Raw genomic sequence first — 144,179 nt, 5'->3', positions numbered from 1 at the left:
ATATGGATGGGGCCAGCGAGCAGGCCTGGACATCGTGGAGGCTTCACACTCAGTCGGCTGGGCCTCAGCTCCCTAGTCCCACGCCATTCGCATCCCACCGAGCCACAGCGGAGGGTGCAGCCAGCCCTGCTCACTCAGGTCCAGGCGAGCCGGCTCATTAGCACTGGTGCTTCGTCCGAGCCCCCGCAACGGCCTCCAAAAACCCCTCCGGGCCGTCCAATGCGGCGGAGAATATCCAGTGTCGCAGCTGCAGCAGATGGGCCCCCCCAGGACCCCAGGGTTCAGCGATATAGGTGCAAAAATCCAGGGCCGGAGCGGAACGGTTACAAAGCACGTATGCTCACAATGCCATCTTGGCCACGCCCCCCATTTGCCTCCTTAGAAAAAGTATACTTTCTCACGCTAGGTAAGGTAGCACATTCCTTTAATGTAATTCTGAATAGTGAAGCAGTACGAATAAGAATACATCATCTGGACTATTAGTCCACAAGGTGTCTGGTACATGGGACAGATCTGCTTCTCTAACAGAACCAAAAACTCTACCTGGTGTGGGCATCCTTACTTCTAATACTGTCCTCAATGGTATGTCATTTTGAAAGACGACAACTGTTTTCATGGAATCAACACAAAACAGTTGGTCATCCATTCTTCCTACTTCAATGAAGATAACACATACCCATAAGACATGATTATGGTCACTGGATGTTAGAGCGCCATAAGTTGGTATCACCTCTAAAGCCTCTATTTGCAGTAATAATTCAGCAATAGGCATCGAAGAGTCTTGCCAGTGTTGCCAAAATAGAAATTCTTTAGGTAACTCTTGTGTCTCTGCTATGATTGTATATACTGCCATAGTAAATGCATCCATATATGCAGGTCATGCTCTGATCTGACCTTCGGTAGAGGAATCTACTGTTAATGCCATGATCCTGGAAGGTACTGGGCGAACCCATACAAAACTCATAGGACCTGGGTAACATGTGGTATGTAAAACAGTATGGTCCTACTGGTACATGAGCAATGACAAATACAACATTTAATTTGAGCTTTAGGTGAGCACAAAACAAATTCAAACACAAAAGGCAACAACATAAATGAAATGCACTTAATGAAGAGTCAAACAATGGGATTCAGTTTTTGTGTCAAGATTCATTAGTTATAATTCAGCAAAGGAATACATCAAATTTATTGTATAACGGTAGCTCCAAAAAGAAAAGATGTGTTTCAGATGGTGCTCAAGTGCGCAGTGATATGGAGAAGGTGAAGAAAGGATTAATACAAAGGTAGCCTGTCTACAGGATTTAGTACGGTCTCTTATTTCTCCTTGTTCAATAATCAGTCCCGGCTTGTTAGTCTAAAAAAGTCAATGGTTAGATCCGACTGTTGCCTAAGGTGACTTAGATGCTAGCATACCGGTCTTCATCAGGACAGAGAGAAGTGCGATGAAATATAGGGCAACCTCACAATGGTGCAAGCGCTCCATGTGATGCGGGAGGTGTAGAATCAATGTACATTCTCCCCTAGCAATTTTCAAGAGTGGTAGGTGTTCGCCTTAAGTGCTAATTAAATGTTGCATTTGTCATTGCTCACGTACCAGTAGAACCCTACTGTTTTATGATCCTGGAAGGTAGCACTCCAGTGGTAGAACAATTCATTGTACCATCAGATTCAAAATGAATAGTCATATTTAACTTGGCCTTAAGATTTCTCCCTAACAAATTGGCTAGGGCAGCTGGCGATAACAGTAAACAGCCATTGATGTGCCTCCCTCCTACTTCCACCTCAACTGGTTTAGTAAAGGAACCCTCAATACTTCCCCAGAGAATTCTTGAGTGTCCAATGAGCTGTTGGAAATCAGAGGGTCTCTCTCTCTAATATAGGATCTTGTTGCTCCTGTATCTATGAGTAATACATAACTTTTGTCATTGAGAGCTACTGTCACAGTGGGTTCCCCATCTGGCCTGTATGTCACTGACAATAATGGACACATATAAATACTCTGTGGTTACCTTCCTTGTGTATTTCCTCACACAGAATTAATCTAGAAAGGATTCCCTCCTCTCATAATGACACCTCCTTGTTCACGTTGAGGTGGAGTCACCATTGGGAGTGTTTGGTAGTTTTGCTAAGGCGGCACCTGTTGTGCTTGAGGCATTACTGGTGGCTGCATATTTTGTGATGGTGTCTAAGGCACATATATGGTTTGCAGATTTGGCTGTGGCTGTACTATTGTGGTTCCTGGCTGATTGTAAACTCCTGCTCTTCCATTTTGCTCATCCCATCTCTTAGTTCTGAAGTCTCTAACGAAATGTCCATACCTCTGGCAATAATGACCTACTTGATCCATCCTTTGATGCCGTAGCCTACCTCTTCCTATTCCTCCTTGTCCTCCTCTAATACTTCCCTTTATCCTTACATTATCCTGTTGTTGAGGGTACTGTTGTTGAGTAGTCACTGGGACCAACCCCACAGATATTGCAGTCATCCGAGTTGTGACTGCCACTTAAGCTCCTTCTATTGCTCCTTTCTTTGCCAACTTTTGCTGCACTAATTTAGCTGCTGATTTTATATCACCCCTTGTTTGTCCATTTTTCTTTCATCCTATCAAGGAACTGCGCGGGATCCTCATTTTGCTACATTGATTGAGCCATGAGAGATCTAATGTCTGGCCTATCAGGATACACTTTCCTCAGCTGATCCCAAACCACTGTTCTAACCAAATCAAATGGAGACCAATCATATCTGGTGTCAGTGAGGGCAACGTTTCTCACTCCAGCTTTTCGAAAATCAATGTCTGTTTCATCTTCTATAAGCGATCTAAGAAGACACTTTATGCACCCTACTGCCAAGGTGATACCTCCAGTTTGCTGTTCGAAAGCTCAAATCCATTTACCTGCCCCCTCTGTAAGCAGCGGTAGTCATTTCTTGGGTCCAAGGAACAGAACGAGGTGCCCCAGGTCCCCTGCTTATCAGGGTGCATCTGTAAGGGAGTGGTAGAACGCTGGGGATAGTGCTGTCTAGCATATTTCTGACATACAAAGGAACATTTCAGCATGTAGGGATAATCCCATTCTAGATCTCCCTCACTAAAAAGAATGCAATCCTCAGCATTCGCCATATCATATGGATCAAACAAGCCTTCCCTTCTGTGGTCATGGATTCATCTGTGAGGCTAACCTTTCAGTCCCATCTACTAAATTATCCCCATATGGCACACCACTGTGCCAGCTATTTTCTTCTCCTTCAGCGACTATCTCACTAGGGGTGAGATCTGTGCTGTGCAAAACTGATTGAAAATTAATTTGCTGTACTGGTCTATCATGTAGTGTCAATCCTGCAATGGCCTCACAAGATTCCATCCTGAGGTCTGGATGGCCATGTGTTCCCTGAAACTACAATCGCTCGAGCTCTGTTGCTCAAGTTTTCCTAACTCTAGAAAGCATTTTCTGCACTCCTTCTTTAATATCAAGATGATTAGGCAATGGCCTTGCACTCTTTGTGTGATCCAAATCGATAAGGGTTTTTTCTTGAATATTAACATCATAGGTAAGGTGCCTAGCCTTTGGTGGTTGAAGCATTTCATCCATACTATCCACACGCTTATGTATATACTCTTCCATTTGTTATTCGCCCAAGTCTTCCCTGAATCTGTCCTGAAAAATTATTGTGATATTCCTCTCTCCTCACTTCCCTTGCCTCTCTTCCACTCTCACTTCGTGATATCCATTCTTAAACACTTTATGGTGAAACTATTACGTTCCCCTTCTGCCAAGTAAGTAGACTACCTTCAGTCCTATTCCTTTCTTGGGATTCTGCCCATTGCACCTTACCTACAGCCCTATACACTAGTCACTATACCGAACATCATCTCCATCTCTTTGCTGTGGGTGGACATCTGCTTCCTAACTGCCCTTCCTTTTGTGTCTCTTCTGTGCAACAAAAGCAATGTTGCTGATGAAACATGTAACTGGTCATCACTATCTCATGGTCTTTGCTGTTCGCTTCTGTCTTCCTGGGGAGAAGCTGGATCTAAATGTATGTTAACTGTGTTTCTAGGTGTCCTAAAAACTGCTAGTCACCTACCCTTACTTGCTGCCTAGATATACTTGCATGTTTTTGCTTTGGCATTTGTAGAGTAACATTAGAGGTAACTTTTAGAGATTGTAAAGGGGACTCAATGTCAGGGTTTTCAAATACCACTGAGGTTTCCTGGAGCTGCACCAGTGAATAAATAATTTACAACAAGGGGTGGTGATGGACAGAGTCTCTGAATTAAGCAGAGTACTCTCACTCAGTCAAGAGATCAGGGCTGGATCCAACACCGTTTTTTAGCTCATTGCACCATCCCAGTTTCAGAACCTGGCTGTATGCAGATTAGTCTGTCCCTGGCCCAGTGCATCATGGGAACAGGGCAGACCAGACTACAAAAGCCAATTCTTACACTGGGAAGGAAACAAGCCTCCGGGGACCGGTTTCTGCCATTTCAGGCGTCTTCGGCCCAGCTTGCTTGAATCCTGATGGTGCAATGAGCAAGGGACTCACATCTGAGTATACCCTTCCACGCTTAGGGTGGACAAAATAATTTACAACAAGGGGTGGTGATGGACAGAGTCTCTGAATTAAGCAGAGTACTCTCACCCAGTCAAGAGATCAGGGCTGGATCCAACACCGTTTTTTAGCTCATTGCACCATCCCAGTTTCAGAACCTGGCTGTATGCAAATTAGTCTGTCCCTGGCCCAGTGCATCATGGGAACAGGGCAGACCAGACTACAAAAGCCAATTCTTACACTGGGAAGGAAACAAGCCTCCGGGGACCGGTTTCTGCCATTTCAGGCGTCTTCGGCCCGGCTTGCTTGAATCCTGATGGTGCAATAAGCAAGGGACTCACATCTGAGTATACCCTTCCACGCTTAGGGTGGACAAAATAATTTACAACAAGGGGTGGTGATGAACAGAGTCTCTGAATTAAGCAGAGTACTCTCACCCAGTCAAGAGATCAGGGCTGGATCCAACACCGTTTTTTAGCTCATTGCACCATCCCAGTTTCAGAACCTGGCTGTATGCAAATTAGTCTGTCCCTGGCCCAGTGCATCATGGGAACAGGGCAGACCAGACTACAAAAGCCAATTCTTACACTGGGAAGGAAACAAGCCTCCGGGGACCGGTTTCTGCCATTTCAGGCGTCTTCGGCCCGGCTTGCTTGAATCCTGATGGTACAATGAGCAAGGGACTCACATCTGAGTATACCCTTCCACGCTTAGGGTGGACAAAATAATTTACAACAAGGGGTGGTGATGAACAGAGTCTCTGAATTAAGCAGAGTACTCTCACCCAGTCAAGAGATGAGGGCTGGATCCAACACCGTTTTTTAGCTCATTGCACCATCCCAGTTTCAGAACCTGGCTGTATGCAAATTAGTCTGTCCCTGGCCCAGTGCATCATGGGAACAGGGCAGACCAGACTACAAAAGCCAATTCTTACACTGGGAAGGAAACAAGCCTCCGGGGACCGGTTTCTGCCATTTCAGGCGTCTTCGGCCCGGCTTGCTTGAATCCTGATGGTGCAATGAGCAAGGGACTCACATCTGAGTATACCCTTCCACGCTTAGGGTGGACAAAATAATTTACAACAAGGGGTGGTGATGGACAGAGTCTCTGAATTAAGCAGAGTACTCTCACCCAGTCAAGAGATCAGGGCTGGATCCAACACCGTTTTTTAGCTCATTGCACCATCCCAGTTTCAGAACCTGGCTGTATGCAAATTAGTCTGTCCCTGGCCCAGTGCATCAGGGGAACAGGGCAGACCAGACTACAAAAGCCAATTCTTACACTGGGAAGGAAACAAGCCTCCGGGGACCGGTTTCTGCCATTTCAGGCGTCTTCGGCCCGGCTTGCTTGAATCCTGATGGTGCAATGAGCAAGGGACTCACATCTGAGTATACCCTTCCACGCTTAGGGTGGACAAAATAATTTACAACAAGGGGTGGTGATGGACAAAGTCTCTGAATTAAGCAGAGTACTCTCACCCAGTCAAGAGATCAGGGCTGGATCCAACACCGTTTTTTAGCTCATTGCACCATCCCAGTTTCAGAACCTGGCTGTATGCAAATTAGTCTGTCCCCAAAGACGGCTGTAATGCCAGAAACCGGTCCCCGGAAGCTTGTTTCCTTCCCAGTGTAAGAATTGGCTTTTGTAGTTTGGTTTGCCCTGTTCCCATCATGCACTGGGACAGGAACAGACTAATTTGCATACAGCCAGGTTCTGAAACTGGGATGGTGCAATGAGCTAAAAAACGGTGTTGGATCTAGCCCTGATCTTTTGACTGGGTGAGAGTATTCTGCTTAATTCAGAGACTCTGTCCCTCACCACCCCTTGTTGTAAATATTTTTGTCCACCCTAAGCGTGGAAGGGTATACTCAGACATGAGTCCCTTGCTCATTGCACCATCAGGATTCAAGCAAGCCGGGCCGAAGACGGCTGTAATGCCAGAAACCGGTCCCCGGAAGCTTGTTTCCTTCCCAGTGTAAGAATTGGCTTTTGTAGTTTGGTTTGCCCTGTTCCCATCATGCACTGGGACAGGAACAGACTAATTTGCATACAGCCAGGTTCTGAAACTGGGATGGTGCAATGAGCTAAAAAACGGTGTTGGATCTAGCCCTGATCTTTTGACTGGGTGAGAGTATTCTGCTTAATTCAGAGACTCTGTCCCTCACCACCCCTTGTTGTAAATATTTTTGTCCACCCTAAGCGTGGAAGGGTATACTCAGACATGAGTCCCTTGCTCATTGCACCATCAGGATTCAAGCAAGCCGGGCCGAAGACGGCTGTAATGCCAGAAACCGGTCCCCGGAAGCTTGTTTCCTTCCCAGTGTAAGAATTGGCTTTTGTAGTTTGGTTTGCCCTGTTCCCATCATGCACTGGGACAGGAACAGACTAATTTGCATACAGCCAGGTTCTGAAACTGGGATGGTGCAATGAGCTAAAAAACGGTGTTGGATCTAGCCCTGATCTTTTGACTGGGTGAGAGTATTCTGCTTAATTCAGAGACTCTGTCCCTCACCACCCCTTGTTGTAAATATTTTTGTCCACCCTAAGCGTGGAAGGGTATACTCAGACATGAGTCCCTTGCTCATTGCACCATCAGGATTCAAGCAAGCCGGGCCGAAGACGGCTGTAATGCCAGAAACCGGTCCCCGGGAGCTTGTTTCCTTCCCAGTGTAAGAATTGGCTTTTGTAGTTTGGTTTGCCCTGTTCCCATCATGCACTGGGACAGGAACAGACTAATTTGCATACAGCCAGGTTCTGAAACTGGGATGGTGCAATGAGCTAAAAAACGGTGTTGGATCTAGCCCTGATCTTTTGACTGGGTGAGAGTATTCTGCTTAATTCAGAGACTCTGTCCCTCACCACCCCTTGTTGTAAATACCAGTGAATAAATAGCAGGTACCTTGGGAGAGGTGTTCATAGGATCATATAGGGGTGGGGGAATAGACGGGGTACTATGGATATCAACTTTCGAGGGGTTCTTAGGCTTCTCACAAAAATCTTGCCATAAAGCTAAAGTGGCTTCTCGCTTCTGTAATTTGGCTCCTGCATATTTACTTCTGAGATGTGTACCAATATGCTCTAGTATTTTGTCGTCAAGTCTCCCTTCTTTTGGCCTGGGATTTGTATGTTTCTGGGAGGCTTTAAACCGTTCTAAATAATATTTTGCAATTTTCTCTGATCATTTGGAAATATCTTTTCTATATGCACTAAGGGAGTCTCCATGATTATTCGTATTTCAAATTCTTCTACAATGTAATTTTTTTAATCTTTCTGGTCAAATATTACTCTTACTTTAAAACTTACACACGTTTTTTAAAAACAAGAACATTCATCAACTTTGCCTTTATCAATTGTGCAATACACATGAAAATAACATTATGCAACATTACACAACATCATACTGAGGCCACATTTTATTTATATACACACACACGCACTCACCATCAGCATAAGAAATATGAACACTTCAACTACTTCTAAATGTTAATCAGCATTATTGTACTCTAAACGATAAATACACCTGGCAACCACCGGTAATTTGCCTCTGCGCTCTCTTAGTCTATCGAATGACTTCTGGACATAAGGTCCAGGGCAGTAATTTGCGTGTTCAGATCGTACCTGGAGGTAAAGTGTGGCTACATCAGCTTTGCATCTGTCCCTGTATGTCAAACATTGGAACACATATTGACACCTTCCAATTTCAAATTTCCCATATTGACCAATTCCAACTTTATATTGGGACTAACAAGGTAACCAGTTATGTAGCGCCTTTCCTGACATTGTGCAACACATGTACACAATCTTGCATGCAATACCCTTATGTCTCTTATAACCTTACATCTCGTATATCTACATCTGTGTTTACTATTGTCAAGGGAAACTACTGATCCAATATATACAAAAACAAGGACCAGTGTCTACATTGTCCTCACGTTAAAAAGATGGCAATATCTGGATCCTACCAGTCCCCCATGTACAGCCAGAAATTCAGAGAACACAGTGGCTGCTTTCCTTATCAAAAGGTGTGCAATAATCTATGCAGCAGGGGTAGGTGGTCTTACGGCTTCAGCAGTCAGGTGAGGGCAAGAGGGACTTCCAGGCTGGCTTGCTAACTGTTGCAGGGTGACTTTAAAACTGAACAAAATTAAAAAAGACAGACTCCTCTTTTGCAATGTAAAGACAGCTTTTTACTGTTGTGACCTGGAAATCAACCCTCCTCACACAGGCAGGCAGCCGGTCTCAATTTGCTGTTTCACAGTCAGCTTCTTATATACAAAATAAGAAAGTACTTTATTACAGACCAGCAAATAATAATTGACTTAGTAGTTACAGATTGAAAGTAGAAAGCATTGAAATGCACGTGGCCCCGTAACCTCAAACTCAATACTAATCCTCTACGCAGTCTTTATTGCAGTTTCCAACTATGCCTTACAAACTAACCAGTCTTCATTCTTGAATGCATGTATATTTGTGGTAAATACAATTTTAGTGGTATGTGTGCTTTATCATCGTGCCCCTAAGACCTTGGTATATTTTTAAAAGTAATTTTATCTCCTGCTCTTACTGTCTAGTCAAGCTTCAACATACAAAGCGCTGCCAGGCCTCCGGGTAGTTACGCGCTATACAAGTGCAATTTTTCATTTCATATTTGGAAACACAAAATAAGTGCCAATAAACCAATGTGCTAAAGCCATACAGTTCTTTAAGCTTGTTAAACACAAGTTGTCTTTTAACTGCATCGCTTTCAAGTTATTTATTATATTATGTCCTCATGTGAACTCTTCAAATATATTCTTTTACTTCCCATGCGTTACATCGCATGCCTTTAGAACATGGTCGTTACAACAACCGCGTTGTTACAACACCAACTATTACATCACTAGTCATTTCAACGACTTGCTGTGTGGGCGGGCTGGACTTAGGAATAGTATAATTTACTATTCCTACTTCAGTTTGTGCAACAGCAGTGAAGGTGTTGGATTCTAAATCCAACACCAGTGCGCCCCCTACAGCAAGTTGTTGAAACAACTTGCGATGTAATGGTTCACGTTGTAACAACACGGTTATTGTAACACCCGCATTGTAAAGGAATGCGATGTAAGGCATGCGTTGTTATGGCTGTTTCCCAAACTCTTCGCCTCTCTCTTGTCTGTACGACATTTTGGCCCACACTGTTCTCTCACTATGTATGACTGTGCAATGCTTTCTGCTGGTGTTTGTTGTTTCGCTATGTTTTCATATTTCACATTTTCCACAACAGTTGTCTCAAAGTGGTTGTAGCAGTGAACCCCGATCGAGAACATCATGACCCATTCCCACACATAGCATTTGACAAATTGCCTCTTAACTCACTATGAGAGAATCATTTTGGCAGCAGAAAATGTTTCCAACCAGAGATGTAACACACTAAACCCATCTTATCTTTTGCCGAATCCAGAGGGAGATGATGAGGGCAAATTTTACCACAACTGTGCTAGCATTACCAAGTTTTTGCACAAAACCGAGACCTGACAAACTAGATGTACCTCTTCCCGAATCTGACCGCACTCTTTTTGTTGATGGGTCCTGCCTAAGAGACCGACATGGTATCTTAAGAGCCGCTTATGGTGTATGTACTCTGAGTGGAGTCTTGGAAGCGTCCTACCTGTGCCATGTAACTTCTCCACAAGTAGCCAAACTGATTGCCCTGACAAGAGCTTGCTGTAATTCAGAAGGTTCACGAGTCACCATTTAGTCTGACAGTTACTATGGGTTCAGAGTGTGTATGACTTAGGATGTCTGTGGTCACAGCGAGGTTTCATGACCTCTTCTGGTTCTCCTGTTTTGGCACTGCATAAGTACTTTACACATTACCCTAAGGTATGCCTGCCTGCTCTGTGCCACAACTACCAGGGGGTTGAGTTCAGGTTCATTTAGGGACTTTATGGTTTACCCTAGCCAGTTACTGTCATTATTCCTTGAAATGGGCAGCTGCCCTCCTCAAATAATAATCCACTTCTTATACTAGTCTCCTGAGGTGATGGAGCATCAGAAACGTCTCTTTTAAGGTCGTGCAAGTGTACATACATAGTATGGTAAGAGCTTGTCAGTGGCGGTTAGCAGTAATAATGCATTCTTACTTCATTCTTTGCTTCTAGGGTTGAGCCAAAAAGGATTACACCAACTTCAATGTGCACAGAATGCCGCAGCTCGCCTAGTACTTAAACTTCCCCGCAAAGCATCAGGTAAATCTGCTTTATCCAAACTCCACTGGCTACCGATAAGAGAGCGCATCAAATTTAAGTCCCTTTGTTTCGCTCATCGTATAGCTCAAGGCAAAGGCCCAGCCTATCTTCAAAATCTACTGACGATACACCGCCCCACCAGAGATCTTAGATCAGCCAGCAAGATGATCTTTAAACTTCCGAAAATTACCAAAGCCAGGATGGGCGGACGCTCGTTCAGATTTCTAGCGGCTAAATGTTGGAACGAGCTCCCGCTTGGTCTCCGGATGGAGCCCTCCGAAAGTATGTTCCGAAGAAAGCTTAAAACTTTTCTCTTCCCTCAGGCCTAACCTATGTGCCTCTTCCGCTCCTCATATGTTTCCCTCTGCCTCGTCCTCTTAGCTTTTTGTGCAGTGTTCAGCGCGGGGACACACTGTTTTGGGTAACCAGGCGCTTAATAAATGGTTTTAATAATAATAATAATAATTACAAGGGAAGGGAGAGGATCAGCTCATCTGACCACTTTCAGTTCCAATTTATTAAACAAAATGTGGGGTCCATCAGATTTATTAAACCACTACCTGACATCTTGTCTGCCTTCTCAACTTCCCTCTGGGCATCCCTCTGCATACCTCCCAAAGAAAAGAGAGCTCGTACCACCTTCTGTTTGTCGTAGGTTTGTAGAGGCCTGCCCATTGTTGGACAACTATTATGTACATAGGTCTACAGTTGAGAGGGGTCTTACTTACAAGGATACTGGCACATTAAGAGCCCACTCAAAATGGTCTCTGTGCAACAACATATGTTTAAAACAAATTTATGGGCATGTGTGGAATTCTGCATGTGCAAGCTGAGACTAAGAACCTGTGTGATCTTGTGCTGTGATATGCTGTCAACCTATGAAACCCATGACCATGGTAAAGTATTAGAACCCAAAGCTGTTGACAAGGATACCAAATTGACCTTGTGGGTGCTCGCTCATTCTAGGCGCAGAACACCACCATTTGCTAATTTTTTGTACTTGGATTGGGAGTCCCACTCAGATTACATGGTTGGACCAGGCTTTCCTGTGAAGATGGAGAACGCCATTGGTGAATGATAACAGCAGCAATCAAAGCAAAGGGGATGCGGCTAACACATCAGAAGTGCCAAAGCACAACCTGCAGTAATGTCTGATTTTCCCTATAAGGGGAGAGGAGTTACAGGATGCCACGGTGATTCTCAGCTACACTTGGCTTTTCTCCTCTATTCATCCCACTATCTGATATGTGATGAACATCTGTTTTCCTTAGGTGAGACTGCAGCTGGGCCAATTGTTCTCTGATCATAGAACCGGAAGTAACACTGGGAACAGGTGCAAACATGGAGAATCTAATACTTGTTTTTAGCTGTGTTTCTTGCTACTGTTTAAGTTTTTGCTTCTTTTACGACTGACATGACTTGCTCAAAGCTAGTAAAACAAGCACTGAGAGACATTCTCGAGGGACGAGTCTCAGTCATGACACCCAAGACTAAAGAGGGAGCATTTCTATTGTCTTCTCACGTACTTCAGCCAACAATTGGCACTCCAGAATTGAAATCATGTTGAACAGTGCAGATATGATGATCCAGCCTTTTGACATACTCTCTTGCTGGAACATCTCGATAGCTCGTTTTAAAAATTACCTGTCGGCTAATAAAGAGAAAGATCTATCCAATAGGTCTATTCTACCACCAAAAGGCCTATTCCACTTCACCTGGTGGGGGAGAAATGCACAAATGTTCTTCACTCTTCCAAACAAACGCTGGGGTAATAATTATAATGCCACAATTGCAGCCATAAATGGGCAGCACAGCACACAGTCAAAATCTGACTGTGAGAGGTTCATTGTCAAACTAAGCAAGGTCTGGACAAAACTATAATCTCATTCTATGCTCGCCTGTGCAATCCTGCCAGCACACCTGAGCTAGACCACACAGATGAAGAAATTTGAGCTGAAATAATCCAGGTCAGCTAAACCCAAAAACTAAGGAGAGAATTCTACACCAAGTGAAAATGACACTACTGACTATGCTCACTCTAGAGCATTCTCTTGAATTATCAGAGGTGGGTGCTGCTTACATGGTAGCCTCTCTAGCCACTGCCCCATCAAAACAGAACTGGTTAATCAGTGAGCAAAGAAAGTGATGTGTTACTCAAGATGCCTATCAAGTAAACTAATATATTCTGCAGTAAATATAGCAACCCTGAATATAGGATGTGACCTGCCAGCACAAGGAAAAACTGTTTGCCAAAGCCTGCCGATCATTCAAGTCGCAGCAAAGTTGAGATGGACTTTGTGTGTTTGCCTTTGCTGGTGGTTTATTGTTTTCTGGTTTGTTTATATTTTTATTGGATGGGGGGTCCTCTCTCCGGTAAGCTTTTTACTTGTGGCCCTTTTGGGAGGGTCCATCCAGTCACATCTGTCTGTGTGGTCCCTTCCATGGTCTGTCCCCCTTTCTCGGCTCTATAGCATAAGACATATATCCCCATGGTTCTTTACAACCTGATGGAAGTTAAGGTAGTCAGCTATAAAGTCGGAGGCCTTATCAATCCTACCAAGCGGAGGGCAGTGCTCTCCTTACTCGAGCATTCGGAGGAGGATATATTTTTACTTCAAGAAACCCACCTGCTTCACAAAGATAGAGACCGTATGCAATCCAGGGGGTTACCCTTGCAGTTCTGGTATTCAGGGAAGAGTAAGAAGGGTGGGGTGGCCATCCTGTTTTTCAAACGCTTTAGAGGTTCCATAGAGGGCTCAGTGGCAGAGATTAAGGGGCACCTCTTTGCGATGAGGATACAAATCAGCACCTACAACCTCACAATAGCCTCAATCTATTCCCCAAACGAACATCAGGAGAAGTTCCTGACTGAGGCCCTGGCCGAGGTTCTCCACACGCCCGACTCCTTGGTTGTGGTGGGTGGCAATTTAAATTTGGTCATGGATGCAAGGATGGACCGCTCTAACCCGAGGACTGGGGGGGCAGGATCTATGTCAGGGAGTAGTAGGGAGTGGTAGGAGGATTGTGGGATCAGGGACGTATGGCGGAGCCACCACCCCAGTGATAGAGACTATACACATTACTCGATAGCTCATAAGTCTTATGCCTGATTGGACCACTTTCTTGAAACCCAGGCCTCATGGGTATGCACATCTTTTCCGCATCCCCAAAAATTATTTTTTACTTGAATGTTGGGGCTGCTGAATGCCAGCTACCCTTTGTCATGTGTGGAAATATGGAAATTGGTGCTCTGTGATCTGGAGTCTGCCTTGAAGAATGCAGCTGGCTGACTGCTGAGGAAGAGTGCTAGAGGTACTCTTGCATGAAGAAGATCATACCTATAAGGAGTGAACTGTGAGGAACTGGGAGTGGAACAACTTGGAGATGTGTGCTGCTAAACAGAGAAGTATCTGCACCTCAGGCTGTGTGGAGAGGTTTCGAGACCCCAGCATTACTGCTTTGTGTCCAGGAAAGTATCTCCTGTAGCTGAGACATGCCCAGGGATACCACAAATGTATTTTGTGGTATCCCTCCCATGAAGACATAGAGCCTGTGATTAATTGGATGAGAAAATCGTGATCACATTTGACAGCCTTATCTGAAAGTGCCCAGGCAGCTTAGCACTAGGTCAGACCACTCTCCAGAATCAGTGGTGGCCTCAGTCTCTATCTCCTAGTCACTGCTGCGACATATGGTGGGCTGGTTGTTTGGGTGACTGGGTTGTGTTTGGGTCAGAGAAAGATTGCCCCAGTGAAAATTCAATGGAACAAAACCAGAGAGCAGAGTGCAAACTCCTCATCGTTGATGGTGGTGCTGCCTGTCTTCGTCAGGAAGGGGCAGGTGCACCACATGCAGAAGGCTTGGTCTGAGGCAACATCAACTGGGCTGAGGCAGAGCAACTGTGATCTCACTTGTTGGGTTGGTAGGAAACACAACATTCAATAAGGTCTCATGTTCTACTGGCACTCACAGCCTTGGTCTGCCTGAGGAACAACAAAGATAGAAATTTAATGTCACCCAGGGAGAATTTCATTGGGTACTATCCACGATCCACCTTACCACAGTTACTTGAGGACGAACAGATGGACTTAAAAGAGTACAAATAGGTGGCAGTTCCTGTTTGTGGGGCATTGACAGAGCCTACCTCAAGTTCACCGAGGCTCCATCTGGGGTGTGAAGAGTGCCTGCAGGGTTCGAAGGGGCGGCCGGGCTTTGCTCCGCCGCAGCGCTCCCGCATACAACACTTCCGGCTGGCCGGGCTTGGCTCCGCCGGTCGGGAGCATCTCCAACTACAACCCCCAGCAGCCCTGAGGTGAGAGCGCCTCCCCCAGCGTCAGCGCGTAGCGCCAGGAGGCGCATAAGGGGAGAACTCCTGCCGTGGACCGTGTGGCAGTTCCTGTTTGTGGGGCATTGACAGAGCCTACCTCGAGTTCACCGAGGCTCCATCTGGGGTGTGAAGAGTGCCTGCAGGGTTCGAAGGGGCGGCCGGGCTTTGCTCCGCCGCAGCGCTCCCGCATACAACACTTCCGGCTGGCCGGGCTTGGCTCCGCCGGTCGGGAGCATCTCCAACTACAACCCCCAGCAGCCCTGAGGTGAGAGCGCCTCCCCCAGCGTCAGCGCGTAGCGCCAGGAGGCGCATAAGGGGAGAACTCCTCCCTCGCCCCGCGAGGTCGCGCCGGGCTAAGCCCGGGCAAAGGGCGGGCCCTCTGAGGCCCTCGGAGACCGGACCGGGCCACCCCCCTGACACTTGTCACTCCCCGCATACCTAAGATAATCATCTCATCTTGTGGACTTATAAAGATACCAGTGTGTAACAGGCCTGATGGAGGTCAAAAGTAAAAGTAGAATGGCGGATAGAAAAACACCTATGCATACACGCTCAACCACAAGGAAACAAACATTGGCGCCAACCCCTTTACCTACTTTAACAGCAATTGATAGGATGCTGCAACAAACAATTGGAGTTGTTGTTAACGCTATCGAAAATACGGAAAGAAGATTTTCTTACCGGCGAGTATGTGTTTAATAAGTCAAACGCCACAAATTGTTAATACACATGTTAGCGTTACAAATGAAACAACAATGTCACATGATTCACTTTTGTTGGAATCATTTGCCGGTTTGCCGAGATATGACTTAATCCAACCAGATGTACCACAACCTTTAGAACCTACTGTTTCTTGTACTAGGGAGAGTAGATTGTCTATAACACCTGACCTATCAGCCAGTATATTGCCACAGCCTTTAACATATAGTGATGTGCCTGTAAACAATGGGGAACTGGATGGTCGTGATACTAATGCTGTCATTTCAACTGTACAAATTAGTGATATTAGTCTGTCAAGTAGTGAAATTGATTGTGAACCTGTACCTTCTAAAAGGAAATTTACCCAAAGTCGAAAAAGGTTAATAATTAACAAACAGGCTAAAACATATAGAAGAAAAAAGAAGAGGGCTATACAAATTTTAGTAACCAACGAAAGAGAGGGTGAGATACAGCAGAACAATGAAGGGAGACACATAAAAGATACACAATTACTGGAAATACAAACTCCAACTAATGTCGAGGCACTCACAGTATGCCTCGAGAAAATGGTAAAAACTTATATTGCACCAGTGATGGTATCTCTAGAAATTCTAAGTAAAAAAATAGAAAACCTAGAGAAACTGGGCATAGCCAACTTGGATGTCCTAGAACACCTGGGCATGCAAACTAGATCCCATACATCTAATGTAGATTCTGGGAACTAGAGCAAAAATAAATTAAGTACAGTAAATCGTACTCCAAGTGTGCCCACTGTGGCAGGAAACCCGGTACCTTCTACAAGTGGAAGGCAGAGGCTAACAACCATCACCCCCAAGATAGTAGGTGGGCAAAAAGTAGTTGGGGGCCAAAGAAACATCAATGACCCCGCCTATAATAATAAGAGCCTACCCGTACCGAGGTGCCATATTAATAATGTCATTCCAGCCACTATTAATTTGCCACCTGATTGTAGACCTTTTGTAGCGATACTCGCTAATGTTCCCAAGTTGTTGCCCAACCAATTTGAAAATCAAGAAACCCTAAAAAATAAAACCCTGCATTGGTTGGTGAAAAATTGTGGTTTCCCAATACGAGGTGCAGAAGAGATTATAACTACACAGAGGGTAGGCTGGGTAGGACCAAATAAAAAGGAGATAGATGGGGACTGTAAAATCATAAATTTTAGGACTACAGAATGGGCAAGAGATTCGATCCTACATGCACCTATGCCATCGAATCACGAATATAACATCACGCTGTTCCCACTTGACTACTTTTATAGGAACCAGTCAGGAAGACAAATTACTACACATAACTTCCAGCATCCAAGAGCGGCCTTTATCAAGTATCCTAATGTTGTACCCATCTGTCCCCCTTTACTTCCTAATTTATATGACAACTTTTTGGTCCCAACTTCTAATAGATTTCAGTTGCTTAACTCACTTGAAGAGAATGACTGACTGAATGTCCTATCCTTGACCCCGCATTCTGAAAGCATTGTAACAGGTGATATATTAACTTTGGAAAAAGAGTTGGTTGATGAAAGTTGTGTAAATATTATAACTGAGTCACAATTAATTCTACCAAATAATGTGCTATGTACAGGCAATGTTATAGATAATGATATAGATAATAATTTAACTGTAACAAATGTTAATGCTAATGTTACTCCGATTGTAAGTTTTGAAGCCTCATCCTTGTCTAACCACCCTGAAAGTACAGGAACCAGTTATGCTGACTCCCTTATAATTAGTACTTGGAATATAGCAGGAATTGCTTCGAAATTATGCACTCCGTTCTGGGATAATTTTATTATATGTGGTTACGATATTATATGCTTACAAGAGACATGGCATACAGAACAAATAGAAGTTGAAGGTTATACCTCCTACAGCGTGGCAGCAGTAGCTTCCAAAGCTGGTAGAGCTAAGGGAGGCCTACTAACGTTGGTTTCAACTAAATTAACGGAATTTAATGTTGGGGGACACACTGTAGTTTGTCAGCATGCGTCTGTATTGCGACTAACACACAGTCATGGCAAGGACTTAATTATTGTAAACTTTTATAATAATATTGTGGGCCCTAAACGTGATGAGATTGTCCCCGACGTTGAATGCGCTATCGAAGCTGCAATTGTTCTTTCAAAAAACAATTTTGCAATATTGTGGGTAGGCGATTTTAACACCCAGGCCTGTAGACATGCTCGGAAGGGGATTTGTGGTCACCACGAGGATCATGCAGGGGGTGACAGTGTTTATGTTAATCATTTCCCGCACAGCAATTATGGCAGTGCACTGAATAACTTAATAGCCAAATTTAATCTGGAACTGCTTGAATGTACAAAAAACAAAAATAATGAAAAATGCCCAACATTTAGGGGGAGAGATGCCCATTCTAATATTGACCATATTTTGGTGTCTAATGGTTCAGTGTTCTCCAATGTTTGGGTAATAGAGCAGCCTGTGAGTGATCACAACAGCATTTCAGTGGAGTTAATGGGCTGGGGCCCAAAAACCGTTGTGCACGGTAGAGCTGTTTACGGGATTTCTGCTGTGAGACCAAATGGTACGAGAATTAAATGGACTAAAATTGACCCTAACAAATTAACGAAGGACATTATTTGCAAATGTACCAGAGAAGTTGAATACTGCCTTGCACCTAATGTGATAGCGTCTGCCGTTCTCTCTAATTTTATGAAAATTACATGCACAGTTGCAAATTCCTTGTTAAAAAGAAACAGAAGGATTAAAAGAAATCAAACTGTGTGGTTTGACAAACTTTGTGCCAAGACTCTGAAAAGGTTAAAAAGTGTACTTGATGTTAAACCCAGAGATAAAGAAAGAGTCAGAGAAGAACGTATTAATTATAAATTGGCCCTGTCAACTAGGAAAAGGGAGTTACAGAACGATGCCTGGAATAAACTTGATATGGCCGTTGTAACCAAAAACCATAAACTCTTTTGGGAAACTATAAATGGCCCATTCTTAAAGAATGAAAATATTCCTGAGGTCAGTTCCCACGTCAGTTGTCTTGCATGGATTGCACATTTTTCTGAGATTTTTAATTCTGATTTTAATCCAGATGGGTCTACCTTATGTTTTAAATGGAAGATAATGCAGTTGTTTTTAACTTTAAAAGAAGTGACAGATGCAATTATAAACAGTAAGGGGGGTAAAGCACCCGGGCCCGATGGGGTACCCATGGACTTTTATAAACATGAATTATCAATATGGGCCCCAATCTTAACTCGTTATTTTAATGCAGCGGTGGAAGATAATTTACCATTGACCTGGGGCCAATCAATTATTATACCCCTCTACAAAAAAGGATCCAGGTCAGAGGCTAGGAATTATCGTCCTATCTCACTTTTGGACTCGACAGTTAAAATCCTTAGTCGAGCCCTATTAGTGAGACTGGAAGCCTGGGCCGAGGAGAAAAACATCCTGTTCCCAGTGCAGTATGGGTTTCGTAGGGGAATAGGAACAATGGAGCAGTGCGTGAACCTGGAACTCATAGTTGGCAAGTATACCAAAGCTAAATCTGGTAATCTTTATCTATGCTTCGCCGACTTGAGTTCCGCGTTCGATCTGGTGGAACACGCACAGCTCTGGCCCACATTACTGGCAATGGGCACCCCCACTGAAATTATCCATCTGCTTGCCCGTTTGTACAATAATCTATCAAGCAAAGTAGGGTTTGGAACAGACGGTGAGTGCACCCCTTTCTTTGAAGTTAAGAGAGGCATCCGCCAAGGATGCCTACTCGCCCCCCTACTATTTTTTCTCTTCATTAATCATGTTGATACAACTTTAAGAATGATTAATGTAGATGCACCAACTATAAATGGTAACCCTATCCCAGTCCTTTTATACGCGGACGACGCGGTCCTCCTCTCTAGGACCTATAATGGACTGCAACTTTTAATTAATCAATTCCACGTATTTATTGAGAACAGGAAATTGAAAATTAATAAAGGGAAGACTGTTACCATGGTTTGTGGTAAGAAACCAAGAAAACAAAGCCCTTTTTTTAGAAGGGGGGAGATTAGAATCTGTCAACAGTTTCTGTTATTTAGGTATCACCTTTTCAGGAGATGGGAAATGGATACATGAACAAAAAAGTGTTCTTTTTAAAATGGCCCGGAATACAAATTGTATATTTAGATTTGCTGCCAAACTAGGGGATCGCAGAATTCGTGAAATGCTAACCCTTTTTAATGCCAGATGCATTTCTTCAGCTATATATGGGGCCGGAGTATGGGGGTACGATGCCCAGAGTGCCAAATCTGTCCAGGGGAAGGAGAATGTGTTTTTAAAAAGATTAATCAGTGCCCCAGCTATGGCTTCAACGGAGTTAATACATAAGGAATTGGATTTGTATTATGTCAATGATCTAATTGCCCTCCGTCCCCTGTCCCTATGGCGTTCAATATGGGCAAAGGAGGAAACAAAGTTCACGCAGGATGTAATAACTGATTGTATCAAACTTGACCGCCGATCGAATATTCCTTGGCTGAACCATATACATCATTGGTATAAAACATTGTATGGTCTGGACATTTTTAATGATTTAATAATGGACCCTATATTATCAAAGCGGGAGTTGAAAATCTCGTTTATGAAATATACAGCAGAGACTAGGATGGAAAAATATAATAAACAGAGTACATTCAATCTCTATCAACAATATAATATTAATGTAGGCTTCCAATTTTACCTTGTAACAGTTAGTATTCCCTCCCACCGATTTGTGTTAACCCGTCTCCGCCTAGGAATTGTGCATCACCTTGTGGCCTTCCCTGTGTCTAAAAAACCTGGAACTTGTTTGTGCCCATGTGATGGCAAATCAAAACAGAGCACGTGTCACTTTATGTTATCTTGTACTTTTTATACCTTTTTTAGGAAATTTTATCTGAAACCCATCTTTTTAAAATATAATACGCATCATTTACAAACAGCAATGAAACTAGTGTTTAATCTAGAGTCCCCAGATGTATGCTTTTATGTGGCCACTTATATTTTAAAATGTATTTCTGCAAGAAAATCAATTATTATATGAATCTTCCCAGCTGCTAAATGTACTATGCAATTTAAAACAAGATGCTGTTGACATCTAGTATTCTTATGCTAATTTGCACACATATGTTTGTTGGATTAATTGCTGCTATTGTATAATATTCATCGTTGGAATGGCCTAGTTATTGCACTTTGTTACATTTATCATCATTCCCTGTGAATAGTCAGACTAGGTGCTGCTAATCGCACATTGCACTTTAGGAAGGATGCTGCAGAACTTTTCCTTGGAACTGCCAATTTGCACATATATTAATATAGAGACAATACTTAGCACTTTAACCGCATATTTGCACACAACTAAAGGTCGTATAATTATTAAGACTACAGTTAAAATGCATTTTCTGACTGGCCTAATGATTGTGTACTACCAATGCTGCTAATTGTTTTTATTTTTGAGCGCTATCTTGTTATATTGCTTTTATGGTAGCTTGCTTTAGTATTGTGTAAACTTTTATGTCTGCTGCTATATGGTTGTATTTTCTTTACAAACCGAATAAAGCATCTTTGAATGAATGAATGAATGAATGAGTACAAATAAGAACTGTACCCACCACTTATTCAATGAGGGCTAATGCCCTAACTTTCATTTTAGAACTATGTTATACCTTTCTCAAAGGAGCGGCATAGATTAGTTCTATGAGTCTCAGCACACAGCGATTATTGCTTTCACAACTTTGTATTATTTGTTTTCTCTCAATTGTTTGAACTGTTTAGATTTCTATGTTAGAACTAGGACTTTTCATGTGCACCCACTGCTACTTTACCAGCCACGCAACAAGGACCAGCACACCAACCAGCCCTACCCCGAACACATCACAGACACCACCTGTACAAAACACCAACTCGCATATGCCCTTCTCAGCCCACGCTTACTATGCAAGCATTCTTTTGAATTATGGGACCTCATCGCCACCCTCACACTGGGCATCCATTATCCACAACAAAACCATACAGTGTACTAGCACCACCGACAACACCACCAATCCCATGGAACATCTCAATTTCATGCTCCACATGGATGACAAGACAACTATCAGAGGTACCCTCACATTCTGACCCATGGCCCTGCCTCCAGTTTCTGCAGCACCATCGCCGACTACAATGAACCCCTCTTCTTCGGCGACCTAAATTTCCACGACTTCAATGACAAAAACACTGCACCCCCCGAAATATGAGCAGCCTCAGATTGATCCAGATTGTCCACCACCCTACACACAATGCTGGACACACACTGGACCCAATTTTCACCTTCAGCAACCGTATCAAATACAGCCATGTCATAGAATTCACATGGACCGCTCACTCCATCATCCACTTCAGCATCTCCAGCCCCCGCACCATCACCCCAAAGATGACCAACACCACCCACTGGAGGTAGAACAAAATCTCTGAGACCCGCTGTGCAAATGCCCTCAACACCTCCAAGCTTACTACCAACACCAACCTCGCACAGTAAGTGAAAAACTTTAATGCATGGATCACAAATTCCACAGACAGAATCATCCCTCTCAAGAGCAACATCCAGAGAAAATCCTCCAAAAAGGCCAGATGGTACATCCAAGAAGTCAGGACAGTGAAATGAGACAGCAAACAGTTGGAGAGAAGATGGTTCAAGGACACCTCGGACAGGGCAGCCTTCAAGCCCTCCCTCAACCTCTACCACCACCTGCTGGGGGAAACAAAGGAGACAGCTCTTGCCGCACACATGGAAACCAGCATCAACAACACCAAGGAATCTTTCAACATTATTAAGGAATTCTCTTACGCGTCTGCCAGCAAAAACAACATCACACCATCACAGGAGCTGTGCAACAACCTCGACCACTTCTTCATTGACAAGATCGCAACCTTAAACAGGAACTTCAAACCTCAACCCACACCTACGGACTTCCTTGACCGATACAATACCATCGTAACTGACACAAACCACACAGTGACCATCTGGAATATCCTCTCAACCCATGACACTACCTCCACCATGAAATCCATCCACTCAGGAGCTCCTACAGACCCATGCCTGCACCAAACCTTCAACCTCATAAACCAAAGGTTTAGCCAGGAACTCACCATCTTACTCAATACCTCTATCACTTCCGCAACATTTCCCGACACCTGGAAATACGCAGATGTTACTCAAAAAAACCTCCGCTGACCCCAGCAAACTTAAAACCCTCTGGACAATCTCTCCCATCCCATTCCCAGTGAAGGTACTGGAAAGGATTATCAACAATCAACTCTTGACACACCTGCTACTCGACTCCTCCCAATCTGGCTTCCGCAGCAATCACAGCACAATCGCAAGCACTGATGACATACGAACCCTCCTCAACTATGGAGAAACAGCTGCTTTTATCCTCCTCGACCTCTCAGCAGCCTTCTACACCATATCCCACCACACTCTGATCGAAAGGATCTAACATATCGGCATCTAAGGGGACGCGCTCAGATGGATCATCTCCTTCTTCACAAGAAGAACCCAGAGGATCCACCTCTCACCTTTCACCTATGAACAATGTTGGCACCCCATATGTTTTAAAGGAAAAAGCACCCTCTCAGAGGCTATTTGATATAACCAAGCAGCCATATTAAGATAACAAACATTGTGTTTTATTGAAAAACAAAAATGTGTTTTTCGCCAAATTGTTTCGGTTTATTCCTTAATGTGTTTATCACAAATTTGTTTTGGTTTATTGCTTGATTTGCATTACTTCTTTGTTGGTGTAAACAGCATGATTTATTTTCATTTTGTTTTCATTAGCAGATCTATTTTTTCTACGTTAGTTTAAGAATGATTACTTAAGTCACATGGTTCTAACACTTTAGAATAGTTGCACGGCAGGTTTGAAAAGGTTGCACGTGCGGTGTTCACAATAGGGCTTTGGAGGGGTGGCTGTCCAGTAGGGAGGCTCAAACCCTTGTTTTTTTTTTGCCATGGGTGCAGCCCGGGCCCAATTTTGCTCTCTTTGGGCTGCATTTGGGCTTCGGGCTTGGGTTTTAGGCCAGACATATTAGGGGCTGTGTTACCAATTTTTAAGCTGACACTGTAGCCAGCAGTTAGGGACAGTTTTCGATCACAGTTTCCAAACGTTGAGATCTACCGTTTAGTTTTATGGTAGTGAGGCAGAGTGAAATCAAGAGTTTCTGGTAAGGTATATGAGCATATGGGTCAAAGGTAGGGGCCCCAGGCAAACTGGAGGGGGTACTCTGCGGGAAAGAGTAGAGGAGGTTTTAGGCAGACGGTTTGGGGGGGCAGGGGTGTGAGGGGTCACTGACAGTTACCTGAAAAGCAGTACAGTTCCAGGGGGTATTAGCAGTTGTGCCTGGCCCAATGGGAGACAAGGTCGGATAGGGATACTAAACCCTGTCCGCCGGACCTTGCCATTTTATTGTAGGATCAACGGGTGCGAGAGGCACACACCTTGGGTGAGCCAGATGCTGCTCCGCAGTACCAAGTGGAAGCGATGGCAGGGTCTTGGAAGGCCAGCCGGACCACGGCCAGGGACTACGGACTCAGTGATAAGTGGAGGTTTGATATGGTCATGTTGGAGTGACAGCCCGGTTGGGCCGATACGTCCTCTAGCTCCGCGGTGACATGGTCAATGCCGGGACAGCAAGAGGAAGCAGAACGGCAGCGAAAGCTCCCGCCACATGTGGAGCACAATTTTGAGGAATTTATTCAGCGTATGCGACAGTGTGCAGAGGCACATTTGGGGGAGCAAATAGAGCAAGATGGGGGCTATGGGAAGAAATACCGTTGGATTATGTAAAAGATAGCATAGAGGAGGGGGAGATAGTAGATGAAGAAAGGAGGGGACAAGTAATTTTGTGCCTAGTATGTTGCAGGACACAGAGCAGGAAGCGGTTGTCCCGGCCAAGCCTCATGCAACTCAACGCTCTGCAGGACTGGTTAGGCAGCGGGATCCAGTGAGGATGACAACCTTGAAGCCTGTTAAGAAAGTGGCGAAAAGGCTGGCCAGTTAGTCCAAGGTGGAAGGTGTCCACGGGAACTGATGCATGAGGGGAGGACGGGGAGATAAATCTGCGCAAAGGACAATGTGTACAGGACACAGGGGTAGGTACAGAAGGGCGGAAGACAGAGGGGGAGACAGGGTCTAGTGGAAACACAAGGAAGGTAGGCGGGAAAGCTCAGACAGCAGTGACAGAGATGGATGACACAGGAGATGGCAAAACAGATGGAGGAAAAAGCCAAGCGATGGAGGCCAAAGAGAGCAAAGAGGTCTGATTGCCTAAAATCAACTAAACCAATGAAACCAACTAAACGTTTGGGAGCATACATCATGTTAGCCACAAAAGAAAATATTTGGAAGGGAGAATATGTGGATATGTTGAAGCTCCTGCATAGGGAATTGCGGCCCAAAGAGTGATCGAAAGAGGACCATAGAAAACTGGACAGCAGCTTTTCTGATTTTCGCTAGTGTATATTGCGAGAAATACCCAGACAGGTGTGTGTCCTTGTTTAAATACATGGACGTGGTTAGGAGGGACAGTTGACATACGGGGTTATGCATGGTCGCACTACTACAAAGAGTTCCGAGCCAGACTAGTTTGGGATCCCGAGGCAAATTGGGAAGGTATTGTATCACCAGAGGATGAGGGCAGTCAACTTTGGGAAGACAACGTATACGGCCAGTGGGCTACATTTAGTTTACCGCCCTTTTCAAAATCGCCCCACCAGGGGAGGGGTAGGATACACACTGAAGGAGGTGGGGGGTTCCGGGGGTATGTTGGGATTACAATAAAGGAACCTGTATGCGGGTATATTATAGATTTCGTCATGAATGCTCAAAATGCGCAGGAAGGCACCCATTGGTGCAATGCTTCGTGGCAGGATATGCAGGAAGGGGACAGAAAGGGGGGCAAGGTTTCCAACAACAGAATGCTTATAGTAGACAGCAGGGACAACAGGGGGCTGAGAGGCAGGGGAGAAAGAGGGGCGCAGGGTTACATGGGCAAATGCTCATACATCCATTAAGAATGACTGCGTGGATGCCTGGCTGACATTCTACCCACGGGAGCAGGATGCATAGTTACTGAGTAAGGGTTTCAGGGAAGGTTTAAAATTGGGGTATGAGGCCCCTCGGACACCAAGATGGGCAGAGAATCTGAAGTCAGTGGTGGCTCATACATCAGTTGTTTGGGGAAAATTGAAAAAGGAAGTTGAAGCAGGGTGCATGGAGGGCTCATTCGCTGTTAGCCCGATAACGGATTTGATTATTTCTCCGGTGGTAGTGGTGCCAAATAAAGAACCAGGCTAGTATTGGTTGATTCAGAAATTGTCATGGCCACAGGGAGGGTTAGTGAATGATTTCATATCGAGGACCTGACATTAGTTTCCTATTCATCGGGGGACAAATCGAGGGACCTAGTAGAATACGTTGGCAGGGGTGCCTAGAAGGCAAAATGTGACATTAAGGCCGCCTTCCATCTGATGCCAGTATACCCAGAGGATTTTCAGCTGCTGGGCATCCAAGTGTATGGGAACATCTTTGTGGATAAGGAGTTTCTCATGTGCTGTTCAATATCATGTGCCTTGTTCGATAAGTTTAGTTCCTTCTTGCAATGGGTCTTCCCTTGGAAAACGGGCAAAGAGACGGTGACACACTACCTTCATGACTTCTTCCTGGTGGGATGGCCTGGTTTGTTGGACTGTCAGCAACAGTTGGCATATTTCCAAGAGCTCAATGGGGCACTAGGTGTGCTCCTGGCACCAGAGAAGACGCAGGGTCCAAGTACTGTGTTGTCATTTCTAGGTATTGAGTTGGATTCGGTGGCCATGGAAGCGAGGTTGCCGGCGGATAAGAAAATGCATGTGAGATTGTTTATTGATGACATGTTGGCCAAGACAAAAGGGATGGTGAGGATGGTACAGGTGCTGCTAGGGCATCTGAACTTTGCATGCAGGGTAGTTAGGTCAGGAAGGGCATTTTGCAGGAGATTGAGCAGGTCATTAGCGGGACTCATGTTGCAACACCATAACATGTGACTGTCCTCAGGGACGAAAGAGGATTTACACATGTCAGGCAAGTTCTTAGAAGAATTCAATGGGATTCCCATGTCCGCACCAGAGGAGTGCGAATGGGACGTGCAGATACTTTCCGATGCTGTAAGAGCATGCCGGTTTGGGATGTACTGGCAGGGCAGGTGGTGCCCAGAGGTACGCACGCAACAATGGAAGAATGGGGGCAGGAGTAATTGCTTTCTTGGAGATGTTTCCTTTAGTCATAGCGGTCACAGTGTGGATGCAGAGCCTAGCGCATAGAAAGGTCATTTTCGGGGTGGTTAACATGGCAGTGGTGCAGGTGGTCAACAAGCAGTCAGCAAGAGATGAGCAGGTCCTGAAGTGTGATATACAGTTGCGGCCAAAGCACATCCCGGTAGTGGACAATGACATTGCAGATGCTTTGTCTCGTTCGCGGTGAGGGAGGTTCCATGGACTGGCCACGGAGAGGGAGTTTCAGAAGACGCTGGTGCCTGCGGGGATGTGGTCTGTAGGAGACAAAGGATGCTGCAACTGGTGGTAGGGTCATTAGGAGTTTCTACGAGACGGGCATATGGCCAGGATCTGGCAGGCCTTTATAACAGGAGGGGCAAGGAGGAGGACAGGGACTTGGGCCGGAGAGGAGAATGTCATACAGTTCATTATGTCTCTGATAGGGGTTTGGTGAAGTTCACTGCTGCTGCCAAGCTAGCAGGGATAGCACTCATGGACAAGTTGTGGTGGGGATATGCCCCTTTGGCAGGTGAATTAGGAAAGTGTATGCTGGAAGGTTGGGCCAGCCAAGCAGGGAAAGGACAGCCGGCCAGGATGCCGATGTCAAAAGCATTATTAGGCTGGATATTAGAGGAGCTACCCAGGATATGCATTAGCTTACAGGAAGCAGATTTATTTGCTGCCTTAATGTAATGGCTGTATTTCAGAGCATTCAAAGTATCAGAGTTGTTGGGGAGGAAATGGATTGCAGGCCTTCATTGAGGGAAGTACACTGAGTGAAGCGGTTATGATCCTCCTCAGGCACTCGAAGACGGACCAAAGGGGTGTGTAGAAGACAGTATTACTAGGGGCCAATGAAGAGGCTTTGATATGTCCCGTTCGATGGGGATACGTATTACAAACATGGACATTTGTCTTTGCAGGTGCAGTAGCAGGGCCAGAGTCGGAGGCGCTAGCCATTTGCATAGTCGGGCATTCATTCTACTTGGCAGAGAGACACTAGCTTTAAAAAGGGAAAGGTGTTAATTTAGGATTGGAAACTGCCTTGTTTAAAATAAGTTGGCATGGGAAAGGGGGTTTGCGCTGGCACAAGCTCAATCCCAGTTTGAATAAATTGATGCCCGGATGGTCTAATAATTAATTACGGGGAGAATGATTTAGTGGTTTGCAAGGGTTTGGCCCTACTAAAGCAAATGAAAAGGGACTTGAGGGAGATTAGGCAGCAGTGGTCGGGATGCTTTGTCGTTTGGACTGAATTCATCCCTGGAAGACAATGGAGGGTGCCGCCATTGATAAAGCCAGGAGGAAAATAAACAGGGACATGAGGGTCTTTTGTGGTGAGTCAGGTTTCGGTAGAGTGGAACAACCAGAACTAAGATATGCTGCAGTGTACTTTTCCAGGGTTGATAGCGTTCATTTGTCTCACTACGGGATGGAGATTTACCTGATATACAAAGAAAGGAAGTTTTAGACAAAGCACTATACATACGAAGATACCCAAGAATAGCCTAGGTGATGTGGGGGGGGGGTTGGCAGGAAAATTATAGGGGCTGTTTCTGAGTGGCGTCTGGTAGCTGGTTCTGTACAGTTTTCCTGTTCACTTTATGGTTGGGAACAGGTTACTCCAGGAGCAGATAATAAGGGTAGGATAGGAGATACTTAGTTAGGTAGATATTTAGACAGGTAGAGAAGATGTTACAGGATTTAAAGGGTCACCAGTTATTGACTGAGTGGGGTTGTTAAATAGTTGCAAAGAAAGGAGAAGGGTGGGGAAACTTTAGGGGTGGGGGTGGAGAATATGTAGATGAAAGATTTATAGCGGGGTTTAGTCTTGTGAGGCATAGGACAAGGTTATGTTTTTTGTAAGATGCACCTGTTTTCAATAAAGTGTCCTTTTTCACACATCTTGATATTTGATTGTGGTCCATTCTGGGCATGTGGCCCAATGGGGCTTTGGGGAGGCTCGCACCCCCAGGGTTTTTGGGCCATTGGTGCAGCCTGCGACAAATTGGTCTCTCTATGGGCTGCACTTGGGCTATGTGCTTGGGTGTTTTAGCTGGAAATTTTAGAGGCTGTGTTACCATTTTGTAAGGTGACATGGCAGCCGGCAGTTAGGGACAGTTTCCGATCCCCTCCTACCGACCCATTAGAAGGTAAGATGGGGGGGCTATTTTGGTTATTATGGGATGGATGGCGTAATTTTGTTGGGTACAGGTGCATCGGGGGAGTGAAAATGCATTGTAATTGGTTGTCACTTGAAGCAGGTTCATGGCGTCTGGAAGCTAGTTCTGTTCAATTTTACAGTTTACTTTATAGTTGGGAACAAGTTACTCCAGGAGCAGGTAATACGAGTAGGATAGGAGATACTTAGTTAGGTAGATGTTTTGACAGGTAGAGAAGAGGTTACAGGGTTTAAAGGGACAACCGTTATTGACAGAGTTGGCGTTGCTAAATAGTTGCAAAGACAGGAGAAGGGAGTGGAAACCCTAGGGGTGGTCGAGGGGGATACGTAGATGAAGCATATATAGAGATGTTTAGTTTTGGGAGGCAAAGGCCAAGGTTATGTTTCTTGTAAGATGCACCTGTTTTCAATAAAGCAGCCTTTTTCACACAGCTTGAGAGTTGACTGTGGTCCGTTCTGCGGTTGTGGCCCAAAGGTTATTCTTTCAATGCGTTACAGGCATGTACTATTTAACAAGCGGCTCCACTGAAGGTTGTAAGGCTGAGTCAGAGATGACTAAAAACAACGTTCATAGAATTCTTGAGCTGGGTGTTTGGGTTAGGTTTTTTATAAATAGCGTTTGATTTTAACACAGGGTGTATTCACTTTTTGTTTCATTCACTTTTTGGTGCTTTATTCATTTTGCGGTGAAAAGGCACATATGCATATATGAACAGCATGGGTAATTTTCACTAATTTTCAATTTTAAATAATTGATAATAGGCACACATATTTTGATAAAATATATGTTTGAGTACAATATGCATAACATTTTACATTAATTTTGAAGAGTCTAACAATTTATACATGGTTCCTGATGGGTTGTTATAAATTTCCAGTTACCCCTGACAAAGGGCCTGTAGTCCAAAATGCATTGGGTAGACTTTAAATCTGGTTACTCAAATTGAAATGTGATACACGGAGCTGTTGGACAAAGCCCAGATGGGCATTCTTGGAGCATTGAAAGATTTTAAATCACATTCTCTCTGTCTGAAATTTAAATTGAACACAGATAAAAATAGATGAAAAGGATTACTCATAAGATTACTGGATTTTTTACTGAGACGATTGTCTGTATGCAGTGCAGCTGTAAACTGGTTCATGCCGATGCCCCAGGTACTCTTTGTAATTGAATTTGTGACTCCTTAAAATCTCATTGTACCCTGTAACCGTTATAGTCAATGAATTAATCGGGGTAGGAGTAACAAGTGAAGTAGGCCTGCTGCAGTCTTAGTTCATGAATACATATGGTCTCAGCTGTCAGTAAACATTTATAACCTCTTGTAGAATGTTCTTGCTGACCACTAATTACTGTTCGTCTCTTGCTAGGTGAGAGGTGTATTCCACTAAAGCTGGTCATTGCTGACTGCTAGCATTAATAGACTCACCCACCCTGGCTCCATGATATGTGGTAACCCTCCCTGGTATTACTTTGTGAGCTCTGAATATGCTAAGAGAAGCTCTTTGCATTAGTAAGGATGATTTTGGGCAGGTGTAATAGCAAGTGATTTTTTTCATCAGGTGTTATTGTCAGCTGCAGCTACAGCTACTCATTAATGATAGATTTAACGAGTGAAGATGTCCCTATAATGAATGAAACCTCTTCTTCTGTCAGCAGGATCTCTATTCCCTGTCAAGTAGGTAGTAACCACAGGATGCATTTTCTGTGGAATATTTACTTAATCAGCCACAATTTAGTAACATTCAGGTACTGGTTCTTATCTCAGGTTTCTTTTGTATCTGTTACACTTAAAAATCCCTAACGGATAAGGGAAGTTGATTCTATGGAAGATTTATAAGTACACATGGGTTTTCCAAACACATTAGTATGTCACTCAAATTTGAAATTTGTAGCAACCAGTGAACTGGCCAATATAGGGTACCACTGGTTCATATCACTCCTTTCTAAAGGCACACCTGGCTAGGTTTTGCTAGTTCCCAGAGCTGTAGAAATATGTGTGCCTTACTGCAGGTAAGGGAAAGCACACAGTCATCTCATACCCATCCCCGAGGACCATACACATTAGAAGAAAGCCCATTTGTGTGCACACCTAACAGAGTAGTTGGAGGCACCATGATGTGCCTACCCCAATTGTGTCTACTCAATTCATTATACAAGCAATAGATAATTAATATAATGGGTTTTTATTAAATCCTATCCTCTAGTATTATCTAAGTATTACAACAGTCATCTCAACAAGATCAGTACTAACAATGTCACAATAAATTTGGGATAAAAGAATAAAAATACTAAATATTATATTTTGTTAGTGAATTCAAGCCTACCATTGTTGTCATATCAGCAAAGCTATGTAAAACCACCTGCACTCCTTTTTACGACCCAAGAATGGCCTCTACCTCATCAGATGGGATGTCCTTTGAACAAGTACTGCTCCCAGTACTCTAGAAAGCCTTTCTCCCTCTCCTTAGGAGAGAAAGGGTTATATTGTACTTTCGCCTGGTTATGGCTGTTTCCTATTTGAACGGCATGAAAACCCATTGTTTGGTGAGTGAGCCTGGCAACCTCTTGTTGGGTGAAGCACTTTCTATTCAGTTTTATATAGGGCACACTTGACCCAAAGGTATCAGAGCTCCTCACATGAACACCAGTTGCATTACAGAGGGACACATTCATTTTTTAAGGCACAGGGAGATTAAGTGAATAAAAGTTGCACTATCATATTGTTATGACAATTTTCACACAATCAAATCTCCCTAGGCCTTCAAGACTTGTACCCCAAGAGTCAGTTAGTAAAGGCCTTTAGTGAGGCACTATACCATATGACATGAGATTTCATGTATCAAGTAAAGACGAAGTAATAAGGAGCAACATGAGGAAAGAAATCCCTCCAGAGATTGCAGTATTAAACCTGCCATAAAAAGCACCAAACCCTTATCCTGCTTATCTGATCCCATCCCTCCCACTTTTGCTAAACAACAAGCAAATTCTCTCTCACAAAGGACATTTTGAGACACACAGTGGCAGGGGTTTGTTTTCTAATTATCTCGTCTCTGACCTGTGACAGAGAAGTCATGTGACCCTGAGGTATATATCTTCCTTCTTAGAATGAGTCAGGAGTAGAAAAAATAATTTGGGGTAAAGTTCTCATGCAAGTTAGGGGCTTGTGCACAGATCCACTTTTTTTAGTTTTGTCCTTTATTTATTTCTTTAAGAAAGATGTATGTTTAAACAGTAAGATTCTTTTTGTCCGTTGAACACCCCAAATTACGATGATCGTTGAGAATAGCCAAAGAAGATTCCTAAATGTCATCAACATGGAATTTATTTTTATAGTGGTTTGTGTAAATGCGGTTTCCTAGATTCTTAATGGCTGGTATAAGCGTTTTCGTAAACAAGGGACAAAGTAGGAGGCCTGGCCAGAGTTTGTGGAGTGACCAAAAAACTCTCCATGGAGTTCCGCAAGCGAGGGAGTGAGGTAAGTTGCACTGCTGCTTTTTAGCTCAAAAGGGTGCATCCTTCTGCCACTTGAGATGTTCTACTCGAGTGGCAGCTTCCTCAATGCAAGTGGCAGGTTTCTCAACATGAGTAGTAATGACCTACCGCGACCCCTTGCAATGAGAAATCTCGCCGGGAGATAGTCTAGCATTGGATTTTCCTAGCTCGCTCTTGCTAACTCAATATTGGCGAGCCATGACAGAGGAAAGAATCTGCTGCACACCAATATGCGGAGTTTTAAGGAAGCTCTGCGGTCCATGCGGAGTGCAGAGTTAGAAAAAGTCCACAAACTCCTCAAGGGTAGCAGAGTTTACCGCCCAGGCCTACAAATCAGTCTAATGAACAGAATTGCTTTTTTCATATTGCTTCCCTTGCACAGATCTGAGCCAAGCGAACTAATAGACAAAGACCAGTGGGTCTCTGTGTTTCAAACTTTTGAATGTAATTGAAGAAGCATGTTCTATCCAAATCCTAAATTCTGCATAGAAAAACATTGCTGAGAGTGATTTTTCAAGAGTGACGCATTGTGATGCAACATGCCCCACACCTTCTTAGTTTTGAAACTCTGTCTTGAAGGATTATGCCAGTCATGTAACCAAGAATATATGAGAGTCATCATTAAAGACAAGAGTGATTTAATTTTTAAAACATTTAAATGAAATTAAATTACATAAAATAATGTACAATGTTCACATTCCGAGAGTTTGCACAAGAGCATTTGCAATACAAACATGTTAAACAGTAAGATTTACATTACAAATAGTAAGCAATTTAAAATTCACCATGGCTGTACAGTGACTATTGAACAACTGCTTAATATTGCTCGTTATTATGAACTAACATTTCATGGATGATATTGGTGAATGATTTCATGTAGGAGCCCCAGACCAGGGGGAAGTAGTGCTTCGTTATCATTCAAAGTGATCCTCAGCCATACTCCTGAGATGCGGTTGTCGTCCTTCGCCAAATCACAAAAGTCAAATCTTCATGTTTCTCTATGGCTGGTGTAGCTTTACTGTTCAATGATTTCTAATGGGTCTCTGCATGTCCTCTGGTGGGATATTGTGTTTCAGCAATGAATGTTTATGAGAAAGGGAGATGGTTAGGGATCCTCAATACATTTTGTCAGTGGTATCAGTTGCAGTGGTCGAATCCAAGGCCAAAGAAATGGTAAGTAGGTTGAAACCTGAAAGTTGAAAAAGTACAAGGTCAGATAGGTCAAGTAGGCAATTGCCCATCCTCACAGTCAAGCAATCAATGGAGGCACCAGGAGCTCATGAAATATATTTTGCTCTGTGTTCAACTTTGGCTTGCAAAGAATTTGAATAACGTTCACCAAGGTGACGGGGGAGTCAGCACTGAAGAGATTGTGACTCTTCAAACACGACAAGAGGTAAGGCAGTTTATAAAAATGTGCTTCCATACAATATTGTACTCCAGCAGGTGCCTCTTGTCTTCTCCAGTGTCACACCCTGTTGTTTTGGAATCATACAGATTATTTTTACCAATGTGAAACAGGCCTGATAAATGTCAGTCCTAGGGGTCGATTACGGTCTCGGTCGAAACGGAAGCTTTCCGACCGAGATGGTTGGTTTCACTATTGACCCCCTAAATACAATTTCAGTTGTCGGAAATGAAACTGGCCAGTCATTCCAGCTCGCTTCCAACAGGCTCAAGGAGCCCGTCGGCCTGTCGGAGTCTGGCCCGTAATTCATATGGATGCATTTTTATACCGTCCATATTATGATTAGGGTTCCCTGATTTCCGCTTTGTCTGATTTTTACAGATAAACACAGACAGAAAACACTGTCTCCCCTGTCTGTATTTATTTTTGAAAGTGGAAAAATACAGATAATTTAGCTTCTTTTGAGTGATTCATCATGCTTAGATTAATCACTTTCAGGCCAGTAGCTGTACATAATGACAGCAAGGGGAGCTACAAAACTCAATGATATGTCCTTAAATGACTGCATATCTCAACATGTATGTGTGTTGTTACACTATTTCTTTAATGTGAGTTTATTATGTTTATATTTTTTACTGTGTAATGTGCTAAAACCTGACAGGCATTTAAGTATGAGTCCACATTTATCTGTTAAATAAATGCAGAAAAACACGAGTTTTCACCTCATCTATTTAAACAACACGAATTAAATATGGATAAATACCAATAAGCTGGACAAAAAAGAAATATGGACAAATACAGACGGAAATGTTCAAATAATGAGACCTAATTATGATGCACGGTTTCCGGGGCAGACTTTCCATGCCGGCTTCCGACATGGAAAGCCTGTTGGAAAGCGTGTTTGGGGGTGCCTGCCACGTGGTGCAGGGAGGAACACAGCCTCCCATTTCTCTATGGGAGCTTGTGCTACAGCTGATTTATAGCCACAACACATGCTCCCATAGGGAAATGTAAGTATGTGACCGCACCATGTGTGGTTGCATCATAATTAGGCGGTCGTGACTGCCAACTAGAGGTCAGTCGGTCCATGTTTCCATGACAGTGTTGGGCGGGCTCAAGGGGGCAGATAACGATGCTTACTCATGGGCCCCCCTTTGCATCTGTACCACATTTGCAGAATTATTTTGCTCTTCTGTGCAATCACAAAGCATCCATAGAGGAATTACAGCTAAGCTCTTGGTGGCTCTATTCTCACATGATGAATCTCTGAATTGGTAAAGTAGTTCTCTACTAAAAGGTTTTACACCCAATCTTCCCCAAAATAGAGGTGTTTCTTTTATGATGATGAGTGCTTTGGACAACCCTACCCCGAAATCTCTCCTCCTCCAGCACCAATGGGATGTGATCGCTCAGTCTCGCTAGTTCCATTGTTGGTTACATATTTCCCTAGGCTCTTGAAAACCTATGTATTTCGTTCCTTTTCAACCCTCATAACTGTAATGTAATTTAAAACAGTAACCAAAGTCCTTATATTATAAGTGGCTCTGGAATTATGAGACTAAGAAGGGCCGATTGTACTCTTGAACGTCTAGTACAAGAATATCGTGACACAGTAATACTGTGGACAAAATATCGAGGGACAAAATATTAACCCCTACCACGCTACCGCTTTTCCCGCTGTGCGCTGAAAAGAAAAATGGCTTGTTTATGACAAAGCCAGCTCGTCATCCGCGCAGCGCAGGTAACGCTGATGACGAGCTGGCTTTGTCATCAGCACCGAAGGGGTTAAAGGGTAAATGCACAAAGGGACATATACATTTGCCATTCTTAACTCCAAATAAATAAAGATATATGTATATGTATTTTGGTACACATATGTTGAATTAGGTACAGAAAATCTTTACATACTTACCTTTTGATTTTTTGTCTCTTGATTTTTTTATCAATGATATTAGTGTCCCACAATATTGTTATTCATGAGACACATAGGAAGGCCAAATTATGGAACACAGTGCAAATTATGCAGCATAATGTAGTACATTCTGTGACAATACTATTTTGCTGTTTTATCAAATATTAATGCTGTTCTCGCAAAATGTTTTGCCTCTCTAGTACCAGTATAACACATGGGTGATAAATTCAGATGAGTAGTTAACATTTGCCACAGAGCAACACCATGTGTAATTGTTGATTCTTCTAAACTAGCAAAACATTTATTTGTAAAAAAAACTGTAAACTATGTAGCATAGGGTGGATTGTTTGGCAAGTATAGTAAACCCATTATTGTATGGAAGAAGTGCCTGGAGACCGTCACGGGTGACAAGCAGCTCTCTACAAATCCACCCTACATTTACATTACATTCCAGTGACCCCCATCGATAAGTGATGGTTTGTTGTGTGATCCTTTTAGTCTGATAGTACTCACACTCTCACTCACATTGACAGGAAAAAAGCATCAAAATCTTACCTCACCCTACTTAGAAAGTATGAACTCGCACAACCGGAGAGTGCTTTTCATCATTTTGATCATGTCGTCAAGCTGGTAGATAGAGAGAATGGAAACAAGAAGGCTATTTAGACATGACAACATGTATAACAGTTGACTTATTTTTCTCAACAAACGCAAATTGTGGGCATTGCCAGTAAATGGTTGACCCCAAGGAATAGGAGCTTTTTTCTCCATTGATTAAAGCCAAGGCTAGCTAAATTCTTTGTCTAGTCTAGAAGTGAGGATAGAAAAAGCTACATTTGCTTCTATTGTGAAAGGGAATTTTTAGCCCATAGATCCTTGCTCGCCCACAAATTGGATCAACCCCAGTGTATTTTGTTTCGCAGAAGAGGTTAGTCTAGTAGTCAGAAGGGTAATTGTTTTAAATAATCTCTTTTTCCTTCAGGAGATAAATTCCACCTCTGTACATTTACACTGTGCACTAAAACCAGCTTTGAAGTTAAGAAAATAGCTCTAGCTCTCTAAGGGTACCAGTGGATGAGAGACGGATTGAGTTGCTACACCATTCAATCCTTGTTAATAACGTAAAGAATTCCTTGTGTTTCTGAGAATGGAGTATAGTTTCCATGGGAAGTTATTTGTGTGATATCATGTGGATGTACTTTGTTTGTGAAGATGGTATGGAAGAAACAGAATTTGAGAGAGAAGGCACATGAACATGATGGTATTGTATTTTAAAGAAAACTCACTTGTTTCTCAGGTGAAAAGTTGGGGATGTGGAAGTCATCCCTGTATTCTGGTGGTGGTACTTCTTCAAGCAGATTGTCTGGATCCTGAAAATATAATAAAAAAGATCAGCATTACCAAGACCGTTGTAAACAAATGTAGACTGTCATGAGTCTTGAAGATGAAAGTCATGAAAGGCTGCACACCTCAAGCAAATAAAAAACATATGTACAAGAAACAGCATACTATGTTCACTCCTATTTTGGCATTTCACATCTTTAGCACCTTGTACTCATCACCTAAAAGCAGAACATATGTGTGAGTGAAATATTGCTTTTGTGAGTAATGGATCAAAGATGCAGTAACAGTGAATAATAGTGATTTGGCAGTGTACACTTGTGCTGCTACCATAAGTGCTCACTCTGCTCTTTACCTAAGAAATCTTGAATGGCTCTTTCTAAACAATACAGTTTCTACCTTATCTGATGAATACCATACTGGCTCCCAAAGGGCTGACCTACCATTGACAGATCACTCACCTCCACTACATTGTAAAGAAATCAAGAAAGAAATTACTGGGGGCGTGGCCAAGCAGCCTAAGACAGTAGCCGCATTTTGAGCGAGCTACATGCCAGCTCCTAGAACCTTGCTGAAGCCGAACCTTAGGTGACCTATTTTCAGTTGCAGGCACCAGTGCAGTGGCCCTATAATCACCCCCTTTGGCCCACCCGAACCTACCCAGGGAGCCCTGGACGAAAGAGAGACAATTTCTGCAATCGACGGCCTGGGTGTGCATACGGCCTACCTGTAGATGGGCCTGCCAGGGGCAAACACCACCTGGAGCTGTGAACCCACAGTGGCAAACCCTCTCTGCATCGACTCCAGGAGCGTGAGAGGGAGAGAAGACAGGCACGTGGCTGAGGTGTGGCACATTGCTGCTTTCACTGCCAGGTGACTAGGATTACCGCTTCTGCTTGGACAGGCTGCATTCTTTTGCCAACCAGAAACCCAATTTCTAACACATGAGACCCGTAGGAAAGCTGGGACAGGAATATGACCCCGTTGACACGCAAAATTAAGGGAAATATGGTGAGCTAGATCTCCCCCCGATCATGATGGAGTATAGAGCCAGTCAAGTCAAGAATAACTTTATTTCAGCTCAGAGAACCATGAAAAGATTTACACATTAATATGATTAAAATACAATACATACACAATTCATCATAAAAAGGTAAAATCTCTGTACAGATTTTACACTTAAGGCTATCTGATCGCAATGGAGTCTCTTATGTAATTAGCTACTGCAATACAGATTTCAGCCGTAGCCAAAGACGGTAAGAAGTTAAAACCATCAATACGAGCAAGAGTGAGTATTTCTTAGTAATGGGAGCAGAAATCTAGTTCTCTCTGATTTATACAATGTGCAAAATAATACAAAGTCCATAGTTAAACTGAGACATTATCACATGGGCAGAGCATAACCTTGTTTGACCACCTTCCTTAGCGAGGAAATGCCGGCAACAAAGTGCACAGTGCATAAACAGAACCTGGTTAGGTAAATCAGAACTGGAACTTAGTAGAAATAAATAAATAACATTGTGCAGGGGCAGGAAGCAAACAGGGGACTCCAATATTGTCATGTTGGTAACTAATAAGCCCCCTGGAACAGAATGCCTCCTTGAAAACTCCTTTGGCATTTAGGGGAATTCCTTCAGGGTTTTCAATAAAGTAGTCCAGACCAATCTCATGGTAAATCCTCTCTAAATATTAAAACCATGGAACCTTTAAAACATTGTCTGATTTTTGGGAATCTTTAATAACATCACATGAAAATATTAAATCCTCAGGGGTCCCTATCTTGGCCTATAGAAGAAAAGGGGCACTGCCTATACGTTCTTCCATAAATTCTAGTTAAGTTCTGTATGGCAAAAGAGGTAGGAACACTTTCTGGGAGCATCAGTAAACTTTTCATGAATTTATTTTCGATTCCTACAAACTGTTGGTTTTTAGCGTAGCCCCAAACCCCAGCTCCATACCTGGCATTAGAGAGACATTTGGCTATAAAGGGTAATTAGTTCCTTCACAGGCTTGTGCCCCAATGTATGGTTTAAATCTTTTATTAATTTTCAAACAGGAAAAAGGACAAGACCCCCAGCTCCCTAGGGACAATGCAATAAAGACAAAAAGTTGTCCCCAATTTAGAAGCGAAACGGAATAGTGCATCCATCACCCTACTAGTTTGCTGTGCTCTTATGGTTAAAAGAGGTTCCCATCTCAACAGTTTGCTAAAAAGATTGCCCAAGTATGAGAAGTTACTGACCTTTTCTGTGTAATGTGCTAAAACCTGACAGGCATCTAAGTATGTGTTTTTTCCCCTTTACTGCCATATCTTACTATGACTGTGGTACCGGAGTGACGACTCGGGAGTAGGGTTACTAACGCTTTTTCCACACCCATACCTTCCAACATAGCCCATAATTTATCTCGGTTGACAGTGTCAAAAGCACCAGATAGGTCCATGAAGGCCAGATGGATAGAACTCTTCAAGGACCTTCTGTGCTTATTAATGATTAAAGATGAATTAAGATATTGTTCAGTTGTACCCCGCCCTCTCCTAAAACCATATTGAGTATTGGACAGAATCCAATTTTCTGATGCCCAATCTTTCAAGCGTGCAAGGAGGACTCTGCCCAAAACCTTATCTGTGGCATCTATCAACTAAATGGGCCTTTGGCATGCCAGGTCAGGTTTTGCACCTTTCTTTAAAGATTGAGACCACTGTTGCTTCCTTCCATGATGAGGTTGTATAGCCCTCTTCAAGATGGTGGCATTGCCACAGCTGTTGCATGTTTTGCCACACTACCTCCAGAAAATCCTTACCCATTGGTTTACAACCCTACAGTTCAACATCAATAGCTACAAGTAGGGAGGACCGGTGCCATGAATCTCTCATAAGGAGTGCATTCAATCATTTGTGATGGCGGACTAGGGGCAGTAGACATCAGACTGTAATACTGGGCAGCTCAGCTCAGCTGCTGGCGGTTAATTACTGGATCTTTGGGGACCGGGGGGACCCAGCCACGAAACTTAAGAAGACTCCCTTTACTGGGTAAGCACCAGGGTTTTGGCTGTATGGGGAGTTTCTCCTGCCCACTATTCCAGCCATTTTAGCCGTTGCAGCCATTCCATTGATTAACTGGAGGTTGCCTACTAGGAAGAAGCTGTTGTGCATGGGCACATGCCCAACGGAAATGGTAGGGTTGCAGGGCACTGAGATAAGTCTGGGATCTGTAAATAGGAAGACATCTGGCAGACATACCATATGATGTTCTACGACGAACTTGAAGCTAAAGAGGATTTACAGAGATCCCTGTTGTTTATTTACCTACTGTGCGGACATGCACTGGTTAGGCACACGGGCCACATAACAGCGCTCACAAGAGTACAGTCCATTAGAAATCTTACTCATGATGTTAGCTATTGGTAGGAAAGGCAGATCTTGCTTATACAGAATTCTGGTGCTAAATGTCCCAGGCCGGATAAACAAATTGCAGGAAAGATATGAGTCAGACCTGCAGCCCTTGGATGATGACAAATGGATTAAGGCAAACAATGGCAGCCGAAAATGGGTAGACCAGGTTAAAGAATATATTAAACCCCTGAGAGGCTATGAAGGATGGGGAGGGACAGCTGCCCTGAATATTTTCGTTATGGACAGGCCAAAGCTCCTTCATGCATGTGGTATGGAAATTCCAGGTGATTCAGGTGTATTGGATCCTGCTATACCCTAACCTACAAAGGGTATGCAGATTTCTGATAGAACACAATCCCATGTTGGCTATCATGGAAGTATTTCTGGGATGGGATGGGTAAGGGGACAAAAACTGATGATTGGGACCGGTTGTGTTTTTGCTAAACGTCACAAAGCAGGCCATTGGAGATGCAGGCCCCCCACAATCTCAAAGTAGCCAAGAGGGATGGTATAACTGCTCTTTAGCTGCGGAAGCAGTGGTCAGATCCAGAGGGTAACCAGAAAAGTATGATAGAATCTGGGGACAGTGGAAAGTACAGCACAAAACACCCAGAGCTGGCCACCCATAGGAAGTTCTTGGTGGAAAGTGCACAGTTGTCCATGGCACATATCCATCTATAGTGAACCGGATTGGAAGCAGCAGACTTGACTGACGTCTACTTCATGGTATTCCAGAACTAAATGGGATGTTGTGCAAGGGGGGTATGGGATGGAGTGCTATGCAGTGATACAGTAGTGTGATCTTAAATGTGTTGAAAACTCAATAAAAAGAATTTCAAAAAATAAAGAAATTACTATCCAGCTACAGGAAAACTCAACAAGAATTTCCTCTTGCGCAATAACTGCTCTTGAACCAGGGTGAAATTGCAGCAATGAAACTCAACCAATCTGTTCACTTCGCTGTCAAAGCTGACCCTGCAGTTGTGCCAGCTGGACTTTTCCACAACTTTTAATAATATTGACTGAAGTCCTACAACCTATCATGGGATTTTCAGGCTGTCAGAAATCCCTCAATACGGTGAGCTGTATGGCTACCAGGTTAGTGGAGTACATGCTTCCACTGCCCTGCCCAAATGGAGTTCATTATTTGAATGGCTGGCCCATCTATCAACACTCCAATATTTCTGAAGTTCAGATTATAGAAATATCTATGCATACATACATGCAGTACCAGTGTAAAGTGTTAGAGTAACTAGCTAGAGCTGTGTCTGCTGTTGTGACTGACATATTCTAAGACACCTTTCTTCCCCCTTTTTTGGTGCTGTTGCATTTCTCTAAACTATTCATCTAATCTGAGCCTTTCATTGTCTTGCTTTTGTTAGCCACTGATCATCTTAATCACCATTGTCATACCCCCAGCCAATGAGCAGAGTCCTTCACATACATTAGCTTGCATGATTTTACAATAGGTCTAGAATTTGCACGGGTTCGAGCTATAGACGTAAATGACAATGCCTTTTACTTATGTTTTTTGGTTTGGAGTGTAGTGGATGTATGTGGTGTCCAGTGGAATTATGTCGGTTGTATTCAAGTTGTTCGTTTTGAAATTGTGTGGGGTGGAAGTGTGTGGTGTATTTGTGTAGTGGAATTGCGGTGCATTGTGAATAGATAGGGGTGAGAGCTGCACAAAATAGATAGAAATGGATGATAGAGAGGGATAGGTAGTTTGTGCAGGAAATGGTGATTGAATTTGAGATAGAAGAGCAGAAAGAGTATGTGAGAAAGAAGGGGAGAGCAGGCCACAGATGCATAAAAGGGAGCACATGTGCATGCGGAAAACACCTGAAGAATAAGAGGAGAGTATGGGTTTGAGGGGCAGAAATTTGAGATAGAGGAGCAGAAAGTGTATGTGAGAAAGAAGGGGAGAGGAGGCAATAGATGCATAAAGTGGGGGCACATATGTATGCAGGAAAGTAAAACACTTAAAGAATAAGAGGAGAGTGTGGGTTTGAGGGACAGAAATTTGTGAAAAGGCATGGTATGGAAGCTGTGCTTGAGAACTCAAGTGAACCGTATGAGAGAGGCGGGAAGAGTGCATGAGAGAGCGAGAGAGAGCAGTGAGAGAGAGTAAGAGAGAGAGAGATAGAGGTACACGTGGAAGATGCACCACTAATAGGGGGGGAGGCGAGAGGAGGACCAGTGAAGAGCGTGAGGAGGTACAGGAAGGTAGCGGATGTGAGCAGGCAGTATAGAGAGAAGACAGGGAGTGTGAGGGAGGGAGAGATCAGCAGTATTGTAAGATGAGAGGGGGTACTGGGAGTCTGAGGGAGAGATGAGAGAGTCAGTGGGTGTGTAGGGAAGTGATGACAGGGTTGATGATAGTGCAAGGGAGTGAGTGATGTCTTAGATTGGAATTGTTTGTTGTGGAATTGTATGGCATGGTGTGAAGCTGTGTAGAGGAAATATGTGGCATGGTGTGCTCTGGAATATGTGGATATAACTGAAGAGTGATGATGGTAGCAGCAAATGGGAAGCCCATGGGCAGGCTAAAGCCCATCCAGTGGATTCAGCATGTCTCGGTTTGAGACAGCCCATATGCTCCGTCTAGAGCTGAGGCCTAAAAAACATGACTTTATCCAGCTGCGTGGTTTACCATCAGAGAGATACCAAATAGCGCTGCAATGCTTTGCCTGTACAACACATATGTGTTCTCTTCCGTGTTCTCAGAGTGAGACAGAGAGCAAGATTGAATGAGCAAGCAGACATTGTAGTTTATAAATTGGTGGTAGCAGCATTCCCGACAAACAAAATGTCTGTTTGTGTTTTGACCACGGTGTGGGGGCAGTTGACAGATTTGTAGATGCAGAAAATATGGGTGTCACTAAATGTTCAATATGTCATCCTGCCCTTGGAAGAATGCCCACGAAGGTAATCCTAGAAAAATCACATGTACATGCAATTACGGTATAATCAATATAATAACAGAAACATATGTAACAGGTTTCATTGGATCAGATAATGAGTGTAAAATGACTTTGACAGTTACCAAAATGTTTATTGTGTAGTCCCTTACAGTTTGCCACTCATTTCCATCCACATACTAACCGTTTGACCTACATTTACTTTCTGAGAAAAATAGGCAATGTTTATGTTTTATTGACCAGGCAGTTCACGGAGTGGGAGGCCACTTCAGTGCGGGCCGCACTTTGCAGGAAAAGGCCCTACCTGCAGAGCCCAGGTGGGCGGTGGAAAGGGACAATTAAATGCTCACACTTTCAATTCCACTGCAGTGTGAGGGTTGCAAGGCCACAGGAGTTAGAATCATAGAATAATGAACAAGACTAGCCTCAAAAGAATTGAAACAAAGATTCCAGCAATTTGCGGCAGCCCCGGCTGCCAGGGCGTGTTATACAAATTTCCAACATGATACAACTAATGCTGAATTACCATAAACATAAAAGTCTACCACAGTTGGCAGCTCATCATGCTCAGAAAGAAACAAAATTAAATGTAGCAAGTTACTGTTTGTAGCATACTTCATTAAATAAATCCTGGCCTACGACGAAAGGCCTATGCAGGGCTTCAAGTGGTATGAAAAAACTGGTGGGTCCCTCAAAGGGGCGTGGCAAGAAGATTACGGATGTGGCTTAAAACATGTAAGCTAATAATATGTGCTTCTGTATAGTGTGCCTCCCCACTAGTATTTTGGAGCTGCTGTCATTGCACCCAGATATATAATACAGCAAGTTACATGGCTGATACAACAAGCCCAGGTTGTCAGCTTTGTCAATGGTGTGTATTTCCATTGGCTATATCTGAGGGTGAACATTTCCATGCCCTTTTCAAATAATTTGTTTACTTTTAAGTCTTTTCTCTCTCAATGGGGGCTGGTTATCAAAGGGAGGATTTGAAAAGGTTAGTTTAAATAGGCCATCTTCTGTTTTTCCTCAGTTTAACGCAGGATATCCAAGTAAAGCCCTTGCCTTTCTCTCAAAAAAAATTTTCCTGCACAACTTAATTTTAACAACCTTGGTGTTTAACAAAATATATGCTTCAATACCTCGATTACACACTCAAAGCATTTCTTCCTGCAGAACAGTTGACATGTAAAAATATATGGTTTACATGTAAAGCCCTTTAGTGCCCTAGGGCCAAGTTTACACTATATAAACTGCCAGAACAAAAAGAAAGAAAAAAGCATAACGTGACCTTGGTGTGGCCTGGCAAGTCATATGTCCTTTTGTGCAGCAACAGCATGTAAGCATAATTGTTGCCTTAATTGCAGAAGTATACAAGCACATGAAGGGCAGAAACCTTCCCTAGAAGAGGACAATGACAGTTAATGTCATTTGTAGTGAACACTGTAATAATATACTCTGCATTATATTGCTGTTCTGCAGAGTATGCAATGGTAAAAGACCCATGCTTCCCTGTAGCAAGGAACTTCCCTTAAGCAGTGGGATCAGAGCAGACATTCCAGCAAAAAAGAGGAATCAGACAAAACGGAGGTTTCTGCCTGTATGGTGCGGGCAAAAATGGAGACCCCGTTAAGGACCCGTCCCAGCACTTGCTTTTTAGAACTGCTGGTGCACCAGCAAGACCCAGCCCACTTAAAGCCCTCGGCCTATGTGATATCTATTTGTGCCCGGGTTGTTAAAAACATTATCTGCAAGACGTGCGGCAATGCTATGAAACTACAAAAATGCAGTTACATGAGCTATAAATGAAAAAATACATTATTATTATTACGGTGTTCAGGCTGTTAAACATGAACATGTGCGCAGAGTCAGAAGGAGGAGAGCAGAAAGAAAGTATACGAGTAAACCTAATGTTTCTGCTGAGTGCGAACGAAACCTGCAGAGAAGACTGCAGCCCTATGCAGCGTGTACCCCATGTTTTCACATCTTGCTTGGTCCCATCTATGATCTTACTGCCAGGTCCTATAGGCAGGCTTGCTTCCAATGTGATCTGACTGAGCGCTCCTATTTGATTTTCACAACTTAGAAGTGGTGTTTTAGCCAACACAGCATTGGGCATTGTCAGAATTATGCTCTCACTACAGAAAAACAGCTTTTTACACGACAGGCATTGTGCTGTTGAAATTCCAATTTCTTTGCGATACCCCTTAGACCAATGAAGCAGCGGCCATAAAGGGGCACCTGCTGAACAACGGAAACACCACAAACGGAAAACAAACCTGAGCCAATAATGTGTTGAGATAAAAGCACAAGATAACAATAAAAAACAAGCATTTCCAAGATCAACGAGAGAGTGCGCCTGTAACCACCGTGCACAGTAGTTCTAACCAATGGAAAAAGTATTCCAAAAATGAGTACCTAAAATGGCCACTGTGTTAACACATAAGTAATTGGCTGGTGCTTTCAGGGGGGGTTCAATACAGGAAGAGGCATGATGTACTCATGCCACGGACGAATGGAGTGACGATTGGGGCAGCGAAAGGGAAGTCTATGGGCAGGCTGGTTAGAGCAGCGCACACGCGCTGTCTAGAGCAAAGACCTATGAAGTAACCACTTTGGTAAGTTAAGAGCTTTGCCAGAAAGCGGATCTTTAACCTGTCGGAAAAAGTAATTTCATTCATCTAGTGATGACTTCATGCAGCTTCTGGGCACTGCTAAACTTCAAACGAAAACCTAAATTTCAGATATCGATCCATCACACTTAATATCATTTATAAACTTATGCAGCTTATTTTTATTTCATTTAAAGGGTGCAGCTCATAGTTTTCATGCCTTAACAAACACATTTTTTGTCATAGCTATTGGCGCATTTATTGGAGTGCAGCTTCCACTTGCCCTGGTATGCAGTGTACTGTGAAATAAGTGAGGGATGTGTAATGGCTGTTGGTTATGATAAAGTTTAAACACAATTCTTTTTCTGTGCTAGACAATTGTGGTGGCGCAGGCAACATAAATCATTCACTCAAAGTTGAATTATGGTGTCAAAGAACTTTGGGGCAGCACTACCTCATGCACCTGTCTGCTCAAAAGACACTTGTCCCCTGCCAGTGGTATTTAGGTTAAAATTTAGAAATTAAATATTGAGGAAAAAAATACAAAAAGAAAAGTGAGAAACTGATATTTCAAATGTTAATGCTGTATGAGTATCTGAAAATGATTTTATAGGATTTTATTCTTGTTGTAAGGTACACAAATCCAAAATCCTATGCCTAACCATAATGCTATCACTATCACTTGCCTATTACTATTATGTACTATAACCGAAACCCAAACCCCCTAACACTAGGAGGATAATATACCCACCACTTTTCATAGACCTGAACCTAGTTCCTTCCAGCAAAGTATGCTGAACAAAATTATTTACCCTAACCCTGTATCATGCCCATACTTCATCTCTAGCCATAAAGTTATCCCTAAGACTAACATTAAACAAGAACTGTTCCATAACTGGCACAATATACGCAACCTGAAGTCAATCTCTATCCTTTATGCTTACATTAACTCTACAACTAACTTTAATGTGTACTATTACCCTTACCCTAACTCTTATTCACACACACACACACACACCCATGCACACACACACACAACCTCAAAGGCGGCAGGAACGCCACGAAGAAAATGCCCTGCAAAACCAATGATCCAGTGAATAGTGCCTTACCCGGCTGCCTAAATCAACCCTGGCCTCAGTGTCACCCAGCCCCCGAATACAATGATCCTCCCTGGCCTTGTCCTAGGCATAGGGGATATGGGTGTTTCTCTGCCCCTACAACGCAATCACACTGCCTTACCAATGTGTCAGGGTGGGTTGTTCACGCTGGCTTCATGAAGGCCCATCCTCAGACAGGAGAGGTAGTCCTGTAACACAACACACCAGTGCTGGTGCCGGTTGCCTCCTGGCCCGGGCCAGTCACCATTTCAGTAGGAGTTTAGAACACAGTAATGCTGTGTGCTATAGAATATGGACTCAGCCGCATACCTTTCGTCAATGTAACTGTATTCTGTAGATACAGAGCCCAGCCTTTACCCAGGCCTGTTGTTTGATATCGAGTACCACTCCCCCCTTGAGTCCAGGGCCTGGTCTTAGACCCGGTCTTGTATTGAACACCCACATTCCTAAATGTAAGTTGTCTTGGAGGGTGGCATTTCCGTTGATGCTCTATTACTTCTGTAGTCATGAGTAAATCAAAGGAGAAAGTAAAGGTTGAATGACTTGTTTTTATGGTAAATTTAAGAGATTGTTGCATTTGGTATCATAAGCCCCTTCAAAATACATTTTCTAAACAAATTTCTAAATTTCTTCAACAAATGTTATATACACATGAGGAATGGAAGCTGCACTGGCCATTTATTTGATACAGTTTTGTATTCGGAATTGTAGACTGCCTACGTCTTTAGACATATTTTAGCTTTTCTTTCTCGTAAACTTTTATCTAATTGTACAATACATTTAATAAATGTGAACCGCCGCTGCTGAGGAAAGTTTGAAATATGAGATAGAAAGAGATGCATGGTTCTTACCAGCTCAATATCAGAAAGACAACCCTTGTACGCTTCAAGTACCTGCCGGCATGCGAAAGGATGAACCTTGGCACATGTTTGGAAACCGATTACTATGCCCTGCAAATAGGGAAAGACAACTCACAGCCTCAGGGAGACAATAGACATTTACCAAACACAGACATTTAGTACAAGAGATTTCATATTAGAAAGAAAGGATAAAGCTGGTTCTTGATTTCACATTCAGTGTTTACAGCTGGTATTGGTGAATGATTGTCAACTAGTAAAGCAAATATATTCAGTGGCCTGAATGCATGATTTAAGGATACCTTTATACAGCTATACTGGAGGGCCTTTACCATGCTACTTAAAAAGCATCTTTGGACAATAAGATGAGAGTTTCGTCACTATTTGATTTCGGTCACTTTGTTCTCTCTGGTGTTTCACATAAAGGAACTGCAAGGACAGTTCAATACACAAGCCTTCTTTACAACAAAGGAGTGCGATTTCTTTAGAAGGGGTGCTTATCCTTTCTTCCTCATGTCTACTGTTGTCTATTTTGGAGGCCTTTCTGAGAGAGTCATTTCAAAGCCTTCATATAGCTTTATGTCTTTCACCGCTTTATATGCTACATTGATTAAACTTGATTTATCTTGTTCAAACACTGGCTTCTATCAAGAGAGATCACCTAAAGAGGCTCCTAACTATCCCTGATGAAATGCATTATTAGTCACCTGAAAAAAGGAGCTCTACATTTAGTTTCTGCTAACTTTGTCCTCATCTACTCTGTAGAGGGGTTTCACTCTACTATAATTTGGCTATGCACGGAGGACAAAATCACACTTTTGGGTGAGAGGAAGTACTGAGTGAGGAATGTTTCACCGGTCATCAATAATTTACCATCAAGCTCTATGAATGAAGTTACAAACCTACACAATGTACATCCAGATGTTCCACAGCCCCATATGACTACCTTCTCAACTTGTTTTTGTTGTGGTCGTACAGGGTGAAATACCCTAGGGAAATAAATCTATGATAATTGTAAGAAATGCACTTGATACTTACTGCATGGTAAGGCGTAGCGATGAACCTAGTAGATTCGAACAAGCTTCGAAGGAAGGGTAAGATCAGTGCAGTATCATCACAGCTGGCCATGCACTTACCAAGGCACTGGAAAATAAAACCCTAATATGGGAGTGAATTAAAGACAGTCTGAGTTAAGAATAAACAGCATCTCCTGCTCACTCTATGAAAGTCTTACTTATATTGGAGTATTCATCTTTGATTCACTCTACACACATATGTGTCTCCCACTTTCAAATAGCACTTAATAAGTTGAGTGAAATGTTTGTTATCTTATGTGTAGTATAGGTATATTTTCTGGACATTGTAGAGATTTGTATATGGCCCTGAATATGACTCAAAACAAGGAAGTGAGGGGTAATGTGAGCCAATGAAGGTCCAGTAGCTAGGCTCTGAAAGTGCTAATGCAGAAACCAGTGGAAATACTGCTCCTTTCAGAAAGCAAAGTAGAAAGAAAGGCGGACAAAGAAAGGGGACTCCTAAGGATTTTTTCTTGTTGCCTTCACAAATCCATGAGCATGTAATGTCTCATCATCAAGGGTGTTCTTCATAGGGCTGGCAATGCAATGCCCTATGGGCCCCACGAAGGGTCGCTTTAGCAGAGATCTTTTTATTTTTGCCATCTGATGAAAGTGCCAGTGTGAGGGCGTTTTGAATGTGTGAGGTTGAGTGAATGCGTATAGTGAAATAAAGAGAGACTAAAAAGAGGTATTCAACTGGACTTTAAACTGATGGTTTCCTTGGCAGTGTTAAAAAAAACATAATTTGGTACAGGCGACTACAGGGAGGTAATGTATCCAAGTAGCCTAAATCTGTGAATGTGGTCAGGTCAACGTGTTTCTTGCCTGTTGGCCCAAAAAGTATCTGTACCACTTCTTCAGGACCTAAAAAAAGGAGAGCTAACCGTACCCCACATCTAAGATGTGATATAAAGTGTAGGTAATCCCCTAAAAGAGAATACCTTTGTTCAAAAAGTTTAAAATTGATAGTCCAACTTAGAAAAAAAAAGAGAAAATGAAGAAAACACACAGTAAACAAATGTTTTGCATGTATGGGCCAATGTGTCTCCAGGATCGCTTTTCCGGGACACTGTATGTGCATGCTATTGTTATGGCTGATCAGTCGCCACAATGTGAAGGAAGTAAAAAACACACTAGTACATGCAATATAACAGAACAGGCAAGTGGACATACAGGTAACAGACAACATAAAACCAATCTGTGTTGATGTTACACAGTGTATCACAAGTTGTCCTCAGGAGTGAGTGAAGGGTCTTACCCTTTGGCTCAGTGACCCATAGGTCAAAAGCAGAGTGTACCACTCAGCTGCTAACTGTGGAAAGAACAATGATAGTCAACATAAAGAAACAGCAAGTCAAGGGGACCCAAATTGCCTTGGGGTGAGAAAAAAAAGAAAAACAGAGAGTTTTCAAGAGATGCAACCACACTCATGTGGTTTCTGTGCAGAGAGCGCAGGAGACCTACCATCCTCTGTTCATCTGGATTGAGACTGAGCAGGGGAGAAGACCCGTCTTTTAAGGTGCAGGTAATTGTAGTGATTGTCCTTGGGTGGGGTGCATGCGACCGTGGGAAGGAGTGATGACGCACTGGGCCCCTTGAGATTCCAGAGCCATGATTCGCTTTTAAGTGTACCCAGAAACTGAAGGACCCCCTGGTAAACACCAGACCTCATATTTAACAGTCCCACATGCAGAACACCTTGTGGTCCTTACCACCTGTCACAGGGCCCTATCCCTGTGGGTCCTACGGGGTATGCCCACTTACTAAACATTCCTAAGAGGTCAGGTTGGGTCCCCAATTCGCCTGGAAACAGAAAAGTCACAGTAACTGCAGTACAAAAAACTGTGTTTACCTGATCACCTACCTTTGTGGCCTTCATTACGCGGGAATGACCACGAGCGCTATTGAACTAAGAATAATGGAGCACTGGAGGAACATATGCTGCAGACACAGCACTACAAAAATGTGCCATCACTTTTCCAACTCCAACCACTCTCCAGATGACCTCCAGCAGATAATTTTGGAAGCTATTAATTCATGGAGCCCTTTAAACCTTTTCAGAATGGAGCAAGGGTGGATTTTATGCCTCTCCACCAACAGCAAAGGTTTGAAAGATGAAATCCTCTAGTGCGAGGTGTAATTCAGTCCCCTGTGAAATCAGATACTCTCTTACTATGGCTGGATTGACATTTTCTTCATACATGGGACCTGATGTACCATATCACCATTGACACCATGTCACATATGGAATGCCAGGCTATGGAGTCCCAGACACCACACTAAGCAGTGCTTATGATAAGCATTTTGCGACTTGGCATTGGTCTCTTCTTCAGTAACACAAATTATTCTTTTGATACCAATGAGGTGGTACCCTCCAATAAGAAACCATTTAACTGTCTTCTGTTTGAGATGAACAAGTTACTTACCTTCGGTAACGCTTTTTCTGGTGGATACAGTATCTGCCTGTGGATTCCTCACCTTGTGAATATCCCCCTGCGTCAGCAACGTTCGGAAAATTCTTTGTAGCTCGCCGGCGTGGACGATGTCACAGGAACGCACGACATCGCGTGCCGCTCCGCTGACGTCACCGACTCCATAATAGGCCTACGCCGGCGTGATGACATCAGTTCCGCACTTTTTTCCGTGTCTTCAAGGCACACGGACGGACCAACAACAATAGATATATACACAGTATACACAGTACAAACTAGTCAAGTTAACACACAAAGGGGCTCATTAGGATGGCGGACGGAAGAGCCACCGCGGCCCTGGAGTAGGCGGAAAAAGCCTTTTCCGTGTCCGCCTGCCTCGGATACTCCGTCCGCCATATCAGGATAGGAAAACGTGTCCAATTTCCGTCCGCGACGGAAAAGCACGCACCGCCGCCGAACTACACACGACCACGTGGCGGACGGAACACATCCGGAGGCCCCGCCGTACGTACTGACATCTAAGACCGTCCCCCAAATCAAGATGGCGGAAAATACACATAAAACCGCAGCGGAAAAACAACCTGTCTGAACACGGCGGAATCCCCACAGCGAACGTAGGTGACATAGCAGAGATACCCACCGCAAGCAGACCACCACCATGGACCCAGCGCTACACGCTTTCCCAATGCTCTTCGCGATCCACCACGTCCTAGTCATGGCCCACTATCGACGACGACGCAGGTAAGGCACAAACCATTGGCTGTCTGGAGGGGAATACCAGCAAGGGACGTGACGTAGGGAGGGGGAGTGTCATGTTACCGAAACCACTGATGAGAAGCAAATACGAATACACATTTGTAGTACGCAAGCAGGAATGACAACGACAGACCACGAGACTTGATAGACTACCTTTATTGTACAAAATAGGGGTATAATCACAGTGTATGCGTGAGCATGGGCAAAGTGGGCACCAGAGCAGCTACATCATTGGCAGTTAACGAGAGGGCAGAATGCAGTACCAGAGCATCAACAGGGCATTGTGCAGTACAGAGCAGGTACATCATAGGCAGTAAACGAGAGGGCAGAATGCAGTATCAGAGCATCAACAGGGCATTGTGCAGTACAGAGCAGGTACATCAGAGGCAGTAAACGAGAGTGCAGAATGCAGTATCAGAGCATCAACAGGGCATTGTGCAGTACAGAGCAGGTACATCAGAGGCAGTAAACGAGAGTGCAGAATGCAGTATCAGAGCATCAACAGGGCATTGTGCAGTACAGAGCAGGTACATCAGAGGCAGTAAACGAGAGTGCAGAATGCAGTATCAGAGCATCAACAGGGCATTGTGGAGTACAGAGCAGGTACATCATAGGCAGTAAACGAGAGGGCAGAATGCAGTATCAGAGCATCAACAGGGCATTGTGCAGTACAGAGCAGGTACATCATAGGCAGCACGTGAGAGGGGCTAAGTGCATCAACAGTCCATTGCACAGAGCAGGTCCATCAGAGGCAGCACGTGAGAGGGGCTAAGTGCATCAACAGTCCATTGCACAGAACAGCTACATTAGAGGCAGCACGTGAGAGGGGCTAAGTGCATCAACAGTCCATTGCACTGAACAGGTTGATCAAAGGCAGCACATGAGAGTGCAGAATGCAGTATCAGAGCATCAACAGGGCATTGTGCAGTACAGAGCAGGTACATCATAGGCAGTAAACGAGAGGGCAGAATGCAGTATCCGAGCATCAACAGGGCATTGTGCAGTACAGAGCAGGTACATCATAGGCAGTTAACGAGAGGGCAGAATGCAGTATCAGAGCATCAACAGGGCATTGTGCAGTACAGAGCAGGTACATCATAGGCAGCACGTGAGAGGGGCTAAGTGCATCAACAGTCCATTGCACAGAGCAGGTCCATCAGAGGCAGCACGTGAGAGGGGCTAAGTGCATCAACAGTCCATTGCACAGAGCAGGTCCATCAGAGGCAGCACGTGAGAGGGGCTAAGTGCATCAACAGTCCATTGCACTGAACAGGTTGATCAAAGGCAGCACATGAGAGTGCAGAATGCAGTATCAGAGCATCAACAGGGCATTGTGCAGTACAGAGCAGGTACATCATAGGCAGTAAACGAGAGGGCAGAATGCAGTATCCGAGCATCAACAGGGCATTGTGCAGTACAGAGCAGGTACATCATAGGCAGTTAACGAGAGGGCAGAATGCAGTATCAGAGCATCAACAGGGCATTGTGCAGTACAGAGCAGGTCCATCAGAGGCAGCACAAGTACGTGTCCCTACCAACCCGTCACAGGAACGACAAGAGTGCCACGCAGTTCTCAATGGACACACCATGTGAAATAACATTTGAGTGAAGTGTTCAGCACCTCAAATCACAGAATCAGGGGGACTGCGTGAACTACCTGCCTCGGACACACTGGCAGCACCAGCAACAGGAGTGTGAGACACAGCCACAGCCCGAGTGACACACACATGGGCCACGGACCCAGACACACTGGCAGCACCAGCAACAGGAGTGTGAGACACAGCCACAGCACGAGTGACACACACATGGGCCACGGACCCAGACACACTGGCAGCACCAGCAACAGGAGTGTGAGACACAGCCACAGCCCGAGTGACACACACATGGGCCACGGACCCAGACACACTGGCAGCACCAGAAACAGGAGTGTGCAACACAGCCACAGATGTAGTCACTGACACGTGACCCACTGACCCAGACAGACTGCCAGCACCAGAAACAGGAGTGTGCAACACAGCCACAGATCTTCTAACTGACACATGAGCCATAGACCCAGATACACTGCCAGGACCTGCAACAGGAGAGGGCACAACTGAGACTGTGCCACTACATGATGCATGACAGCCAACAACAGACACAGTGCCACCATCTGATACATGAGAGTCAACTGCACCAGCGCCACTGGGACAACTGAAATGATGAGCCACAGGGCTGTATGGGCCAGGAGGCAGGGTGGGCCTGGGAGCTGGGGATAGCTGACCTTGAGCCAAATCGGGGTTGGCAGGTGTCAATGGTGTGTGTCTGCATTTCTTAGAGATGTGTGAGTGCACCCTGGACAGGACAGGACTGCCAAGTGGTGGGGACTCTAAAGAATCACCACCCACCATAGGTGGAGCATCTGCAGCCGGGGATCTGGTTTCTGGGGACGTGCTGGAGCCTGCTTGTCGTTTGCTCTGTGCCTGCCGCCTGGACTCGGAATCATGTGTAATGGGGGATGCAACAACAGGGGACACCCTCCTCTGCTTCTGACTGGCCTGGATGGGAGTGGAGGTATGGGGGGACTCCGCCGCGGAGACATCAGTTTGGCGTTCAGTAGAAAACATCAGCCTCAGTGCAGCCAGGGGTGAAGTATGCCTGTCCTTGATTGCGCCATTGTCCATGCTAGATGCCTTGTCCGTAGGATGTGCCTTATCCTTAGGTGGAGTGTTGTCTCTGGATGTAGCCTGTGCCCTGGTCGCCGCCCTGTTCCTGCCAGCAGACTTGTCGTCTGTGGTGCACCTGTCTCCAGTAGACACCTGCTCTCTGTGTGTGTTTCTGCCCTTGGGAGATGGACCTTGCTCTGCTGTGGGCCTGCCCTTGGGAGGCTCCCTGCTCCTAGGAGGTGCCTTTGTCTTGTCACTGTCCTTGGGAGTGTCCCTTTCCTCTGCTGTGGGCCTGCCCTTGGGAGTCTCCCTGCTCCTAGGAGGTGCCTTTGTCTTGTCACTGTCCTTGGGAGTGTCCCTTTCCTCTGCTGTGGGCCTGCCCTTGGGAGTCTCCCTGCTCCTAGGAGGTGCCTTTGTCTTGTCACTGTCCTTGGGAGTGTCCCTTTCCTCTGCTGTGGGCCTGCCCTTGGGAGTCTCCCTGCTCTTAGGAGGTGCCTTTGTCTTCTGACTGGCCTTGTCCAAGGTACAGTCCATGGACATGTGAGTATCCCTTGCCTTGGGAGTACCTTTTGTGTTGAATGCCTGTGTAGCCCCTGAAGGCATGTCCCCCAACAACACTTGTGGATCCTGTGTGTGTACTCCAGTGTATCTGACGTTGTCTACGTGAACAGATTTAGCTGATCTAGGGGATGGGGTCTGTGCCCTGCGTGCCCTGACGTGCTGTCTGACGCTGCTTCTAGTGCAATAACCTGTATTTGAGTCCTGCTCAGAATAATCACTACCCCCTGAGACATCCAGTGGTGTAGATGGGGAAACAGAAGTAGCACCCTGTTCATGCGACTGTACTATTGCAGACGACACACTGCTTGCCAATGACTGCACTGTCCTGTGTAGACCTGCAAGATCGCCATGCATCCCTTCCATGAATGCCACCACCTGCCCCAACTTCCTATCATGGTCCTGGAAAGCATTTGTCATATTGGTCTGCCCCACACACAGCTGTCGCAGCAGATCAACGGCCTCAGCACACAATGCATTTTGGCTCACCGTGGCAGGGGCAGCGGTGCCTGCACCGAACGCCACTCTGCTCCCCCTACTCCTCCGGCCACGAACAGTACATGGTGCAGTTGGCGGAAGTGTGGGCCCTGTGTGCTGTCTTCCGACAGAAGGTGATGAGTGCCCACTCCCAGTCTGTGACAACAGTGCAGGCTCACCAAGAGTGTCCGACGAGGAGGACGATGGTGTCTCCACATGCGAGTCCTCAGGGACGGTCCTGTCCCCCTCTCCGGCGCTGGCCTCCTCTGTGTCAGTCTGCGTGTGTGCGAAGTCTGAGCCGGACTCATTTCCTCGACTACTCTCCACCGTCTGTGGCTGAGTGTCCTCTGTCATAGCTGAAATGCACATGAAAGATGTGTGAGTCATGGGCAGACTGACGTACAGAAGGACCAGGATTGCCAAATTACTTAGCTGACAAAGATTTTGTTGCCCCCATCCTGCACACGGCCCACCTCTACCAGTCATCCTCACATTTCCTGCCATGGGGCCATGGACCACTAGGGGATGTGCTTCAACACTCAACTACTAAGCAAGTGGCGTGTCAACATGGCGGACCTGGATGTCAAATGACAACCACCCAATGGGACCAAAATGGCATCACAGAGATACATACGCAACACGGAACTCTATACTGTGTCTGTGCACCAATACATGCATAGCACTCACAGGTTTCCTACACAGACAGTATGCTCACCGCAAGTTTGCTGTTGATCGGCACTCAGACGTTCGGCCAGTTCAGGATGCGTCACTGCAATGATACGGTGCATGAGAGGGGTCATGGAGCGTCGGGCCAGACGGGGCGTCCTTGGAATCATGCCCAGTGTTACTTCCGCTACATTCTTGCTCAGCCTGGAAATGTCGTCCCAGCGTTTGTGGCAGTGTGTATGTCGTCTGTTGCACACCCCCAATGCCCGTACTTCCCGTGCTATGCTCCTCCACAGGTCCTTGCGAAGGTGCAGCTTGACCTACCATGATGGGAGACAAAAGGGTTTAAGTCAGTGGACAGTTGGCCTGTCACACACATAGGGGCAAGACGTAACTGTCAGCAGCCATGCACAATCAGGAACATATGCCTAGCCCACACTACACAGCTAAGATGGAAATAGGCCTGATTATTTGGCCCCCTCATGCACACCAACATGTCCCACACTGCACTTACCACCTGTCCTGGTGCGCCGTAGAGGCGTCCATAGTTGCGGAGTACACCGTCCACGAGGACATCAAGCTCCGCGGCGGTGAAGGGTCGAGACCGGATCTCTTTGCCTCTCGACATGGCAAGATCACGGAGTATGGCACTAGAGCAGCAGTCGGTGGTCAGCTCAGCAGCAGCAGCAGGTCGAGGTGATGGTCACAGGCAGCAGTCGGTGGTCAGCTCAGCAGCAGCAGCAGGCCGAGGTGATGGTCACAGGCAGCAGTCGGTGGTCAGCTCAGCAGCAGCAGCAGGTCGAGGTGATGGTCACAGGCAGCAGTCGGTGGTCAGCTCAGCAGCAGCAGCAGGTCGAGGTGAACAGGCAGCACTGGTCCCCAGGGTAGGAAGTGTCATTTTGGCCAACACACATATATAGGGCCCTCAGCATGTGTCAGTGGCATACGTCGCCAGCAATTGGTCAGCCCTGGAAGCGTGTTCGTGAAATGGGCCAATGACTGGCCCTGTTGTTGCGGTGCACTGCTTCCGCTACTTGCGATTGGCCATATGCGGCCAGCGTCCCTCTTCCCATTGGCTGCATGTGCAGGGACCGTCACGGGCACACATCGGCAACCGCACGTGCAAGCTTCAGGCACGGATGCTTCAGTTGCAACAATGTTCTATCACTGGCGCCTCCATGGCGGTGCACGTACTCAGCGGGGGAGGTGCAGGCCTATACACCCTGTAGATGTACTCAATGGACATGCCAGTTCATGACCCCCCTTACAGTCACATTGCATCATCCACCGTACACCGGCCGGAGCGGCCGGGCCTAGGACGGCCGTGCCCGGCCATGTCCACAACCGCCGGGCCCGGCCATGTCCACAACCGCCGGGCCCGGTTGTGTACATGGCCGGGCACGGCAGTTGTGGACATGGCCGGGCACGGCGGTTGTGGACATGGCCGGGCCCGGCGGTTGTGGACATGGCCGGGCACGGCGGTTGTGGACATGGCCGGGCACGGCGGTTGTGGACATGGCCGGGCACGGCGGTTGTGGACATGGCCGGGCACGGCGGTTGTGGACATGGCCGGGCACGGCCGTCCTAGGCCCGGCCGCTCCGGCCGGTGTACGGTGGATGATGCAATGTGACTGTAAGGCGGGTCATGAACTGGCATGTCCATTGAGTACATCTACAGGGTGTATAGGCCTGCACCTCCCCCGCTGAGTGCACCGCCATGGAGGCGCCAGTGATAGAACATTGTTGCAACTGAAGCATCCGTGCCTGAAGCTTGCACGTGCGGTTGCCGATGTGTGCCCGTGACGGTCCCTGCACATGCAGCCAATGGGAAGAGGGACGCTGGCCGCGTATGGCCTTTGGGAAGTAGCGGAAGTTGTGCACCGCCATGGCGGCGCCAATTATGTTATCTTGTCAGACGCTGCACCGTGATGTGTTGTGTGCAGTTGCGTCATGAGGGTTGTGAGCGTGATAGGGAAAGGTCATATGTCATACAATATAGCATGTGTGTCCATACTATGCCCATCGGTCGGCACACAATGGGCAACAGATGTGCATTTGTACGTGTTGACGTCGGGTGTGACCTTACAGACGTTCTTACATCTTCACAACTACACAGTACATCACGGCTGTATGGCCAAATTATGCATCTGTTGTCAGTGTCTTGTTCTGGCGAGGTGACTACAGTGGTGGTGGTACACATGCATTCCGTGTATGTGTTTTGGACGTTGTGTCACCATGCATGTAATTACCGTATGCACAACATTATTGGTGTTGGCATTTGTGCTTGATGACATGGCGTGTGTATAATTATCGTTTGTGTGCATGCAGTTGCATGTGTGTCTGTGATGTGGCTACTAAACATTAGGGTGAAGACTGAAGTTTTGTCAGTAAGGTTCACATGTGATGGAGTTGTACACGTATGCGTCGTTTGTAAGTTGACCTAAGTTACATCTCTCTCCCACACAGGAGGGCTCCAAATGTGCATCGCCCATACACTGTGCTGGAGGATATGGTTGACGAGGAGGTGATTCGGAAATTCCGGCTGGATCGACGTCGGTTGCTGGAGCTTGTGGCTCAATTGTCTCCTCATCTGCAGCCACGTAGGACGTATCCTGGGTCGATTACACCCACTGCAAAGGTCATGGCGGTACTACATTTCTTTGCTACTGGCACATTTCAGTACACAGTTGGACATGCCGGGGGGATGTCACAGGCCATGTTCAGCACGGTTCTTCGGGATGTCTTAACAGCTATGATGCTGTACAAGAATGACTACATACATTTCCCACGGCCGGAAGAGTTGGCAGCAGTCAAAGCTGACTTCTATGCACTGGGCCACATACCTCACGTTGTGGGTTCAATTGATGGCACACACATCGCTATCATTCCACCACGGGCACGGGAGCAAGTTTTCAGGAATCGCAAACACTTCCATTCGCTGAACGTGCAGGTGGTGTGCCTGGCAAACAACATCATCTCCCATGTGTGTGCAAGATTTCCTGGCTCCGCACATGACGCCCACATCATGCGGAGCAGCATTGTCCCACGACTCATGGCAAATCTGCGACCCGCGTGGCTTGTTGGTGAGTGTGCAGTGGGGACTCTTGTGATCTCTGTGTTGCATGGGGTACCCACCATATCTTGTTGTGATGTTTGTGTCTGTCATCCCCCTACATAGGCGACTCGGCGTACCCAAACCGGCCCTGGCTCCTCAGTCCCCTACGTAATACTACAACAGCGGGTGAAATGCGGTACAATGATGCACATGGAAGGACACGGAGAGTCATCGAACGTACCTTTGGACTGCTAAAGTCTAGGTTTCGGTGCCTCGATAAGACCGGAGGGGCCCTGCCCTGCTCACCAGGAAAAGTATGCAGGATCGTGATTGCCTGCTGCATGCTCCACAACCTGGCAGTACGCAATGACATTGAACTGCTGTTGGACCCTGAAGACGAAGAAGTTCCTCGGCCTCCCATCCCACCCATGTCGACTGATGAGGATAGTGGTGAGGAGGAAGGTGTGGACCAGAGGCGCCAGCTCATAGATCGCTACTTCCCTTGAATGTGAGTAACTACCTCTAGTGGCGGTTGACAATGCCTCATGTATGTTTGCTGGTGTTGTGTGGATGTGGGCTTCATCAGCTGGGTGTTGTTTGTGATGGTTGCATATGTGTGTCTTCATGTCTTTGGACATACAAGTCTCCATGATGTGTGGGCTCTCATCCCATGCTTTTGTGATGGTTGTCGTTTGTGTAATGTTGCTGTGCATTGTGTTGTGATGTGTGTGAATCTGTTTCCTGACGTGTGTTTGCTGTCTCTGATTTTCACTAGGTCACTCCCGCAGCGCCATGATCATGTACGACTATGATCCCTGAACCTGTTTACGTCTGTTTCTGAAGGCAATCATGTGAATAAACATGGAGGCAAAACATCATTGTGTGTGTAAGTGCAATTTATTTACAGGTTGTGCTTTTGTGCTGGTGAATATTTACAAGTAAGTGGGGTGGAGGGAGTTGGAGTTGAAGGTAATGGCAGATGAAATGTCCGTGCTGACACCACATTGGGGGGTGTCAGGGTAGTCCAGCAGACCAGTGGGAATGATTGTCTGTGGGACAGGATACTTAGCAGGGTGAATGCCTGGCACAGGCAGTGACATTGTCATTGGCGTCCCCTCTTGGAGCGTGTGGATGGCGCTCCAACACTGCTCTCAGCCACTTCCTGCCTCGGCCGGCCCCTCCGTCTCTGAGGTGGAACAGAGTCAGCTGGGAGGGCAGGTTGTTGATGGGCCACATCCGTCGCCAGGGGCACAGGTGGTGGTGGCGGCGGTGGAGGCAGAGGTGACGGTGGCGGTGGAGGCGGAGGTGGCGGTGGCGGTGGCGCTACGACAATTGGTGGAGGGGGGGGGTTGTTCCGGCCAACCCATTCCCTCCACATCGTTGCCTGCTGGCCCATGATGTGCACCATCTGGCCAAGGAAGCCAGAGATTTCGCGCAGGATGTTGGTGCTGTCCACTGAGTCCTGGTGTGCACGATCAGCGTTTGCCTGGGACAGGTCGTATGATGCCTGACACCTGGCAAGGGCTTGTAGGGACTGTGCCACTGGATGGGGTAGCTGTCCTTCCTCTGCACGGCGGTGTGTGGCTCGCCTGATTGGCTGATGTCCCGTTGCCTGTGTTTGTGGCCCACTCACCATGCTTGTGTGTGAGGCCGATGGACCAGCGTCGTGCGCTGGGTTATGCTGGGTGGCACAGGCAGGAGTCGTGGTACTGGTGGCACTGTTGGTACTGGTGGTACTGGTGGTGGTGGGGACTGTGCAGATCACAGAGACAGGTGTCGCTGGAGTCACACATGCGACGTTGGTCGGTCCCGGGAGTCCCTGTGAGCCAGATGGCCCTGGCTGCGTGCTTGGTCCCGCTCCATCCTCCGCACCGGAGCTGCCTGTGTCCTCGTCACCAGAGAGTCCTGTATGTGTGGGAGGCGAGGCAGGCGGCCGGGTACTGGTTTCCCCAGTCAGTTGACGATCACCTGAGGGACAAGATAGAGCTGGTCAGTAATGTGGACATTACATGGTCATATAGATTTGTAGACATTTCTGTTTCCTGTCGCACACACCCCACCCTCCACCACCACCACCCTCCCCGTGAACATGGGGGCCTGTTGGGAGTTGTAGTTTGGGCCTCTCACACACCCCACCCTCCACCACCACCACCCTCCCCGTGTACATGGGGGCCTGTTGGGAGTTGTAGTTTGGGCCTCTCACACACCCCACCCTCCACCACCACCACCCTCCCCGTGTACATGGGGGCCTGTTGGGAGTTGTAGTTTGGGCCTCTCACACACCCCACCCTCCACCACCACCACCCTCCCCGTGTACATGGGGGCCTGTTGGGAGTTGTAGTTTGGGCCTCTCACACACCCCACCCTCCACTACCACCACCCTCCCCGTGTACATGGGGGCCTGTTGGGAGTTGTAGTTTGGGCCTCTCACACACCCCACCCTCCACCACCACCACCCTCCCCGTGAACATGGGGGCCTGTTGGGAGCCATGTACATGTTTGTGAGTTGGTGTCCAACGTGCATGGGTTGGGGCGTAGGAGATGTTTCTTCTCAGTTGTGTGAGCCTGACCATGTCGTGCTGATCGTGGTGCTTGGTTTGTACTCACCAGTCTCTTCTCCTTCGTCAAGTCTGTCTAGGCTCTCTGGGTGTAGTATCACCAGCACCTTCTCCTCCCAATTGGTGTAGGGTATGGGCTCCGGGGGTGTGCCACCGCCAGTATGATTGGCTCTAGCAAAGTTTTTAGCTCGGATGCCCTTCACCCTGGTCTTCAGGTCATGCCACCGCCTCTGAATGTCATGCTTCGTCCTCGGCACAGTCCCCGACGCATTCACCCGAGTGACGATCCTGTCCCACATGTGGTTCTTTTGCGCCACGGACGTCTGCTGGACTTGGGCCCCGAAGATGTGGGGCTCAACACGGATTATTTCATCTACCATTACCCTCAACTCTGTCTCCGTGAATTTAGTTTTTTTTTTGGGTGCCATGGTGTGTGGTGCTCAGTGTGTGAGTTGAGTGAGTTGGGGGTGCAGGTGTGTGATGTGTAGGATTTGTGTGGTGGGTGTTTGTGTGGTGGGTGTGGTAGGGTGGTGGTTGTGTGTCTTCTATGTGAGTTAGCAGTATCTCGAATAGGGCCTCTTGCTAGCAGCAATGCTGTGATGCAAAGGATTGTGGTAGTGTGTGGGTGTCATTTTATAGTCGTGTCTCAATGGTTGTTGGCAGTCAGGTGGTAGGTGGGCGTGTTGACTAGTGTGCATTATTGGATACTTGGGACGTGTCATGGTGGCTTGTGCTTGGTGTTGGTGTATGGGGGGGGCGTTGTCAATGTGCGTATGTTTGCTTTGGACTTGCGGTACACTTTCTAACATTTGTTTGCCGCTAGGGATGTTGTGCGTGTTGGCCTTCCGCAGTGATGCTGTGGTTATCGTTGCATTCTTTCTGCCGCGGACGAGGATGGCTGTGCGTTCCGTGGTACGGGCGGATTTATCCTAATTGCGGCCACAGAGTATTCACAGGTATGGCGGTACATGTGTTATTTTCCGCAGTCATTTCCGTCCACGGCAGTGGTTGTTCATTGGACTCCGTCCGCCGCGGACGGAGTTGGATTTGTTCCGTCCGCCGCGGACGGTGTTGGTTATGATCCGTCCGCCGAGGTCGGAGTTTCGTGACATGATTATCCTAATCCCAACCGCGGAATCTCCGCGGCGCAGCCGGGAGTAAAATTTCCCCCACCATGGCGGACAGTACCCATTTCCGTCCGCCATCCTAATCGACCCCATAGTGTGAATATAACATAGTAAATCATGTACAAGAACACACTTCCTTTGAGGATAACATGTATACATTAAAAAAACATTACTAGAAATTCAGGTATAGAAGAGTGGACAACGGGGAGGCGGGTGGGCATGGGAGGAATCCACAGGCAGATACTGTATCCACCAGAAAAAGCGTTACCGAAGGTAAGTAACTTGTTCTTCTGATGGATACATCTGCCAGTGGATTCCTCACCTTGTGAATAGATTCCCACAGCAGTTCCCACTCCCGGAGGAGGGTGTCCACTCCTCTATACCAGAAAGTCCTGAAGGACAGAACGCGCAAAGTGGCCGTCCCTCCTCACTTCGGAATCCAAGCAGTAATGCTTCGCGAAAGTGTGGAGGGAGGCCCAAGTTGCCTCTCTACAAATGTCCTCTACAGGAACACCCCTAGACAAAGCAGATGTTGATGACTTTGCTCTAGTAGAGTGAGCTCTTATACCCTCTGGAGGTTCCTTACCAGCCAGGGCGTAGCAGATCTTGATGCATAGAATAATCCATCTCGAAAGTGTGCGCTTGTGCACAGCTCTTCCTTTTCTACAGCCAGCAAATTCAACAAACAACTAGTCATCCACTCGATAGTATATAACACAACAGGTTAGGAAGGGTCCAAGGGGAAATTATATTTAGAGACCACTGAAACCAGTCTACACCCCCAGTTCACATGTAGCAAAAAACAAAGGACTAGTAGTGGTCTACACTAAGCAACGAAGACTGAGCAAGGAGACAGAAGCAAGTGACCATGTGTCAGAGAAGCTGTGTGAAAGAAAGGAAATAAATCCCATCAGCCCACCCAATGGCGGAGCCTCGTCATCTGGGATTGTAACAGGTCATGGTCTAGATAAGGAGACACACCTGATGATAATGTGTGTATTTCTCCAATTCTCCAAGACCTCCAGTGATGGATCCGACCCCAAGTGTTATGTGTGGGTAAGATGGTGTGGGAAAAATGAATTGCAGTGAAAAAGAGAGTGTAAACAGAAATCAAAGGTGCTATTTAAAACTGGCTACCATGATACGAAGGAAGACTTTATTGGGGATGAATCATGGTGTCTAGATTAAAAAGAAGTGTATGACAGTCTGAAATAATGACTGCCCAACCTAGATGGTGTAGTGGTCAACATGTTTCTGCCATGCAGGGGCATCTCCCCTACCAGGCTTTCATCAGGACCTTGGAAATACACTACTGCAATGACGTACAAAAAAATCAATATTAATTAATGTTACCACAAGATACTGGATACTCTACCGTCCGTGAACTATTTTCTGCGTCGGTATTTCCAGAATGTCTAAGGGGTTTCTTGCAGTAGTGTATTTCCAAGGGCCTGATGAAAGCCTGGTAGGGGAGACGCCCCTGCATGGCAGAAACATGTAAAGCCCTACGCGCCCGGAGAGGTACCAGACCTGAGAACAGTTTGGCAGCCTGCACAGCAACCCCTGAAAATCTACCTACACTCTGCTGATGAAGGACAATAATCCTGAAACACCGGTGTCCAGAGTTGGCCTGCAACCTTGCATTACACTTCAGAACTTTTGAAAAGCGCACCCGCTTTTAGAAAACTGCATTTACCATGATGCTCTTGGGGTATACCCGCTGGATTGGTGGAGTAGTGTGCGACCTATGAACCCTTTATATAAGAATAGATAGACTTGGTGGAGTCACGTCTGGCCGATAGAATGACATCCACCTCATCATGTGGGAGAGAAAAGGAATTCAGGTTGCCCCGTTCAATCTCCAGGCATGAAGGTGTAAGGTCTGGAGGTGGGGGTGTAAAACCTGCCCCTCCATCTGAGAGAGGAGATCTGCCCAGAGAGGGAGACGAAGTGGCGGGCATGAGGAGAGGTGGAGAAGATCTGTGTACCACACCCTTCTTGGCCAATCCGGAGCGATCAATATGACTTGGGCCCGGTCTTGGCGAATCTTTCTCAGAACCCGAGGAATCAAGGGTATGGGAGGAAACGCGTAAAGGAGTTGTGAGCCCCAACTCAACTGAAACGCGTCCCCCTAAGCTCCGTGCATCGGATACTGGAGACTGCAGAATGACGGGCAGTGAGCATTCTCGTGAGTTCCCCACGTCCGAAACACGTGACAAACTACCTCTGGATGAAGCCTCCACTCGTGGTCGGTCGAGAACTGCCGACTGAGACTGTCTGCACGCACGTTCAGAACTCCGGCCAGATGATTTGCCATCAGACAAATCTGATGGTCCTGAACCCAGGACCAGAGACGCAGAGCCTCTCTGCAGAGACACTGCGACCCGACTCCTCCCTGTTTGTTGACATACCACATCGTGGTGGTGTTGTCCGTCAGGACTTGAACCGACCACCCGCGAAGGGAAGGGAGAAAGGCCTTGAGTGCTAGACGTATCGCCCGCAACTCTAGAAGGTTGATGTGAAGCAACCTTTCCTCTGGAGACCAAAGACCCTTAATCTCCAGATCCCCCAGATGAGCACCCCACCCTAGAGTGAATGCATCCGTTATCACCGTGGCAACCGATGTAGGTAGGTGGAATGGCTTTCCTTGAGACAGATTGCCTTCCACGCTCCACCAAGATACATCCGCTGCAGCTTCTCGGGAGATCCTCAAAGACTCCCTGAGATCTCCGTTGTGTTGATACCACTGCCTGCAGAGACACCACTCGAGTGCCCTCATGTGCCAGCGTGCATGGTTGACCAACAGAATCCAGGAAGGCATCAGACCGAGCAGGCGAAGGACCTTCAGGACTGGAACAACCGCTCCATTGTGAAATAAAGGAATCATTCCCTGTATGTCGAGAATCCTTTGAGGTGGAGGGAATGCTCGACATACAGTTGTGTCCAGTACCGCACCTATGAACAGGTTGCGCTGGGAGGGCACCAGGTGAGATTTGGGTACATTTATTAAAAAAAACAACCTGTACAACAACTGAGTTGTGACTTGCAGATGATGGAGCACTGTCTCTGGAGATTCTGCTTTGATCAACCAATCGTCCAGATACGGGAATACAGGTATCCCCGACCTTCTGAGATGTGCTGCCACCACAGCCATCTCCTTGGTGAAAACTTGAGGTGCAGTAGTAAGACCAAACGGAAGGACCGCAAACTGGTAATGTTGCGATCCCACAGTGAAACGGAGATACTTTCTGTGTGACTTCAGGATAGGAATATGGAAATAAGCATCCTCCAAGTCGATCGACACCATTCAGTCCTCTTCCAGCAGCGCCTGAAGATCCTGAGCAAGGGTAAGCATCTTGAACTTCTCCTGTTTCAGGTAAAGGTTCAATATCCTAAGATCCAAGATTGGACGAAGTCTGCCACCCTTCTTGGGAACCAGGAAATACCGGGAGTAGCATCCCTGACCCCTTTCCTGCTCCGGAACCACCTCTATCGCACTCTTTCGTAACAGTGACCGGACTTCCTCCTGCAGGAGAAGTAGGTGGTCCTCTGAGCAAAATCCTTGGCAAGGAGGGTAATCTGGAGGAAATTCCCGAAAGGGAAGAGCATACCCATTCTCTACAAGATTGAGAACCCAAAGATCTGATGTAACCGATTCCCAATCCCGTAGAAAATGGGTGAGCCGACCCCCTACAGGACCTGCATGATCCGGAATGGCAGATCTAGGGCTGCTTTGCTGATGGTGAAGGGGGTTGGGAAGAGGAGGAGGAGGCTTGACGTCCTCGAGGACGAGCTCTTTGTTTGCCCATGTAGGATTTATATAGTGGATTTTGCTGTTGCTGCTGCTGTTGAGTTTGACGATAGGGATGAAAGGACGAACGTCCAAAACCTCTATACCTCTTAGTCGCAGAGCCTCTGGACTGCAGCCCCAAAGATCTGGCAGTAGCCCTATTGTCCTTAAATCTTTCCAAAGCTGCATCAGATATTTTGTGCCAAATAGTCCAGCACCATCAAATGGCAAATCCAACAAGGCTATGAAGCATTACATCCTCAGTGATGTGTGAGGGCACCAAGAAATAATCCTTAAGATTCCCCCTTCTTTGCCCGCCTTCCTTTCTTCTTTGCTTTTTTGATAGGAACAATATCTCCACTGCTTTTTGCATAAATATGGCCTCACATCCCCTGAATGGGGATTGGCTCTAACATGAAGACTACCTATTGGCTAAAGGAGATCCATTAGGGAAATGAGTATAGCCCTGAAATGTTGTGGCTTTTATTGATTCAAGTGGAGAGGATTACCTCAGGGAGTACATCTCCATCTGCTTCTTAGTAGGTCAGTCCTTCCAGGGAGTGGGAGAACCACACCTGATTTTCCCAACAGGCTAAGCCCAATGCTGTGTACCCATATTATAAAAAATACCTTTACTAATGGGATACACAGTTCTACCCTTCTCCGACTTTGTGTTAAATTGACTTCCCCAATGGTTCAACACTGACCCTTGAGAGCACTAACCTCCTCATTCATATGATAGGCAAAACTGTCAATCTGTTCGGTGAGTTCTTCCATAAAAGAGACATGCCATTCTCTGTATGGGGCTTGTTTTAGGATAGTCCCCAGGAACTGCAAGGAAAACAGTGAGAGACTTTATTGCAGTAATAGAAACGTAAATGCAGTATCCACGGCTGACGTCTGCAGTGATTTTGAGAAGATAAGGGTATACAAACTTCAGCTACCAACCTCTGTAATGACGAAATTATATTTGGACAGAAGAACCAGAGAACACATATAACAATGCTTAAATAGTGTGGTGTGATATCAGTGCTCAGAAGAAACAGGAGGCCTTGACAGTGGCCGTGATTTACACAGAAACACATGCAACAAAACCATGCTGCCCACAAATTATTGTGAAAAGAGCAACAGTGCAGCCATGCAGACAGAAAACACATTGGGACTATGCAACAATATCACATACTTAGAAGCAGAATGCAAAAACATTTTGGGTATCCAGCAAGGGAGCAGAATGTAAATTTAGTGTTAACAAGGGTGAAGACTGAACACAAGGAACATAAAATTGCATCTCAGGAGCACAATAGAAGCTCAGTGGAGTGTGATGGCCTGGCATAACATACAGTGACAGAGTGACAATTCAAATGAAGATAGGGAGCATGGATCATGTGCCAGTCCGATTGCAGAGTATGAATTTACTGATAATGTGGAATGCAGTGGGAAGAGTGATAGTGTGACAGTCCAGGGAAAGAAGAACGTTGTGCTATTGTGACTATCCTGGGGGATAAAAAAAGAGTCGGAGGAAACAATTACGAGTACGGGGCTACATTTGTAGCCCTGTGCAACAACAGTCAGATTTATGAGTAATGCAATGATCACTGTAGAGCCTGTAATTTACCTGGGTAAAACATGCAGATAAACTCTGATACATGTAGGACTAGGTGTCGTAAGCATGCAATTTCCAGTTTTATGAATGTCAACTTGGGCCCATAAGGTTTTAATGCTTCTGGTAAATATTGCATATTAGGGAAATGTTATGTACCGAGTACAGCTGCTCCCCCTCTGTGCCCAATCATAATCAACACCATAGTAACGATCATAATCCATAGAAATAATAGGAATTTGGTGAGAATATTGCAACCTCATAGCAAAACAGCACTATGATGGGGTGAATTTAATATCTGCATATATTCACGCTGAATGAGTGGCTATGGAAAACAAAAAGACAAGCGTCATGTGTGACATTCATTAGCAATTCATCCTTACTGAAACAAGCGTGCATTTCCACTTTGCCAAGTCAAAGGTTCTTTCCATGGAAGCTGAAATAATAGTTGGTAAAAAAGAAATATATGTAAGTAAAAGTGAATAGCAAGCAACATTTCAAAGGCAATGTGCTTACATACCAAGCACTAGCAGAAGTAGATTCACACAATTCAAAGTGTGCAAAATGTGTTTGTGGGCTCAGCCTGTCCTGGGAATTGAGTTCAAGGTCATTAGTTGTTCATGTGCCCTTGATGTCACTCTTAGCTCCTTATATCTGGTTGTAATTTTAGGTTTATATATTCTGGTTTCCTTTCTTATATAACAGAAAGGTCACCACACCACTTGTTTGCAGAAAAACAGTTTATTACAGAGCTACTGCCAATAAGCATTTCAGCCGTCAGATGAAGCCTTGATCACATAGGGGATCGCCGTTGTGGTTCAGAGTAAAAAAGAGCATATGCGCTCTAAAATTACATACACATAGAAAAATACTCCTTCATTATATCAAAGACCAAAATATTTTATAACACTTCTTAATTTGCTATAATACCCAAATGTACCCCAATATAGTCTTAGGTAGTCGCACAAGCTTTTACCGACATTTGTCCTACCTTGCTCTACATAACAGTTCTGGCCCTGACCTTTTACCTAGTTAGGTGCTGCATAAATGTTGTGTAGTTTTCTCAAAAAACTGGCCTAATTTATTATGCATGAGGATTCTTAGTATCACAGCAGGATTACAATCTTGTGCATAATAACTCTGTATAAGGGTCACCACTATCGTCATCCTTGGCTGACATGCCCACAGTACCATGGCACAGCTAGGTAGAACCCCTGATGGTACCTTTCAGGTATATAAGTAGAACATCTTTGCTGGGCAAGCCGGAGGAGAAAAAGATTCTATGCTGACATGCTGACACGAGACGCTGAAGTCCCTGCATGCAGACACTCCAGTTAGCAGTCGTTTGACATTACTTGTGGGTTGTCCACTCGAGACCAAGATGGGGTCCTTTGCTTTCTCACATCAAGTATTGGGGTTTGCTCTTTGCTAGGAGGTTCTTGGCTATACACCAACATACATGCTAGGTACACTTAGGTACATCTAGTTAGGGTTTGCATCGTAGGAGTACGCACTATTAACTTCATGTATTTATGTGTCTGCATATATTCACTATTTTAGCACCATGGTAGTTTTCTACTTTTTATTTACTCTATTGGTGCTTGTAATCGTCTATATCTGTTTCTGTCTCGTGGTTGTTGCAGCACATGTATTTTATGCTAGAATGACTCTGGTACAATAAATACTTATTGAAAACGCCCCCACCATTTAGTCTGTGTATCTCTCTGAGATAAAGTGAGCACAAGTGACCAAGCAAAAAGTATTGTACTGTTTCCATGATCCCTGAGGGTCAGGGTTCTCATGTTCGATAGTTGCCAGAAACTATTCTCTCCTTGGTAAGGTTGTGGGGCTTATAGTGACACTGTGAGCTAGCTGGTCTACATACTAACATATCCTTTGGGGGTGTCTGTAATCAGTCTGGACACCAATCCCTTAGTTTATGTTGTCTAAAAAGTGGAGATCCTTTATAGATTTGTAGGAACTACCCGACTAATTCACATAAGTGACATTATAATTTGCAATTAATTCTACCTTAAAAACACAATAAAACACTTCCGCATGATATCTGCTACACAGGCTGAAATATAAATCTTGTTTTTCAGAAAACAAGGGTGTCTAACCTTACAGAAATATGTATTAATCAATTTATTAACAACATAATATCACCAACTTTTCTAAATGTTCCTCCATGTGAACTTCTCACATAGTAGGATTCAATTATGCAACATTTTAAACATTACTTTTAACTGCAACATATGGTTGTACCAGAGTTCTAGCATTTTCTTTCATATTAATTGCTGTGAAATACCCTGTTCATCCTTAGTCATCACAAAAACAATGTTATGCCCGAGTAGACTAATCTAACCTACCATGTACCCTGACTAATAACTACTTCTAATACAAACGCAGAGAGAGCGTTTGGTGTTTATAAATGTGTGTGCAAAATCTCTTCTATATTGAGGCCAACAGGGATATTTGTTTCAAGTTTAGTCATTAGAAGAGTTGGTGCTACTGAGTTGTTACAATAAGTCACAATTGAAATAAAAGAAAAGGTGCCAAAACAGGGAGTGCTCTAAAATAATGTTGACCTTGGATATACTGAAGAAATATTTTTTTCTATGTTTATGGAATTTTTTGGCACATATGTACATTAAAACACTGAATCAAGATGCCGCATTCTTATGTGATCAAGGCTGCGTCTGACAGATGAAGTGCTTCATGGCAGAAGCTTTGTATTAAACTGATTTTCTCGGCAAACCAATGTGTCAACTGCCTTTCTGTTATATGCAGAAGTAACCCAAAACTTGCAAGAAGATGCCTGACTCCGTTTCTGTTATTGCCTCATTCGGTTTGGAGTATGGCATCGGCCAGCTACAAAGAAAGACTGTGACTATTTCTTTTTTTCTTACTTATACAAGCCTTCAGCCAGACCTCCTCATCTGCTGGTCTAACGTGTCCTATCATTCACATTCTCTTCTGCCCTCCACAGCATACATCATGGGCCAATTCTGCCATTGGCTAACTTCACTGTGAACAATGGCGTTCTGCTTTTTCACAAGGAGCACATCCACACACAAATTATTTTCATTTAGTTCCAGGGACAACAATAAGAATGTGACCTTTTGAGACCAAAACAGTATTTTTTATCTTGGTATGTACCTGGCATCACTTGCCACAATACAAGTTTATAAAAACCGTGAAATAAACATGAGTGGACAAGGTCTAAAAGCTAGCAGCCAACACCGGACTTAATGGCTTTGTCATTGGTCAATGGTTGTTTGAAATGCCATTAATACTTGTTTAAATTGTGTGCTCACTGGTTCATGCTTTGGGGTCTCACCTTCTAAATATGTTATCAGCGGGGGGATCTTCATTCTGAGGAGTTTTTCTAGAAATGGGTAATTTGCAGGAATCAGGCGCTCGAGAAGAGCCAAGACTGAAGTTCCCCTTTCGACATCCCAGCGAGGATATGAAGAAATTACCTGAAAACCCACAACAAAGAATTCAGAAAGTGATTCTTTCATGAGTTCCTATTCTCTAGCCTTTAAAACTTCTGGAAATGCTACCTTGTTCTCTACGCAGTACTTAGTACCAACCACATTTTGGCTGTTTCTGTACAATGTAAGTAGCATGTCGTACTGATAACCAATTTACTGAAAATAAAACTATCAAATTCAAAAGGAAAAAAGCTGAGTTGAATTTAAGATCTCTATTAGCAGGTTGCATAGAAATGGCAGCAAACAACTTGGGAAGAGGGATCTGGTGGAATATGATGGGGGTGGAATGTGATACTCACCAGCAATCTTATGAAGAGTCTGTGTATTGGAATTTCTTTAGCTGTTTAGGTACAAAAGAACGAAGACATGTCATAATCAATCCATAAATTACTGAGCAATACTTGCCAAAGGAAGACATATGGCTGACACACACACTTAAGACACCCAGTAGTACCTGTAAAGAAGATGATGGGTGATTGGTGTCATTTCAATGAGCCTCTAGCGGTCATGAGGATGCTTTGAAATTCCTGCAAATACTGGTAAAGGCACCCCTACCACTAAGGAGCACCCAAGGGTGTCCAGTACCCTGACAGCCTATGCTGCAATTCTCTTCCTCCCTCCCTTAGCGGTTGCTGTCAAGGAATGAAAGCTGGAGGAGGAGCTACCTAAGCTGCCATGCACAGGTTCCTGCTACAGCTTTCATTGAGGGATAGAAGACTCCAGTGGGATAAGAGAGGATGCGTCATGAGCCGTGGACGTGCTTTATATCCTGACAGCGGATACCCCAGAAGAAAAGAGGACTCCAGAACATGTTCTTGCATATCTATTTTCTAATAAGGTTAACGACCTGGGGCAAGCAAGAACGAGCACATATTTTGCCTGTTCGATTCTGCTCAGGACTCCTAACATGAGTGACAAATAAATAGACTTTGATACCATCTGCCCAGGTCTCTTGCACTTTATCAACACATCCACTGGAAAGTTGAGCGGGGAGAGCTAATTGGAACCCTGGAATTATTGCAATTACAGGTATTCACCACCAGATGCGAATCTCCTTCGTAACCTTGGAGTCAGTCAAAATATTTATTTTCACTTACCATCATTGAGCATGCATCCCTGCTTACAAGTGAGGGCCAAACACTAGCATTTTAGTCTGGAGCTGAAGTCCAAAATGTTGAACCAGAAACATTGCAGAGACAAATATCATAACTAAAAGTAACTCCATGGAGAAATAAAATACATCCCTATTGCGGTCGGCAAAAGTAACAACACATAAATAGGTACCATACCCAGCAGGGCATGATCAACATACTAGACAGAAGTAACATCATGCAGAGCAAGAATACTCCAAGGTTTGAAGAGGAGCATTAGAGCCCTGAGTAGCCTCATGGTGTGTGGAAATCTGGGACAGTTAGTACATTGCATTTAGGGGGTAGGAGCATTAACCAGACTAAGAGCTGAAACAAACAGGAAAGTTACTTTATGTCTGGCAAACTACAAAAAGTATATAGGGACTATTTACAAGCCCCTTGTGCCACCTGTGCATCACTTTTTGAGACACACCAGCAGTGCAACCTGCTGCTCCATATTTACAAGGGAAGGTAAAGCCACCCTGCGTGGCTTTTATTGCCCTTGTAAATATGGCCCCTTTACACGCAACACTTTGTGTGGAACAGTTGTGCCATGGGTTTTGCTGTGAGATTTCCTGCGCAACACCCAAGGCTTCTGCCGCATTTCCAGATTTACAAGAAATAGTACACCTGGAAATGTGTCAGAATGCTACACCTCCCCAGGGGGAGGTATAGGGAGGTGCAACAAGAACAAATATTTTTATTTTGCCTCGTTGTTTACCTCTTTCTACGCGTACTGCATACTGCAGCACATTTAGGAAGAGGAAATTACCTATTGTGATTGTTTTTGTGCACAAAGGTATGCCTAACTGCATAAAAACAAAGATATGCCTTGCTGCACAAAAACAATCATCCCTGTGACGCAGCCACCCTTGCACCATGGTACAAGGGTGCCTTCATAGGTGCATGGCAGCTAATTATGCACCAGCACTGGGAGAGCAAAGGGATCCATTATATCCTTGTAGATATGAAGCATCCCCGTGCTTCGGAATTAACGCAGCGTGGCACAGCCAAATGGCTTGAGGCACAGCAATTAGTTAATTCCTTATGAATAAGGCTCACAGCGAGCAGCAACATCAGCACAGACACATATATCTCTAAAAGGAGAGCAATAAATGTTATTTGAAATATTGACACCCACGTTCTATGGTAACTCAACCATAACATCCTGAGCTAATGGACTGGTTCTTCAACTCATGCCTGATCATGACAAAGTAAGAGGGGATCTGGGGAGTGGAGGAGGAAGCATTAACCACCTTCAATGGTAGATCCCACTGTGTCAATGAGTAGGATGCTTAAGACTCACCACATTCATGAAAGTTGATGCTTGCTTTCTTATCTACAACAAGTAGCATCTGGCACAGTGCTGGCACAGATGAAGTATAGTCATCTTCCAGCATGTAGCTCAAAATCTCTTTCCAAAATCCCTGCAAGAAAGAGCAGCGAATGTGTTATTAGTATCATTAGCATTTATTAAGGCTGCATTCCCACAGATAAACAGTCATAGCCGGTGGGAGGGTTTCTGGTGGGTCTTCTGGAGATGGGGCTACATTTGAATTATCCCCTTCCTGATACCATTCCTTGCTGATCGGGTCCAAGACGGATTGTTGGTATTACACTGATGTAGCACCAACCCTGTTCAATGCTACAATCCGTGATTCTATATCCGAGCAATTATTTGCAGAGAATGAGTGCAACATTTATTTTCCAAAAACCCTGTGAGTGAGCTGCTTTGTAAATTATCTCATTATCTGCTGTTATCCTCATAACAATCACAAAACAGAACTATCTTTATAAATGTGCCAGAGTGTGCAAAGCTATGGCTGGGAATGAACGACCCTGTTGATATGAAATATTGGTGCTTGATGTATCATCGGGCAAGTAGCAAATAGGAGATGCAGATTGAGTAGCTATGTTTTGCAATGTGACTGATGTGCCATTCAATCTCGTTTCAAAGTGGCTATTTAGAATAATTTGGAAAACCTCCTGCCTCATTACACAAAATGAGGTAGGATTCGACAATCTTCTATGAATGCCGGAAATGTTGGGAATGAGGACTGCATGGGACAGCAGACCTCTATCCCTGCAGCAGAGGAAACAGACTTTACATCGCGTCTCAAATCACGCTGTACCTTAACAACTTGGTCCAACCACTAATAATAATAATAATAATGAGATTTATGAAGCACATAACTGCGTCAGCTGCGTGTCCCAGCACTGGGGTATCAGTCCTATTATACAGAGTAAGAATATGAATTCCCCTAATCTAAGTTAGCGTGAAAAAACATGTTTTTAAATTCTTGCGATATCGTATTTCAGATTTTTCTTGCCTAAGCGAAAGTGGTAGGGAGTTCCACATCTTGCCAGCCAAGTAGTTGAAGGAATGGCCTCCAATGTGAGCACTTTTTATTCTGGGGATAGAGGCAAGAGAGGCATCAGCTGATCTCAGATTTCTTTTAGGAAGATAAGGTGTGATCAGAGGTGAAGATATTTAGGGCCTTTATGATTGAGATTCTTGTGACAATAGCACATGGCTTTGAAATATACCCAATGCCTTAACGGAAGCCAGAGCAGCATTGGTAGAGCTGGGGCTGATGGTGAGTGTCTAGGCAGATGAAATAGCAGCCAAGCTGCCATATTCTTCACCCACTGTCGTCTTCTTCATCATGTCTGTGACACTCCGAGATACAGAACAATGCAGTAATACAGTCTCAACATGATTAAAGACTGGACCACTGTCTTTCTGGCAGCTTCTGGCAGGAAGACAAGATGTTTTTAAGGTATTTAAGATCCCAACACATTGCCCTGCAAGACTCGTAATTGCTGTACGTGCCCTAATGTGTATTTTCAATGCATTCCTTTATCAAGCAAGCCAATACAACCACTTTCCTGAAGGAAAGCGTTGTTGGACTAATGTTGTACTTTAAGTCCAACTCTTTCCCTGCAGTTGCTCAGACTGGAGTTGGAATAGTAAATACTATTCCAAAGTCCAGTGCTTTCCCGAAGGCAAATCATGGTAACGACTTGGGTGGAAAAGGAATGCATTTTAAACATGCATTCATGGTTCAGATCACTATGTGCATATTTCCCACATACAAACCTGCAGCAGAGAGAGCTTTACTAAAACATGCTATTATGTGAGTTAGAGGATAATGAAGATAACCTGGGAATTGAGGAGTCTTTGGACATTTTGCAATTTATATTTTGTACACTTCTAGTTTATTGACCCACCTTATTTCACATCCTTCTCACTTACCTCGTCAGTATTTTTATGGCGTAATGCAATTTTATTGAGGAGCTGAAAGATTTGGATGTGGATGGTCTCTTCTTCAACATCAGATTCAGGATCCATGTGACTAAATGCCCTGTGAAAATGTGGAAAAGCAAGAGAAGTAAAGTAACATATATTTTCACATCATTTTAACTGTGTTTTCTCTCCTCATGGAGGTTCAAGAGATTTGAGAGTGAAAACATCACAATTTTCAAATCAAGGTTGTGAGCACAGAGAGAACCTCTTGGCTTAAATTCAAATGTGAAATTAAAACCACTAGCCGCAAACATGTAAATAAAAATGTATAAATGAGGTTATGCACCCATGCTCCGCTCTACAGATAATAAAAGTATATGGTCATTTGGCAGAGAAGTGTATAGCATTCATATACAGTCAAAATACCGGTGGACTCACTTATAATATGTAAGGTTCTGATGCACTGGGCACTACATCTGAAACATTGCACCTCTGGCACCACAAGGTAGTCTCTCTTGCTCACTACAAAGATTGTGATGCCCCATGAGCCCTCCCCTTGCTGCTTGATGGGGAAGTATGTGCTACATTATGGTACTTCTTACACTCAATAAGACAAAACCGGGAACTGCATTATTGGGAGGCAGTGTTGATATGAAATACTGATTGGGGGTCCATTCTTGTGCGGGCTACTGACCGTCTGCTGCCCCACTGCACAGCCCAGCAGAACGCCGCCAACACCAGCACCCTCTGCCTCCCTCCTGCCGCCGCAGAATCCAGCCATAGCAGCCGCAGTGTGGAAGGAGGTGACTGGGGAGAAACCACAACCCCCAGACGCCCCAGCGGCGGGAGCCGCGTCCAGCTGACCAACTCGCGCCAAGAGGCGCGCTAAAAGTATGCCGGCCCAGCGTCGCGGGAGCGCACTGGAGCGCCCGGGGCTAAGCCCGGGCAAAGGGCGGGCCGTCTGTGGCCGTCCGGGGTCGGCCTGGGACGGGACGGCCACATCTCTAACACCCCCCCCAAAAAAGGATCACCGATCCTAGAAAAAGCCGTAAGAGGAACTTATTATCTAACTGTGACTGTTCTGCCTTAGGGGCAATACATTGTATTCTTTGAAAAGACGAAATCCCCGTATACCCTAGCTACATGGGGAAACGAAAAGCGACGGAGGGGGGGAACGGAGCAAGCAATGCATCAAAGCTTCGCAAGGCGAAGAGAGTATCTAAAAAGACATGCCAAGCAGCAGATAGTGACGTTATGGATCGTATTGACTCCCTTGTGAATGAGTGTAGAGAAATTCTCGCTGTTGATCAGATAGAGACCTTTGCGACTGATAATGGTGGGGACACTTTGAATCTATCCAATGCTCCAAATGATCATCCTAAAATACCAGCTATGTTCAAGGCAAAGCGGATACGTAAATCTAAGGAAAGTATGGCAAATCCTATTGAGGATTGTTTAATTGTACCAAGTGAATCTGTTAGCACAGTAGGCAGGACTACTCCCACTGATTCCGAGAGTGAGATTGAGCCATTGGCCTCAGCCACGCAGGTACTTCTGGGAAACAGGTTTGCAGTTTTGGCTGAGGTCCATGAAGAGTCTACTTCTCTCTTTAGTAACAATAGTAGCAGGAAAAAGATGCTGCCTATGGACGTTGGTACTTTGTCCAATCTAGTTATCTTACTAAGGGATGAAATAGGGGCCTTGAGGTCATTGAGCGTAAATGTAACCTCTATGATCACTGAAAAATGCGAAGGTGTACCAAAACCAACAAGTAAAGTGGCTCCGCCAGTACGTAATCTATCTCAAACACGTACTTACATCGTTAGTAAAGTACCCCTAGTTAAAACCCCGAACCAATCTAGTACCCAGAGACAGGGGAATATAGCTGGATTAAACACCGGGTGCCTAGCCCCGATATTGAGGAATACAGGCCAGCCTCCCCAAGGCCTTAGAGGAGAGGGGTGTGGCCAAACAACAAAACAAACTATTAATGGGCCAGCTGGTCCCCATTTATACTCGGCTAAAGTCTCTGATAGTCCACCAACCCTAGGGCCAAAAGACTTGGGTCCTAAACCAAGTAGCCTTTATAATAAAGTACACTCCTCTAAGAATAAAATATATATGACCAATGTTCCGAAACTTACGAAGGGTAAGCCTGGCAATAGCGAGCCCCCGGATTCTCTAACCAACAAAGCCATTTATTGGCTGCTCCATGTTAGAGGATGCCGTTCGGTGATTAGGGAGGATATTGTAGAGGCGAAGAGATTGAGCTCCCCAAATCTTGTAGGTGACTCTATAGAGCTAACTCTGAAATCCCCATTCCTTGCAGAAAACCTTTTCGCACTGGAGTTTAGATGCAGTGCCCCATCTCCTTCTCAGATCCAGCTAAGGAAAACATGCCCCCACACCTTGGTGTCCACCCCTGCACTTCCTGTAAGACTAGGCAGTAGGTTTAACTCTGGGCTAGATAATATTGACTGACAATCATTGGTCTTACAGACAGAAGGTAGTGAGAATTGGATGGCAACCAATGATAGGGAGGGTATGCACAGACTGGTAAGAAATGGCTCACCTAGTCCTGAAGAGTGTGATGTTACCTCCTTAGTAAGCCCTAACCTTGAGCCAGATCCTGGGAGTAGGGTTGACACTGCTTCTAATCAACATCAAGGTCTGCTAAAGGAAACGGAACAAGATTTGTCTTTGGTGAACCATGTAAACCCTCTACTGAAGCCCCCGGTTGGCATTGTGGACAATGTGGGAAAACTACTCTCATGGAACATTGCTGGGTTGGGTTCTAAACTGGACTCTGGCGACTGGCTTTTCTTTGTTAATTCTTATGATTTATGTATATTCCAGGAGACATGGTTATGCGAACCATCCTTTGCACAGGGATACCTGAATTACTCTGTGCCAGCACTAAAGGGTCCAAAGGGGAGACCTATGGGTGGTTTAACCATTTGGGTCCGTCAGACTTTAAAACTAGCTGTCAAGGCAATAGACACCTCCCACAGAGACATACAACTAATCAGAATGAGCTCTGACACTCTGGGGTCGCTTGATATCTACAATGTTTATGTAAGGAGTAAAAAGGGTGGGAGGTCAGAGGTTTTAGCGGCCTTGGGTTCCCTCCTTGATACTCATTCACAAGATAATAACATTGTCATTGCAGGTGATTTTAACCGAACATTTGAACCCTTAGCCATAGATGACGATTTTCTCGGGGACGAAGAGGATATGCAATGGGGAGTCCCCAAATTAGAGCTGAAATCAGTTGTACGCTGGACCGAGGATGTCATTAGTATGAATGCCTTATGCTATGAACAAGGATTAAGAGCGTTAAATGGGAGGACTTTAAGTGACAAAAATGGGTCTAGTACATTTGACAACAGGCGCCATAAAAGCAGAATTGACTATGTCTTATGTAGCCTGAAATTATGGCCGTTGGTCTGTGACATGGAGGTTGTGTGGAGGAGTGAGAGCGACCACAACCCTCTGTGTACAGAGCATAAATGGTGGACTCCCACCAATGGGCCCATAGGCTCTAATGTCCCTATTCCTCCCTTAATTGTCCCTACAAATGACATGCGCAGGCTTAGGTGGGTAAATGTAGCGACCAACCAGCAGGCTATTGCCAATATTAACTGTGAGGTAGATAATGCAATACTAGCTCTAGAACTCATTAACTCCTCTAGTTCTGGGTCGAGTACTGTGGATGAAATCCACGATACTCTTTTTTGTACAATCAAAAACCATTTTCTGAAGCCCGTAAAAATCACAAGAGCGAGGGCCCCCAAACATGCAAAATGGTTTAATGCCCATTGTAGGGATGCACGCCTGGCCCTAGGTGCTGCCATAAAAGGGAGACAGCCCATTGCTATTCAATTTGCTAGAAAGGAATATAAGGCTAGTATAGCGAAGGCAAAGAAAGCCTGGGACGAGCATCATTGGTCTGAGTTAAAAGTAGCCTGCGATAGGAACGATTCTAGGTTATTCTGGAGCATTGTTAAGTGGGGTAGTGAGGGGCAACCCGATCCCCCAGGTAACAATGTTCCGGAAGAGGAGTGGGTAAAATACTTTAAGGCACAGTATGCTGATCCTAAACTGGTCCCTACATTGGTGGGTATAAGTTCATCCCACTTTAAAGATAAATCCTTTAGCCCAAAAGAGATCATGGCGGCCTTGAGCACTGTGTCCAGTGGGCGTGCTCCTGGACTAGATGGAGTACCAGCGGACGTTTTTATTAACGATAAGGAACGCTGGTGTAAGTACATCTACCTTCTTATTAACGCTATTGCCCAGGGTGCAGAGGTACCGACATCCTGGCAGGGTGCGGTAATAATACCAGTGTTTAAGAAGGGTGACCGATCACAGCCTGGCAATTACAGGCCGATAAGCCTTATTGATACCATCCAAAAGGTAGTGGGGCGTGTGATTGTGAACAGGCTGCTTGACTGGGCAGAGGAGAACAACGCTCTGTCACCTTTCCAAGCTGGATTCCGTAGGTCCACAAGCACGGTGGACCAGGTTTTCCGCTTTACCTTGTTGCAATGGAGGACCGTGGTACTGGGCGGGGGCAGTCTATACGCAGCCTTTGTTGACTTGCGGGCTGCCTTCGACCTAGTGCCACGGTTCAAGCTGTGGTCAGTCCTCAAAACTATGGGTGTTCCTACAGAATTATTGTCACTGATAATAAGACTCCACGAAACAAACTTTGCCAGGATTCAGTGGGGGGGACATGGTAAGGTGACTGCGGACTTCCCGGTTGAGCGGGGCGTCCGGCAAGGTTGCTCAATGGCACCCACCCTCTTTACACTATTCATTAATGGCGTTGTAGCCCGTATGTTGTCTGCGAAGGTGGATGCTCCCTCACTATCCGGCATAAAAATGCCTATTTTAATGTTCGCAGACGACACGCTCATCCTATCAAAGACTCCGAGCGGTCTCCAGAGTGCTTTGTCCATCTTTGATCTATTCTGTGGGGAACATGGCCTAGAGGTCAATGTGGCCAAAATAAAACTTATGGTTTTTAACCCCCACCGTAGCTTCAAATCTAAAATCATTATGAATGACCGCCCTCTGGAGATGGTGAATGCTTTCACATATTTGGGGATTCACATATCGAGCAGGAACAGGTGGAGCCAGCATATAGATCTTGCCACACTGAGACATAGACAACTGTCAGGTGCTATTAGCTCAGAGCATAGAAAATCCCTGACTAAACCTGTAAAGCCTGCTCTCCAGGTATATGAAGCAAAGGCTCTTGGCTCCTCACTTTATGGTGCTGAGCTATGGGGGTTTAAGAAGGTGGCTGCACTTCAATCCTCGGAAAATAAGTTTCTCCGGGCAATACCTGGTGTACCTAAAAGTACTCCCTTGCTGCCCCTGAGGTATGATCTGGGCAGAAAAGCGGTTACAGACTTGGTCAGGCTTCGACCGATTCTGTATTGGCGAAGGCTCTGGACAACTCCTGAGCTTTCCCATTATGCCGAGTGGTTCCTAGATATTATTAAGGCAGATGTGTTTCACAAAATCGAGTGTCTCAAATCACTCAGTGCAATTTTGAATGAGCTTGGTATGAGTTCACTTTGGGTAGATCCAGCGGGATCGCCTTTTCCGACTAAAAGAGTCTTAAAAGAAATTTACTGGGAGAAGGAAGCCTCTTGGGGCTGTGGCAGGCGCGGTGCGTCCATAGAGGCGGGGGGGCGTAGCCCCCCCGCCCGCAGCCGCCCGCAGGAGACACCGAGGGAGAACTGACAATGCATGCCAGTCAGCATGACGTCGGGAGGCGTCATGTTGATTGACATGATTGTCACCAGGCAGGCAGCAACACGAGTGCGCATGCGTGGGGACGGAGGGTGAATTTTTTACCCGTGCCCACGCATGCGCACTTGTGTTCGTGCTTTTTTGCGCATGCCCATTAGGAGCCCTTCGGTCTCCTAATGGGCGTGCTCTGGGCGTAGAGTAACCTGTGCCCCTGCAGCGCCAGGATTGTCTGAAATATGGAAACAATTAGTGCGGACATGGCAGCCTGTTGACACGAGCTGTGCAAAAGAGTGACGACACGCAAGTAAGGAGGAAAAAAGTGTTTTGACGTGTTTTATTTGTTTAAGATGCCCGACAGCACTGCAGTGCTGAAAGAAGAAAAGCGTGCAGTCTTAAGTAAAGAGTGCACCCTGTACGGATGTGTGCAATGTGGCTATTAATCAACCGTAGACAGTGTGAAAAAAGTTCAGTGGGGACGTAAATCACAAACTTATAGCCAGTTTCTCGCAGACTCCTGTCAGGTCAGTTTTCCTCCAAAGAGACCACGGATGTTTACAGTAAGGGTAAAATGAATGTGAATATATTAGATGGTGGAGTTGGGGGACCCAGCTTAAACGTGATTGGCCAGTTTCTAAGAGCCGCAGCAAAGGAAATTGAACAGGGAGAGTGGGTGCATGGATGGATGCATGCATGATGGGTGGATGGATGCATGAATGATGGATGCAGGTTGGATGGGTGGGTGGATGGATGGGTGGATGCATGAATGAATGATGTATGGATGCAGGATGGGTGGATGGATGGGTGGATGCATGAATGATGTATGGATGGATGCATGCATGATGGGTGGATGCATGATGGATGGATGGGTGGATGCATGAATGAATGATGTATGGATGCAGGATGGATGGATGGGTGGATGCATGAATGAATGATGTATGGATGCAGGGTGGGTGGGTGGATGCATGAATGATGTATGGATGGATGCAAGGTGGTTCGGACTCGCTCGCTGCGCTCACTCGCTGCGGTGCAATATGCAAATTAGTTTACGCCTCACCACTTTCAAATGTCACCAGCCGCCCCTGGGCTGGGGTAGCTCGAGTACAGGATCTATGGCTGGAACATTTCTAGAAGCTAAACTTTATCCCTGCCTGGAACCCTATTGGGACATCATAACAAGGCCTGGCGAAAGAAAGCTCCTTTTCCAATTAAGAGCAAATGCACTTCCCCTTAGAGCTTTGACAGCAAAATGGGACGGTGGAGCATGCGACGGTTGCCCTGCTTGTGGTACTGCCAAAGAAACAATTGGTCATTTTTTATTTTCTTGCACAGCCTACTCTGATCCGCGGCGTACTTGGTTAACACCGATGTGTAAGAACTTGGGAACCACCAGCAGCACTGTTGCCTTGTGTATTATACGCACTAACAATCTGACATGGCTATTAATAGCTTCTGCCAAGTATCTTGGATGGGCATGGCCGATCAGACAGAGACTGCTAGTCATCTGACTATTCTCTGTCCAACTAACTTGTCTGTATTTTATGCCTATGTTTTTACCTATAAAATTGTTTTAACCAGGCAAATGTAATTTTTTTATTATTTTTTTAAAAATTGCTTATTTTGCACTGCTTTAAATTCCTAAAATTGGAATTGTAACCCAAGTCAATAATTGCTTTAGTTCTTAATATAACTAACTGTAAATCTAATTGTATTTTTAAAATTGTTGAATGTACCTGCTTTTATGAGTGAAACCTCGAATAAAGCATACTTTGACTTGACTTGACTTGAAATACTGATTTGAAGTATGTTTGTGCTACTTTGTGTAGGATTTGGTAGTTTGCCCTGTTAGGCATTTCAACGATAAAGCGGGGTATGTAACAGAAAGGAGCCCACTAGATAATGTATTATCAGTGAAAAACACAGCTTATCAGTGCATTCGCTGAATGCCCATGTGCCTTGCCCAGTCACCCAAGAAATTTCCCAGTTAGCCCCGGCAAAGTCTAAGGGCCAGTTGTCTCACATAGGCTGGATTGTGTGGTAGGCCTGTATACTGCATGGGAGCACTGCTGTTGAGACGTGTATGGAGCGAGTCCCATTCTCACAGTGTCTGAGCATCTTATTTCTTTGCACTCATGCCAGTCAACATGTGCATCTGGTTACTAAGATGGGATCTAGGTATTCAAGCACCATTGTTACAATGCGATGCAACATAAGGACAGGCATCTGAATTGTTCCTGGCATGATGCCTCTGGCCTGTGGTAAAAGAAAACTATGGACAGTGTCTGGCTCATCTATTAGTTGAGCTTAATGGGAACCCAAGAGTAAGACTAAGCATGGACTGCAGACACTCTGGATTATGGTCAGGCCCCAAGGAGATGGATACCAGACGTCATCAGTGGTGCCCAATCCCCACACATATTACTGAGCATGGACTTGAGTCGTGCATCTTGGTACAACTACTCTGTAACATGGATGCATTGGCCAAGCTTGAGGAAGTCCTACCTGGTTCACAGTGATCAAGAAGGTCATGGCACCTCTGCTGTTATGGAGGAATTGGTGAGACCATAAACCACTGTGGCCTACTCTCCCAGAGACACTGACAAAGCCAAGAATACTGCAGTTTTCAGACACCACGCCACCTGCCATTGCCCATGCTGCCACATATCACCTGCAGCCCCACAAGCACCAGTGAAGAGCACTGATCCAACACCCATTCCTGGGCCCTAGTCAGATGACAGGTGTTTCCTCCAGCTACTAGCAATAGGATCAACGTGTAAGTGCCCAAAGGTCTTGAGATGGTCCAAGAAAAGAGAAGAAACAGAAGAAGTGCCCAATACAAAATCATACATGAGGCCTGTGGAAGAGGAGGGCAATGAAGGAGAAAGAGAATAACTAAAGGATATTATCAGACCACTTTCTGAAACTCGTTGTTCACAACAGTGGACGATTGTGCCCAACATAAGAGCAGGATAAAAGTTATAAAATTGCCAGAAGTGCCACAGTAGGAATCAAACCAGCTGCAATAGTTGAACTTCGGGACAATTACTCCACTTGCATTTGACATCACTAACTCAGACCCCACAATAGTAAGGGTACACTAGGTTAAACTTTTCACAATAATGGAAAAACCATAGATTGGGTGTACTGGAAGAATGACTCTTGAAGTGAAAGCTATAAGTAAATTCACTTGAGTGGTTTGGTTCACATCATGGGCACCCTGGAATAACAAGACATGAAGAAAAGGCATGTACAGTGTTGGCACTGATGGGCAGCTGCTGAATTTCAGGTGCAAATGTAAGCAGACAAATAGATAAGGGACACCCATAAAGTGACGGAGGGAGAAAGACGCACTGGAGTGGAAGTAGGGAACATCAAGCTAAAATGAAGAACATAGAATGTCAAGGTGAGACTATGGGAACTAACGAGAGGGACGAGGTCTATATTCCACCACCAGGGGCAAATATGTGACACTGTCGATGTATATTATATGGCAAAGTAACTACATTGAGGCACAAGGGGGCTAAAAGGTCCACTTATTTCTTGTGTGCTGACTACTGTTGCTGTTCCCTAACACATTCACCTACCCAAATATATACATCTGCCACTTACCTGCTCTTTGATAAGGAGGCTGTTTTTTTTAAGCACATAATCCATCACAGCTCTTCCGTTCACATCATAAAAACCTTTGGCTGTTAAACTGGACATTAAACTTAAAGTGGCAAGAATAACCTGTAATTGAGAAAAAAGGTAAGCATTGTTAGTGAGAAACCCTTTTGGTGTATGAATAGGAGCAAATCACACATTCCAGTGAGAAAGTAGCAAGGGAGTGTGAGAAAACCATGCATTCTCTCCTTCCTTTTGTCCACAGAGTAGACAGATATACATTTTTATGTGTGGAAAGCCAGTACCTGGATACAACCTTTTAAAGTATGTTGCAAAAAGGGCTATTATGACACTCTGAGAATGAAACTAGAGTCAATTTAATTAAACTGTTTTTACAGAGTGTCTGACTGAAGTGTGATTGAGGGAATATTCAAATATTCCAGGTGGGCTACACCTTCTATAGGTGCCTGAGATTTGATAAAAGATTTTTAAAAACATTGCAAAATATGCCTAGGTAGGTTACAACCAACAACAAGCACTGGCGTTGCAAATAGGTCTCGCAGTAGGAAAGTTGGAGCTATTGGTTTTGTAAATGACAAAGCCCTTTATGTTTTTAAAATGAAAAAAAAATAAAAGGCATTGTTATTTGCAATTGTAATAGCTCCAACTTTCCAAATGCGAAACCTATTGGCAACGCCAGTGCTTGTTTTACAGAACTGCCTTAAGCATCCTCTTCTGTAAATTCTTTGTTACCTTTCATAGCTCTGTAAAATGAGTTTAACTTGAAAGTTGACTAATCGTTATGAACGGCCTGTTGTGAATAGTAGTGAGCCAGCAAGGACATTTGAACACGTTAGTCCCGTGTACTATGAATTCTCTGCATTTGTCTTTTGTTTGGCCAGCACTGGAGTTGGTGGGAGGAGTGGAAAAGGAAACCCTGTGTTTACAGTGAAACAATGATGTGAAGGAGACATCAGGATGTATCAGGAGTCTGAACACTGCAGTAAAGACGGCTCCAGTGAAATGCGTCGTCGTCACTCAAGACTACATCACACAGACGGCTGGAGCTCGATTCAAGTGTTCTTAAATATTATGAAACCTTATTTTTTCAGTAAATGGTTTGACTGATGAAATCCATCTCCCGGTGTAAGAAGAAAACCGTATTGTGCATTTTTAAGACATGGCGAGGCAGTGCTGCTGTCTGGTGGTGTGAGACATGGCGAGGCAGTGCTGCTGGCTGGTGCACTGGGAGACATGGCCAGTCAGGCTTCGCTCTGGCATCAGATGCAGTAGGGGTCTGGTGGAGCAGTGCTGCTGTCTGCTGAGGTAGCAGACACAGAAAAGGCGCTACTCATTTCTGTTATCTAGTGCTCAGAGACATAGCAAAGCAGTGCTGCTGTCTGGTGGTTGCATCAGATGCAGTAGGGGTCTGGTGGAGCAGTGCTGCTGTCTGCTGAGGTAGCAGACACAGAAAAGGCGCTACTCATTTCTGTTATCTAGTGCTCAGAGACATAGCAAAGCAGTGCTGCTGTCTGGTGGTGTGAGACATGGAGAGCCAGGGTTTGCTCTGGCATCTGATGCAGTGGGGCTCTGGTGAAGTAGTGCTGCTGTCTGCTGAGGTAGCAGACACAGAAAAGGCGCTACTCCATTTCTGATATCTAGTACTCTGAGACATGGCGAGGCAGTGCTGCTGTCTGGTGGTGTGAGACATGGCGAGGCAGTGCTGCTGGCTGGTGCACTGGGAGACATGGCGAGACAGTGCTGCTGTCTGGTGCACTGGGAGACATGGTGAGGCAGTGCTGCTGGCTTGTGCACTTGGAGACATGGGGAGGCAGTGCTGCGGTCTGGTAAGGTAGCAGATGCAGAAAATGCGCTACTCATTTGTGACATCTGGTGCTCTGAGACATGGAGAGGCAGTGCTGCTGTCTGGTGAGATGGCAGACGCCGAAAAGGCGCTTCTCATTTCTGACTTCTAGGACTCTGAGACGTGCTGGCAGAGCACTTAGTGACACGAGGGCACTGATGCGCTGGTGGACAGTGCTGCTGTCAGGCTTGTTGACAGGCGTGCCAAGGCACTATACAGTGTTGGTATCTGATGTACTGGGAGACATAGCCGAGCAGTACCGTCTCTTGTGGGGTGGGAGACGTGGGCTGTGCTGTGAAACGTGCTGCTGTGGGTACATGCTGGTATTCTGTGCTGGTCTCTGCTGTTAGGCAGCACGTGCTATTGAAATGTGCCGAGGAAGCGATCCCCGGCTGTGCAGAACGCTCTGTGATGCATAGTTAGATCGTGCTACTGCTGCTCTACTGATGAAGGTAGTGCTGCTTGTGGACCGAGGGAAGCCGGGGCTGCGTGGCGCCTGCGGACATAGCCGAGCAGTACCGTCTCTTGTGGGGTGGGAGACGTGGGCTGTGCTGTGAAACGTGCTGCTGTGGGTACATGCTGGTATTCTGTGCTGGTCTCTGCTGTTAGGCAGCACGTGCTATTGAAATGTGCCGAGGAAGCGATCCCCGGCTGTGCAGAACGCTTTGTGATGCATAGTTAGATCGTGCTACTGCTGCTCTACTGATGAAGGTAGTGCTGCTTGTGGACCGAGGGAAGCCGGGGCTGCGTGGCGCCTGCGGACATAGCCGAGCAGTACCGTCTCTTGTGGGGTGGGAGACGTGGGCTGTGCTGTGAAACGTGCTGCTGTGGGTACATGCTGGTATTCTGTGCTGGTCTCTGCTGTTAGGCAGCACGTGCTATTGAAATGTGCCGAGGAAGCGATCCCCGGCTGTGCAGAATGCTCTGTGATGCATAATTAGATTGTGCTACTGCTGCTCTACTGATGAAGGTAGTGCTGCTTGTGGACCGAGGGAAGCCGGGGCTGCGTGGCGCCTGCGGACATAGCCGAGCAGTACCGTATCTTGTGGGGTGGGAGACGTGGGCTGTGCTGTGAAACGTGCTGCTGTGGGTACATGCTGGTATTCTGTGCTGGTCTCTGCTGTTAGGCAGCACGTGCTATTGAAATGTGCCGAGGAAGCGATCCCCGGCTGTGCAGAATGCTCTGCGATGCATAGTTAGATCGTGCTACTGCTGCTCTACTGATGAAGGTAGTGCTGCTTGTCGAACGAGGGAAGCCGTGGCTGCGTGGCGCCTGTGGGCTTGCTTGGCAGAAGACGGCCTTTGTTACCTCGTGTATCCCGGTGTGCTAAGTAATGGGAAGCCGGATGGGGGCGGGAGAGCCTGGTGGGGGGGGGGGGCAGGAATGCGAGCGAGGGGAGGAGAATGGAGGGGGAGGCAAGACAGAGGCAAGGACAAGGAGTGTGGCAAATGGCCGGAGGGAAGCCGGATGGGGGCGGGAGAGCCTGGTGGGGGGGCGGGAATGCGAGCGAGGGGAGGAGAATGGAGGGGGAGGCAAGACAGAGGCAAGGAGTGTGGCAAATGGCCGGAGGGAAGCCGGATGGGGGCGGGAGAGCCTGGTGGGGGGGGTCGGGAATGCGAGCGAGGGGAGGAGAATGGAGGGGGAGGCAAGACAGAGGCAAGGAGTGTGGCAAATGGTCGGAGGGAAGCCGGATGGGGGCGGGAGAAGTGATCGCAGTGGCTGGCACTGACTTTTTGCCTAATAATTTGCTCAGGGTTGATACACAACTTTTACTGGTATCAGTATTTTAAAACCCTTTATGACCTATTTGCTTTACCAATTCAAATGCCGAGGAAAGAAAAAGGCACGACGAGGCGATCGCTGCTGGCACTCAAGTCATTTCCCATACATAGGACATGTAGAGATGCTCGGGCGGGGGGAGCCAAGTAGGAGCGGGCTGGGGTGCTGCGTGGGGCAATCGACGGGGATCGGGCGAGAGGCGAGGGAGCAGTAATGGTGCGGGGAAAGCAAAGGATTTGTTTGGGAGGACGGATGTGGAAACAACACAGAGCGCACAGATGGAGGAAGGGGCTGTTCACGGAGGCAACTGCACCACTGAGAGATGGAAAACATTCATTCTCATGGGGTTTAGTTGTTTACTATATTTGAGCGTTGGAAGAATGCGAGTGAGCCACTCAGAAGGATGGTAAAGAGGCTGTGCTCCAGGATAGGGACAAACACCGAGCGAGCAAGGCAACCCCTTGAATAAGAAGCAAGCAAATGAGCGTGACACTGACGCCAAACAAGGGATAGAAATGGGGGAGCTCTACACCTACTGTGAGTTCTTGGTACACCGCCTCCTTTGCTTTACTTTCAAAAATTGCCCTGATTCTGTCAACACAAAGAAACTTTGGCACAGTCTGCCTGCGTCTCTCGCCATCCTTTCTGCGCCAGCGGGAAATTCCAGTTCAACAGTTAAAAATAGCGCGGGATCATGTTGCAGTGTAGAAGTGCCTGGAGACTGGCTTGTTTAAATAAGAAAAATGATTGAAATTATTGGAGAACATTCAACACCAACAATGAGCTCTATGGGGCCGGATGGGGGCGGGAGAGCCTGGTGGGGGGGGCGGGAATGCGAGGGAGGAGAAGTGTGGCAGGCGGAATGCCTGTGTGCGAAAGCGCTTGGAGAGAGGCCGGATGGGGGCGGGAGAAACTGAAAGTACGAGTAGGAGGGAGGGAGGGAGGCTGATGCGTGCGATGCGCTTGGAGAGAGGCCGGATGGGGGCGGGAGAAACTGAAAGTACGAGTAGGAGGGAGGGAGGGAGGCTGATGCGCGTGCTTGTTTGGTCACGTGATTTACGTGAACTTAATGAAAACGGCAGCGCAAGAAGCCCTTGGTTTCACGAGCGTTTTGAGGACATGAATTCTCGCTCCGCTCAATGCGCTTGCGCGCATTGACAGGTCGCGAGACCTAAAAAAGCTCTCAGGACCTGATATTGATTACAAAAATGCAAATGAGAATTCAATAGGTTGTGGATTCCACTGCTGAGGGAATTAAAAAAAAAAACTAGAGTCATCTGTGGGAAGAATGATGGCTGCTGTCTAACTCCACCTGTAAGATTGAGCAGACATCCCAACACGGACAGCAGATAACAAATGGGTTGCAGTACTTAGAGTTCATTGTCCCACACCTTGTTGTTTGGTTGATCCATATCACTTTCAAGAAGTCGTTTTGGCTCAAGACCGTAAATAGTCACAGTCTCCTGTATCCAGTATTGAGTTAAAATTCACATCCCTAACATGGTTCTGTACGCTGTCTATTTGCACAATCTGGCCACAATGGCTTCAACTGCCAAAGAATACATCCATGCTTGATTTCTGTGATTCTAACATTCCTAGCAGAGTCCTGTCTCTGATGTTCCTGGTTTAATCTGAAAAATATCTAAGGATAACTTGGTTTATATCATGCCCTGAGGTTAAAAATGACAAACCCAATACACCTCTCAAAGAGAATCCAATAGAGACAAATTTATGGCAATACAGCCTTTTGTTCGTTATCAAAAGAAAACAGCTTTGTTGATTTTCCTTTGTGCCTATGTCCTGTGCTTGCTAACATGCTGAACATGGTGATTCTGATACTGAGTTACTTGCTTTCTCCATGGCACTGAAGTCAGGCACATTGTGGACATACATGGCATCAAGAAAGTCACATATATTCCAATTTCTACATAAAAATACATCTTTTATATCACAATCAGACTTTTCAAACGTGCACATTGAATATTATCCTGTATTATCGATCCACGTTTGGTGAGATTTTACTGAGACATAGCCCAAATATTATTCTTGGTAGAGACATTTGAAATACCTTACACCACGGTTGTTAAAGATTTGAGGAGATATTAATATTCTGAACTTCAAAACCCCTTATTTGGTCATCAACATTCTCCTCCTCGGTGAGGGGTATTACAGATCAACTCAATGTGAAATACAGACCAAATATGTTAACAGTATACACAAACTTTCTTTTGACACACATTTATTAAACAATTAGGGATCAGCAACCTCTGGGATTGGGTCTGAAAAGAATGCATTGACACAGACTAGGGCAGGAAAACTGGGATATGTCCACTTGGACAGGGAGACAATGGAACACAAGACACACTGAACTGACAGAAATGGCTGGAGGTTGCATGACCCAACACCTCCACTGAAGACTTGCCTTGGAGAATGTCAACAGATTGTGGTGTGCAAACCACAGCTCTGAGTCCATGTAAGTAGGACTGCTGCACTATGCAAAAACTGCATAACTTAATTAGATTGAGTTGCTAATTATGAAAGTGCTTTAACACACGTATAATAGCTTGATGGTACCTTGCGATTGTCATCCTCAAGCACGTGACGGACAGCATCCAGATAAAAGGCACCTTCTGAATCTATTAAATAAAGCCATACACCAAATGTTCATAACACATAGATATCGACTTTGTCTATTAAGATCAAGATTAATACATAAGTAGTGAAGTTTCCACTATAAACTGTGATTACCACCCTGAGGGTCCTGTCTTTCAGTTTTTGTTTGTGAGTCTGTGACTGTGAGCCCCATGGGGCTATCAATGCCTTCCTGTTTCGCCGTGCATGTCTGTGTCATCATGTACCACTGAGCGTGTTTGTGTCGATCTGCTCCATATTTTATTTCCCTTTTTGTTCCTGTCCAGTGTCTATGTCAGGATCGGTTTTCACAGTGTCCCAGTCCAATTAATGGCTCTTAATGGGAACAATTAACAGAAAAGAAAACAGTGGCACTCCTTTATTTCTTCACCATGATTCACATAATTGAAGTTGATGTAAGCAAGACTTTATTCGTAAATTGCAGTGCTCTACCAGGAAAAGGTGGCAGTTAATGTAGCTGAAGAATATAAAATTGAAGTATTTTGCTTATAGCTGCACCATGTTGGACAAGTAAGGGAGTAAGTTGGGAATACAACTTAGGGCTCCAGATTCTATGACAAGCATTATATCCCTATACCTATTTTCCCTACCTAAATCACACACTGCCACCCACCCACTGACAGTCTTACCAGTTTCCGAAAGGAGCTTGCAGAGCAGCTGTAATGTTGAAGCACGGGACTCTGCACCTATCTGCATCAAGCTACTTTCAAAATATTTATGGACCTCACTAGAGTGAGAATGGGCTGCAAGAGTAAAGTGAAAAGAAAAAACAGACATAATTGAAAAATAACACAACATAAAATTATGCAAGAAGGAACTCAACGCCGGGGAGCAGCCTTTCAAGGCCATTCTTCAACGCATGTCCAGGAGGTATGTTATCAATGGTCTGCAACATTTAATGATGATCTTACGAGCACATGGTACTCATGTGACTACTATAGCTGTATATAGTAAACTGGGCACCATATTCCAGTAGCAAGCCAACCAATGTACTGGGGGGGGAGATAAATACTGAAGCAATAGTAGCTTTTAAGACGATCAAGGTACGTGCAGGGCAGTGTACAGAAATTAATGTTACAGAGGACCTGATCCCTAGTAAATGCCAATATATCCTTGCAGTATCACAAATGTATACATACATACATTTATGCCCAACTCACCCAGTGACAGGATAATAGCCGTGGACAACTTGAGTGGCTCTTCTGTTTCATCAGAAACCCCACTTGAGGGTGTGCAGATCTGCCAATAACAAAGCCATAATAAATAATAATGGAAGCTAGGCTATCTGAAAGCCAATCCCATACATCCAGACAGCAAATAACTTCCAGTGGGGGAATGACAGCATAGGAGTTTGTCAGGACTTGTGGGGCCATGATCCATACCATGCTACAGTAAAATTAATTGTGTGGAATACAGCATATTCAGGGTGCCCGATATTGGTTAAGTGAAAATTCTCAGTTACCACTCTAAGATGGATGCCTTAGTTTCCTACGGTTTTTGGATAGTTTGTAGACTCAAAAGTCTGGCGAGATTGCAGAAGGTAGTGGTACTTAATGCTTTTAAAAAAGCTGGCACTAGTGGCGGCTATTCAACGTAATCAAGACGAAGGCTGTTGTTACACTTCATCTTGGTTTATCTCTGGGGTCGGTAAAGCTGTTCCCTTTTTGCGTCCTACGGTGTCTGGCCAGCATAGTGGGCTGCATGCTTTTCAGAGCAGGCCTTTTTTGCTTCACCTTTTGCCCATTTTGCGTCCCAGGTCTCTAGTCAGCAGAGTGGGGAGCGAGTGTTTCTGTCGGTGGCTTCATTAGGGCCTTTTTCTGTTCTCACCGCCACTTGCTGTTTCTGCTGTACCACTTCATTTTTTTTTCTTTACCGGCATTCAGTTCTCGCACTTTGGTCCTCATCAGAGATGCTTGTCTTTTGTTTCCCATTCATTCCAGATTCCAAGTGCCAGCATTGCTATTTGGAATTTCATGCTTATGGCCGTCAAGTTGTGCACCTGTTTTCAGAGGGCCTTCTTATATGTGGACTGGGGTCTTGAATGCTTCAAGTTTGGATTGTAAGGATATTCCAGAATTGTTGTGTATTTGGATTATTTGAACTAAATTGTGGGGTCGTTTCTGCACATATTGACTTTAGGAATCTTAGCGGGATAAATACTGAATTTCCTTTGATTGATGGCATTAATCAAATGTATATGATATAGCCTTATTATTATTAAATATATAGATTTAAGATTGGGTGTACTGTTGTTGGGAATGTCATGAAGAGTCCAGTATATGTTATATAGTAAAGTCTAACTGGACCATTGAACCTCCGAAATAAGCTTTGTTAGTATTATGTATCTGTTGTAAACCATTGTTATTGGGTACCGCTTTTTTCTTTCACGTCTCCATCCTTGGTGTTCCCCCTGGGTCCCTTCCCTTTCCCTGTCACTCTGTTCCTCTGTTACCTATTATCAGAGCCAGAGCTGCCGGGAGGCAGACTTATGGGTGGTTCTTGCAGAGGAGCTCTCAACACTGGCAGATTTATATCCATTGTCTTCTTTCTTTGCATGCTAGAAGCAAATTGGTTCATATAGGATTTTTATGGATTATAATTTAATATTTTATGCAAGAGAGTTCCCAAATGTTGCCCTTTAAAAACAATCCTACTATAAATTGGATTAAGGTAGAAACTTTATTTGTTACAATATGTTACACAGGAAAGGTCTGTCGCCTCCCACTGAAATACTTTGTTTGTCCTCATGTATATACTTACTAGGTGATGCAGGACAGCAAGCACGGTTGGCACAGTTCCATTCAGCGCTCTGCAACTCTTAGTAACAGCTGCCTTGATGCATAACTCAAGGGTCTGCAAGGAGATAAGAAAATTGAGATGAGGCCAAAGGGCAGTTCGTGCAAATGATGATGGTCAGTGGTGAAATACAAACTTCAAAGTGTAAATTCTGTCTGAATGCAAGAGTGAGTTGGTGTGCGAATGAGCTCTCTTGTATACTAATTCTAAATACGTATGACCACAAGTAGATTTTGATAGATGACCGTGCTTATGTCTAATTTTTTCTTTCCTGGTTGCTCTGTTTTCTTGACTCACAGTGCCTTAAGATCTCTCAGATCCACATAGTGATTTCTGTAGAGGTTATCTGTTGGAGTCAGATGTTGGATTTTAGTCCATCAAGGAACCAGAAGAGAACATGTTCAGCATTTAACAGGGGCATGCCATAACAGATGTAGACTAGACTCACTTGTCATCGTAGGCCCTGTATTCTTAGCCACTGTTGATGATGGCCCTTGCCTTGGTTGTCCTAGTTCTCTTGGTGGTTCTAGTTCTCTTGGTTGTCTGATACTCCTTCTTCTTATGGCACTGTCTAGATCCTCTTGGCCATCTTAGTCGCTTCCTTCCTGGCCTTGGTCTTCCTGCTCTTGGTCTTCCTGCTGGTCTTGGTCTTAATGGTACCCATCAGTTTTGTTGATCTCTCTTTCCTTTTCAAATCATCATTCTGCCTTTGCTTTTCCTGTCCCTAGTTCTCCTGATGCGTGTCCCTTTGTGATTCCCTTGATAGTTGTGTCCTCTTGGTGGACCTGGTAATCCTAGTGCTCCTGGACTTCCTGGTTGCCCTAGTCCCTCTACTCCTCTTGGTCATTCTCCTCTTCCTGGTCTTCCACCTATAGGTTTTCCTCTTCATGCTCCTGGTTTACCAGGTCTTCCTTTTCATAGTTCTCCGAATCTTCGTATTGATTTTCATGTTCTCCTTTTTCTAGGTCTCTTCCTCCTGATCATCCTCTTATTCTTCCTTCCCTTCTGTCAACTCATATTTTCCTCAAAATCATCCTCCTGGTCTTCATCTACATATTCTTGGTCCTGGTCTTCTAGGTATTGGTCATTGGCCATAAGTAGCCCTTATCCTCCTGAGATCCTACTTCTGTTAAAAGGATTATCTTTACCATGGTGCTTATTGCTGTGTCCCTCCTAATTGTTCTTCTGGTGCTCTTGCCCTGGTGTTCTTCAATCTTTTAATTCTTCGGGTCCCAGTCCTGCTGGTCCTCATGATCTTCATTGTCCTTATGCTCATGGTCCAGCTAATCTTGGTCATCCTCTTCCAAGGTCCTCTGGATCCTCTGGTGCTGTTACTCCTAGCAATCCTGGTGTTGGCCCTCAGGTTTTTCATGGTGGTCATGGTGGTGGCTGCTGTTCTGGACCTCCTAGCCTCCGCTTTCTCTTCATGGTCTTCTTCCTCTTACTGGTCTCCCTCCTCCTGGTTTTCCTCCTCATTTTCCTAGTCCTCTTAGATCCTTTTCCTATTCTTCCTGGTCTTGATCCTCTTGGTTTTCCTAGCTCTTGGACATGGTATTGGTCCCCTGTTGGTTCAAGTTTTCCAAATCCTTCTGGTGGTCCTGGAGTTTCTAAACTTCTTGGCTGTCCTGGACCCCCACCTCCCCTTCTACGCATCCTCATGGCCATCTTCCTCCACCTCATTCTGTGTAGGGTCTTCACAGTGGTGTAGGTTCTCCGTGTTTACCTGCCCATCTTCTTCCTTCTTGTCCTGGTGGTACTAGTCCTCCTGATGACCCTCCCTTTCCACTTGCACATCCTTCTTCTCCATTCCATTCCCTTCCAAAGTAGCTTTATTCGAAGTATACTCATAAAAGCACAAAACAAACAACATTTAGATACAGTTAAAAATGCCTTGGCTGGATAGTTAAAAATGTTTGATAAAACATAGATCTCAGAGCAAATGGACGAGATAAAAGTTACACCCAGTTAAAATAATCAATCACATTCAGTGGCCAGGCAAGGGAAGTTAAAATTAATGCTCACCAAAGAATTACCCAGATTTAGGTTTCAGCCTTATAGCCCACGCCCATCCTAGGTATTTGGCTACTGCTATTGTGATAAATGGTAAAGTGCTGGTGCGCAGAAGCCTTTCCGCTTCGGCGCTCCTAAATGTGCAAAGTAGTTTGCACACGGGAGCCAGCCAAACTCACCTAGGGAGTGCATAGGCGGGACAGGCAAAAAGCAGGTTAGCAACTGTTTCGCTATGACTACCACAGGCAGGACAGATGTTATCACTTGTGGGAGTCCACCTGGACATAAGGGACTTTAAAGGTAAGGACCCTGCCCTGAGTTGGAAGTAAAGCCTCCTATCTCTCGGCCTGGTGATATTATCCCAATAGGATTCTAATCTGGGTGTGCATTTTGTTTCTAAGAAGATTCCCACCATAGAAGATGAGTCAGAGTTACTCCAAGCATTAAAAGCAGCCCACTCCCAATACTTCTCTTTTAGGGTGTTTTCAGAGGGAAAAGAAGCCTCTAATGGGTTCTCCCATCGCATTCTCATTCCCAGGCCAATCAGGCTATTCCTAACACCTCTTAACCAACCGATTTTGTGGAAGGCATCAGATTTTATTACATCCAGAAAACCTGAGGCGTATGATGAGAGTTCAGGTGTCGTTCACAACCTGCGCCAATATAAAATTGGCGACATCAATAATAGCTTTTCTACCCAAATCATATCTAAGTGGCTTAAGAGGGGTGCTTTGTGGGAGATTGGTAATGCTACGGAGGAACTTATTTTCAGAAAGAGTTAAAGGAGCTGCTTTCTCAAACCCCCATAATTCGGCGCCATAAAGCGCGGAGCTAACAGCTTTAGATTCATAAACTTGGAGGACTGGTCTAATTGGTTTTGTTAGAGACCTTTTATGCTCCAGACTTAAAGCTCCCGTAACTTGTCGATGTTTCAGGGCTGCTAAATCTTTATGGCAGTCCCACTTGAGGTTCTTCTCTAACTGTATACCCAAATAGGTAAAAGCCCTGACCTGTTCAAGTGGTTGTTTATTCATAAAAACCCTCCCCTTAAAACTTCGATGCGGATTAAAAGCCATTAATTTCATTTTTGACAAATTAACTTCCAGGCCTCGAGCAGCACAAAAATCTTCAAAAATTGATAGAGCTCGCTGGAGGCCATTAGGAGTCTTGCAAATAATTAATGTGTCATCTGCAAACATTAAAATCGGAATTTTTACACCTGCTAGAGAAGGGGCATCTGTATTCACTGGCAACAAACGGTCCACTATTCCATTAATATACAAAGAGAATAACTTTGGTGCCATCGCACAGCCTTGCCGTACCCCTCATTCAACCGGAAACTGGGTGGTGACCCTACCCTGCCCTCCCCAGCAGATTCTAGCATGATTGCCCTCGTGTAGCCTCATTACGAAGGCTAGGATGTCGTCCGAAAGGCCTAATTCCCTCAATGTCACCCATAACCGGGAACGGGGGACAAGGTCAAAAGCTGAACGTAGATCAACAAAAGTAGCATAAAGGCTGCCCTTGCCCAATGTCACAGTCTTCCACTATAAAAGAATAAAATGAATGACTTGATCAATGGTGCTAGTGTATTTACGGAAACCCTCTTGGAAAGGGGACAATATACTATTCTCTTCAATCCAGTCTAAGATATTGTTTAGGATCAACCTCCCAACTACCTTCTGAATCGTATCTATCAAGCTGATAGGTCTGTAATTCCCCGGTTGAGTTTTATCTCCTTTTTTATATACTGGAATTATCACGGCCCCTTTCCAGGAAACCGGGATCGGGCACCCTGGGCTGTTGCATTTGCCATCAACAAGATGTATCTACCCCATCGTATTTTGTCGTAGAGGAACACATCCGCAGGGACACCATCGGGTCCTGGCGCTCTACCTCCAGCAACTGCACGAAGAGCTGCTCAAACTTCTTTGTCATTAAAAGCCTCATCAGTATAAAAAACATAACTAACTTCTTCCATTTGATCATCTAAAGGGTTACCCGCATATTGGGGCCTAAAGTAATTAACCCATCCTTCATGAGGGACATGACTTGGGGGCTGATCAGGTTGACCCCCTCTGCCTCACTTAATGATATTCCAGAATAATTTGGTATTATTCGACAAACTAGCTTCTTTTAGGTCCTGCCATCTAAGCTCATCCCATAGGCACTTGGCTTTATGGATAGCTTTTTTGTATTCATATCTTGCAGCACGGACAGTACCCATTTCCCCAACCCTGATAGCATTGCCAAGGGCAATTCTTGCTTGCATACATTCATTGTTATACCACCGAAAGGGTTTGGAGTCAGCTAGTTTCTGGCTTCTATGGCGCTTAATAAAGTGGCTACTTGTACTTCTTCTCCTCTTTGGCCTCCTGGTTCTGGTCCTTCTGGTCTACTTCATTCTACTTATTCGCCTGGTTTTACTGATCCTCCTCTTTGTCTTGGGCATTCTGGGCCTTATGTCCTTGGGGTCTCAGTCATCCTGGTCGACTGTGGTTTTTGGCTGCCTGATCCTCCAGGTTTTTCCCATGATCCTCCTGCTATTGCTTTCTCTTCATTATCTTGGAAATCCAGTTCCGTGTGTTCCTAATCCTGCTAGTGATCTTGGTCCTCCTCCTCCTCCTCCTCCTCCATTCAGTTGTACTGAACTTTTTGGAGAGTCTTGTTCCCTTGTCCGCCTCCTCTGTTTGACCTCCCTTTCACCCTCCTGTTTCTCCCTGTTCATCCTACAGGTCCTCTAGTTATCTGCCTGCTTCTCCAAGTGATCCACACTCCACTCATGTAGTCTCATCCAAAGTCAGCAAAATACACCCTCAAGCCAAAGGGCACACTTAGATGTAGCACGGGTGGATGAACACTATTGGAAATACATTTTCCCCTTTTTTCCTGTTAGACAGTAAAATACAGACATAATTGGGGTGCTCCTCTAAAACCTGGATCCATGTATGCGCCGCTACATCTGTTTCACCATTAACAGTTGTGGACCAGGATTGCTCAATGTCCCTCTTGCACCCCTGCACACTGTGAACCATGGGAGTACAGAGGAGCCTAAAAGGATAGTGTTTGCTTATGAGAATCAAAGGCAACGTGGAGGCAGGAGCTGCAACACAGAAGATGGGTGACGACTAAAAGCAGTTTTAGGAACACATTTAGCTACACAGATGCTAATGAGGAGAATGCTCACCTGCAATGAAGGCTTGTAAGACTCATTGGGGGAACAACCTCAAATTATGTATATGGTCAATATGCCATACAACAAAATTCTGTCATGTTTTTATGTTTGTAGCTGGTATTCAAATTTTTATTACAAGTGGAGACTGTCAAAAGAAGGACTTGTAAGGAAATTTGAACATCCTGTCCTTTTAACTGTAAGTGCTCAGACCTAGCAGAAACTGTTCCACTTAGAGCCTCAACATTAATCTACAATTCTCAAGCCTAAAAAAAAAATGTTCTGTGGAAATGAAAATTGGCAGATTGGAGACGGAATGATTCTAATAGTGTGTCCACCAAGGTCTACGTCACTCTTGCTTTTTCAGCTAATACAGTTCGCTAATATTTGTTTTCATAGCAACTAAAAGTAGTATTCTATAATTCCAACACATTATTGATTACCAACATGATACATTTCCAGTGCTCCTCTTAAGACTTCACTGTTTTACCTGTATGTTCGGTCACCAGGAGTGCAATGCAAAGTCATGGGGCTCCTTAGTGAAGGTCATTTGTAAATTTACTTGTATTTCTCAGGGTGTAAGCAGCCTCTCAGACTAGAGAATATGCAATGGCACACTGTTTGTTATAAGAGGTCACTAGGGCTTTAGTAAGCCCAAGTACTGCTTGGGACCTATGTCAGGGCTCTAGTGACTGAAGATCTGCTGTTTTGTTATGATTAACGCATCAAGATGGAGCGTCAGTATGCTCAATTTCACTTCCATAACCAATTTTATATACCCAATATCACAACAACAGTTGAAGCAAATTTCAGCACTGTTGACGTTTATTTAAATTCTAGCACAATTGCTTTGGTACACATTTCTCCTTTATTAATCCCGATTTCATATGTAACAAATACAAAAGTGCATTTTGCTTCTCTGGCTGCCTTCATGGATTGTGTACTAATCACAATTGAGCTGATTCAGTATTTGGAATTAATGTTGGAAAACTATATTCCCTATAATCCCTTCATCTCCCAAAACAATACACCAGCTCAAAACTGGAATAATTACCAGGCGTGAATGTGTCAAATAGTGGGGAATTACTGTCCGAATTGGTGTGGTGGTTCTATTTCTCAGGGGTACCTAAGGGGCAAACTTGAAATCATACATTTTTCCTACATCCCAAAATTTCTGATACCCACAACATTGGTACTGTCGGGAGCGGAATGCCAATATGTTGGCCCAATGTACACATGATGGAGGCCTGAACCATCTCACAACTCCACCTGTGGTGGAACTAACTCACCAATGGAATCCTGTAGTTCTGTATTAAACCCTCATTTCTCAATAATGTAGTGTTTCATTGCAGCTAATCTCTCATTATGGGATACAGTGTTCATTATGAGTGGATCATTTGGGATTGGTTGAAGTGGCAAGCATGGACAGCAAATAAAGGTCACACTCACGGTGAGCAAACGAAATGCCATATCAGCAGGCAGCTGGGGCTGGAGCCTTTCAACTTCATTGACCAACCAAGGAAGCTCCTTATCTAGTTGCTCCTCTGGCAGAATGGAGGCCAAATGTCCCAGAGTGGTGATGACCTGCCCCCAGACCTGTTAAGATAAATTACACCAGGTTTTCAGTTCCACACACTAGACATTAACTACTAAGAAACGATGAGCCACATGTGGAAGTAGAGGGTTCCCTGGAGAAGCAGCTGCACTTGACATCTGTTCACTAGGAAGTGATTCTGTCATGCAAAGGCAGTGGTTTGTTTCACTGGCAGAATATTCCAATAGACAACTGATTCTCTAAACTAGAAATATTATCCATGAATTGGTTTCGCTCTTGTCTTATTTGGATGAGGGTTCCCCACCCACTCTCTCTATTTTCTCCCTCTCCCCAGCTCTTTTTAAATATATTCCCCTGCCTCCTATTCATGGACAGGTTGTGGTAGACATAGAAAATACACTACAGCAGCTGCGATTTTATTAAATTGCCCTAGAATCTATTTCTGTCACTTTCTTTTTCAAAAATACTTATTACACTTACTGTTCCCTAATACTTAAGTATTATAGCATGGTTTAGCTTTGATTTTGTTTTATATATCTGACCTGATAGGAATTTGATACTTGGTCGGGTACAATAAAGATTTTTACACATTTTATTCAGCTACATAAATAGAGATCACAAGTCTGGGTCAAGAGAATGAATTTCATATTTTTTTGTATTTCATCAAATGAAGTATATATGCAAAGGCAGAGGAAGGGGCAGTCAATGTGTATGCATCAGTTATCTCATAAAACGTAACAGCTCTAAACATTCATCCACTGCACTCTGGGGCATATTATCAAGGGGGTTTATCTCCGCTTTTTTGGCTTTAAAAGCCAAGAAAGCGGAGATAAAATTATCTCCCTATTACCAAGCTGCCGCTAACACCAGTTAGCGACAGCTAATAGGAGATAGCGACCATCTTGGGCCCCGCTTTGCATGTCAGTGATATTTATCACTAATGACATGCAAAGTGGGCGTGCCAAGATGTTAGCGACTGGAAACAGTCGCTAACATCGCTATCTCCTATTACCAACTTTTGGAGATATTCGCGCTAAGCGCGATTATCTCCAAAAGCTAACACCTGCCCTGAGCAGTTCTTAGCCATGTTAACCAATGGGAGGTGGATAACATGGCTAAGAGCATTTGCTCGATAATGCATGAATATCGCTGACTTTTCAGCGATATTCATGCATTGCGGCCGTTTTTTATCGCATTTGCGATAAACCTTGCTAATAGCAAGGTTTATCTGCGATAAAAATCGCCGATTTGCGGCGATAATTTTTGTCTCTAAACAAGTTAGAGACAAAAATTATCTCTATTGGTTGGTAATATGCCCCTCTGTTCTTTCCCCACTTTACCAACTCACCTCCTGGAGACTGGGGATGGTTTCAAGAAGAAATACCTTACAGGTTGAGTAGGCTTCAAAGAAAAGTGTGACTAGAGGAGTGTCTACACTGGAAGCAAACTGGCCTGATAACATCTCAATGACTGCACAAAAATAAAAAAATTACAGTTAAGTTCAAAGGCTAAAGTGTTGCATTAATCTACACATGTACCACCTTGTCTGATAGTGCATAGGACATACTGAGCAAAAACAGTGCAATGCGTCTGCTGATAGGAAATGATTTTTAGCAGGTATTAGACCCAATTCACATAGGTATTCTCTGACTCTCATAGATACTGTAATGGTATCCATTTCGATCATGCATCCTATTGCACTTTTGAAGCATTCTAGACAATATATGCTAATAATTCCACATTACTGCAACTCATTGTATTGAACTAAAATGAAGGAAAGGCAGAATATGTGTCACTAGAGTACTTTTTACATTCAATTAGCAACAAAGCAATTTAGTTTGTACAGTTTTGTTGTTTATGAAATAAGAGTGGAGAAATCAGGTTTTGCACTAGTTATTACTGTATGACGATATTTGCCCTCTTGGCAAAATAAAAAAAAGTATGTAAAAATATAAAAGATGATGCATCCGAGCATTCCTTATCAGTAATTTTGTGAATCATTTTATGTGGTTAACAAAGAAGTGCTGGTTCAGATATCACCAGAGTAAAAAAGTAATGATTTTGCACTATTCTGCTAATCAGGCAGGAAGACACTACATTGGTTTTAATCTCACATCTAAATAAACACTGATTCATTCAATTTCCTACATTAAGCATAGCAAAACGTGTGAAATCACATTGCCCCTTTTTCTGTCCTAATATTAAAAATGTTTAGTTGGGAGCAAATCTTGCTTCCTGCATTCTCTATTTTCCAAGAGGCAAAAATGGTAAAAATATATTTACTCCATGATTTGCACCAGTCTAAAATCTTTACTTAACACGGTGACTAGTTTGCAATTGTGTGAGCTCTAGGTTGCAACAAGATGTCTGTGCCATTGAAGTGAACAATTACCTCTGGGAAATGATGTACAATTTCTACAGGTTTTAATGCTCCACTTCCTAGGGAGGTAAGTTCACAACATAAGGCCTGATTCAGGCGGTGGCAGATGGGTATCCCATCACAAACGTGATGGGATAGCCCGTCTCTCTTATTACACATACAATAGGATACAACTTGTCCACCAAACTCTAAATCGAGCCCTTAGTTTTTTATTACTGAAAAGAATAGGGTGTTTCCCGGAGGTGCACTATACAGATTAGAGATGTGTTCCAGTCATTACATGGCAAACTTGACACAGCAACTCAGCATGCCAGTTCAATTGGCAAATGTACTAGAAAGTAGTGGAGTTACACATTATGCAGACCAATGTTGCAATTGAGTTCTGATTTGTGCCACAAATGAAAGTTTAATGCAGATAAGTAATCAGTTGTTGAAAACAATGGGATGAATAGGAACTGTTATTCTCTGCACCAATCAGACATAAGAAATTGCATCTCTTTGCATGAAGGGTGCTCTCAGGAAATGTTACAAAAGTGAACTTAATAAAGGTGTCCTCTCCCCACACTCTCCCAACCATCAAACCGAACCCGACCGCTCCACCAGCGCAGGTGCACACCAAGGCTAAACCAATATTTCTGGTTGGTTGTAGAAGCAGTCTTCATTATAGGAAAGAACGTTCTGAGAATCAGATCTAGATATGGTTCCATTTCTGGTCCGGTAAGAGAAAATAGGATAAACAATATTAATTAAACTAAAGACTAATGCCAACTTAAGATGATGAGTGTGCTGCAAAGGTGGTGTTGGTCATGAAACATATTGTAAAAAAATCTTGATGCATGGCTTTGTATATTTTCCACCCAGCAGAACATAAAACGTAATGCAATAAGCGTTAAAGAACGTTTCACATTGTCTTTTCCCAGGATTCACTCGCACCTTTTTATGACGTGATGAAGGAGTTCGGCATTATAGCAGAGTTGCTGCATTTACAGAAATTCTAAATCCTTGTACAAATAAAGGCTTAATAGTTAAGTAGCTGGTTGGTGTAGAACTGTTTCAGTTTTTAACAGTTTTTCCTCAAGAGACATAATGAAACAAAACCTGTAAGGGATATCTGGTGCTGGTATGTGGTGCTAAAATGTGAATCTACAATGTAAAATTACTAAATTTCAACAAATCTAAAACAATATGTATCATTTGAACATAGTAACCAAAATAGCAGCAATGCATTTGCATCTTTCAAAAGTGGCTGTCAGTGGACCTGTATTTAAGATGCAACCATTCACTTCTAAGGCCTCTTGCTGGAGTTCCATATTTTGAAGCATTCTGATGGCATAAGCACGGAGATGCTTGTTTCTTTAATTAGCACTGTACAGAAAGTAATCATTTTAGAGCTTATTTGAATTACCATTATGACATGGGGTTGCAACACATAGTGGTGCTGTTATATTTCCTTCCAATTAATTGCCACTTCAAAAATTAATTGTTTTAACTATGCTGCCTGAAATGGCAAAAGCATGGGCATGGGACTCTATTCTGAATGCCACAATCAGTTTGAAATATATGTAGAAAATAACTTAAATATACCCTGTGGCTTCTTTCCACTTTCAATTTGCATTGTATATGCAATGCTAGTGATTGATCCATTCTCAATCACCACTGTAAAATGCATAAATTCACCATACTGTTATGGGTTTTGTACAAAATGTAGAAATACTTTAAACAAGCAATGGAGTAAGGGAACTGAAAGAACAATGGAGTAAGGGAACTGAAAGAACATGTTGCCGCATGCTTCAGAGCCCACTCTGTGTATTTGAGTGTTATGATGACATGAGCCATAGACAGATAAAACTATTTGCAGACAGACCTAAAATGAATGTAGAATCCGGTAGACTGCCATAGAGCACAGTGTTTGACAACAACATAGCATTTTTTCTAATTACCGTATTGAATTGTCATTTGATGAATAGCCCAAAACACAATCTCCTCTGGAATAGAAGGCACCGTAAACAGATTTACAATCTTAGAAGATATTGACTGTGGTATCCACTTGGTAAGATTAATTTGACACATTAAAGCCATCCTTTCAAGTTCAGGCGCATTCTCCTAAATATGCAGAAATAGGAAATATTGGTAATTTGAAACATTTGTGACGAACAAGAGGAGAAAAACAAATCCAAAACAAGTATTAAGTACCATGGATCAGGTATAGAGGGAATATTGTGAAACAGGAGATGCCTGAACAAATCAATAACGGCTTGATTATGAGTTTGGTGGATGGGATACGCCGTCACAAACGTGACGGATATCCCGTCCGCCATATTACATGTTCCATCCATAGGATATAATGGAATTGTAATACGGAGGTCGGGATATCCCTCACGTTTATTATGGAGTAGACCTGTCCTCCAAACTCCTAATCAGGCCCTAAGACTCAATTATCAGTAAGATAGAAGCGGAGCAAATAACAACAATGTAATCACTCCTTGAAATAGACCAAGTAGAACCAGCAGTTGCCAAAACAGATTGAAAATAAGGCTGTAGCCTGAGATTTCTTGACCCCTAGCAGCAAGAAAGTTTACAGGATAAAAATGGGTCATAATAAAATTATAAATATATTGGTACCCCAATGAATGAATAAATAAGTCCATCAAAATATCAGAAATTCTTGTCTTTTCTTAATTTCACATCAAAAAGGCTTTTCTTTTTTTTTATAAATGAATGTCTTTCTGCACTGCAGAGGTATCCAAAAGTGACTGATACCATTTAAGATGTGCACCACATGCATTGCTTGGTACAGGCTGAGAGGTGCGAGCTATTCGACCTAGTCGCTTTCTGTATTGGCATGGGGCATATATCATCAGAAATAATTAATTCTATTTGGCTATTCTCTAGACCTGGATTACCTTAGGATTTTCTACTTATAAAATATCAGTACTAGGGGTATGAGTTTGTGAAATATTTAACCTCTTTTCAACACAATACTGGCCTTAGAGACTGCAATATCTTTTTGAGCGGAACAAAAGGTAAACTGGCTTTAAAAACACTGAATGATTATATTTACAAATATTTTACCTATTTTAAGACTAACACAAATGTATTTTAAACACTCTAATTAGGATGGACTGTCTTAGATAAAAATACATGGAAATACATGATAAAGCACAATGTCAATAAATCAACAGTACTGTAATGGTATAATACATGAACTACATGCTAATAACAATGTGGTGTGTTACGAAATAGGTCTACAGTTGTTTCATCTCCTTGTATATCTTGATAAAAACATGACATTGCTAGTTAAGTCCTGAAGTCTCAGAGGCCAGAGAGGGTGCAACAGTGAAAGATGTGTGGCACTTCCAAGCTGCTGTTCTGTTTTGTACTGCCAGCATATCGGAACACATTTGGAGGTGGGTATATTACTTAACTTCATCTTCATGGGGATAACTGGGTTTCTGAGACTCTCCATAGCACCTCCCAAAGTGTGCCTCGGTAGGCGTGCTACCTTTGCACCGCTTCCCTTAGAGTTAGACATCTTCTGCGATCCAGTTTGCCTTTGCCAGTGCTTAGTAATTTGACAGAAAAACCTGGACAAAAGTGTTACCTCATTTGTATGGGCCCTAGCCTCCTAGCAAATGGTGTAATGCATCTTGACACAGTGTGGGGATGAAATGGGTGCAAGTACAATGCTTGTTACAAAAGGCCCAGCACATGCCTTGGCAGAATCTGCTGCAAAACAAACACCACCTACCTGCTGTGGTTTTTGCCAATCTAGTCCATGATTTTAAATGAGTGCAGCCCCGAACTCTCATCCCCTTTCTTACTCTCTCTTCTCTCAGTTTCTCACACACATAAATAACTACACACACAAACCAGTTCAGACATGCACACACATTTCTGTGTGCAAATCAGGTACTAAAATAGGCAATTCATTCTACAAAATACAAATCAAGATCTATGAGAGAGCTTTACCTTTGAATCTATTAGTTTGTTATATACAGATGGACTCTGTTTTGTGTTCTCATCCCTTGCCTACCTGTGGAATGTAAAGAAGAATCCGATTCTCGGTGTTACAATATTGCTACCTTTGTTAAGATATTTCAGAAGTTCTTTAGGAGTGAAAATATGGAATTTGGGGCCTGATTTTGTATTTGACAGGTAAAGCAGTGTCCTCCAGCACTGCGTCCGCCACCCCAATGGTATTTGAGTTGGTATGTTTCAAGCTGACCTCTTGCCCAGGGATCATCTCTGTACTTTGAAAGGAAAGGAACCACTGTCACAGCGGTTTCCATCAAGGTACAAAAGGTTTGGTGGATGGCCATTCTCGGTTTGACAGCCGTTCACCAACTTTTTAACTTTTTTTTCAGAAACCCATGAAGCGGCAGTTTCTTAAAAACAAAAGATTCATGACTTCCACACTCTGGGAGTTTTCTCCCAAGGTGTGGAGATCATTATTGTTTTTTCCTGTGATGGGCAAAAGAAAATGATTCTAGGCTTTGGTCGACTGAGCCTATCAAGAACGCCGATAGGATTACAGCGCCTAATGGATAGTTTTTCAGCCTTTATTAAAGCAAGGAAATTGGTGATTAACAAAGGGAAAACTGTAATAATGACCTGTGGGAAAAAAAGGAAGTGTCCAAATGTCTTTTTTATAGATAAAGAAAAAGTCCAACATGTGGACAAATTTTGTTATCTGGGAATTACCTTTGCAAATGACAGGAAATGGTCCAGCGAATTCACCAATATCCGGAATAAAATGGCCAAGAATGCCTATGGTGTTTATAGATTTGCCTCAAAAGTGGGGGAGAGGCGCACCTCAGACATGCTTAAAATTTATCAGGCTAGGTGTGTGTCTATCGCATTATATGGCGCAGGCATATGGGGCTATAGCCGGCATGACAGCTTACAAATTGAAGAAAATTTTTTTTTTTTAAAAGCTTCTGTGCCTACCTGTCTCAACCTCTAATGAATTAACCCACCAAGAGCTTAATATCCACTTTTTAGGTGATTTGTTATCCCTTAGGCCTTTGATGGTCTGGCGTTCCATCTGGCTCAGGGAAGAGAAGGCCTTTAACAGATCAGTTATTGAGGATTGCCTTTTAATGGACAAATTTTTAGCGATCCCATGGATTAAATATGTTGTTGTCTGTTTCTCGGAAATCTATGGTGGTAATATTGTTAATGACCCATCTGCAGTATCCAATATTACTAAGATTGAAATGAAAAATACCTTTCTTGGATTTGCAGACAGAAAGCGTAAATTAGCCTCTGGATCATTATCTACTGTACTGTTTTATAACTCATTTGTCACAGGAGAAGTGTTTCCATTGTATCTCCTGATGGTAACCAAACAATCACACAAGTTTGTACTCACAAGGTTGCGGTTCGGGATGGCACATTATTTAGTGGCTCATCCCCAGATTAAGAAACATCCGACAGGACCATGTATGTGTGACTCTACATCCACCCAAAGCACTCAGCACTTTCTTTTGTTTTGTGAACTGTACAGGGAACAGCGCACTATGTTTTTGAAACCTATGTTTAACAAATATGGTGCACGTACAGTTAAGGAAGCCATGGGTCTGATTTTAAATTTACAATCAGCAGATATTTGTTTTTATACTGCAATGTTTTTAAATAAGTGCATTTATTCCAGGAAAAATATGATCTTTTAATGTACCATATTTATGGATTTTTTAAACTTCTGTATTTTAATCTTTTTTTTTTTTAAACATGATGTATTTACTGTTTACCTTGTGCTTTCATGGTCATTCATTTGTACCGAATAAAAGCTTCATGAACTGAACTGATTCTAGGCTTTGGTCGACTGAGCCATCAAGAAATACACTGATTGAAAAGTTGTAGTCTGCCCACCTGTAAATAAGGCAGGTGGACAAAAGCTTGGAGGGCAGGGTACTCCATCATATTTGCAACGGTATAACCTGTACGCCAACCTCTAAATCAGGGGCCTAATGTTTGTTATAGTCTTATTAAAGGCTCTGCAAAATATATAAAGAGGTGAAACAATCATAGACCTGCGTTGAAATCCACCGGTTTCTCTCCTAGATATATATTGAGCATCATATTGTTACAAAGAAATATTTACTTTGATGAATGCTCATTTACTTTTTAATTGATCTATGTATTTACAGCTTTCTTTTGCCGTTAGTTGTGAAATAAACCTCTCTTTCTTTTACTGTCAATGTGCAGAAAAAATAGAGTGGATAACATTTGAGATGTTATGACTTTTTCCGTTTGACCAGATTAATGTTTTTCCAATGTATAAGGTGTGTTAGATGTATTCATAATTCAAAACCTCTGAACACAATATGCATAAAATGCAATTAATAGTTACAAAAATCACAACCAAGTATACCATTATTTTGCAATAGAATCAGAGATAAAACAGAACAGTTTTATTGTTGCATTTTTTATGGGTATCGGTGTGGGATGTTGTGTTTATGTTTGAGATAAGCTGTATAGAGTAAAGTTTGTGAGACTTATGATTTGGCGGGTATTGAGGGTGACAGTGGTGGTGCAGGAGTTGTTGGTCAGTATGTAGGTATAAATTATAGGATGTGTGATCTGGGGGTTAGAATTTACCACGAGGCAGTTGATTTATTTGAGGGTAACATAGGGAGGGCTCTGCGCTCAACCAGGAGTAACCTTGACTTCTGGGCCTCCCTGCCTTTGTCGGTTGCGGGGTGTGTGGCATTATTAAAAATGATAACCCTCCCCCATTTACTCTATTACTTTGTTACCCTGCCGATTTGGATACCTGGAAAGTGCTTTGCCCAATTCAACTCCATGGTTTCGAGCTTCCTGTGGGGAACGGGACGAAGAAGAGCGTCTCTGCCGACCATGATGCGCCCGTGTCGGGAGGGAGGCTTTGCAGTGCCGGATTTGAGGCTTACTACAATGCAGCCCAGTTCCAATGGCTCAGACAATGGCTGGCAGGGAAGCTGGGAATGGAGACAAACCAGAGAAGAAGGGACCTGGAGCTTCGTCACTTGAGGTGGATTTTGCTACCGTTCCCGATGCGGGAACGTGAGGTATCCAGGGATCTATGGGTCCTGAGGCAATGTTGGTATAGGGCTATACGACGCAATAAAGGGAGCCCGGCATATGCCCCTGAGATCCCGGTGTGGTTCTGTGAGGAGCTCCCCATGGAGGAGATTGACAGCGGCTACATGACTGGGAGGAATCGGAGATCTCCTCCATTGGAGATCTGTATGAAGATGGTGCGCTTTTACCATTTCAAGACCTCATGCAGAGGCACGAACTTCCTGCTCAGGACTTTCTCTTGCACATGGGCATAACAGCTGCTGTGCGCAAGCACTGGAAAAAAGGGTTAGAGAAACCACGGGTCTTCGTTCCCTGCCAGTATGTGGTCACCTCTGTAGGTAGGATCAAGGCGGTGACGTGCTTGTATCGGAGGTTGACACAGGGCTTGAGGACACCTCTGGAGGGACTGCGTATTAAGTGGGAAACTGACCTGGGAACACCTATAGAGGAGAAACCTTGGGAATTGTTAACGGAACGGGCCTGGAAATGTTCCCGAAACGCGAGATTCCAACTTATTCAATTTTATGTGTTTCATCTGGCGTATCTTACGCCTCACAAAACAAATGAGTTTTTGTGCTCCCACGCTACCTGCCCACGATGCAGACTGGAGGGTGCGGTATGCATACACATGTTTTGGGATTGTCCGCTGCTTCGGGGATTCTGGGGAGAGGTACTGGCCAAACTGACGGAGGTGACGGAGAGGGACCTGCAGAATACTCCAGGGGTGTGCCTGTTGCACTGGTTTCCCCACACTTCCCGCAACAAAACCACCAGTAAGTTCCTAGACCTGGGGTTAGTTCTAGCCAAGCGTGAAATCACTAGCCATTGGAAGGCGGCCACGGCCCCTAGCGTTGCGCGCTGGCTACGTGACTTTACTAAGTGGGCGGATTGCGAGGGGACGCTCCGCCTCCAATTAGCTCGGAGGACTGACAACGACAAATTCTGGGACTCGGAGAGAGCCTGGGTGGCGTTGGTGGATTTGCTCAAGAATCTGACTGAGGATGATGACTGACCTCACCGGCTATGGGTGCCCTCTTTATTATATGAGACTGCAACAACAGGTAGTGAGTTGAGAGAATGGGAGGAGCGAGCGTGGAAGTGGGAGTGTCCCTCCGGCGGAGATGTGGGCTACTGACATAGGACTAGGGTAGAGTATGCAGAACACATTATGAACATTACATGTGCGGCTAGGGAAAGCGACATGTCTGAGGGGAGGTAGGTGGTAGGGTTCGGGGGGGGTAGAGGGCGGGGAGTTTGAGTTGAAGAGGGGGGATTTTGTTTGTTTTTATCCGTGCTGAAACATAGAGGCTGACAGTGCCTGAATAGGCTAAGAGCAACACAATTTAGCCCTGTAGAACTGTGTCTCGGGGTTACTGGGATATAACTCTTGCTATTAGAAAGGCCTCACTCTATATGTGGAACAAATGGATGGACTAACACAGACTTGGCGGGGCGAGGCAAAATCTGGATGGGGATGCAATTATTGGTCAAGTGTTGCGAGACTAAGGTAATGAAGTTGCATGTATCAGTGAATTGTTTGTGCATTGCATGAAAACCTAATAAAATATGTTTTAAAAAAAAATAAAAAACTTATAGGATGTCTGGTGCAGGTGTTAATGTAGGGCACCGAAGGAGGAGGAATGTAGGTACAGAAGTAAGAGAGACTTAAAGAGTAGGAAGTGGCGTGTTTCCTATTGGTGGATTAAAAGCAATGGTCTCCAACTAATCAATCACATGTTAATAGTAGCTCGCAGACTGCCATTGAGTAGCTCACATATGATAATTGCCTGTCAACAAGCTTGAGAATATACAGGTGCCCACCTGATAACACAGCTATTTAAAACACAGCTCTCGTTCCTATGATTTACTCAAACGCTGACAGTGCTTGAGGATGCAGACTACCCTTTTCTGAAAATAATTTCTTCTTTTTCTACTTCTTTCTAGCCTCTTTTTACATGTCTTTCTGTTTTCCTTGCTTTTATGTCTCTCTTTCATTTCTCAATGTATTTTATTCTCCCTTTCTTGCTGTCCTCTTTCTTTATTTTTCCCTCTTTCCCGCTTCCCCCTATTTGTTTACACTATCTCTTTCCTTCCCTCCTTTGCTGTGCATTCTTTTTCAGTTCTCTTTCTTTTTTTCTTATTGGCTTAATATTCTTCTTGATATTTTTCTTTCTTTTTTTCTCATTTCAACATCTATTTTCAATTTTTCCTCCATTTTCCAGTTCTTTGTATCTTTCTTAATATTTCTTTCTTCTCTTTTTCAATCTTGTGTCTCTCAGTAATTCTTTCCTTTCTTCTTTCATTTTTTCTTTTTTCTCCAATTTCTGTTTTTCTCTTTTCTTCGTTTATTATTCTTTCTTCTACTCTTACTTATTTTTCCTCCTTCTCTCCTTCTTTTCTTTTGTCCTATCTCCATCTTTCTCAATGTTTTTCTTTCTCTGATTGTTTCCTTCTCTCCCTTCTTTTTTTCAGTCTTATCTGTTTTTTCTGCCTTCATCTTCCCTCCTCTGTTATTCTTTTTCTGTATTTCTCCTTTTGGTGTTATTACTTATTGTTCTGTTTCTTTCTTTTTCTCCTTTCTTCATCCACAAGGATCTTTTCTTAATTCCACCTCTGACCTGATCTTCTCCCTTCTTTTTTCTTCTACTTTTTTTTTCTTATTTTTTTCTTTCTTTCCTTCCATTGTTTTCTCGCTGTCTTTTTCTTTCTCTCACCTTCTTCTTTTATTCTTTCTCTGTTGTGCTCTTCATTCTTTCCCGTACTTCTTTTTTACCAGGCCTTCTTTCTTCCTGTATTTTCATTCATTCCTTTCCTAGTTTGTTTCTTTGTCTTTCATGTCTTCTTAATTGCTTTCTTCCTTCATTTCCTGCATTTGACTCTTTTCTCTGAGTATTTTGTCCTCGTTGTTTTTTTCCTTTATTTTTTTATTTCTTTTCCTATATTTCTCTTTCTTTCTTTCTTTCTTTCTTTCTTACGTTCTTTCTTTCTTTCTTTCTTCCTTTCTTTCTGTTTTTCTTTCCTGATTTCTTTATTTATTTTGTCATTCTTTCTTTTTGTTTTATTTATCTTCCTTTCTTATACTCGTCTCTCTTTCTCTCTATTTAGGTGTTTCAAGAGCAAAGGGACAACACTGATCCTCAGGGACCCCAATTGTAAACCTTTGCGTTACAGCTCCTGTTCTATTAATACTTTATGCTCCCTGTATCTGGAATGAAGAACTTAAGGGTACTCTAGGGGCAGTGTTTAAGTTATTTGGTCTCTATGTGCATTTATAAAATTCCTATATTAGACAGTAGCTCAGGGAAGGTTTGAGACTCCTGATTTAAAGAGTGTAATTGAACTCTAGGCTGTATGTGATGGGGAAAGAAGTATATGCTAGCTAGTTGTAACTGATGTCTTTTGTGATGCAGGAGTGTAGAACAGCAAACATTGGGATGTAGGTTTCATGTACGATGTAGGTAGTGAAGGTGTGGTATGGAAGTGCAGTGTAGATGCAGGTTATAGTTTAGCTGGTGGTGTCAGATTTCCCTACAAAAGTATGAGAGTGTCATGCTTACCCCAATGTGCATTGCATAATGATGTTCAGTACACTCATTTTCTACAGGCAGACTATTTAAGGCACACTATTTCTTTCTTCCTCAGGGCACTCCTTAATATCAATATAATAATTCATCACTATCAACTCTAAAGTACCACTACACCAAACTAAAGGACCTGGAATGATAAAAAAACATAACATTCAAACACTAGATAACAAAAAATTAACTGTTGTCTTTTGAGTGCTAACAGCAGAGAAACTCCTTACTAAAACTTTTAAAAGGGAATAATTGAATATTGCACCCACAATAGTATCAGAGATGGTAGTTGATCTTGACTCTTTCGGTATCGGCGATAAAGCCTTGTACTGGTTTTCATCCTTCCTCACTGACCGGACTTTCCAAATTTTTTCTAATACATCTACGTCTAATACTTATGTCTCCCCACATGGTGTGCCCCAGTGGTCTATTCTTAGTCCTCTTCTTTTTAATCTTTATGTTATTCCTTTGGCCCATATTGCTCACTGTTTTGGTCTGAATCTATTCACCTACGCTGATGATTCACAGATTGTGTTTTCCCTATCTCAAGCTGATCCTACCTCTCCTTCATCTTTGCAAGCGGGTCTTAGTGAAATTTCCCGTTGGATGAATCGCAATTTTCTTAAATTAAATAGCGATAAAACGGAGGTACTAGTCTTTGGTAACAAACCTGATCTTTGGAGCCCGAGACACTGGCCTTCGGCCATGGGTTCCTTACCCACTCCATCGGAACAAGTGCGCAATCTCGGGGTCATCATTGATAGGGATCTATCCATGAAAGACCAGGCCAACAAAGTGGCAGCCACCTGTTTTACCATCCTAAGGTGGCTGAGAAAAATCTTTTGGATTCTGCCCTCTGATACCCAGAGATCTGTTGTGACGGCCCTGGTGACTCCAGACTAGACTACGGGAACGTGCTTTACCTGGGGTCCACCAGGGCGGCCATACGCCGTCTCCAATTGGTTCAAAATGTTGCTGCACGGCTTCTCGGTGGTTGTCGAAAACGTGATCATATCACTGAGCGTCTAAAGGAGCTGCACTGGCTCAATCTTGACAACCGGGTAAAATTCAAGGCACCGTGTTTTATGCACAGGATCAAAATTGGAGTCGCCCCCTCTTATCTTCAGTCCCTTGTTAAACCTTATGTGCCTGCTCGTTCTCTTCGTTCTTCTTCCCAACACCTTTTTTGTATTCCTAAGTTTAGGTTCTCGAGAATGGGCGGTCGCTCTTTTGCCACCTTAGGACCCAAACTCTGGAATTGTCTTCCCTTAGACTTGCGAACGGAGAACTGTCACTTCCTCTTCCGTAAAGCCGTAAAGACCTGGCTTTTTGTCAAATAAATTTCTCCTTTGGATTGTATTTTGCTACCACTGTTTTCAGCTCCGGGAAACCCTTACGGGTAGCTGTCGCGCTATATAAAATTAATAAATAAATAAATAAATAAATAGTTAAAAAGATCAGCACATTGCATTTTACCCCTTCCTAAAGAATTCTTAATGGAAATACATGAGAAACCGGTGTGTACATAACAAAACTGTTTGGAACATGCCATATTTTATAGTTAATTACTTTTTTATCTGTGCAATGGTTTTAATTAACTATGCACTTTACAAATAAAACGGACTTACTTAAACGTACTTAGTTAATAAGGCCATTGTAAAAATAATGTGTATGGATACAGTGTTACGTTAAGTGTTTGCAGTTTAATTGAAATAGAAATACTATGGCTGAATTTCAAACTCCGTGAAATCAAATATAACTTCTTGCTGCAGACACAGCTGAACTAGCACCTAATCTATCATACAGGTCCATCTGACATAATTTTATGACACAGTTGCAGCTGGTGTCAATGCAGTACTGCACATAGAGTTTTTCTGCTCTGCCTTCAATGAACGGCCCCAAGTGCAAGGTCAACATGTGGCCATACATACTGGATTTTCATACGGTACATCAGCCTGTCTGAGCGCTACTGATTTTCCTGCTAACAGCCCTTATTTTATTAAAACTGTCATCCTTTGTCAAATTCTATTGAAGGTGTTGTACCTGAATAGCATGGTCAGAATATTTATTATTATTAGGACATGATATTTATGTCAAATGATCGACTATTTTTTAATTTTATTAGAATTCAATAGCAGCAAATTAAATAATACATAACTGAACACATACATCAAGACTTCCATCATTGCCCATTTTAAGCCCCAATCCTAACCAATGCCCTCGACATCAAGTTAACATGAGGTACAAACTATATGATACATAATAGACTTAATTACCCCGTCATATACTCCCTCACGGATGCACGTTGTTACGACGCGTGGTATTACCACGCGTACCGTTACAACGCGTATTTTAAAAAGCGCTGTAGGGGTGCGGACTTAGGAATAGTTTAATTTACTATTCCAACACCAGCCTATGTACAGTAGGGAAGGTTTTGGAATTGTAAATCTACTATTCCTTGTCCTTTAGCGCCCTCCAGCGCAAGTCGTGGTTACGACTTGCGTTCTAAAATACGCATTGTAACGGTACTGCGGGGGTAACATCCGCGTCGTAAAGGATGTTCCCCCTCCCTCACCACCCCCCAAATCATTAACCCTAATCTCCTTTTTCTATATCCTTTAACAGGATATAAACTGTATTCCATGTGGTACTCATTGAGAAACTTCTCAAAGGGCGGAGCCTCTTGCTGTAGCTAAAGTGAGGCATTTGCCAACTGAGCAACCACCGTGGCCATAAAAATAGGATAACGGTGTTCATATAGTAGCTGCCCCTGGTGGAAATCTTCCCCAATACCAAGCAACATCATAGACTGAGAAATTTTAACACAGTCCCCGGTTATTTCTGACAAAAACCTCTCTATAGATTCTATCAGAGTGTCCAATACCGCACATGCAAAAAACACGTGCACAATGTCTGCACTATCCTTTCCACAGCGGCAACACTTCCCACCATGCTGACCCCCCCACTTCATCATTTTAAGAGGGGTATGATACAAATTGAATAACATTTTATAATGATGACTTTTAAGGCTGGCTGCAGGAAAGATCCTCCCTGTCAAATCAATGGATTTTTCCAATGAGATTTCAGGGTTCCCCAACCATGTTCTCCATCTCATATTATATTTTTCTAGATCATCCGTTCTGCCCTCTAACAGTGTTTTATGAATTAGCTCGATGTTTCCCTGCTGTCTAATAGATTCTACAATGTTAAACTTCATAATGCAAATAGGGTGTTTTCCCAGAAAGTCCCTTACTTGTAAGTATTTAAAAAATTGAGTTGTGGGTAGATGGAATTTATCCGCCAACTCCGCAAATAAGTGTAATCTCCCATCATCATGATATAAGTCGCCAAATCAGGTAATCCCCTTCCTTCTCAAGCCTAAGGCCACCTGGTCCCAGAAGATCGGGGGCAGCACTCCTGTGGCATTAGTGGGGGTATACATGGAAAGTACTGGAATCTCGAAGCTTTTCTGTACAGTCTTCCAGACTTTAAACACAGCATTTAATACCTTGAAGTGCGTTCTTTTAAAATAACTACTGTCCACTCTTTTGAATAGACAATACTTGACCTTTAACCCTAGAATCATTTTATAAATTGAGGGTGCTTTGGCCAGATTACTAATCTCTTCTCCAGTACGTAAAATACGTGCATTAATCAAAATACAGGAAGAGTCATATATCGAGCAGCCCTACGGGGTTTCCAAGGAGCCCACATAAACTTAGTACAGAGAGATAGTAAATTTGTAAATATTGAATTTGTTTATAGGATACCTCCAGGGACACAGCCCTAAAAAAATACATAACTTGCGGTAAGACATTCATTTTCAGAACGTTAGCTCTGCCACTAATGACAGATGGAGATTCTCCTACCTTTCAAATGAGCATTTTACTCCCCAAATAATATCGCCCCAATTAACCTCAACAAGCTCTTTAACAGAGGTACGGATCTTAATACCCAGATAGATAGCTTCCTTAACACACCTAGCATCCCCATCCATTGCTTGACTTGTACACAAAATTTGAGTTTTAGCAGTATTAAGTTTATACCCAGAAAGTGCCCCAAAAGTCTGCGCCAGGGATTCTATTTCAGGTATAGCGAGACAGGGATTACAAGTAACAATCGCTATATCATTGGCATAAACCATTACAGAATACTATTCTTGTTGTACTTTACAAGGCAAAATCGTTCTACTTTGTTCTAGCATAAGAATAAAAGGGTTAATATACAGCGCAGATAAAAGTGGTGAACAAGGACAGCCTTGTCGTGTGCCTCTAGAAATCGCGATGGTCTCTGGGTGATCTCCCATTGAGCAAATTTTCCCTGAGGGGAGATGATAAAGGACGTTTAAAGCACATATATAGCCCTGCCCGAAACCCATGTGTTGCAGTCCCCATGAGAGGAAATGCCACAAAACCCGGTCGAGCGCCTTTTCGGCATTGAGTAAAATCAGGCCAAGTTCTCGAGATTCTACCTGTACGATATCTTGGAGAGTAATTACTCCAAGCACATGGTCTATGGTCGCTCTCCCAGGTATAAAGCTGTGTTGTTTTAACAATACTATTGATGGTATAATTTTTGCCACAGTGTGGCCAAGATTTTTGCATAGATTTTACCGTCGGCATTAAGAAGAGAGATTGGATGATAAGACCCCGGTAATTCAGATGGTTTCCACTTTTTCTTCAACACACAAATATTGGCCTCGGACCAGGTTCATGGAATCTCCCCTTTTTGTGAAGTTTGATAAACTTTAAGCATATAATTTTTTATCTCCTGAAAAAATATCTTAAATACTTCCAAGGGGGGGGTCTGTCTGGTCCCGCAGCTTTCCCTACTGCAAGAGAATTTATGGCCTGCTCTAATTCCCCCATCCTCATAGGTTCAACATCCGTTTGAGCCAATTGACCCCATAAAGTGGCAGAAAGTCCCATATCTGTCAGAGAAAGGCCCCCAGTATCGTTCTCTGTATATAATTCTGTATAAAAATGATGAAACACTATAAGAATTTCCTAGGGATCAGACAAAATAACCCCATCCGTTCTTTGTTCGTCCTCTTATATTTGCAATTTCTAGGCTAAACATCGGCCCGTGGCCTCGCCATACTCATAACACTCTTTTCTATATGTTTGATATTTTATGGCGCTCTCCTTGCTCCATTCTAGATTAATTTTGGCCTTACATCACGCTAGATTATTCTGAAGTGGTGTGGTGTTATATCCTGCAGCTAACCCGTTAACTAATTCCTCTTCGACAATCAAGCGCCAGGATGCCCTTGGGGCGACAGGACTGCGCTATATAAGTATACAAAATAAATAAATAAATCTTAAGCTCATCATAAAAAACCTGCAATGCCTGTTTCACTAATTTACATTTTAAATACCCAAGGCTCTGTGTTTCCCCTCTAAATCCAGCTTTGGATGTATCCCATACAGTCCCTCAGGAAGCGGAGTGTCTATTAATTTGCAAAAATTCCTTTATCCACACCTTCATGTGTTCAATACATTTTTCATCCATCAAATGCTTCCTGTCAAATGTAAACGTTCTCGGGGCTACACACCGAGCAAGTGCCGGGATTTCAACTACCACAAGTGCATGGTCCAAGGTCACCCTTGGGTATACACAGATTTGCAGCCCAGTAAACACTGATGTCGGTACAAAACAATAATCAAGACGTACAAGCCTGTTGTGGGGCTGTGAATAAAATGTATATCCTGGGTCTTGCCTATGCAAGCTGTTCCACACATCCAATAGCCCATGATCAGTTAGTAATTGAAATAGAGCCTTGATGACCCGGGGATTCCTACCTTTATAGTTTCGCCTCCAATTTTGAAAAACTTCAGAGGTCAAATTTATATTAAGATCCCCACACAAGAATAACAGAATGGGCCATGTAGCAAGCTCCCCATTCAAATATTCCAATATTGGGGCTTCATCAGGTTAGAGCCGTATATTGTACAGAGGGTAAATATAACCCCCCCTGTCCTACATTCCACAATGGCCCAAAATCAGCCGAAGCTCTCTGGAGACCCTCTGCCTTTCATTATAATTATTTAACCCGCACACATTCAGTGTGCATATTGGAAGGCCTAAATTTGCCATTCAAGGTTGCCATACCTACAGGCCTATACGCAAATCTTTTTAACCTTCTGTACTTTTCTTTGCTGCTATGAATCTTCCTTTTTCTTTTACTTTTACCCCCCACCCTCCTCCTTACCTACTCCACCACCCTCCCCCCCAACACCACCCCAACAGCACACCCCACAGCCCCACTACCTCGAGGCTTTAGGACTGTTAGTCCTAGCGGTGACATGCTCCCTACACCCAAAAGTCCCTCCCACACCCGTGAAGTCCTGTGTGACGGGGCGGGACTGGACCCTGACAACCCCGACGGAGAACTCGGTATCGATGGGTGTAAAGACTGGTGGTCAGCTGTTCCCCTTTCTGTTTCCACCAAACAGCCGAACTCTCCCTGGCCGGACAAATGGATGCGCGCAGACTCGGAAGTGATGTGGGGAGCTGAAGGGGAAATGGAACACGGCTCCTTTAACTATGCCGTCGAGGGAGACGAGACTCCACCCGCCCGCAACGTCACATCCTCAAAAGAGGGTGGAACCTGGAAATCGGCGGACAGTGTTTCCAGAGGCGGAGAAGACGGACGTAGCTGGAGACTGAGAGCGGAACCGGAGGACTGCGGAGAAGAACCCCTGACGAGCCCAGCTGTGGACTACAAGCCAGGAGGCCAACGACCCGGTGACTCGCCCCGCCACGTTCCAGCGGGAGGAGTGTGGCTTGCAAAGGTACGGGGAAAAGTGGCGGGCTGGGTAACTCGTAATGTGCCGTAGACGAGTGAGAGTGTTTCTAGCATAGCGTAGCCTCCTGTACCCTTTTCCCTCACGAGCACAAAGGCACGATAAGGTAAGCTAAGATACACTCCTTCACTTGGTGTCCCTCACTCCCTGGTCCCTTCCTATTTATGAGGGTCGTCAAACTGACTCCTTGTTCTCTCCTTTCTTTCCACGCACGCCTGGAGTTGAGGTCTTGGAGCCCCGACAACCTCAGAACATTTCCGGTCTGGAGAACGCTCAACCACTGCGTGGTAGAAGCCCCCTGGAACTTTCATCCTTCCCAAAAGGAGTCAGGACGGAGCCAGACGAATTTGCTCGGATAAGACAGACTAATAGACGGCGAAAAGCATATCTGAAAATAAAACCGTCTTTAAAAACTCTATTTAACGTGTCAGACTCACTCCCTCCCACCTCACCAGTAGCTGCCCCCTTACATCCCCCAACAATTGAACCTAACAAAATAACCATTAACCTACAGATCAATAGTCCACAGACAGTATGCATACTCATTCTCTTCCCCCATGACATAACCCGTTGCAACAGCTGGGGGGTATACAACTTCATAAACAAGAGTTATGCAAATAATTAAGCATAAGAGCACAAAAGGAAGCTGCAAATTTGATAATAATTCTATAAGCCTAATCCCTCCTTATCCTTCTTTGAGGGTTTGCAGAAACTCTTTCGCCAAAATTTCAGAGGTGAAAAACCTAGTATTCCCTTTATGGATGATTTTAAGTTTGGCTGGTTGTAGTAAGAAAGCTTGGGCCCCCTTAATTTGAAATGGTAGAATAAGCTGAGGTAATTGCAAGCGTTTCTCTACCGTCTGATGGCTGTAATCTGGCCTAACAAAAAATTCAACCCCCTTGCCAACTCTTTTCCTATCGGGACGGGCCAGATCGGAAACTGCTTCTCGTGCCAAAAAGTTGTTAAATTAAATCAGTATGGCCCTTGGTTTAGCCACTTCTGCCGACTGACCTGGCCGGGCCCGGACAGAAAAGGGAAAATGGTGAGCCCTCTGAATCCTCTGTCTGCCAGTCCCATTGAGTTCATTCTGGAAACGCCTCAGTAAACAATTCAATAATAAATTTACGAGGGTCCTGTCCTTCAACCCCCTCAGGAATTTGAAAGACTCGCAGATTGTTCCGCCGAGCTCTGTTCTCCAAATCAATAAGTTTCCATAGCATAACATCCTTCACTGCACGTAAAGTCTCATTCATCGTCTTTTGTGAAGCTAGTTTATCCTCCAAATACGAAATACAGGCTTCTGCCTCGGTAATTCTTGAGGTAAACTCTGAGCAAGTCTTGGCGATACGCCGTACTGAATTTTGTAATTTAGGACAGACATTCTGTGTCCTTTGGCTTTCTAATCGCGTTTCCTCCCTGTGAGTAATCACTGTTCGATATATAAGACTCAAGGATACCTCTTCTGATGGCTCTAGTGTTCTTCGCACCAAAGAGGGGTCAGATTTATCCGGGGTTCTAACCATTGACTTTTGCACCGGTAAAGAGGAATTGGCAAAGTAGCAAGACTCCTCTGTCAAAGCCCTTTTCTTCCGCATTGTCTGGGGGCTCCCCTCCAATGAATCCCTTTCCATATCCTCAGGGGGTGTAGTACTATGCTCACTCAGTTCATCCCAATGTTGAGCCATATGCGTTTTCCCATTTCTCATTATCTCCTCACTGGATATATCCGAATGATCTGATAATGACAAGAACTTATCCACAAGATCCACCAACTCCGCCTCCTTCGTTAGTGAATATAGACTGAGTGACTCTGTCCCATTAAGAGCCCCAGCCAAGCCAACCGAGCCATTTTCGCTTCTAACCACAATGTTATTATCATTACAAAGCTTCTGTTGTACAACTGGTTCAGTATCTTGGCAACTCAGTTCCAGGGGTTCACCCCACTGTTGTTCACTCCTGCAGGATTGCGCCCATCCTTTTTACCAGCTCCGTTAGCCAGATCCATATTGCTGCCAGATATTAAATTGTCCACGGCAACAGCGTCATACAGAGAAATCTGCTGAGCACCTGAACTCTCCTTCATGATGACCGGGGGAACCAACAACAGCTTCAACACCCAATGTTCCTAGGAGCTTGTCTGTTTGGGGATTCGGAACACCCTGGATCCCAGTTTTCCCACTATTCCCACCTTTGCCTTGTGAGAACATTTGCGGAATAGTGCATTTTGCGGGACTGACCATGCCCGTTGAGTTACCACGGGCACAGCTCTTGCCTTTATTTGTTTTACCATTGAGATTAGAGGCTTTCTTACGGCTCAGCGGCTCCGCGGTTTTTCCTACGGTTCTGGAGACAGTTCCAATGGCTGCCACTGTAGCAGCAGCGGTAGCACCATCAGCCAGGGCCTGGGCTTTCCCTCTAGCTCCTTTAGGCGGCATTATCGGTGTTCTGCGATATCCTGTTCTCGACTCTCCAGTAGTTTTGCCTGCAACAGTTGCTGCTTCTCGGCTCGGCGTCTACGCCCAGCCCCTTGCGGCTACAATGAATCCAAATCGGATTTTGCTGAGATAACCTGAACATGCCAATAGTACCAGGACTGAGCTTCGCACACCTCGGTAAGTGCTCAGACCCACTTTCACCCTCTCGTCCTCTCACTATCCACAGCACATCTTCTTCACAGGTGTAGGAGGACAGGAGCTACCAGCTCACACGACTGAGCTGGCGGCCGCCATCTTGCCTCTGTCAAATGATATTCTATATGTAATATTCTGATATATAGTTCTGTTGATTTCTACATTCCCACCCACTGTAAAACTAAGACAGTGTTCTCGTTATAAGAGCTGCTATATTTCTTGTAACTCCCATGATATCCCCAATCCAACAAAATCCTTTCTATTTCCTTTGGGTAACTGATTAGACTTTTTGATGTCAGTAATATCTTGTTTTTTTTGTGCCCCATTGCGTCTCCCATGCACTACTTCTGCCAGGCTCTCTACTCACATCCATTGTGGCGACAAGTTAATCATCCTGTGCAAAATCTTTCAGATACTTTGAGAGAGCCATCTGTATAACCCTGTTGACCATTCAATCGCAACACTGCTAGTTTCCATACCGGCTGCAGACCATGATGGAACTATCTGGAATACCAAAGTTCTGACTGAATGATCAGAAGTAATTCTGCTTTGCCCTGAAGGTTCTGAGGTTTTCCAAGACTGAATGAACGATCACCATCTGTCGGTGAGAACCTGTTGCTTACCGAGTCCGTCAAGATGCTATCCAGAGTGTCAGCAGTCACCAACATGTTGCTCATTGTCACCTCCTTTTGAGTGATGGTAGTATACATACAATGTACAATGGCTAGTTCCTGCTGGAGTGTTAACTGGAAGAAAAAGTACATTTCATACATGTGATTAACAGAGTCAATCAGGAACTTATTCACAAACTGCAAAATGCTTATCCCAAAACATTTGTCTGAAGACCTCTGCCTCCACCTCTCTTATCTTTACTACGAGATCTTTGCCCTACACATACAACTATAATTTTGTACTATCCGTGGGAGGGATGGGAGTGAGTGGCTGGAAAACAGGTAATAGTTATTACTAAATGGGAGAGCTTTAGGTAAAGGTAGATTGGGTATATATATTCATTAAAAACCAAAGGTTATAGGGAGGTTACAGTTAGGTTCAGATTTTCCACACTCAAAACCATAGAAATTCAGCAGTTATAGCTAGAGTTATCTCAAGTAACTATAACGTGTGCCTAAGGTAATTATAACTCAACCCCGCCATGAACTGTTATCTCATCAACAATTTGACAGCAAAAGTTGCACTGATATTATCAATAATATCAGAGAAGATGTCACGAGTGAAGTAAAATGTGAGGTGCATGGTGACCTTGCGAGTTATAGTTGCCCTAGGGCACAAGGTATAGTTACTCCCCATTAGTAACAGGGTCGGGCCATGGGGAATGGGGTCCCTAGGGCTTGAATCAGCCCGGGGAGGGGGTCTGCGTGCCCCCTCACCCTTCTTACCTTTATCTGTACCCCAGAAGATGGGGTCCGAGGCTGAAAACGGTAAGGGGCCTATGTGCTGCCCTCTCAATATTTTATAAAGCTGATCCCCGGGAAATGGGGACATCAGGGTTGGCTCATCCTTGGGAAGTGGGCCACGTACGCCCCTGACCTAGATGCCTATACAAAAATTAATGTGCCCTCAAGTAATACAACTGGTGCTATGTAAAGCGCTTTGATACCCGATTCGGGTCAAGTTCACGCTATATAAAACTCTGTAAAAAAACAAAACATGGGACCTTACCCGCCCAGGGAATTAAAGAAAACAAGCACAGGAGACTGTACTTGTTTATTTTTTTTTTGATTTGGCCACAGATCCTCTGGAAAATCAGAGAAAAATTTAATCTAAACATTTTTACCCAGACACGGTTACCTGGGGCCCCCCGCAACCAGTCCTAGGGGGTCAGAGTATTCCTACCCTGCCCCATTGCATTTTTTTCCTGTTTATTTTGTGAGTCGGGCCAAGTCCTGAGTCCCAAGATGTCTACCACTACTTTCTAGTAGAAGTGTTGGCAGCCAATCAGATCTCACTATGAGAACTGTCGTATCTGCAGACCCTCTGCGTCTCTATTTATACATATATATTTGTTTTACTTAAAAACTACTGAACAGATTTAAACCAAATCACGAGAGCATGCTTTCTGTCAAATTTGGTGTAATTCCATTCAGCAGTTCGGGCTATAGTCACGTTCAAAATTCCTATGGGAAATTACATGAGGAAAAGTTGTTTTGGGTCTCCTACCTAAGGGCAACTTCTAGTAGGTGATTTAAAAATATATGTAAATAAACAAACAAAGGATCCCTATACTCTCAGTCCTTCTTGCAATGGTTGTCTCTTGAGATTTCAAGCCATGCAGTGTCTCTGGACATTTTTTGTTGCTCAAGTGAATATGGAGAGTGGATAGATCTATAGATAGATCTATTATTCACTATAAAAACAAAGGGTACAGGAACGTTATAGTTAGGCTCAGATTCCACTTATACAAAATCTGATCTAACTATAACTTACGGGCCCGCAATGCACTGTTTATTACCTCACATATTACATCACTCATGACATGGTCAGTGACATCACTGAGGACATCACTAATGACATTATCCACAGAACTACTCACACACCCTCTCACACTCCTATATAACCTCTCATGCACCCCCTCACACACCCACACAATCACTCATAGACCCATACAAGTACTCACACAACCAATTACTCATCAATAAAGCCACTCACACACCCACTTATAGTGAAGATTCGTCAAACTACGCCAAAGATATAAACAAGTTACAAAACCCATTTCCTATGGAAACATGGTCCAATTGTCCAAACTATAACTACCTCCTGGCGTCCGCCAGTAGGTAACATGGCATACATCTATATATACATATTGTCAGCATACAAATATTTATTCGGCTATAATCACAACCGTACAAGAACATAAAATCATATGTTTATAAAATAGTAAAAACTAGTAGGCTTAACATTTGTTAAAGAAATACGAATGTGTCAACAGTAACAATACATTATATAATCTCATGCATCACATTAAGGTTAATCAGGCCTAGATTGTCTTGATCTCAAAGCAGCATGTAGAAAGCATGAAACAGCAAAAAGATAATGCTTATCATCAGAAGCTGCAGATACATAAGTGCCAGGTATCCTTGTGAGAAGTTCAGAACTTTCAGTAACGGGAAAAGGAACTGCTTCCTAGGTAAGCTCAAATATTTGCAAAACAAAATGTAGGGTAGCCTGTGGAGACATATTGTTGCATCCACAGGGCCCTAAGTGCCTGAAAGAGACTGACCACTAGATGTGGCAAAAAGATGATGTAGCACGTTAACTGTAGGAACTGGGGTCACCAGTTCCCCGGGGGTAGCCTGGCACGAGCAGGTAGGCACCCGAAAGCTCAGGTGTTAAGTGACTACACAGCACACGCATCCACTGAGACAATAAATGCACGCAAGGACATAGACCACACCAGTTACATTTGATTCAAATTAATAAGCTTTTATATAAGATTAGAATCAGGGCAATCAAAAATTCACAGTAGCAATAACTTATTAGTTTCCCTCAAAAGCACATGTGTCTCATCACTCGGCAATAAATACTTAAATGAATAAATATTAAATATTAGACAACCGTGGGCTTGGCAACAACCTTGCTCCTAATCAGCACCTGCAAGGAAATCTTTATAAAGACATTCAAATAACATTGCATCAAGCATCAATAACCATTTCTTCATGTAAGCAACCATCTCATTTAGTGACTAAAAGCATCCAGGAAACTTTGCCTTGGACAAGAGTAAACCGTCCATTAAGTAGGAGTAAAACATTTCATTCGGTATTAATGGACATCACAGGGAAGATTGGGCATCAGCTCAGAGAGAACTGGGCATTCATTAAGGCACAGATACCCCTGTATTCAGCAAAAGCACTTCCTTATACCACCATTACCCAAGCATCAGGGCCTACACCAGCTGGCGTTCGTCTGGACCCCAGGCAGGGTTTAACCAATGTCTTGGCTCAGTTCAGAGGCCTGGCAGTCTCGCAGGAACTTCTCCCCCACCCAGAGTCATCTAAGGCCAACAGGGCCCAACCACGATGTTCCCCGGGGGAGGGGCGAACTCGGGGCCTTCTCCGGCCTTCCGCCCTCCTCCCCTGGGGGTTACCTTCTATCTTCGGCCCTCCGGGGCCCTTGCGGCGGGTCAACAGGTGTAGGAGGGGTCGGGCTCCTTCGGGAGCTCTCCGGTGGTCTGGCACTGTCGGGGGCAGTCGCGAGTCGCAGCCGGGCTTCACGAGGCCCCGCGGGTGCAGCAAGCAGGAGGGGATCTCTCGCTCTCGTCGAGCGCTGCTGCGGGATCTGCCCCGGGTCCTAGGCCTATCGAGTCTCAGTGGGCCCAGGACCAATCGTAGGAGACAGGGAGGAGGCGCGCCTGCAGCTGCCGGTTGCAGAGCAGCCTGCAGGGGCGTGTAGGCCTCACGCTCGACAGCAGGCAGTGGTGGAGGGGGCGCGGCTGGTGACGCGGCAGGCGTCCCCTCACCATGTGACAGGGGAGGCAACGGCTTCGGGCCCAGAGCGGCCTTGTGGAATGTGGCGGCGGACCTCTCCTGGTCCCGGGGGCCGCCGAGGGGGTGATGAAGGCAGCACCGGCCCAGGGAGTGCCAGGCTGCGATGGTGAGTTCCGCAGCGCGCTCAGTCTTTCCAGCGCTGAGGGGGCAGTCTCAACTCTAGCGCTTCGTGACAGAAAGGGGCTCTGGCCTCACAGCGCTTCGTGACATAAAGGGGCTCTGGCCTCACAGCGCTTCGTGACAGACAGGGGCTCTGGCCTCACAGCGCTTCCCAGTGGGGGCACAGTTGACGAGCGCTGGATAGATAATGCAGGCAAAATAGCCGTCGCAGCTATCAGGCAGGTCAGCGTTCTAGCGCTGAGGGGAGGGGGGAAGAGCGCTTCTCAGGTGGCCCAAGTCACTTCAGGTTTAGGCTCGCAGTTCAGTCAGGGAGGGGGTTGGCGCAGAGAGGGGAGAGCGCTTGGCAGGCAGATCAGTACCTGGTTGATCCCCCAAGATTCCTGGTTAGCGCGGGAAAGCTTCTTCGTGGCACGTGTTGGTTCTGACGCCCTTTGTTTGTAGTTCCTTGGTTTCATGAGGGTGGGGTTTGAGTTGAAGGCTTGACAGCAGGTCACTTCAGGTGGTCCCTGGGTTCCCCTCCCGCCGAGCCAGATCAGTGGGCTAGTTCAGGGTTCCTCACTCTACTTGGAAGGCAGCACCTAAGCCCCTTCACTCCCAGTGCTAAATCTCCTGCGTGGGTCCCCCAGGTCAGTGATGCCCCAACTCGCTACTCTGCTCTGACTGGAAAGTTTCCCTCCCTTTCCTTATATAGCGACAGTTGGCAGTTGGCAGTGGCAGTTGGTGTCACCTCCCCTGTTCTAGAAGGTTCCAGGAGCTTCCCTCATTCCAGCTATGGGCAGGCTGGCAGGCTGGCATTGCTACATTGTTTAAGGGTTCCAGCCAGCTCCTGGCTACTAGAGTGCGCCTAAAAAGACCACGCTGCAGTAGCAGGGGTCAGTGGCAGCCATCTTAGGGGAAGAGAGCACCTGCACCTTAACATTGGGAAACAATGGGAAGGTGCCCAGAGACCTAAGGCCAACAAAAAGTCGGTGGGAAAAATGAGGCCAAGGCGAAAAAAAATAGGGAAGACCACCCTAGGGCTGACAGGTCTAACATTAACCTTGAATCGTACCAACAGAACTCTATCCCTTTCATTAGATAGGAGTGAAAGGAAAGCTCCATGCCCTGAACAGTTTTTAAAAATAAATGCCCCTATACAATGGGTTTCAGAAGCTCTGAAATGAAATGAAATGAAATGAAAAGAAACTTCTAAAGCGCACTGCGGCCAAGCGGCTTCCTGGCGCTGAGGAACACAACCGTATCTGCCAGGGGTCCAGAGGATTTAGCCAGGGAAAGCCTGAAGAAAAAGGAAAGTTTTGAGAGCTTTACGAAAGTGTGAGAAGATAGGAATGGAACGAATCGAGAGGGGGAGAGTATTCCAGCTCTATGTGTTCATGTTGTAATAAGGGACTTTTGAGAAACAAGTCTCTCCCTCTTTTGAGTTCCAGGGGGTACGGGGAGTAATAATTGCAGTATATGTTCACCCAACCCATGCTGGTAAAAGCTGCCTTCATATAAGCAATCCATGGGATTTGATGCATGTTGTCAAGGGTCAGACAATCAGACAAAATCAGTCTATTTATTTGGCATCCCTCCCCAGTCTATATCTTGATCCAGCACAGCAAGGGTCTGAGAGCAACAAGGTCACCAATGTATCTAAAACAAAGTTCCTGACGAACAAAAAAAGCTGGGGTACTTTGTGGACCCGCAGAATACACCTTAAAATGTATTTTCTGTGAGTTCAATTTTATCGACAGTGATGTAACCCCATACATCACTGTCATATAGCTCCTTGGAGATGCACTTGGACTTAAAATACTTAACTAGAGGGTCCAGTCACCATGAGCCCAACCTCTGTACAACGCTAGCTACAGTCCCCGTGGTCTTGACCAAATCACAAGTCTTACCCTCAACTAGGGGTTTAAAACTCATATTAGCATCAAATAGCACCAGCAGGTAAGAGAAAGCTGGGATCTTACCCAGGGTATGACTCCCCACCTTGAAGGTTTTGAAACTGGTGGAAATTCTGCGATGTTAAGAACTCTCTCCGCAAGTTGGGCTTTAAATATGATATGCTCTACCCTGCCTGTCAGTGTCTATGAGTTGAGGTCAATGGGAAGCCTCGCTCCTTTGACAACCCAGCAGAGGCAAACGACTTTTGCAAACACTTTGCTTTCAAGTCCTCCTCTTCTAGACAGAACACGCTACAAAGTAATGGATCACCGACTCCTGCTCCTTAGTCCCATTAGAGCTGATATGGCCTGCAGTATTTGGATTCTCCCTCAAAATAGGGACTACTTCTGCATAATACATGTGGACTGCCCCAGACAGTATGCTTTGCTCATCATTGCCTTCTTATTACTTTTTCCATACAAATGCTGTTTATATGTGGTTGATTCTTCCTTTCTGTTTCAGCTATTCCTCTAGGAACAGGCCACACCAAGCAAACACGTCAACTCTCCCCCATGGAGAACACTGCAGTAGCCTCATTGGGATTGTTTAGTTCTTTGTTGCTCCTTTTCGGGGCTTTATTGGATGTTTTCCTATATAGTGGGGGTGGGGGGTAGGTGTGGGCCCTTTTTGCTTTCTCTTCAGTTTTGTATTTGTTTGTTACCCTTTGCACAACAGGTACACTATATGCCAGCTTATGACATGGCGCTGTTTTTTTCACACCTGTTTACTCTATGCCATCTCAGAAAGGGCCTGTAGAGGTGATAGACATTACTTCCCTTACATGAAAGATATGTGGCATCAATAATCCACGTAAAGGCAAACAAGTCCTCTCACATTTGTCGCGACATAGCCTTCCTTCAGGAAACACGTCTCCTACCCAATGGCGCCCAATCATATGCGACTACTTGCCCCCCCCCGCTATTTCTCCTGTCATGGCTCATATTCCTGTGGATTCTGCCTCCTCATGCATAAAAGCAGCCCCTATTCCCTCCATGAATGTCACTCGGACCCAAATGGATGCTATTTAATCCTACAAGGCAGCCTCACTGACAAACGAGTTCTATTAGTCAACATATACACCCCGAACACTGAGTATCCACAATTCTCTCAAGAGTTTTATGCCCATATGGGACATGCAGATGCCAACTTTGCTCTTCTGGGTGGGGATTTCAACATGGTACATACTCTAGCAATGACTCTAGTACCCAGCTGAGTGGTTATCCCAATCATGGGAAGCACTCCACCTTATATTGCAGACGCTTATGCTCTACAGGATATCTGATGTGCTTAACAGCCATCCACACCTGGTTATACCTTTTACTCTGCCCCACATGATATTTTGACATGGCTAAATTATTGGTTCTTGGCTGCTAATGTTTCACTCTGGACTACAAAGGTAAAACTTCTACCGCAAACTCTATCAGATCATAGCCCTGTTCTCTTAACCCTACAGGTCCCCTATGGATTTAGGTCAGAGCGCACCTTGAGTATCCATCACTAGGCTCTACATGATCCTGTGTTCTGTAGCGAACTCCTTCATTCCATCGTCCACTACTTCGCAATGAACTCGGGCATGGTCTCCACACAGGCAACCCTCTGAAAGGCCTTTAAAGCATATATCCGTGGGGTGTGCATATCCAAGCATCTGAGTATCCTATGAGATATCCACTCCCAACCGCAATGCTTTTAAACCTCCAAGGTATAGACTTAAGTGCCTCCTAAGGCGGCGGCCTCCAACTCCATTGACATTTAGTATTGTTGACTGAATTTCGCGATCTTGCTGATAGGGAAATCGCATATCTAGGGAAACACAAGAGGGCTCCGTGCTATGGTGAGGGGGCGCTCCCGACCGCACTCTTGTGCGGATAATCCACCCTAATCGCCTAGGTAGTTATGTCGATGAATTGCGCACGTCTCTGAGTCCTCTGTTTTTGCTGGCGAAGATGTTCTGGCAGAGTCCCAATGCTATTATGAACTCCTTCATACATCCTGCATGCCTGACAATGCACCAGAGATCCCGATCATACTTGGTGGAGATCGCCATAGGTCTGGCCCACTGATGGCCAATGACAATTTTTTAGCAAGATGATTTTTTGCGAGGAGGTCACCCAGGTGATCGACTCTTTAGACAGGTCCAATGGCCCTGGCCTTGATGGCCTTATGAGAGCTTTCTATAAAGCTTTCAAACAACATGTCACCCACATCTCTTTGCAGTGGTCAACAGAATCTCCTGCCAAACACCTGCTTTAGTTACCCTATGGGATGCCGAAAAGACGTTTGACCCCTTGGAGTGGCCCTTCTTGAAAGAAGCTCTGATCAAACTTGGAATCCCTACCGCGCTCATCTCTTTGGTCATGCTCTTATATCCTAATCCTGTGGCACGCATGGGAGTCAATGGTTCCCTTAATGGACCCTTTGGTCTGCCACCTTCTGGAGCGCCACATACATGAGGCTCCCGCGCTTCATTTTTAAAAATATTTTCGGCCGGAGTCACGCTGCGTGTGAAAATCCAGCCCGAAAAAAAATGCTCTTTTGGCCCTGTGGGACCGTCTGATCAGGCCTATGCGGTCAGGGTGCTTTTACCCTGCCACCTTTTCTTCTTTCTTAATCGTTTTTCTTTCTCCTCATACCAAGTGACAAGATGGCTGTCAACACTTCCTGGTTACAAGTGTTGGCAGCCAATCAGAGGCAAGCTCCACTGTGGCACTTACTGGATGTACTTAGTGGGCTAGTTGGACCCCACACAGAAAAAAACATAGGTTTCAGGGACGTTATAGTTAGTTAGAGATTTTACTCGTACAAAACCATAGAAATAGTCAGTAGACCTAACTTTAACTCGTGCCTATGCAATGCACTGCTGATGACGTCACATATTACATCACTCGTGACATGCTCAGTGACATCACTGATGACATCTAAAATTTTCCATTGGGCATACAAGTCACACAGTCCTTAAAATAACAAACGGAGATGTTGGTTCACCATCTGCCTACTGGCTCAACTACTGTCTCCTGATTGGATAGAAAATAGTCAATTGTGACATTAAATTGCTTACATTCTCATGGTTCTGCCTATGTCGAACATTTACTTTTGCCACACTGATGAAGGCTGATTGCTGAAACGCGTATGTGGCCAATAAAGTTATGTTGAAAGCCCCGGGAGTGTTCCAGTTGCTTTTTTGGTTGTTGAATGAAATGGGTCACACCCCCGCTTATTGGAGGCACCAGTTGTGAGTTCGGAGGAACTGGTGGGAAACGTGTATGGATATATATATATATATATATATATATATATATATATATATATATATATATATATATATATATATATATATATATATATACGAATTACAGTTATTATAATTTAAATACATTCAACAACAAACAATTAGTAATTTTTAATTCAGATTAAATAAAAATATACATTTTACTTTCTGGTACGCGCGGCGGGGCAGCCGAAGTAACGCCGGAGTTACGCCTGAGTTCAGCCCGTCTGCGCCCGTCAGCGTCCCGGAGGCGGACGGAGTGGCAGGCGGGGCTGGCTCAAAGCTTATGTATTCAAAGTCAGATTTACTCTCATTAAGGAGAGGTAGGGATGTGTGTCGGGTGGTCTTTCCTGGGTGATGCAGAGGCAAAAGGCGCTGTCAGGGCTGCGGATGGATACCAGGCAAGTTGTCAGTGTTGGGTGCTGTCTGCCCTGAGGCCAATGTTAAATATCTGTGCCTTTTACTCAATACTCGATCTTTAGGCAGGCATGCTCTGGATATCCACGAGCTTTTAGGGGCCGAAAAACCTGTATGCCTTTTGCTTACTGAAACTTGGCTGGGGGAGTCCTCCAATCCTGACATTGCGATTGCTATTCCACCTGACTATGTGATTCTTAGACACGATAGATTGAATGGAAGAGGGGGTGGGGTGGCTATTGTGGTCCAGAGATCTGCCTCATGTGTGGTTGTCCCTACGGAGACTATTTCTGGGTGCAAATCCTTGGCTTTCTCTTTAGCCCTTTCCTCACATCAATCCTTCTCCGGGCTCCTGGTCTACAGACCACCAGGTCAGCTGGGGTCTTTTTATGAGGAGCTGCAGGTGCTGGCCTCGGCGCTTTGTCTGAAGACTGAATACTGTATTGTGCTTGGAGACTTTAATATTCATATGGATGTGGGGATGGACAGTGACACAATTAAAATGATGGATGTCACCGCCCCTTTGGGTCTTATTCCGTACCTGGCTGCTCCTACTCATAATAAGGGCCACACTCTGGATCAGGTGTTCTCCACCATTCCACTTGAGATGGACAGTCCTGTTCCTGTCCTTTGGTCGGACCATTTTCTGATAAGGTTTCAGATTTTGGGTACTAGTAAGTCATCCTGCGCAATGGCGACTTATCCTAGGCAAACTGGGCGGGCATATCATCGGGTGACCCCTGAAAGTCTGGCCCAGGCCTATTTGGATCATCCCTGTCTTCTATCAGGAGACCTAGAGAGGGATCTTGAGCGGCTGCAGGAGTGGTTGGTGGAACGGCTAGATGAATTAGCTCCTGAGATTGTTCCGCGGATAACCTCTAGACGAACTTCCGCTCCTTGGTTTACTGAGGCTTTGGCGTTGTCCCGGCGCAACTGTAAGGTGGCAGAAAGGCTCTGGCGCCAGAAGTACGATCCTGCGGCCAAGGCTGCTTATAGGGCTGCCATCAAGGTTTATCATGCGGACATTCTCATTGAAAAGAAGAAGTACTTCTCTGCGAGAATTGAGACTGCTTCAAGTTCTTGCAGGGAAATCTCTATTGTAAAGGAGTTTATAACTCCTAAAGCAAATGCGTCGCATCATGAGTTCTCTGAGCCGTGGGTGACTTCGCTTGCTAGCTTTTTCACCACGAAGATCAGGCGGATTCAAGACTCTTTTTCCCCTTTGGGCCCAAGCGATGTCACCATCCCGGGAGACCAGTTGCATTTATTAGCTGGATCTGGACCCTTTCTCTCGGAGTTTCCATCTCTTTCTGACTCTGCGTCACAGGATTTCCTGATTAAGCTTAAGTCAGGTTCTCCCTCTGACCCTTGCCCTGCTAAATTTTTGGCTAGGGTAGCGGAGGTTCTGAACCCACTGATCAATCCTATTCTGAACCAGTCATTGACTAGTGGTGTGGTTCCTGCGGTTTGGAAGCAGGCGATGGTTGTTCCACTCCTTAAAAAACCGGGTCTTGACCCCGAGCTACATGCCAATTATAGGCCAATTTCCCTCCTGCCTGCTCTTGCAAAGATAGTGGAAAAGCATGTTCATACTGTGCTTTCTACTTTCCTTGAAACCCATGGCCTGCTGCACTCTACCCAGTCCGGTTTTCGGTCTAATCTTAGTACCGAGACGGCACTGTTGGAGGTCAATGAGGCTATCAAGGAAGTGCTGGATGCAGGAGGAAGAGCCATGTTGGTTATGTTAGACCTGTCGGCGGCCTTCGACACCGTCCCTCATGAGGGTCTCCTCTGCAGGCTTCATGAGATCAGTCTGAGAGGGACGGTGTTGAGCTGGTTTCGATCTTATCTAGCCGGTCGCCGGCAGGTGGTCTGGGCCCCCCCATACTCAGCCGAAGTACCGCCTCTGGAGGTCGGAGTCTCGCTAGGCTTGGTGTTGAGCCTGACTCTTTTTAATATCTTTTTGACCCCTCTGGCGGTGCTGGCGGAGTCTTTCGGGGCTCAGATCGTGTCATACGCCGATGACACCCAGCTCCTTTTCACTTGTGGGAAGGGGGCTGAGTTTGACGGAGAGAGCAGTCTTGGGGCTGTTTTCAACTGGTTTCAGTGCAACAGCCTCAAATGCAACCCCGATAAATCGGAGGTGCTTTTCTTCGGGTGTCAGTCCGACCCGAGATGGCAGGATTGGTGGCCGGTGAACATGTTCCCCCCTGCGCATCCTCCTTGGTGGCCAAGAACTTGGGGGTCAAGATTGACAATGGCCTGACGCTTAAGTCCCAGATCCTTGGACTAACTGGTATATGCTATGGCATCCTCAAAATGTTGCGTAAGTTCCTTCCCCTGCTTCCTTTGGCGCATAGGAAGACTACGGTCCAGGCCCTTATTGGATCAAGGCTGGACTATTCAAATGTCTTATACCTAGGTCTTCCCGAATACTTACTTCAAAGACTCCAGGTGGTCCAAAACTCTGCGGCACGGGCCATTTTTGGCCTAAATCGCTGTGCGAGTGCCTCAGATCTTTTACACTCCCTACATTGGCTGCCTATTCGGAAGCAGATTGTTTTTAAAGCACTAACGTTGGCTCATAAGGCACTCCACTCTGTGGGAGCTGAGTATATTCAAAAACGTCTTGCTTTCTATAAACCATCAAGATCCTTAAGATCGGAATCTCTCTGCCTTGCCGTTGTCCCTGTTGTTCGGAAAGCAAGGGTGGAGGGGACGTTCTTTTAAGCGTCTGGTGCCCCAGCTGTGGAATACCCTTCCTCTGTCACTCCGTAGTACTTCGAATCTTTTAGTCTTTAGAAAGGGTCTGAAGACGTGGCTCTATGGGCAGTAATCTGTTTGCCCTTTTTCTTCTTTTGCCTGCCCTTTGTAGTATGCTGTGGGTGAGAAAGCGCCGGGACACTCCTCGGAGTAGCCGAGCGCTATATAAGTCACTCATAACATAACAACATAACATTTTAAATAAATATTTAAATAAATAATTTTGTATTAGCTTATTATATTTACAGGAAATATTTTAACATACTTTCAAGATAGTATTGCTGTAGAATTTATTTTCTATTTCTTTTAGGTTTAACAAAAATATAAAATACATAAAAATATTTTCATTAACTTATTTTAAAGATTAAAAATCCCCAATACTACACCATAGGGAGAACTCTGCCCTGGTGAAATAAGTGTGAAACGTTACCAGTGGCAACTAGTCACTTATAAATTTGCCTCCACCCTCTAGTTTCAGGGATCGAGGATATGCACATTTCAACTGTGTTGTAACTTTACATGTGAAAACGGTGAATAGCCAAAAGCAGTAAAGTTACTACAAATTCTAAGAGTAAATGTGCACATTTGCCGGTATTTCTACTTTTGTGAATAGGGATGATAGTCTTTTTTGACCTGTAATTATTGACCTTTTCCTTGTGCCACATTTTTCTCAATTATCCCTATCCAGAGTAGAAACTAGCCATGCATTCTTACGTCTCACAAACGGCTCCTTTAGATGACACTCAACATAATATTGTAAGGACAAAAGTAGCTGACATGAGAGCTTTCCATTCACAGATTTGCTGTAATCAGGATCAGGGTATTTCACAATAAGTCCCTCAAAGCAAGATTCTGGTTACATTTCTGGATTAACCAGAGTGGTTAAATGATCTTCATTTCGATGAGGTTATATTTGTTATACAGGGATATCTTGAATACCTGGCAGGATCCAGTCTTACTGGTTCTAGGTTGAAGACCCCAAGATCTGAAGTATTTTTACAGCAAACTAGCAGTGTAACTGTTCTTTCTTCACTCCAAGAAAGAATTTGCCATGACATGTTTCGGTGAGAGGTTAGTGTCTGCCATTTTCTCCCACAGTCTCTGACCGAACAGAGTTGAAATGTTCAAACAAAGGTTACAATACTGTTTTGTCTAATGACTCATCCATAAAGTACGATATCAATATGTATACTTAATGGATGCTTTAGATGAAAATCTGTCATTCCAGGCACTTGAAACACAACACAGCGATGTAATGCATTACAATACATCTCTGCATCATACTACAACATAACACCACAAAACACACATAGCTGCACTACAGCACAGCATGACACTGACAAACTACACAAGACTATAGTACACTGCACAAAAATATGATATAACACTGCAACGCCACACTAACTTACTTATTCTTTACACTATAGCAAAGCATTGGACTACAAGCCAAGTCAACCTAACCTTATACAACTCTACTTCACACCACATAGTCCTTTGCAGTACCCTAGGGCCCAAAAACATCACACTACAACCCTACACTGTCAGGAAACTGGCTTTTTGCAAGTTCCCATCCCAGTTCTTGACCCTATTTGAGTACTAGTTGCTGTTTTTTCGACTCAGTGCACTTAGGCCTGTTAACCTGACCCCAGTGCCAGTGTACTGACCCATTATAAAAGATTTCTTGAATTGGATGACCCCAATTTGCAAGCACTAACTTACTTGTGAGTCCCTAGTATATGGTGCAGAGTGTGACAAAAGACAAGAAGGCTACCAGCCTCCCACTGCAGACTAGAAGGGTAGTGTTCACAATGCTAGTTTGACTATGGCATTGCCATTAATGGCAAAGCCACCCGTTCCCTTAATGATATATGTAATTCACCCCTAAGGAAGCCATATAGACCCCTATGGCAGGGAGCTGTATATTGTTAAGCAAGACATATACGTTTATATAGCCTTAGCAGCAAAACCCTTAAAGTTGTTGTTTTGATGAGGAAAGTTAGTCCGGCTAACTTCTGAATGGGACTACCTTACATCAAATTCAACTTGATGACCAAATCGAAATTAATGTCACTGTTAAAGTTAGGCAGCTTTTAAAAAGTTGACACTCTGTGCCCTAGATAGTCCAGTGGCTTTGTGCAGGCCCGGGCCAACAGACAGCTTTCTGCCCACCTGGGGAGACATGTGAACAACTCCAAGGCTTAAGCACAAAGGCAGTTGCCGCAGACTGAGGTGTCACCTCCTCTCCCAGAAAGGCCAACTGAGGTGTTAGCCCAAAAGGCAGGCTCAAAGGAAATGCCCCCTTTAAAGGGTGACAACACACCAGAGCAGGATGACTTTTGTTCCTGCAGACAAGTTGGAGGCAGGGACGGAGAAGAAAACACTGTCCTCAAACCTGTTTTCCTGTGGGCTTGACAGTAGCAAAAATATTGCACACTGGGATTGCGAAATGCCACACATAACTTGAACTTTGTCGCAAAAAAGGAGTGGGCCTACAAGCCCATTGGATAGTGACCACGTTGTCCCCCCAGGCACTTTCCCAGGATAAAATAGGTACCCCTGGCATGCTAAACCTCAGTACACATTGGATTTGGAAAAATAACCCAACAAAGACTGTTCTCCTGCCCTTGGAATAGCACAAAGAGAGGATTCACTGTCGGAAGGACTGCACCTGCTGCACTTTGAACTAGTAAAATCTGGACTGTGCCTGCGGCTCCCGGCTTGGGAAAACATTGATCCCAGAGCCAGATTAAAGCAGTGACTCCAAGGGTTAGTTGGTTGGCCCCCTGGAACAGCACCATGGATACCAAAGTTGAGAAAGCCGAAACCGGCAAAGCAGTATCCTCTTCAGAGGAATCACCACTGACTGCTGTTGGGTGCTCCTAGAGACATCTCCGATGTAGCCAAAAGTTGCACTCGAGTCTGCTGGACCCAGGACTGCTATCAAAGGATTTCTTGCCTTAGAGGGACACTAGCCTCTACCAAGGATATTAGCAGTGATTGCTGTGTCGGGAGCACAGTAGCCCAGCCGCTGCTTGCCTTCGACTGTCACAAAGAGAATGCCATGGGACCTCACATGCAGTGGCCAAAGTTGTCCCACCTCACCCATGCACCAAGGAATCACCCACAGCTCACCCTTGTTGACTGCACAGCTCCAGGATGATATTTGAACATCTTTTCTGCCTGCATCCCCAGCTTAGGAACCACTTCATTGTTCTCTATGGTGGTTGTTTTCTAAAGGCTGGAACTGAACTGAAAAGGGTCTGGTGGCCAGGTCATTGCCCAAAGTGACCTTAAGTCAGGCTGAAGTTGACAAACTAACTGTTTTAAACATTAAAAAAATTTACAAACTTTTGTCGACCAGTTCTGTTTTGTGGTTGTATTGAAAGTTTTTTTTATTGTTTTCAAAATACATATCTCTGGAACATCCAATGAAATTTGATGAACATGGATTCAAAAAATGTATAAAAATATGTTCTATTTTCATAAAGTATTGTTGTATCTCTTGTGTGACTTTCTTATTCCATTGTTTGGTGCTCTTAAATGATTTACACTAAGTTTATTTGTCAAGCTTTGCTGCTCGAAGCCCCAGATACCCAGGGTTGAACAAAGGTGATACAAACAAGTTTCACTGGACCCAAGACAGTTTTTGTGACTGTATTCCATGATAAGGCTTCTACTGCCATATCATATAATACTCTGAAATTCTCACATAAATAATATATCATACCATGAGACAACCACATGTTTAAATGAAGCACATTGCCTCTTATTCCCTAGAATGCCCGGTAAAGCAATGGAGAATCACAGTTACCTTTTTTCGATGTTACAGGATTTTACAACATAACAAGATGTTCTCATTTGAATTTGCAGAAGCAGATGTATTCAAAAAAGCCATAAGGATGTTTATGTCCATGCGCCGGATAGATTCCATCAGTCGAACTGTAATGACAACCCAGAGAAACAGACACATGTACAAATAATGCCCAAACAGAGGTTACTTGACATTTTTTAGAAGTTTAGAAAAAAGTGTTACAAGATATTTTTAACTTGCAGCAAAATTTGCATGGAATACTAAAGAAAGGACACTTGTCCAAGATGCATTGGTGCTTGTGCAAATTATGTTTCATGTTATTTTCTTACAGATTGATTATATCTGGAATTCAGCGGTAGGTCTTGCCACATTGTGTTCATTTTAGACTTTTACTCCAACTGTTAGGATCATAATTGGTTTTTGTACCTCATTCCACAAAACTTCAAGGCGCTTCGTTTTAGCTTGCTAATCAGGGTGACAGCTGTTGTGATCTTCCGTCCCCGCCCCGTTCCGCCATGGCTTTTGCCGTTTGTTGCGGAGGGCTAAAGGACCGGACATACCTGACTAGCACTTGTGGGATGGGAACAGCTGATGTGTGCGCGAGACACCTGACTCACTGCTATTTAAGCAGCATGCCCGCGCGGATGCGAGAACACCAGCAGTAGGTCTTGTCACCTATCATTTTGCCCTGCTGCTATTTTTAAAAACCGTATTGAGATTGACACTTTGTGTTCATTTTAGACTTTTACTCCACCTGCTGGGATCGTAATTGGTTTTTGTACCTCATTCCACATGCTTACCGGCACTTTGTTTTAGCTTGCTAATCAGGGTGGCAGCTGTTGTGATCTTCCCTCCCCGCCCCTGTTCTGCCGTGGCTTGTGCCGTTTGTTGCGGAGGGCTAAGGGACCGGACATGCCTGACTAGTACTTCTGGGTTGGAAACAACTGATGTGTGCGCGAGACGCCTGACTCATGGCTATTTAAGCAGCATGCCAGAGTGGATGCACAGAGGGCGCGCCGCTGGCACGCCAAAGGCAAGCCCGTCTGCGCCCATCCGCGTCTAGATCGGGCCCAGGGCCACCCCCCCTGTCCGTTCCCTACTGATCTTGGGCCCAAGTTTAAAATATACAAGAGATACTCTTGTAAGTCTTAACCCCCAGATGAAGGATTCCTGTCCGCAACTCGATCCTTTGAAAGAGCCTAAGGTGTGCCCTCTGTGTGACATGAAGTTCCTCTTCACCAAAACAAAATGCAGCTTTAACTCGCATCAAGTCCTTTACCCGCAAACAGTTTTGCAAAAGTCCCTCCAGGGCCTACTCCTGAATACACGCTCTTTAATTAAACACAACATTGAATTCGCCGAGCTGCTGGAAGCTCACAATATAGATATGGCATTTGTCACGGAGACGTGGGCAGATGGAACATCTGATCCGGAGCTATCATTAGCCATTCCTGAAGGATACTTATTAATCAGGAATGACAGACAGGATAAGCGGGGAGGGGAAATAGCGATTATTATCAAGGACACCTTGTCGATGAAAAGCTCTACTTCAGGAAGCGGTCCTGATTGTGAACTGCTTTCATTTGGAATCACCATCAGTGAAAACTATATATTTAACGGCATACTGCTGTATAGACCACCAGGGGCTAAGAACAAGTTTGTAGAGACAAAAGGTCATATCATCGAGTCTAGTGTTGACTTTCAGGAATTTTCTATTTTAGGCGACTTCAACTACCATTTAGAAAATATAAATGACCAATATACAACCTCGTTTCTAGAGCTGATGGCCAGTGTCTTGATGGAACAATTGATCAAGCATCCTACCCACGAGGATGGACACACCCTAGATGGAATATTCATATCTAATCCTCAATTGAAAGTGCAGGAGAGGTTGCCAATCCCATGTTCTGATCATAAGGCCATTCGGTTGGTACTTACCTCGTCCCATCATCTTACTCGTCCTCATTCTGCTCTTAGGACTTTTAAAGGGAGAAATTGGAAGGAAATCAGCCCACAGCAGCTGCAATTAACATTAGCTGCCTCTAAACCGACACTAATGCCCGAAGTAAATACATCCACCAATATTTTTACTAATTGGATAGCAACCGCAGTAAATATTTTAGCTCCAGAAAAAACATTTACTAGCAAATGGTTGAAGAAATCAGAACCTTGGTCTGTGACTCACTGCGCATCCAGTAGCAACTATGCAGACAAGCTGAAAGGCGCTGGAGAAAAACTTATACGAAAGCCAAAAAAATAGTTTATACACAGTCACTGACCGAATATAAAAAGATGATTCTGGAGAAAAAAAGCAGCTATTTCTCTGATAAATTGAGCAGGCGGGCAACTCAAGTAAATTACTTTTCTCAACTTTAAAGGAATTAGTGACACTTCCCACCCCACTAGCACTGAATAGCAATGTTACTGTCTGCAATCAACTCGCAGATTCCTTTAGGGACAAGGTGCTTTCTATCTATGAATTATTCAGTGGAAAAGGCAATGAGCATCAAGTGAATCAACCCTCTTCACCTACGCGACATCCTGGCCATGGCTTGAATGCTTTTATCCCCCCAAATGTAGAACAGGTTTCGCAGATAGTCAGATTGGTGAAAGCAGTGGCTCCATCCGACCCCTGCCCCCCTAAAATATTCCAACAGGCAGCTGATGAGATCAGCGAGCAACTATGTCTAATTTTCAACAAGATCCTTATGTCCAGCATATTCCCAGAGGCTTGGAAGAAGGTCTCCATCCTCCCCCTGCTGAAAAAACCTAG

At 44.6% G+C, this 144,179-nt stretch overlaps 2 protein-coding genes across 2 annotated transcripts; both read right to left on the bottom strand.

Moving 5' to 3' along the window:
• Window positions 1-33,401: 33,401 nt before the first annotated feature.
• Window positions 33,402-92,594, bottom strand: LOC144798551 (maestro heat-like repeat-containing protein family member 2A). The gene is made up of 12 exons (XM_078669487.1): window positions 92,533-92,594; window positions 86,321-86,440; window positions 76,961-77,069; window positions 75,011-75,131; window positions 72,874-72,914; window positions 72,418-72,559; window positions 69,461-69,513; window positions 68,201-68,308; window positions 49,379-49,498; window positions 48,335-48,433; window positions 36,656-36,727; window positions 33,402-33,969 (listed from the first exon to the last, which is right to left on the bottom strand). The coding sequence occupies exons 2-11, from the start codon at window positions 86,356-86,358 to the stop codon at window positions 36,662-36,664; spliced, it is 897 nt and encodes a 298-aa protein (XP_078525613.1). The 5' UTR covers window positions 86,359-86,440; window positions 92,533-92,594; the 3' UTR covers window positions 33,402-33,969; window positions 36,656-36,661.
• Window positions 92,491-102,310, bottom strand: LOC144798082 (uncharacterized). The gene is made up of 5 exons (XM_078668853.1): window positions 102,038-102,310; window positions 95,371-95,463; window positions 93,771-93,849; window positions 93,240-93,353; window positions 92,491-92,594 (listed from the first exon to the last, which is right to left on the bottom strand). The coding sequence occupies exons 1-5, from the start codon at window positions 102,056-102,058 to the stop codon at window positions 92,491-92,493; spliced, it is 411 nt and encodes a 136-aa protein (XP_078524979.1). The 5' UTR covers window positions 102,059-102,310.
• Between the last annotated feature and the right edge of the window lie 41,869 nt (window positions 102,311-144,179).

The sequence above is a fragment of the Lissotriton helveticus genome, chromosome 12 (assembly GCF_964261635.1).
Source record: "Lissotriton helveticus chromosome 12, aLisHel1.1, whole genome shotgun sequence".
In the NCBI taxonomy this organism is placed as follows: Eukaryota; Metazoa; Chordata; class Amphibia; order Caudata; family Salamandridae; genus Lissotriton; species Lissotriton helveticus.
This window is presented reverse-complemented; position numbering and strand designations above follow the sequence as displayed.

Excerpts from the sequence above, each read along its gene's own strand:
- LOC144798082 (XM_078668853.1), bottom strand. The coding sequence starts at position 102,058 with ATGGCATTTCGTTTGCTCACC. Across the intron at positions 95,464-102,037 it reads TGGCATTTCGTTTGCTCACC|ACCCTTGAGTTATGCATCAA; the intron begins GTGAGTGTGACC and ends ATCTCCTTGCAG. Across the intron at positions 92,595-93,239 it reads CAAGCTCCTTTCGGAAACTG|ATTCAGAAGGTGCCTTTTAT; the intron begins GTAAGACTGTCA and ends TTTATTTAATAG.
- LOC144798551 (XM_078669487.1), bottom strand. The coding sequence starts at position 86,358 with ATGTGCTTAAAAAAAACAGCCTCCTTATCAAAGAGCAG. Across the intron at positions 72,560-72,873 it reads GACTCTTCATAAGATTGCTG|GTAATTTCTTCATATCCTCG; the intron begins GTGAGTATCACA and ends GTGGGTTTTCAG. Across the intron at positions 69,514-72,417 it reads GCTGATAACATATTTAGAAG|CTTCCATGGAAAGAACCTTT; the intron begins GTGAGACCCCAA and ends CTATTATTTCAG.